Raw genomic sequence first — 144,179 nt, forward strand, 5'->3', positions numbered from 1 at the left:
AAATCCGTAATTCGCACAAAATACACGTAAGTGCAGCGTGATGGAAATTATTAGACGAAAAGAGTCTTCATAGTTCAACCCAGTCAGAATGGCAGAAGTAGTTCAAAGAAGCTCTTAGAAAAAATGGTTCAAATGGCTCTGAGCACTATGGGACTGAACATCTATGGTCATCAGTCCCTTAGAACTTAGAACTACTTAAACCTAACTAACCTAAGTACATCACACAACACCCAGTCATCACGAGGCAGAGAAAATCCCTGACCCCGCCGGGAATCGAACCCGGGAACCCGGGCGCTCGAAGCGAGAACGCTACCGCACGCCCACGAGCTGCGGACGAAGCTCTTCACCTCCGTGATGATTTTAACAGATGAAAATAAGAATATTACAAAGATTGTCAATAATCCTGGTGGAATACGCTACACAAAGAAACATGAATGCAGAAAAAGACTTTGCTTTTCAAATTATGACAACCTGTTTTCTCCTCATTCCCACACAAAATTTGCACACAATCCATAATGACAAAATTAAAAAAAAAGCTCTCATGCGGAATGTGACTGGAATGCAAATGGGAATGGAGCAAGTAAGGCTGCCACCATGTACTCTCAGCCACATACGTTACGGTAACTAATGGAGACTAATCATCGATGTAAACATAGTATACAAGAAAATTGGCGAAGAAATGAATATGTTCTGATAAAAAATTACAGGGAGAGTGCTTTAGACCACAGAATTACTTTGAGTTATTAAACGACATAGAAAAAGCAAAAAGACAGGTACTTTTATTTATACTCTCTGAAACAGATGTATGTTTATTTTTATTCTTAACGTAAGAACACGGAAAATCGCTGTGGCTAGCGTAATTTGTTCGATTCGTGATGGTGGAAGGATTTCCATTTTTCCTCTATTGTAATGACGAGAACTGAATAGAACTCGAGGAAAACAGATTTACGGCACAAGTTTACAAAAATTAGGGATCGGTCGATAGTACACTTCCTGAAGTGTCAAGGAGAAGAAGTCACTTTAGTAACGGAGGAAAGTTGGGGGGGGGGGTGTAAGAGTCTGAGAGCAGCACAATGGATGGACTACAGTTAGCAGGTTCAAATGGATGTGGGTTGCAGCAGTTATATAGCGATGGAAAGGTTTGCACAAGATAGACTAGCGTGTAGAGCTGCACCAAACCAGCCTTCGGACTGAAAAATACAAAACAACAACAACATTTCTGCATACATCAATAGCCCAACAGAATTTGCTCACACAGTCACGCTGTAACTCAAGGGAAAAAAAAAACTAGTATTTGATCCAATGAATGTCCATATTCTTAATATAGAAGAAGCATGACCAGAACTGTGAGGGTGATACGAGAAGAAAAGAACATACAGCACAGGCAAGGCCAGCCTTCTCTCTGTCACTTGAGAGCTACAGGCGTCACCACAGAATGTCGCTAATTCGCACTACTGCTACAGTTGTCAATCAAGAGTCATTCTGGTTCGATCAATGGAACATGAAACAGTTGAAATTTTCATCTCCAGTATTTCACCGGGAAGTATAGGTGAAACAGTGGTATCCCGTTCCTGAAAGACAAACTGTGTAGCTGTCCATGGTTAATCTGAAACCATCACACAGCGTCTCTTCGACTGAAGACGCGGTTGAAGGTGATACATTCGACGATTCGAGACATTAAAATCGACAGTATCCTCGACGCCATGCGAGAGAAGTTGATAACGCACCTGTATGGGTTTCGATCTGCCCCTTCCAAGACAACACAATACAACGGTGCATCATCACTCATAGAAGTTATCTACGAGATACAATGCTTACCTCAGAAACATCGTCCGAAGATCGGAGGAAGGCACTGACAAACACCCTCTTCTAGTGATTAGTTGACACAATATTTCGAGTTGTCCCAAATAGGCACTCCGTTCAAATACTCAGTCAAACCGACATTCGAGTATATGGTAGAAAGTCAAACAAATTGCCAAAGAACCAAACAGAAATAAGTTAGACAACCAGAAGTGACACAATACAAAAAATAAGCTACATGAACTAACCGTTTAGAAATCTACGCCTATCGTTCCTACCTGTACAACTGCAGTCTTAATAGGTGGAAATGAAATAATGGGAAATGGGCGGAAGAAATCTCACTGAAATGTTTTACACTGTGAATGTGTTTCAAAACAAACAACAGTTGAAGACTCCCATCTGATGTATTACCTTACCAGACCGTTAGTGACGAGATCCTTCGAGGAGAGAAAATGGAAACACTTACATACAAAAGTTCAGATCTTTTACAAAATGTAACTGTCGTCCAATCATTTAAAATCGATAATCATCACTTACACGCGATGGAACCTTGTCTTTTCACCTCAAAGTAACTGTTTACAAGTACGGTTAACAACCAAGAAAGTACGAGGTACCATATGAGCCCACACCGAACGAATCGTCAACCGGAAAGACGCTACTCAGTGCGCTCTTGTGAGTCAATCGATCAATACCCACCAGAGGAAGACACACAGTCCAAGTGAAGTAACTTATTGTGGGGGTTGGAGAAGAACTGTATCGAGACTGAATCGTGCACGTTTGAAATTCAACGTACTGGACACGTTGTTTAATTACTACTATATTTGGTTCCAAGAGGGCATCTCGTACAAACAACAGACCGATTGTTGGCTCCGTGTTAGAACCATAAAACTTGCTACTGCCACTGATTTTGCGAAAAGACCAGAGGAACGACGAAAATAAAGTTGTAACGAAATTACATAAAGTAGTAGTACTTCGTGTGCAGATGTAAGAAATGTGACAGAAGTCTTTATCGATGCTGATAAAGATATAAAACTAGAAAAGCACACTTAATGAATGACATTTCAGTGAATGGTAAAATTAAAGACAGACAGACAATATTACTTGACTGATACAATGTGTATGGATAGAAGTGGGATGTGTCTTTCAACAGAAATCATTAAATGCTGGAGTACATGGGGAAGTAAATCGTGGTTTGAGTGATGGCAGCGCCCTAGATTGAGGTTTCTTCCCCTCTTGATTTATTATTGCACAACGTAACTCTTGTAGCGTAAAGCTTGATGCTGCAGACTGTTGTCTCAGGTTTATGTGGCAGGTGTATCCTCAATTTTGACCTAGCTCTCTGCCTCAACCAGATATCTGAGGAGAAAGTCTAAGGCAGTTGTTACGAGTCTAAACAAATTAATACCAAACGTGCTGTAAGGACCTGAAACAGTTTTTATCCTTAGACACGTACGGTATTACTGCGTGCAAAATTCACTTATACGCAGTTTAAAACCTATTCGAAACACGGAACGTGACTTATCTACAAATTCAAGTTTTATTTCAGGCAGATGGTCTTTCTAAATTAATATGTAATTGAATGAAACGAAAAAGAATTATCATTAAAAATTTACCTCCATATTCTTTCTAGGGAGACCTATTCCGAATTCTTAATAACTTTATACTTATACTGCGAAATTATTTTCATCTAATTCTGTCGACGTCACCAATTAGATATGAAATCTGAATGGTGACTAGTATGATTATAAAAATGGTGACATGAGCTTAAAAAGGATACAACACCCAAGACAGAGAGCAATATTTCCTGGAGAGAGGAATGTAAGCAAACTAAGTACGGCCAAGGAAAAATTCCACTTGAGTCGGGGAGATATATATATATATACTTTATAAAGAGATTTCATCTCCTGCTTTGTAAAGTAAGATAGTTGTTAATTGAAACGAGAGCAATGAAAGATAACTGCACGTGATGAATGGGAAGTAAACTGACCAAGCAGGTAAAACGGGCGTTCAACGAAGCAATGGCTGTAAAAGTTTAAGAATATCCAGGAAAAGAGCAAAGGTGAGAGTTCTCAGAATAGCAAGGACAACATGATAAATTAGTAAATTGCCGCTGGACGTGTATCAATGTCGGAGTGATTTAAAACACATCATATTCGATATTAATACTGAAGACATCTCTTTGAACACATGAAACATAAACCGAAAGAAATGACATGCGTAATACACACAAATTCAGCAAAGAATGTGTAGCATTGAGGCCGGATTGACGATCACCGCTTCCCATTAGTCAGTTATCCAATATGACTGCTATGCAGACGTTGTGTCTACAAGAACCATGATTCGTATATTCAGAATCTTTAAGCTGTCACAGGCCTAGCACATAGACAATAACTTAATTGTTATCGAAGATGCCAATGCTGGTGCGATTATGGTAATCCATTGACGCTTCACCATCCCTATTGGCTTCTAGCAGTAAGAGCTCCGATTAAGTGAGGGACGCACAGGGAGACAATCTGATGATTGAAAGCGTATCCATCTTGTGTCGAACACTAACTTTCAATGTACTGATACTGAGGAAATGAAAAATTTATTATCAGTTCAATGAGCTGTTATGAATGATAGATGGAAGGCTTTATAGGGGAGTTTTGAGGTAAGTCGTCAGCAGCATCAAATGGTGGCGAGTGCTGAATGGTCCAGAGATTAAAAAGATATATTCAACCACACTTTTCCATGTATACAGAACGGACGAAGTCAGCCGATATATTGTAACTTCTAGTTCTTCCTGAAAATTAGAAATCGAATTGCATGCAGATTAAAAGAAGTTTGTGAAAAACAGATGTTGCCAAAAACTAACTAGACAAACTCACCTAGATTCGGACAAGATTTGTGGCAATTTGCGAAATGAAGACCAGCAAACAATTTTACAGTAAACTACGTTATTGAGATAATGTTACAAATGAGTAAGGTTTCGATCATTTTTCTCGTTGTACCAATTTACAGACACATGTAAGTGTAAGATTATTATACAACATCATGAGCCTTAACAAAGGTTTATCACTAAAAGTCTGCTTCGACGAAAGGGTCACATCTATTTCAACTTTTAAATATTACGCTCGTATGTAGTGACACGCGCAGTGCCACCAGTGAGAAGAAAGTCTATGTGACCACATAACTTTCACACACATTCGTAGACGACTAAGAATACGTAAGGCTTATGCATCATCCCCGTCATTTTTCACACTTGAAGAAAATTCGTCATGAGATAAAGTAAGAAAATAAGCAAAGGTGAAGCAAACGAGAGAAAAATTCACAGCTTAAGGTATATATGGCCCGGTTCTGAGTGCTTTGCACATACTTGAAGGTAAGACCAAATCAGAAATTATGTATACAGCAGACGTCAGTGGAATACCAGTATTCAGAGACCCACGAATTTTTTTTTAAAATCTAACCAAAATATGTACTGAATATACTACCTTCAAGACATAAATTAAAAATTTCATTACAGGTGGCTAAAGCGCCACTCAGGCATCAAACAGGGAGAGTGTCAATCATTAGTTATCTTCTTCTTCGTAATAAAATAAGTGATCCAGGACATTACTTTTTGCTCACCAGTACTTCCAAAGATATTTATAATTAGAAAGTCCCAACTAAATCATTTAATCAAATATACTAACTCGTATTTCTGGGAACATTCTTCAGTGCGCAAACAAAGTAAACGATAGAATTAAAATTTTAATTAAGAACGCAGCTGTAATGTATTACGCCCTGTCAAATATCCTAAAGAGCAGCAATATCTCTTAGGAAAACAAAAACATGCTCTGTGTAAACTATTTACATTACCAGTTCTACCTCATACATCTGAAACCTGCATTCTGCCAAATAAAAAGGGGGGGGGGAGGGGAAAGATTTCAGTATATTCGAGAGTAAAATACTGCGTAAAATTTTTGGAGCAGTGAAGGACTGTCAGTGGAGAACAGCAAGTTCTCGAGAACACAGCGCTGTATGATCTATTTAAAGAATGCGACACTGCAACAAAAATAAAATGCTTAGGTGGATTTGACATATAATCAGATAACAGGAAGGCAGATTCAATAATGTTGTGGTAGAAGAACCCACAGAAGAACGAAAACCAGCAGGACGGTCGAGAAGATTTTTGGTGAAGCGGAAAAGGATTAATTTTTTTTAAAAAATTTATAACTGGAGAGAACAATGGAATGATTGACAAGTTTGACATAATACTGTTAAAGCAGCAAAAATCTTGAGTAGCTTGTAATAATGATGATAATAATAATAATAATAACAGATGAGGTAAAAGCAATGTGCAAACAGAAAACTTTCGCCAGACCTTTCGCTCTGTTGGTAACTGTACAAGGCAGATGTACTGAAAACCTGCTGCATAGTTCGTTGACTTCTCTGAGAAAATGACTGACTTAAAGGTAACTCGTTTTTGGAACCGTTATCGTTACATCAATGCCGCGGAAAAATGGATGGGCCAATTAATAATAATAAAAATAATAATAATTTCAAGACGAAATCGGAACAGAATCCGACAAGGGGGTGGACCCTCACGTTTTGTAGAAAAGAAATATATTAGAAAATGGGAGAGTGCATTACAATAGGCTGGAATACATCAACCAAAAATGAACACAAAGGAATCAAAATTAACTGCCTGGCCTGTGCCGATGACCTTGCACTCATTGCCAAAGATACGGGAGCAGCTACCACTCAAATAAACCAACTAGGAAGAATATGAGTCTGAAAAAGCAGGCCTACAAATTTCAACATCCAAAACAAAGGACTTGAAAAATATTGTATGTGCAACCAAATCGTTGAAAATCGATTTTGGAAAAATTAACATAGTTTTAAAATTTATCTCATTCAAACCAATGGATTGACCAGAGAAGCAAAAACAGATCACAGAAGATGCAGCGTTAGAACTCTCCAAGGACAGCTAATACAAAAAATATTTATTTCAGTTAAAGCGAAAATCAGAAATAATGGGACAGTTATAAAACCACAAGTGCCCTATGCGGCAAAGTGCATTTCCACGCTTAATGTAGGAGAAATAGGGGGGAGGGGGAGGGGAGGGAAGGGGAGGGGGGAGGGGAGGAGGGGAGGGGTGGGGTGGGGAGGGGAGGGGAGAGGAATGAGAAGAACGAGAAGAGTACGCTTTAAGGTCAGGCACCCATCGTAGACGAAAAATAAAGCTATATTAAAATTGAACTGTTCTATTCTCTTGTTTGGGGAGGGCGGGGGAGACCAAATAGCGACGTCATCGGTCCCATCGGATTTGGGAAGGATGGGGAAGGAAGTCGGCCTTGCCCTTTCGATTGAACCATCCCAGCACTTGCCTGAAGCGAATTAAGGAAATCACGGAACCTAAATCAGGATGGCAGGACGCGGGTTTGAACCGTCGTCTGCCCCAATGCGAGTCCAGTTTGCTAATCACTGTGCCACATCGCTCGGTAAAATTTAACTCGTCATCGATATCTAGGTCGTTAAAGACGGAGCTCAAACTTCGATTTGACATTGGTAAATAGAAACGAGCATATGGCATAGTTGGCCGGGAGGCCCCAAACGGGGAAGTTCGGCCGCCAAGTGCAAGTCTTATTTCAGTCGACGCCACACTGAGCGACTTGCGCGCCGGGGATGAGGATGAAATGATGATGAGGACAAAACAACACCCATTCCCCGAGCGGAGAAAATCTCCAACCTGGCCGGGAATCAAACCCGGGACGGCTTGCATAGTTTGACATTGGAGGTCCTCTTGTATGAACCAGTCCGTCATTTGATTGATTTTTGTTTTAGAATATGCTAACAGTAGTTTTGTGAATAATGTATACAACGTGGCTACAGCTTCCATTCGGTTACTTCAAGAGTATGAAAAGCCCGTAACGAGAAAGAAGTTAGGCAAGATGAGCACATATTGCAGAACTATTTCCTACAGCCTTGGAAAAGGTCTTCGAATCATTAAATGTGGGTGAAGAAGGAATATGTATAAACGGATCTTACTTGAAATTCCTTCCAATTGCAGATGACGTTGTTTTGTTTACTTCCAATTCAGAATAACTTCAGTAGAGCGTAGAGGAACTGAACAGATCGAGTATTACTGTGGGGCTGAATATCAGTTACAGTAAGGCCCATATAATATAATCAGTATGCCGATAGCAATATGGTAAAGAAAGAACATGGAGTTATACACAGCAATGAATTTTTATACTTACTTCGACTGAAAACAAGAAGGTTATGGACGCTTAGAGAAATAAAGAGAAGCCTGAATTTTCTTCGGGAAACTCTATGCTGTATTCAGAAGCAAGCTCACAATGTTCATAAACGGAAAGTCTGTGTAACCTGTGTGTACTGTCAGTACTAACTGAACGAAATGAAACATGGATGTTAAACGAGCAGATAGTCCGAAATTGAGAGGTACTTAGCGAAGAGTGACGAGAGGCAAGAAAATGGGCGAGAGAAAAGACAAAGACATGAAATGAGGACGTGACGAAATGATGGGAGACGGACTAAGGAGATTATGGTTTGGATTCTGGCTGACAATAAAAGACCCTAATGACAGCCTACTAGGAGATGGATTGACGACGTAAAGAAACAACCAGGGCGAACTTGGTTGCAATTTCGCTTTTTGGTGGTAGTAGTTTTATAGTTATAACAGCTCTGTAAACTATATTCACAACATGTACTGTTTCAATGCTTACGATGCAGATGCAAACTGTGTTCAACTATCAGCAGTATTGCAGATAACAGGCAGCAACATAAACACTAATATGTGGTTTTAAGAGGAGTAAAGGGAAACCTATTGATGATCAGCGTATCATGTACGGGTAAATCAGAAAATCCAAGAAACTGTGTTTTTCTATCTTTATTTGTCAAAATATATTTACAGCCTTGTGGATCCCTGCGCTAACTAGATACGTAGCAACATTATTGATCAAAGCAACTATATTTCACAGAGATGTTTTAGTCCAGCTGCGAAGATCACGTGAGTGGTTTCAAAGATTCCACTTCAGATTAGCCATCAGATTTCTACGGTAAACGTTTATACAATACAGGTTGTTCAGTAGAATTAAAGATTCTCACTGGTGAAATGTAAACGTAATTAAACTAAAAAAATTGTCTGTGGAATCCTCAAAATACGGTGGATAATTTGTATGCAAACTACTACCAGAGGTTTTATGATGATTTTTAAAAACTTTTGTTTTCTCATTAGTCAACTTTCTAGCCACAGCAAATGGTGCAGGTCTAAAAGTATTTTATATTCTCTAACAAGTTCAATTAGTTACTGGGATATTGGTGACGTCATGAAATCCCAGAAATTTTGAGTATGGCATTTTTAAGGATCCGTTACACACACACTCGTAAGAAACAGAGCACTTACAAGCAAGTGATTTAACAAATACCGTACAAAAGTAACAGATATTTCTAAACTGTCAAGCACACAACTTCTGGGATTACAAGACGACGTCACCATGCCAGCAACCAGCTGAACTTAGAACAAAGTTTAAAGTGTCTGTAAATGTCCGCAATTTGATAATGAGACTGCAGTGTCTAATAGGCAAATAAAGGTTTTAAAGAATTATAAAGCGAATGACCGCATATTCTACACAAATCTTCCGCAGTCGCAGTGCTCAGTGTCCAGAATGGGTAAGTTGAATTCCTGGATGCAAACATCGAAAGTTTTAAGATGTTTAATGTACAATGATTTAAACAAAACATTCGAGTTTTCATTGTTTACACAGATACAACTGGTTACGGAGAAAAGTTGTCATTTCACGTGTTTGTACTCCAGTTGCTATGGATTTATTTATTTACTGTTATTTTTTTCTTTTAAACTTCTAGTTGTGAAATTTTGCTCGAGTTTCGTAATTGAATTTTTCACTCTGATTGTAATTATGAACTGTTGTCGAATTCTACTGTATCGTTTAAACGAGCCGCACGTATTTAAAAATGCTGTAAACGTCGCTATGGCATTGTTGTACGGGTTTGTGACAGAAACGTTGCTGCTGCTTGTAGACAACGAAGCTGACCATTTCCTAACAGCGAAGTACCAGAATCAAGAGCATTTACTCATGTTTATACTAAATGTGTGAGAGAGTTGTAAGCATCCAGCAGTCATATATCATCTGCATACGCAAACCAACAGAGCGAGAATGAAAGAGAAGACATCATTCAGTTGGCAGACGTAGAAAGTGGTAGAATTTATGACAACCAATTTTGAACTTAATCATTTGCCTTCATTTAACACCGTCTGAGTGTAATTGTTTGGGTTACATTCTAAAAGCTATATCTCTGTAACCATTAACAATTGGACACATGTGATATAGAAAGTTTCATTCGAGTTAATCTATACTACCACCTCCCAAAATATTCAATATTCCTCCTGAAATATCCAGTCTACTTATTGTTCAAGTAAACACTGACGCAAACAGTGCGCATCCGTGAAGAAAATCATGTCAAGAAGAACATTCGTTCGTTGCATTTGTCGCTGCGCTTCCCACTTCCGTGGAGAGCGCCTCTTTTACGACAGCCCTCGAAATACCCAGCAAAGTAACTCGTATGGTACACGGCTGGAAATTTCTGCCTCTTTGAGGAATATCTGGGAGGTCTGCAATGGAGTACGCTTTCCCCCACCAGCTGCCGAATGGAGATGAGACGGCGTCAGCACAGGGAAGCAAACAGCGCGGCAGTTTTTGATACGGAGGGCTGTTTGTAATTAATTACGGGAGACCGGGCAGCCGCGAGACAGCTCGTGCGTCACCGGAGACTCGTTTTTAAACAGGAATAATAAATACCCGCGCCCACCGCAACTAAACTAAATTAAATAAATAACGCAAAGAGAAAAGGCGGCGGGCGTGAGGCGGCATTCCGGCGCTACTTATAGCCAGCAGGGAACTACATTCCGAGACAAGTATAGCTGGCCCGGCGCCGCCGACCAGAGCTAAAAGCAGCCGCCCGCCTTTCCTTTGCCGGCTCGATACACATCGACCCGGCCCGCCAATCACTATGCAGTTAACCACTTCTTGTGGTCGCCCGGACTACTCCCACGTCTCAAGCACACGTTACTCCACGCATCTTACACAACATTCACAGTCTCATTTACTCGTTCCATTTAAGATTATATTTGAAAATTTGTGTTTTGATAAGTGTATACAAGATTAACTCTAACTCCACCGAAATTATCCTTGCAGATTGAACCAAAAAATTCGCTCTTATCAGAACAAAATCAACAGATGTAACAAATGGCTCTGAGCACTATGGGACTCAACTGCTGAGGTCATTAGTCCCCTAGAACTTAGAACTAGTTAAACCTAACTAACCTAAGGACATCACAAACATCCATGCCCGAGGCAGGATTCGAACCTGCGACCGTAGCGGTCTTGCGGTTCCAGACTGCAGCGCCTTTAACCGCACGGCCACTTCGGCCGGCCAACAGATGTAAAGATAATTTCAGAAGTACCCCAAGATAGTGCGATACGACCCTTACTATTTGCAATTTTAAATAATTATGTGATCAATTGGATAATTTCGGAAGCTTCACGAGCCCGTTCGCAGGTGATGCGGTAGTCTATAAGAAGGTAGCAACGCCTGAAGACCGTAGCGAACTGCAGGAGATCTGCAGAGAATTGATTGCTGGTGCAGAGGATTGACTACTGCTGCAGAGACTGGCACTTGACCATGAACGTAAAGAAATGCAACATATTGCGAATAAATAGGTTGAGAAATCCATTAATTCACGATTACACTACTGGTGACCAATCGCTGCAAACAGTAATTGTCGTGAAATAACTAGGGGTAACAACCCAGAGCGACCGTAAGTGGAATGACCATATAAAACAAACTGTAGGAAAAGCAGACGCACGATGCGATTCATAAGAAGAATTATCCATGAAAGATATGGCTTGCAAAACACTTATTCGACCGATTCTAGAGATTTACTCTTCAGTCTGGGACCCCTAACAAGCTGGATTAATAGAAGAGATCGACATGTTCGAACGAATACTGGTGCCTTTAGTCACATGATCGCTTGGTCGGCGCGAGAGCATTACGGAGAAGCTCAACAGACTCCAGTGGAAAGCGGTACAGGGGAGATGTTGTGAATTACAAAGAGCATTTGTATTGGAATTCCGAAGAGTACCTTTCGGAATGGAAATAGATAATCACAAAGCGAAAACCCGAAAAATTAGAGGTATTGTGGAGGTTTATCGACAATCATTCTTCCCACACGCCATTCGCTAATGGAACAGGGAAGTGGGGAACATATACTAGTACCAGAAGTACCCTACGCCTCACACAGTAAGGTGGTTCGCAGAGTGTGGATGTAGAGATTGTTCATTTTCTATGAAAATACTTCGCAACAGTGAGAAAGTCTGTATAGTTTTCTACCTGCACCTCTGCGAACCAAAATTCGCGCTCATCTCACGTGATATTCTGAACGCCACGCGCTCTTCCATTGTGTTCAGTGACCCACATACGAGATGTATAACGACTAACTCTTCATGAGCAAAACCTATCCTTACCGCTGTTTATATCTGTTAACACTGTCGGAAAAACAGAGACAGAACAGGGTAGTACTAAATACATCTTTTAGATAAGGAGTTCAGTGGAAATTACTGTTGTCAATAGCAAGCAGTAGTACTGGATACATGTATGGTTCAGGCGAGGAGTTCAAGGGAAATTACTGTTGTAAACAGCAAGCATTTTGAAAGAATGGAATAAGTTTCGGAACAAGAAACACAGCGTAGAACTCGACATTTGCAGTGTTGTGCAGATGTTTTCAGTGCAATACGGATACTAAGGTAAATGGGGGTATGAAATCAAACGAAACGGAATCACTCTGTAACGAGACACCCATGATCACGGGTCCCTCGGAGTAAAATAATCAGAACATATTCTTCAGCGATCTCAGTTTTGTTGGTGGAGGTCGGGTTCACCATGTATAACTTTGTAACAAAACGTCTGCAAAACAAATTTCACACTCATCTCACATGACGTCGTGAATCCCGTAGATCTAGGCGAACAGATGGATGCTGTAATATTTTACTTTTCGAAAACTTCTGACTCAGTACCAAATCACTGCTTAGTAATGAAGTGCGATAATATGGGGTACTAAATGATAGGTGTGATTTGATTTAGTAATTTTGGCAGGGAGTGCGCAACATAGTAAGTTCAAAATGGTTCAAACAGCTCTGACCACTATGGGACTTAACATCTGAGCTCATCAGTTCCCTAGAACTTAGAACTACTTAAACCTAACTAACCCAAGGACATCACACACATCCATGCCCGAGGCCAGATTCGAACCTGCGACCGTAGCGGTCGCGCGGTTCCAGACTGAAGCGCCTAGAACCGCTCGGTCACAGCGGCCGGCGCAGCATGTTAAGTAGGAAGGACTGTCTTGGACAGATATAGAAGCAACACACGCGTTCCTGGCCTGTGTGTTGGGACCCTTACTGCTCATGTTGTACATCAAGAACCTGTAAGACAGTATTAGTAGTAGGCTCACGCTTTTGGCAGATTAATCAGTTTATTACAATCAAGTTCTATTAAGAAAATTGCACAATTATTAAATTATAACTTACTAAGATTTCGAAATGATTCAGAGATGCACTACCTTAAATGCTAAATGTAAAACTGTGAACTTTATAGTGGAGAAATACGAACTATCCTATGTCTGTAAAATTAATAAAGGAAGGAAGAGCAGGGTTTAACATCGCGTCAGCGTCGAGATTATGAGAGACGGAGAGCAGGCTCGCAGTGGTGAAGGAAATCGACTGTCCTCCTCAAAGAAGCCACCCCAGAATTTACTTCCACAGCCAATATCGCAAACGAACACCTACGTAGTGTCGCTCGGCTGAGTTAGCCCATTCGAATCCTGGTGATGAAAGAAATTTTCACTGCCAGTATTTAACTGGAAAGATCGGGAGAAGTGGTGGCGTAAGGCTACTGATCACGTGACTTTGCGCCAATGTAGAGGATTAAATTTCAAACCTCTCCGCAGTTTCTAGTGAAGTGAGGGCAGGTGAAACTGTTGATCGTCGCTCGCTCGTCGGACAGGAACGTTACGCTCCGTGGCCCCCTTGGTGCTGTTCGACAGGAGAAGGCTATGTATCGGCATCGCGTTTCACCCTCTCGCTTCTCTCATAATCACCTACCACAAATATGACACCACACCATACACACATCTCTTACAGTCACCCACTCTCAACAGATACACTTAAGACACGACTGTATCATACCACGTGGAAAGGGGCCAGAGCGTGCAGAGGAAGAGAACCCTTTTCGATTAGGTTGCTGAATAACCTCTCTGAGTCCCCCAGCCCGCAATGTCACACTACTCTTTCTTTCTGCGAAACCGCGGAAAACCTAAACCTGAATGCCAAGACAGGGTACAACACAAGTGAGTCACGATCAGAGTTGGACAACTCGTACGAATTACTAGGTGTAACAGTTCCCGGAGATATTAAAGGAAATCGTCAGATCTGGTTGTACAGCGTACCACAGAGCGCGGTAGCTTTTGAGAGCGAGAGGTGAACCAGAGCAGGAACGAATCACCGCAGCGGAATGAAGACCGTGGGCTGGTACACCAGACAGCCTGCATGTGGTTTTTAGGCCGTTTGCTATGCTCGTTTAGGCGAATGGTGGCCTGAGTTTTGCTTGTTATTCTCGCTGGGCCTGTTTTCCACGGCCTAGCTGGAATAACTTTATCAATCCAACCTTAGGTAAATTTATAATCCGTTATGTATGGTGTTTCAGAATCTAGGAGTGATAGATCACATCATACGGACCAACTCTTGTTGGAGACAAAATGTGCGCTGACGCTTCCCAGAGACGCTAGGCGTCCCTTAGAATTCGCTGGCCGTGGGACGAAAGGATTTCGGCGAACTAGCGGGGTCATCGAGTTAGTCAAAAGCTAGAAAAATGAGTTATTTCAGGTGAAGACAACAGCACAACTTGTTTCTGAGAGACTAACACCAACGACGGCACAAAAGAAGAATAATATGTACATAAAACGTATGCCACGTACACGACATTACGTGATGAAAAATTAGCACACAGACAAATTACAACAGAAATCTGTTACTAGATTAAGTAAGATAGTTCGTGACCGGTTACTGTACGAGGCACCACTTAAAATACGCATTTAGGTGTGTAATTAGATTAAACTAGCATAGAAAAAATGCAACACAAGTACTCCATCAAATTCGCACACATATAATGACGAGACAAAATAATACTTATCACACATAATAAATATCCCTAAATGATGAAATAGTCACACACGGACAAATTAGAACAGAAACTTGTCTGTAGGTTGAGTAGGGTAGATCGTGACCGGCGCCCCGTTAAATTTGTAATTCGACTAAATTCTCATAGAGTAACTATGACACAAGTGATACAGCTACTTAAACACATACAGTGTTAACATGCTACCAAAACGTGGATATCAGAACACTAATACAAGAGAAGAATCGACTCTTGACATCCGAGACGTGAATTAACTCATGTAGTAAACTAACAATGGGATGCACTGTCCAGGGACGTCGGGCTTACCAATACATTCCGAGACAACCTCCATAAGTAACGCCGGTGAAGGGACAATTATCTCCAACACTGATCTTTCCTGTCTTTTTTTATAATTTTTCATTTCAAAATATTATTTATTATAGTTTCAAGAAGTAATTGCAGCTGTGTCTTACAGCAAAAATGACAGAAGATTTCCGCACAACCCCATCTCCACATGCTGCTCCATAGGCAATGGTTCTCGCGGCCTCACGTGCGTAGCCAAATTTCACCGTTCTGTGGGGGCCATTGGTATCGGTTGAGTGGACCGAATGGAGCTCTGCGGCTGCACAAAATTTATCAGATAGTGGAACCTGCTTGTCTAAACGTAACCGTATGTGTCCACGGGAGATCTACTGGATACATTGTTCGTCCAAAATCCTGGTGTATAAGTGACGTCAGTGCAATAGGCCCTAATTACGTTGTCAGCTTCAACTAACAACTGTAAATAACAGATATGATCGACCAGTCAGTTGTGAGCAAGCAGTGTTAAATAGTGGATGTGCGATGGTGGTGTGCCAACGTCGTAGTGTCACAAATGGCAATAAAGTAACATCTCTAAATCACAAGTTCAACACATCATCCAGAGTGTTTCGAAGAAGACAAAAGTGCGTGCAAAATTTGTCATGCATACCTTGACTCCCAAACAAATACCACTCGCGGACGCATGCTGCGACGTGTTTGAAATGCGAAACGTGGAAAATTCATTTATGGTAAATATCATTACGGGTGACGAGACTGTGTTATCAATCCGAAAGTAATACAAAACGACAAAGTACAGCAATTCACACGAAAGGTCAACGCTTTGACATCATAACCTACATTTAAGCCAGTGTGACGCGCAACTTGAACAACAGCCCAAACAAGGATTGTTCTGGCAGTTTCACAAGGCTGTACGGTTGTTCTGTGCGCTGTGCTCAATTGAGGGTGGAGACTGGGTAAAGCACCTGAAGCACTGAAACCACCCTCTCACCATTTTCTAGTTTTTGTTAATCCAGTCTCGAAACTTCTTGGACTGACAGATTATGTTGCAATAAAATACTGAGCATATGGTTCACGAGGAATTAGCATCGGTAGCTGAGTGGTTAACGCGTTTGATCGCCATGTGGAAGACACCGGTTCAGTTACCAGAACTGCTTGGTGGGCCGAATGAGGCCATATGGCCGAGGATGACATAAACGACGGTCAGCATCGCACGGTTCTCTGTGTGTAACGCAAAATTCAGTCCTTTCTTTCTTCTCTTTCAAGCGTTCACGAACAGATTCTTATCCCGGCTCTTTATCGATAAAGCTTGGTTTCGTTGGTTGATTTGGGAGAAGAGACCAAACAGCGTGGTCATCGGTCCCAACGGATTAGGGAAAGACGGGGAAGCAACCCAGCCGTGCCTTTTCAAAGGAATTATGGCGGCATTTTCCTGAAGTGATTTAGGCAAATCACAGAAAACCTAAATCAGGATGGCCGGACGCGTGTTTGCACTGTCTCCCCCCGAATGCGAGTCCACAGAGCTAACCACTGTGCCATCTCGCTCGGTCGTTAAAGCTTGTATTGTCGTAGATATTGTGTGCATATTGTCTGGGAACGCAGCACGGAAAGTAGCATCTCATAGAACTAGTATTACTGACATCATTCAAAGTCAAGATGTGCTGTTTGGGTAGTGATTAAAGAGAGAAGTACAAGAAAAATACGTACAGGGTGCCACCTCGTGTAGCATTCTCATCCAGCAATCCTGCTAACGACGAAGCCTTTGGCATCACGTGACTGCCAACAGCCTCGTTACCAGCTTCACGCAAGATCTCAATCACCCATTACTCGTTGGAGTCCTTTCACAATCTTCAAACCTAGCAATCAAAGCACCGTTACGAATGATTTATTGCTGCTATTAAACCGCTGAAGTGCCAGTACATACTCAGTTTATCTGAACACATTCAAATCGATCGCCATACAGGAAAGTCATCTTCAAATGTGTACGAAATAAACGCCGTGTCTTGATGAACGCTAGCAAGCCTAGCGAGGGAAGTAACACAGTGGTAAAATACTGGCTTCACATTAGGGAGCATGGCGGTTCAAATTCCCGCCCGATCATCCTGATTTTGGTTTTCCCCAAATCGATTAAACAAAATGTTGGGATGGTTTCCTTGAACAGGAGCGCGCATCGTCACTGATGACCTTTCTTTTTGCAACTCTGTACAGCGGCCGGTCAAAAACTTGGAAACACCACGGTAAATGCATGCTTGAACACAAATGCAGATGCTACCCAAGCCCGCAGGTTGTATTGTTCTATTTGATCAGGAACGGCATCTGTGCAATGTACTCAATGCCTTGCAAGTGTCAGTCGTTGTCAAAACAATGTTCTGTGTATTTGTGAGTGCTTTATGTCAGAGATAAATGACTTCGAACGTGGGCAAATTGTTGGTGCTCGTATGGCAGGGGCTTCCGTTTCCAAGCTATCTGAATTATTTGGTGTTTTGAAATGCACCGTATTGAAGATTTATACCGCGTACAGGGAAAACGGAGAAACATAAGCCGCTAAGTCACAACCCGTATGAATGTGTGTTTTGAGTGATCGTGACAGACGGTCATTGAAGAAAATTCTGACGAAAACTAAGTGGACGACCGATGCAAAAGTCACTGCAGAAATGAATGTTGCATTTGCGAACCTTGTCAGCACAAAAACAAAACGAAGGGAGCTCCATGAGCAGAGAATGCCAAGGTGAGCTGAAGTTATGAAACCGCACATGAGTAATGCAAATGACCATAAAAGGAAAACGAAGTGTCTAAGCCATAAAACCTGGACTATGGAGCAATGGAAGAAAGTTTCATCGAAATTGGTCAAATAATTGGCTGTGAACGTGTAGTTTACTATACACGTGTTCCTGTGCTCCATTGGACTGTAGAGACGACGGAAATCCTGCGAAGTCTAAAGGAAAATAACCTATAAAGTAGTTTGAACAGTGGAAAGAGAAAACGCGGACGTATGTAGTGGGGCCTACTTTGGAAGCAACTACCAATAACTTGTTGTGTCTGGTAAGCAAATAAATTTTTAACACAAGTTCTGTTCTTTTCGCGAAAGACTTGATACAAGTCTGTTGCAAATTGCTCGTCCGAAGCTACTGAGTTTTGATGCTAGTAGTCATACTGAAGGAAAACATTTCAACTATCTACATTCAAATGGCACAACAGATACTTTGTTAGTAGTCTGGTGCGTACTGTTTTGGTACTAAACGTTCGGACCCGCCAGGATAGCCGTGCACGCCAAAGCGCCCGTTTCAGGCATAGGCAGCCTCATCGGTCTTGGATCGAATCCGCCTCGCATATTAACGACGACTACTGATGAGCTGGCCAGCCTTGATGTGGTTTGCCCCACACCCCACTAAGTGTATACCCGGCTGGTACCAGTGTCCCACCCCGAATAAACCCTACGCAAACATTTAGAAAACTTTCACAAGCTTGCACATAGAATTTACTCCAAACACATAAATATGCGGTATACTCATTCTGTCCTCGTAGGTGGATTCAATTGTTCAATTGTGTGTGAAATCTTATGGTACATAACTGCTAAGCTTACACACTACTTAACCTAAATTATCCTAAGGACAAACACACACACCCATGCCCGAGGGAGGACTCTAACCTCCGCCGGGACCAACCGCACAGTCCAGAACAGCAGCGCCTTAAACCGCTCCGCTAATCCCGCGCTCGTAGGTGAATAGGAGACTGATGACCTTAGATGTTAAGTATTGTTAAACCCTTAATCAGAAGCAGCAGCTACATGTTCGATCAACACCACTGTAGTGGGCCATTTATTTTTTGTACTTACATGTGTCGAATATGAATAGAAAAGAGACCACGCTTCATTTCAATTGACAGCACATGAGCATGCAGAGAGCGTCCTACTAAAATTTTTGATACCCTCATGTTGTGCGAATTCCTAAAATATGTCCCATTTTTGAGTGATGTGTCCTCCTACAGTTTCCGACACAGAGCAAGGCTTTCATGAAGGCGTTATTATCTGCGAAATGGAAAACGGTGCATCACTTGTGTTTCATTTCTATTCTGTTTCTTTTGTTGCAGTTTTCTTCGGACTTGTAGCATATAGAAAGTTATTCTCGACGTAAGGAAACTACACTGTCTGTGATAATTCAGTTACGGAAAAAGTATTTTGCTTCGACAACCCACGGGTTACCGCGGTGTCACGAAATTCCCCTGACCGAGCGAAATGTCACAGAGAGCGCGATTCAAATCCCACTCTGACCCTCCAAGTCCCACGGTTTTCCTGAATGGGTCGAGGCGAATACCGAAATGGTTAATTTCGAAACGACAAGCCGACTTCCTTCTCATCTGCGGTCCTGTTAGGCCTTGTGCTCCATCTCCAACGACCTCATCGTCTACGGGATATTAAACTCTAATACCGCTTCCTTACTTTTTTTATGGTTCAAAACATGGTTCAAATGGCTCTGAGCACTATCCGACTTAACTTCTGTGGTCATCAGTCGCCTAGAACTTAGAACTAATTAAACCTAACTACCCTAAGGACATCACACACATCCATGCCCGAGGCAGGATTCGAACCTGCAACAGTAGCGGTCGCTCGGCTCCAGTCTGTAGCGCCTAGAACCGCACGGCCACTCCAGCCGGCTAGTTTTTTGATTGAGCGAAGGAACCAGATCAGTTGAGTGGATCATCCAACTTTCTCTTACAGCTAAAGAAGGGTGTAGCCAACAGCGTTTTGTATCAATTTATCCTTGCTGCCTTTCTTATTTTGCTTCTCCATAATTCAACAAAGATAAAAAGTCAGTCGTCAGCTGCAAAAGAATACCACTGTATGGTTCACTTTACCGGTTTCCACAGTTTAAACTGTCATCTTCAGAACTGAAACAGACTGATATCATCCGTAAGCCAACGTCAAAATAAGAATCGGACGGTTGCGTCCTTCGCTACAGAGTCAATAAAACAGAGTGGCATGTCTAAAAGTATATGATACGTGCGATGAAGAACGAATAGTTAAATGTCAAATTTCACATCCTACATAGTACGTGCGAGGGAAATCGGTCACCGAACTGATCAATCTGGAGGTTGACTATCCCCCCACATACTACGTACGATGTGAAATTCGAGATTTAATTGTTTGCCACTCATCGAGAACGAGAACAGATTACCCCTCAAACGTTCCGACTACGTGGCAGAAGCTCCATATGAATTACGGACTCCATTTTAATGACGAAGATCGATACGAGTGGTAGCCTTTATTTGCTCATTGTAGGAGAGGCATGTGTCGGTGCACCATATACCTTTATTCCGTTCACTAAGGATGTTCCCTGTAACTACATCAAATCTGTCCATTCGTTGTTTGGCTGAGGTCTTTCCTACTTTTAATGCTATTTTAATTTCCAAGATTTGTTTGCTACAGTCCATTTTTTGTTGAGTGTTTAGGAAGCTACGTTAAAGCTTTTTCAAAACAATATTACATGAAGGCGCGCTAGACACGGATCCGCACTGCCACCTAATGAACTGAATACTGGCGTACGGAATATCAGTCCAAGTGTGTGATTTGTGTGAAGAGTTCCTAGCAAACATAACACAGTATGTCTTTCTGGATGGAGATGAGTCATCAGGCGCAAGAGATACTTCGTCTGTGCACCAAGGGAATGTTATAGGACCATAACTTTTCACAGTATATACAGGGTGTTACAAAAACGTACGGCCAAACTATCAGGAAACATTCCTCACACACAAAGAAAGAAAATATGTTATGTAGACATGTGTCCGGAAACGCTTACTTTCCATGTTAGAGCTCATTTTATTACTTCTCTTCAAATCACATTAATCATGGAATGGAAACACACAGCAACAGAACGTACCAGCGTGACATCAAACACTTTGTTACAGGAAATGTTCAAAATGTCCTCCGTTAGCGAGGATACATGCATCCACCCTCCGTCGCATGGAATCCCCGATGCGCTGATGCAGCCCTGGAGAATGGCGTATTGTATCACAGCCGTCCACAATACGAGCACGAAGAGAGTCTACATTTGGTACCGGGGTTGCGTAGACAAGAGCTTTCAACTGCCCCCATAAATGAAAGTCAAAAGGGTTGAGGTCAGGAGAGAGTGGAGGCCATGGAATTGGTCCGCCTCTACCAATCCATCGGTCACCGAATCTGTTGTTAAGCGTACGAACACTTCGACTGAAATGTGCAGGAGCTCCATCGTGCATGAACCACATGTTGTGTCGTACTTGTAAAGGCACATGTTCCGGCAGCACAGGTAGAGTATCCCGTATGAAATCATGATAACGTGCTCCATTGAGCGTAGGTGGAAGAACAAACTAAAATGAGCTCTAACATGGAAATTAAGCGTTTCCAGACACATGTCCACATAACATCTTTTCTTTATGTGTGTGTGTGAGGAATGTTTCCTGAAAGTTTGGCCGTACCTTTTTGTAACACCCTGTATACACATGATCACGTAGATAATGTCCGAAGTTACACGCGGATGATGCCGTTGTATACAGAAGTCACACGGCTAGAAAATTGAAGGGAAATAGAGGAAGATCTGCAGACAATCTGCGCATGGTGGAAGGTGTGACAAACGACCTTCAATATAAACAGACGTTACGTATTGCGAATACATAAACAGAAAGACACTTTATTGTATTATTACAAGACTGCAGAACAATTGGCCGGCCGAAGTGGCCGTGCGGTTAAAGGCGCTGCAGTCTGGAACCGCAAGACCGCTACGGTCGCAGGTTCGAATCCTGCCTCGGGCATGGATGTTTGTGATGTCCTTAGGTTAGTTAGGTTTAACTAGTTCTAAGTTCTAGGGGACTAATGACCTCAGCAGTTGAGTCCCATAGTGCTCAGAGCCATTTGAACCATTTTTTTGCAGAACAATTACTGAAAGCGGTTACTTCCATAAAATATCATGGAACATGTGTACGGAACGATTTGAAGTGAAAGGATCACACAAAATTAATTGGGAGTAAGATAGATGCCAGCTTACATTCATCGCAAGAATGCTGAGGCAATGCAGTCCATCAACAAAGGAAGTTCGACCGATACAGCTGGTAGGTCTGATATCCGTAATAAATATGATTGATAGAGAAAACAGATAAGACACAAAGAAGAGTAGCACGTTTACTTACAGGTTTATTTAGTAAGCGTGACGGAGATTCTCAGCCACCTCCATTAGCAGACGCTATAAGGGAGGCGCTCTGCATCATGGTATGATTTATTGTGAGAATACCGAGAACGTACGTTCCAAGAAAAATCAACTGATATGTTACTTCCTCCTACGTATATCCCGCTGAAGGGCGATGAAGATAAAATCAGAAAGGTACGAGCCTACACGGACGCTTACCAGCAGTCGCGAAACATACGCGACTGGAATAGGAAACAGGGAAACTGGCACTCCTACACGAACTATCCTCCGCCACACACCGTATGGCGGCTTGCAGAGTATAGATGTAGATGTAGATTACGAACTACTTTCCTCGGGTATAGTCAAAACGACATTTTCATTCTTACTTTTTTTAGCAATTTGGGGCTTAGTTTTAAAATAATTAGCTCACTTAATGCAAGATGATTTTCCACATTTTTATTGTTGATATGATAAATATTGCATTTTGATAAGACAAATGACATGGATACCTCATGTCACCGTGAACAATGTCAGTTAACAGAACACAACTGCTGCTAAATTTAAAATATTAACGTAAATTTCGACAGTCTGTGTATGTTATCACGCGAGGCTGCAAGGTGAAACAAAATTTATTTAATTTATTATTCACATACAGCTGAATTTCCTTGCAAACTGTGGCTCTTTCCATTAAGCGCTGTTTATTACAATGCCGTCCATACCAGCTCTGGCGTATCCCACTATTTGAATCTGTTGATTTGAAAGCAACGTCAAGAAATAAAAAAATTTCTGGAGAGAGAGAGCTATCTTGAATTTGCTCTCCAACAGATTACACCTATTCAGAAATTCCGAAGCGACTTTGCATTTAAAAGCTTTCTAGCGAGGCAATCAGATTTAGTCTATCAACATCTCTCCTCAAAATAATGCCACACCAATTTTACTAAGTGGATGGATCACTTCGTAGCAGCTGCATTGTGTACGTAAATCAAAGAGAGAATATGGAGCAATGTAGGTTACATTCATTCTTCGCGCGTAGCATCTTTCCATCGAAATCTGACGTAAAGGAGTGGTAAGGCTTTTCATAATTACCACGTCAGTCAGTTAATTTCTGCAACCGTTCTCTGTTTTTTCTTTAATTTATTCATTCGTTATTTCAACATTTTAATTAGTTATCGATGACGCTATATTCTTGTTCTGTTTAGCTATTTTTCTTGAGCAATACTTGTATTTCTGGTTTATAATGCCTGCAATATATGTCGAACTGGCATCGCATCAAAAAAAAGGAAATATAAATACCATTATGGTGGAATACAATCGAACAATGCCAGACAAAGAAAATAAAGATAACGAACTAATTGTGCCAGTCGTAAAGCAATAAACGCGAACTGTAGCACCAAGATCGGTGACAGCGGAAGAAACTGTTGATTAGATGGTCTAAAAATGCGCACTAGCTACGATGTATCATGTTACTACACAGCCTGATTTATTACCTTACACTTTTAATGGATATCACGTTCTGAATTTCCTCTTGGAATACGGGTACGCGAAAGTGTCTTTTTATGTAATAATGTTGGTGTTGTGGTCATCAGTTTGGTCTGATAGTCCAATTGTGTGATTGGATTGAGGAGTTCCTAGATAACAGAACGCAGCATGTCATTCTCAATGGAGAGAAGTCTTCCGAATTAAGAGTGACTTCAGGTCTGCCACAGGGGAGTGTCATAGGACCGTTGCTATTCACAATATACATAAATGACCTGGTGGATGACATCGGCAGTTCACTGAGGCTTTTTGCAGATGATGCTGTGGTGTATCGAGAGGTTGTAACAATGGAAAATTGTACTGAAATGCAGGAGGATCTGCAGCGAATTGACGCATGGTGCAGGGAATGGCAATTGAATCTCAATGTAGACAAGTGTAACGTGCTGCGAATACATAGAAAGATAGATCCCTTATCATTTAGCTACAAAATAGCAGGTCAGCAACTGGAAGCAGTTAATTCCATAAATTATCTGGGAGTACGCATTAGGAGTGATTTAAAATGGAATGATCATATAAAGTTGATCGTCGGTAAAGCAGATGCCAGACTGAGATTCATTGGAAGAATCCTAAGGAAATGCAATCCGAAAACAAAGGAAGTAGGTTACAGTACGCTTGTTCGCCCACTGCTTGAATACTGCTCAGCAGTGTGGGATCCGTACCAGATAGGGCTGATAGAAGAGATAGAGAAGATCCAACGGAGAGCAGCGCGCTTCATTACAGGATCATTTTGTAATCGCGAAAACGTTACGGAGATGATAGATAAACTGCAGTGGAAGACTCTGCAGGAGAGACCCTCAGTAGCTCGGTACGGGCTTTTGTTAAAGTTTCGAGAACATACCTTCACCGAAGAGTCAAGCAGTATATTGCTCCCTCCTACGTATATCTCGCAAAGAGACAATGAGGATAAAATCAGAGAGATTAGAGCCCACACAGAAGCATACCGACAATCCTCCTTTCCACGAACAATACGAGACTGGAATAGAAGGGAGAACCGATAGAGGTACTCAGGGTACCCTCCACCACACACCGTCAGGTGGCTTGCGGAGTATGGATGTAGATGTAGACGTAGATTTAAGGTCATCAGTCCCCTAGAACTTAGATGCCCGAGGCAGGATTCGAACCTGTGTGGGTGAAGACCGGTTTCAATTTGTGCTCTCCAGCTTTCTTCACGGTAAAAGGACTGGTACAATTCTGCTTCAACCAGTCATTAGTTTCCAATAATTGTCTTTATGCTGAAGTACGATGGATGGTATCTTCTGTTTTCCCTGTTGATCTTTCTGTTGCTGCGAAGGGTCGTCAGTGACAGCCTCCCGTTCAGAGTCTTCAGTGGCACTATAGGAGTTGCTAGTCGCAGTTTGTACGGCTAGTTTTTCCTTGGCTTGCTTTTTCAAAATGGCTCTGAGCACTATGACACTTAACTTCTGAGGTCATCAGTTGCCTAGAATTTAGAACTACTTAAACCTAACTAACCTAAGGACATCACACACGTCCATGCCCGAGGCAGGATTCGAATCTGCGACCGTAGCGGTCACGCGGTTCCAGACTGAAGCGCTTAGAACCGCACGGCCACTCCGGCCGAAGTAGCGAAGTGGCAAACAGCAGCTGTTTTATTGGTCTGTGCTATGTGGACCGATGTTCGCAGTTGAGACTCTAGCGTCCTCAACAGCGGACGGCGCTTGCTTTTTCTTTGGAGGCTTAATACAGTGCACGTCGGTATTTACAGATGACTGTTTTGTGTCAGTCGTCAGAGTATCTCGTTTTCATCTAGACTGTGATGTAGGAGGGACGAATTTTCTCGCTGGACGAATCTGATTCGATAACCCACACGTTGTTCGGGCCAAGGTTGTCTTTGAAGTGGCTGCTGAAGCCGCCGGCAGGACAAGCCCTGCCTAACGGCAAGCGGCCGACTCTGATGCGGTCGGGGTGGCTCTCTCGGCCGAGCGCGTGGACAACGTTCTGTTGACTTGACATCGTGCACTCTACTTAATTCTACTGACAACACAACACTCCCGGCCTCCTGATGCATTGGCAGGTTCGCCTCACATTACGTAGAGGTGTCCGGATACTTCTGATGTGGCCGGCCGCGGTGGTCTAGCGGTTCTGGCGCTGCAGTCCGGAACCACGGGACTGCTACGGTCGCAGGTTCGAATCCTGCCTCGGGCATGGGTGTGTGTGATGTCCTTAGGTTAGTTAGGTTTAAGTAGTTCTAAGTTCTAGGGGACTTATGACCTAAGATGTTGAGTCCCATAGTGCTCAGAGCCATTTGAACCATTTGAACTTCTGATGTGATAGAGTACGGCTGATTAAATCCGTGATATGGACTGGATATGGAAAATTGATCTCAGTCTTTTGTAGATGATTTTCTGACAACTGTGTGAAGAGTGGATAGTTCAGTAAATAGACCTGAAAATGGTCAAGAAATGAGAGGTCTGGACTAGATCGTCGACACGGAAAACTGTGTCAGTGTGTAACCAATGTTCGGAAGCAAATCCATCACTGTCAGTCCTAGCGTAAAGGTAAGTAACGGCCGTTAACCGAAATTTATCGAATGTATGTGACACTAATGTAAATTGAAGTATGGCACTTTTCTTCTTACCTTGTTGCAGGAGTGCTGCTTCTAGATCCGCGTGCAGTGAAGGTGTTCTCTCTCTCTCTCTCTCTCTCTCTCTCTCTCTCTCTCTCTCTCTCACACACACACACAATCACTTACAGTCCGTGCGGTACGCTGTATGGCCACTGCATTTTCATTCTTCGGTAAACCAACTTTTTCAATGTTCCTCACCTGCAAAAGGAGAGCAATAAATTTCGTTACTATTGTTCCCACAAGATAACTGAAACAGAAATTCACAAAATAAAAAGATCCCTCGTACAATGTCCTTTATATGACACACTGAAGTGTTTGTAGGAGGAACGTAATGTTAGGAATTTCTCCTTTAAGGGTGAATAGCAGTCTGCGCTATTTGACAATTCCGTAATAATCAAAAAGGAAAATTTTTGCTACCGCCAATTGCGAAGTGCGTGGTGTAATTCGATTTTTGTGTGAAAAAGGACCTACAGGTGTTCAAAGTCGTCTCTAATCGTGCCTAATTTATGGGAATACAAGTAGTGAGTGGAGGATACGTTAGACAGTGGTGTCGACACCTCAAAAATGGGCGTATAAATGTGGATGATGGAGAGTCGAGTGGCAGGCCCAGTATCCAGACCAATGATCTCGTCCAATAAGTGGACTGAACACAGCAATGCAACTGACGAGAGACTATTTGTGATCTGGCTGATGAATTTCCTCATTCTGGATACACCACTGTTTTACACGATTGTCACGGAGAAGATCGTATATCGCAAACTGATTGCAAGTTGGGTACCGGAAACGCATACCGAACTACACAAAGGGCAAATAATGTTAAGCGTTTATGGATCGGTTTCGACAAGAGGGAAATGACAGGTTCCTCGTTTTTCCATATTGTTACGGTTGACGATAAGTGGGTGTCCTGCACAGATACAGGATAAAAACAACAGTCAATGCAGTACGCAATTCGGTTTCGCCAAAACCAAAAATATGTCACGGAACCTCCTGAGTCTTGTGGAAAATGATGGATACCGTTTCTTTGAGCGGAAAGAGTGGTCTTCGGGTAGATTTCATGGAATATGGGTCAACAGTTACAACTGACGTGTACTCCGAAATGCTTACTAAACTGAGATCTGCTATTCAAATTCGGCGGCACGCGTAACTGTCGTCTGGGATAGTCCTCATGCACAACGCGTCTCCATCCACAGCCACCTGCATCACGGTGCCGGTCAGAATTTGCGGTGAGAGCTATTCGACCAACCACGCTACAGGGAAGTCCCCACTCCCAGTGACTATTAGCTCTTCTTGCGCTTGAAACAATGGCTTGGCTAATGGTTTGAAAATGACGAGAAACTCAAGACAGACGTCAACTCGTTAGGCGTCTTTGTCGCCGGCTTTTAAAATTGGTGACTGTCCGTTCTTCCTACCACCCACTTAACAGGGACCAACTGACCACTTTTGGAAATGAGAGAAAATAACCAAAACTGATAATCTGCTATTTTCTGTCCACTTGCTGAAATCTTACCTACTGTACTGAAAAATGAACTGCTGTTTCGCGAACACGAAAACGAAATGCACTTAAACCTATATTAGGATTAAGAAACTACTTCATTTGGATTAAAAAATGTCTCTACTCTTCGTTTTAACAATTCTGTACTGAATGGAAACTATCCAAATTCAGACAAACCCTTTTGCAGGTTTTTTTTTTCTAACAGCACATTGACAGTCTTGCAATTGAAAGTCCATGGAAGTTCCTCAGTTCCAGACAACGAATATAAAACTATTTATAGGTAACTTCGATATAATATTTTTTTAGTAAATTTAACAAGTGAAAATTTAAAATATTGGTTTCACCTCCAGTACTTTACGTTTAAAATTTAATACACCCTAAAATATCGTTCTTACAATTTTCACATATCGTACAACTTTATTCATTTCTTAGTTGAAAGTAGGCCTGCGATTTACACGCTGTATCCCTGTTCTACAGATTAATTAATCTACCATGTTTCTAAGATGTACGGTAGGAAAGCACATTTTTATCAGTAATTTGGAAAATAACGAAAATAATTTAAATGGGATTCAGAACAGAATTTTTATGTTAAAATAAACATCCTCCAGAAATTTCAATGTGTAGGTAACGTTTACAGAGGTATTAAAATGTACATAAAAAGTAATAACTACAAAAACATTTAATAAAGTTACGTCAAACTTGATAATATTGAGTTCCTCATAATTCTACACTGAATATTCTGAAATTTTACACAGATCATAAACCAATTACTTCTGGTAACGTACTCAGTATCAGCAAACGCAATCCCACCTCTAGCGCCGGCTGCTACGCGTAGTACGACGAAGTCCAGAGACTCAGTAGCACCTCTGTTATGTTTAGGAAGCCGCACTTGCTTCCCTACATACTAGTTCGATTCTAAGGGTGGAGAATTTCTATACAGAGGAGCTCAAGGAGCCAGAACGAAGTCCTGAAAAGTGCTTAGATGTGAACGGCGACTAACCCAAAATGTGTAAGTAGGTTTGTAAGAAACTTAAACCGCCAGTAATATCTTTTTCTATAGAATACGTTTTCGTGACTCAATGGCCATTACTTTTCTAATACGCCTAGTATCATAGTTGGTGCAGGCTTATTAGTTACCTAAACACGGAGGCGTACCCAGAGGGGTGGGGTGCTGGGACACAGTTCACTACTCTTTCACCCACCCTCCCCCCACCCACCCGCCCTCCCACCAAACAGCTTGTAGTTGCTTCACTTTTAACATGCCATAGATGCCTTAATTTTTTTTCTTTCACCGCTGACTGCAGACGTTATTTATACACTACTGCAATATCGAACATACGGAAATCATCAGGTGTATGAATACGTGCTGTCTCCTTTCAGACATGGCCGAAAGAACAGACACCACGCATTCATATCATTGATTCGTCTCAATGAGGAAAGAATCCACCACCTTCAGTGCGGATGGCCGGCCGCAGTGGCCGGGCGGTTCTAGGCGGTACAGTCTGGAACCGCGAGACCGCTACGGTCGCAGGTTCGAATCCTGCCTCGGGCATGGACGTGTGTGATGTCCTTAGGTTAGTTAGGTTTAAGTAGTTGAAAGTTCTAGGGGACTGATGACCACAGATGTTAAGTCCCATAGTGCTCAGAGCCATTTGAGCCATTTGTGACCACAATCACGAGAAGTTCATCAGTGAAATACAGGGTGGTTACAATTAAACTTCCGTTGCTTGAGCAGTGTAGACAGAAAACTATTTACCATATGGATACCCAACTCTATTGGAATGATGTTCAGATTGTGCGCTGCAGGATTTGCGTTTTTCGTAGTGTTATGACCTGCCTTCAGGCGCCGGTACGGCGACGTAGAGTTGAAACGCAAGCATCAGCGTGCATACAGTTACAATGAACATGGTTCTGGACAAGGTGAGCAGGGCTTTACTCGTACAGCTGTTTTATCAGAACAGCGGCAATAGAGCTGCTACTTTCAAATGGTTCAAATGGCTCTAAGCACTATGGGACTTAACATTGGGGGTCATCAGTCTCCTAGAACCTAGAACTACTTAAACCTAACTAACCTAAGGACATCACACACATCCATGCCCTAGGCAGGGTTCGAACCTGCGACCGTAGCGGTCGCGCGGTTCCAGACTGAAGCGCCTAGAACCGTTCGGCCACACCGGCCGGCAGAGCTGCTACTCCTCGCGAGGATCAACTTATTATAGGAACACGCAGAGGTCATCGTTTCGCACTTGGGTTGAAGATCGTGATTCGGAAGTTCAAATTAAGTGACTATTTGAGAATTGCTCCTGGGATAGGAAGACCGCCAATTTCGCCACAAATTATTGAAGAATTCACTGTTGCTATGGCTGAGAATGCAGGGTGCAGTGTTCAGTTCATGAGCCGTGTAACAGCATATGAACATTCCATGGTCCAACTGAGATGTTTCGGGAAGCAGTACAGCAATCTCTAGTACGGTTCCGGTCTGTCGTGGATGCAGATGGTCGTCACACTGAGCAACGTTTGTCGCCTGGAACGCAAACATGGTACACAGTTAACAAATGTTACCCTCTCACGTGAAAGTTAAAATGTGCTTATTTCAATGGTTTATTTGTTATGAGCTGAGAACTGCCCGGGTGTGTACTTATTCCAGTTATCGTATTAGTCCGTATCCACCTTCCGAATCTCTCTGTCTATCTCCTCTTCTTCCCTTTCTGTCCATTTCCCCTCCCCTTTCTCCGTCCATATCCTCCTCACCCTATCTGTGCCCATCTTCTCCTCCCCCATCCTCTCTCCACGTTATCATCTCTACCCCAATAGGAGGTTGCTGGTTCTTATCCCGCAGTAATTTTTTCCAGATAGTAAGCAGTATGTGTGCCAAGATTTGTTGAAACTGGCCCAGGGGTTTAGGAGAAAATTTTTATCCGTGGCTTTGCCCGCGTACACACGTCATACATATTTAACATATTTCCTCACACATTTGTACACAGAGTTCATGTCTATATGTAGCGAATTTCGCTCTGCAGTTACGTTTTCACGTAGCTCTATGTTTATGACGTGATATCTCTTGATGGGTCGTACAATGATATAATTTTGTAGGTATTTTCAGTGGAATAAGTGGTTACTGTCTGCGAAAAGTTTTTTTTGTTTTTTTTTTTTGCATTCAGCTATCTCATTAGCAATGTCAGTGTTGACTATAAAAATGTAAGGACAACCGAGCACCCAGCCCCCGAGCGCAGAAAATCTCAGACCCAGCTGGGAATCGAACCCGAGCCCATCCGCTTAGCAATTTGGCGTGGTGACCGCACGGCTACGAAGGCGAACAGCACGAAACTTCTTGTGGAAACTGTTAGTGGATAAGTAACGTCATGCATGATGCGTCAGTTTTTCACGTATTTCGGTATTTATGACGTCTCTCTTCTGAACTGTGAGCCGCACAATGATATAATTTAGCAGATGCATTCAGTGTTATATGTAAATGCTGTCTGCAAAAAGTGGTGCTTGTACAGTTAGTAGTAAAGAGGTGATAAATTAAAACGTCGTGCTTGATGCGGCAGTCTGACTGCATGAAGAGCGAACATGTACACTGCTGGCCACCGTAAATGCAACACCAAGAAAGACAAGAGGTAGCACAACAAGATTTATTTTGTAGATAACATGTTGACCAAGTATCAAATGATTACGTTTACAGACGTCTGTGACATGTGGTTCCTGCCAGAATCAGTAGCCAGAGTAGCCGCCATTGTTGGAACACTGGACTCGCATTCGGGAGGACGACGGTTCTATCCCGCGTCCGGCCATCCTGATTTACGTTTTCCGTGATTTCCCTAAATCGCTCCAGGCAAATGCCGGGATGGTTCCTCTGAAAGGGCACGGCCGACTTCCTTCCCCATCCTTCCCTACTCTGAAGAGACCGATGACCACGCTGTCTGGTCTCCTTCCCCAAACAACCAACCAACCATTGTTGGAGATCACCGCTGTCACACGTCTCGGCATTGAGTCAAAGAGACGTTGGATGTGTTCCTGGGGTACAGCAGCCCAAGCAGCTTCCACACGTTGCCAAAGATCATCTGGTGTGGCAGCTGGGGATGTAATCTGGGTCACTCGTTGAGCAACCATGGACCACATGTTTTCTTCTATCGGCGAAAGATCCGGAGAGCGAGCCGGCCAGGGAAGCAATTCAATCTGGTTATTGACGAAGAACCTTTGGACAATGCGTGCCACGTGTGGTCGCGCATTATCCTGTTGAAATATGGCTGTGGCCGAGTCCTGAAAGTAAGGAAGGACAACTGGCTCCAGCACCTCGGATATGTAGCGCCGGCTATTTAAAGTACCGGCAATGCGTACTAGAGGCGTGCGAGAGTAATATCCAATACCGCCCAATACCATAATACCCGGTGCAAGACCAGTGTGGCGGTGCATAATGCAGCTGTCCAGCATCCTCTCTCCACGGTGTCTCCATACTCGAATCCGACCATCGTGGTGCTGCAGAGAGAAGCGTGCCTCGTCAGTAAAGACAACGTCATTCCATTCTGCCGTCCACATCCGTCTGTCATCACACCATTGGCGACGGAGACGTCTGTGGTTCTGCGTCAATGGTAGACGAAGCAATGGACGTCTTGCGGACAGACCACTCTGCTGTAAACGGCGTCGAATGGTACGCGCAGACGCTGGATGATGCGTTACAGACGCAATGTGCTGTGCTATGGTTCGGGATGTCACTGAGCGATCCGTCACTGCCATGCGCACAATTTGCCTATCAGCACGTGCAGTGGTGCACCGAGGTGAATGCGATCGACCACGTCGGTCCGTCGTACCCTCCTGCATCCAACTGTCACATATCCGCATTACAGTTGTTTGGTTTCGTCCAACACGACTAGCGATTTCTCTGTATGATAATCCACAATCTCGGTAAGCCACTATCCTTCCTCTGTCGAACTCGGATACTTGATCAAAAGATATTCGCTGTTGTCTACGAGGCATAACTAATCGTCTTGTGAAACAACCACAAGGTAAACACACGTGCCGAACGTACACTCGTCGAAATCGCCAAGCCTTAAATGGCGCTATGAGGTGGCGCCACAGGCGCGCGTGATGTGCGTCTGCGCTGAAATTCCAATCAGTTGCATATCTCATCGCTGCAAACCCATGGTGTAAATTTCATTTGATTCGGATGCTTCCTTCAGGGTGTTGCATTTACGGTGGCCAGCAGTGTAGTAAGCAATAACCTGTCTTCTTTTCATCGTTTTGTGGCGGCTATCAGGGGTTTCGTTAAGGTTTGAAATCATGTGTAAAGTTTGTTATAAGTCACTGAATGTTCTCATTCTGAAATACTGGACGAACGATGTCAGGGTATTCGTGCGTAGGCTACACTTCTTCACCCCCACCCGTTTGATAGCGAATCTTTCCTGACAATAAGTGATATGTGTACCACGTTTGGTTGAAATCGGTCCAATGGTTTAGAAGGAGCTGTAGAACGTAAGTACATTTTTACAATAAGTATGTATTTCCCTTCCGCTTATCCTTACAAATGTTTACGCAAAGTGTCGTTGTCCTGCGATCGCTTGATTGTCATGGGGCCCTCTTAAGTAGCACACGTTTAATGATAATCAGCCTTTATATAAAATGTTCTGTTATAACAATGATAATAATAATTTGTTTAGATCAAGGCTTAGTACGTTGCTGTAAGGTGACTTCTAAGAAATTACAGCTCAGAGAAATACGTAGTTCGAGAATCATTTGTACGAAGAATTGAATTTTACACAGACAATTCAATTTATTTGCGAACTGTAATATCAGACTCACACAACTTCGACAAAGTCATAATTTAGACGATATAAAATCGAAGTGTCGACTCATTATAATCAGCACCTTACTTAGCACTACGACTGTGAACACACTGTTCTGCAGACTACAGCTAAACGAGTGTGAATATAATGGGGAATGCTGTTTCCTTCAGTCGTTCTCGCTTACATTCCGGTGACGGGCAGGGCACCCCACCGCAAAGTTATTACACAAAATAAATTTTCCAAATCTTGAGAACAGCAGACCCCATACTAAACGGAAATACAATCTTCTTTATGTTTTTGTTAGTGAACGGTCTTCCACTTTCTTTCTTGCCTTTCTATGTCAAATTCGCTTCTGGTAATATGTAGGGACAGCCTGAGAATGGTTGCGTTTATCTGTCTGAAGTGCAATCTGCTGCCGGTCTCTCGGCAAACCCCATCCATTGTTTCTGCATCTGGAAAGTATCTTGTGTTAAACATAGCTTGTAAGTTTCTAGAATCTTTGGAATTTTGCGAGACTCGTACCTTCCGCGCTGCTTTATTATTCTAAAGTTGACTGAGAAATCTGGAAATAGTTATAGGCCCAACGTATAAATATGAGCACTTTTCGTGTGGCACTCAGACAGACGTCAGTTCATTATCAGCTTGAAGAAAGGTGGAGTTTATAATGAATACTCACTAGCAGCAGGTGCTTCCAGGATCATCTGAAGTAAAATCTCAAAAATATTTCGCCATTCACTGCAAAATTAATACGACTTGCCACCACCGAGGACTCTACTCCTCCTCCTCCGCCCCCCCCCCCTCTCCCTCCCTGCCCCTCCCATCGTAGCTCGGATCCTGGGTACGCTCTTGCTTACAGATATATGTGCAAATCACATGTCAGACGAGTGTAGACGGGACTGTGTAACTTTTGAGTCTTCAGAATCACTTCCAAGTTGGTGGCGAGCGAGAGCGGAAACGCAGCTCACACACTCGGCAGTGGGGGTGCATAATCGCGGCGTAAGATGTGCTCGCGTGGGCGGTGGGCGACGCGACGAGCCGTCGAATCGATGGGAGGGTCTCTCCGGCGCAAAACACAGCGCGGCTCGCTAATGGCCGTACGCTGTACCAGCAAGGTAACGACCTGCGGCTTCCCCCGCCGGTATGACACACCGACAGCAGGCCCACATCACTGTTTTATAGCTGCAATTCCGTGACTGCTTCTGGGCCAGCTTGTCCGAGTAATGATAGAGAACCAGACACTAACTACTGAATATGATACTCCACTAATCCACTGAGCGAGGTGGCACACTGGATTATCACTCACGAAGACATGGACTCGAAAGCTAAGGATTTTTTCCCGCAGTTTATCTAAATCAATTAAAACAAGTGTTGCGTCATGCTGTCGGTTAGACCGTCAGTGAGAGAGCACTTCGATTTCCTGCTGCTAATAAGGCGAGTACACCGTTCGCTTGTTACACATTTTTACGAGCTTCAAACAGGTACAACTTATTTTCAGTTATCTGGGTAGTTACTATTTTATTTTTGTAATTTCTTGCGTGTTTGAGTGCCTACTAGACACAACCTTTTATTTTAATAACAGTGTAGTGTACAGTATCGCCGTTGCTATCGACCCTCGTATCGTACAGGCTTTTGTTTGTTTGGTTAGAACAGCTCAGTGTCGGTTAGACCGTCAGTGAGAGAGCACTTCGATTTCCTGCTGCTAATAAGGCGAGTACACCGTTCGCTTGTTACACATTTTTACGAGCTTCAAACAGGTACAACTTATTTTCAGTTATCTGGGTAGTTACTATTTTATTTTTGTAATTTCTTGCGTGTTTGAGTGCCTACTAGACACAACCTTTTATTTTAATAACAGTGTAGTGTACAGTATCGCCGTTGCTATCGACCCTCGTATCGTACAGGCTTTTGTTTGTTTGGTTAGAACAGCTCAGTGTCGGTTAGACCGTCGGTGAGAGAGCACTTCGATTTCCTGCTGCTAATAAGGCGAGTACACCGTTCGCTTGTAGGGTAAACATAGTCATGTGCAGGGACTGTGGTTGTTGTGAGCGGACGCAAGGAGAATTGGCCACTCTTCGGGGGCAGGTGGAGGCTTTGTCTGTTAGGCTCATCGAGCTCGAGGCGCAGGCGTCGGCTCGTAGTGGCGTTGGGGCAACTGTGGTGAGACCTATGCCTACTTCGGTGGCCTTGGAATCGCATGGAACCCCTGATGTCGCTGCGTCTTCCGGCAGTGAGCATCTTACCGGTCAGCCATCACTCCAGGGTGAATGGCGGACAGTGGTGGGCTCGCGCGTGCCTGGCCGAAAGGCGAAGGTGGGATCTGGCCGCGTGGCAGCTGCCTTACCCCTTTCCAACAGGTACGGGGTACTTCCTAGTGGTGATGACATCGTTTCCGAGCCACCACAGGATGCCTCGCCTGTTGGGCCAGTGGCCGATTCTCCGGCAAGGTCCCGACAGTCACAGAGGGCGGGCCTATTAGTTATAGGGAGCTCCAACGTTAGGCGGGTTATGGAGCCCCTTAGGAAAATAGCGGGTAGGTCGGGGAAGAATGCCAGTGTGCACTCGGTGTGCTTGCCGGGGGGTCTCGTCCGTAATGTGGAGGAGGTCCTTCCGGCAGCTATTGAACGCACTGGGTGTGACCGGCTGCAGATAGTAGCACATGTCGGAACGAATGACGCCTGCCGCTTGGGTTCTGAGGCCATCCTTGGTTCCTTCCGGCGACTGGCTGATTTGGTGAAGACAACCAGCATCGCACGCGGAGTGCAAGCTGAGCTTAATATCTGCAGCATAGTGCCCAGAGTCGATCGCGGTCCTCTGGTTTGGAGCCGTGTGGAGGGTCTAAACCAGAGGCTCAGACGACTCTGCGACTATAATGGTTGCAAATTCATCGACCTCCGTTATTGGGTGGAGAACTGTAGGGCCCCCCTAGACAGGTCAGGCGTGCACTACACACCGGAAGCAGCTACTAGGGTAGCAGAGTACGTGTGGCGTGCACACGGGGGTTTTTTAGGTTAGAGGGACCCCCCCTTGGGCGAAACGATAAAATACCTGACGGCTTACCAGAGAGGACATTATCATCGTTGATAAAGAACGTCCGTCCTCAGAGACCAAAAACAGGAAAAGTCAACGTAATATTGGTAAACTGCAGGAGTATCCAGGGCAAGGTTCCTGAATTAGTATCTCTTATTGAAGGAAATAGTGCGCATATAGTATTAGGAACGGAAAGTTGGTTAAAACCGGAAGTGAACAGTAACGAAATCCTAGACACAGAATGGAATATATACCGCAAGGATAGGATAAACGCCAATGGTGGAGGAGTATTTATAGCAGTAAAGAATTCAATAATATCCAGTGAAGTTATTAGCGAATGCGAATGTGAAATAATCTGGGTTAAGTTAAGTATCAAAGGTGGGTCAGATATGATAGTCGGATGCTTCTATAGACCACCTGCATCAGCAACCGTAGTAGTTGAGCGCCTCAGAGAGAACCTGCAGAACGTCGTGAAGAAGTTTCGTGATCATACTATTGTAATAGGGGGAGACTTCAATCTACCAGGTATAGAATGGGATAGTCACACAATCAGAACTGGAGCCAGGGACAGAGACTCTTGTGACATTATCCTGACTGCCTTGTCCGAGAATTACTTCGAGCAGATAGTTAGAGAACCAACTCGTGAAGCTAACGTTTTAGACCTCATAGCAACAAATAGACCGGAACTTTTCGACTCCGTGAATGTAGAAGAGGGTATCAGTGATCATAAGTCAGTGGTTGCATCAATGACTACAAGTGTAATAAGAAATGCCAAGAAAGGAAGGAAAATCTATTTGCTTAACAAGAGTGATAGGGCACAAATCGCAGAATATCTGAGTGACCACCATCAAACGTTCATTTCTGAGGAAGAGGATGTGGAACAAAAATGGAAAAAATTCAGAAACATCGTCCAGTACGCCTTAGATAAGTTCGTACCGACTAAGGTCCAAAGCGAGGGGAAAGATCCACCGTGGTATAACAATCATGTACGAAAGGTACTACGGAAACAAAGAAAGCTTCATCATAGGTTTAAGAGTAGTCGAATCATAGCTGATAAGGAAAAGCTGAACGAAGCGAAAAAGAGCGTAAAGAGAGCAATGAGAGAAGCATTCAACGAATTCGAACATAAAACATTGGCAAACAATCTAAACAAGAACCCTAAAAAGTTTTGGTCATATGTAAAATCGGTAAGCGGATCTAAATCCCCTATTCAGTCACTCGTTGACCACGATGGCACCGAAACAGAGGACGACCGAAGAAAGGCAGAAATACTGAATTCAGTGTTCCGAAACTGTTTCACTGCGGAAAATCGTAACACGGTCCCTGACTTCAGCCGTCGCACGGACGCCAAAATGGAAAATATTGAAATAAACGATATCGGAATTGAAAAACAACTGCTATCACTTAGTAGCGGAAAAGCATCCGGACCAGACGAGATACCCTTAAGATTCTACAGTGATTATGCTAAAGAACTTGCCCCCTTTCTATCAGCAATTTATCGTAGATCGCTGGAAGAACGTAAAGTACCTAGCGACTGGAAGAAAGCGCAGGTCGTTCCCATTTTCAAGAGGGGTCATAAATCAGATGCGAATAATTATAGGCCTATTTCGCTTACGTCAATCTGTTGTAGAATAATGGAACATGTTTTGTGTTCTCGTATTATGACGTTCTTAGATAATACAAATCTCCTTCATCATAACCAACATGGATTCCGCAAACAGAGATCATGTGAAACTCAGCTCGCCCTATTTGCCCAAGAAATTCACAGTGCCGTAGACACTGGCGAGCAGATTGATGCCGTATTCCTGGACTTCAGGAAGGCATTTGATACGGTTCCGCACTTACGTTTAGTGAAAAAAATACGAGCTTACGGAATATCGGACCAGGTTTGTGATTGGATTCAGGATTTCCTAGAAGAAAGAACACAACATGTCATTCTTAACGGTTCAAAATCTGCAGATGTAGAGGTAATTTCGGGAGTACCGCAGGGAAGCGTGATAGGACCTTTATTGTTTACAATTTACATAAATGACTTAGTTGACAACATCGGTAGCTCCGTGAGGCTATTTGCAGATGACACGGTTGTCTACAAGAAAGTAGCAACATCAGAAGACTCGTACGTACTCCAGGAGGACCTGCAGAGGATTAATGCATGGTGCGACAGCTGGCAGCTTTCCCTAAACGTAGATAAATGTAATATAATGCGCATACATAGGGGCAGAAATCCATTCCAGTACGATTATGCCATAGGTGGTAAATCATTGGAAGCGGTAACGACCGTAAAATACTTAGGAGTTACTATCCGGAGCGATCTGAAGTGGAATGATCACATAAAACAAATAGTGGGAAAAGCAGGCGCCAGGTTGAGATTCATAGGAAGAATTCTAAGAAAATGTGACTCATCGACGAAAGAAGTAGCTTACAAAACACTTGTTCGTCCGATTCTTGAGTATTGCTCATCAGTATGGGACCCTTACCAGGTTGGATTAATAGAAGAGATAGGCATGATCCAGCGAAAAGCAGCGCGATTCGTCATGGGGACGTTTAGTCAGCGCGAGAGCGTTACGGAGATGCTGAACAAGCTCCAGTGGCGGACACTTCAAGAAAGGCGTTACGCAATACGGAGAGGTTTATTATCGAAATTACGAGAGAGCACATTCCGGGAAGAGATGGGCAACATATTACTACCGCCCACATATATCTCGCGTAATGATCACAACGAAAAGATCCGAGAAATTAGAGCAAATACGGAGACTTACAAGCAGTCGTTCTTCCCACGCACAATTCGTGAATGGAACAGGGAAGGGGGGATCAGATAGTGGTACAATAAGTACCCTCCGCCACACACCGTAAGGTGGCTCGCGGAGTATAGATGTAGATGTAGATGTAGATGCTGACGGAGATCGTGTCGATGTTGTCAAAGGCGACGCCCCCGCTCTAGCAGGACCGTAAACAATTCAGTGCTTTTTTCTGCGTTTTCCAAGCGTCGGGAACTCGCTTCCATGCACCGTGAAGATTAGAGCCGCTCTCCCGGTTGACGCTATTTTCACATGTTCTAATTTATACTGCTTCTTTCACAAAAAAAATCTCAGTATGTAGACGCATGGGACAATGGTTTCCTTTCATCAAACATTATTCTGTGTTTATCTGTGAGACCTTGCTCAGCAACTATTGATTTCTTGTGTTCCCAATTTGTAATGTGCGTTTGGTGTTCTGCACAGCAGTCGGTAACGGTACGGTTAGACTGTCGTAGTTGCTTCGGCACTCACAAGCCATCTCATGAACTCCAGTGACTGAGACCGAGACTGTTCTTAACAGTGCGATGGTCGAAATATGGGTCTTACGCCTCTTCTTCAAGAATTTTGCGTTTTCGTTTCTTATAGTGCTCTTACTTTGTACCTCTAATCCCACAGCCATCTTTTCGGAACACGTACTTCAGATGATTGATCTCGGAATCCAAGTGATTCTAGTCGCATAAAGCTGTAGCTTTATGCATATTAATGTATTTAAAATAGCTCTCTTCTGCGCTGGATCGTGGAAACGCTGTGCCCTGAGATATAGATCAGATTGCGTCGGATTGCGGTATACAGAGTGGCCGGGTCGTCCACATAATTTTCGTTCAACTAAAACACCATCCTTGCTTGACGAGTGGTCTGTTGGTGATCGTCTCGGAGTCTGCAGTATAAAGGTGTTTTGTGGTTTTCCTGACGTTTCGCTGGAACGAGTAGTTAGTATTGTCAAGGTTTCACCTTGTATTGTGATGACAGACTGGAGTCGAGCCCACGGCCGGAGGTTGTGTGTACTTGCCCCGCCAACGGCTGAGTGCTGTTCCCTGATCTTTACCGATGTGCTCCTCCCCTCGTTACATGCAACTATCTTTCGCTGCAGCGAGGGAATCCGTGCTCCGGTTATCCTGAGACTTCCCTCTTTCTTGTTGACGCTACTGTCGTGTTTCTGAATCTCTATGGCTTCCTTGAACCAAACAGGCAGGGTAGTTTTTCTCCCGGTGCAGTGCTGCAAAATTTTTAACAAGCGTTTCACATCTCTTACTGAAAATATAGGGCTGTCGGCACCAGAAGATGCTGCCATGGAATATCTCTGACCAGTCATTACAAAATAATTTCACAAACATAAATATTACACTCACTGCACCAGGAGAAGTAGTGTTCACAACAAAATAAAGTTTATTACGGAGTTTTCTCACGAATTTAGTAAAATATTAAATTATTTCTGTGACCAGTCATTTATCACTAGAACATTTCCCGATATGCTGAAGCTAAGGCTCTGTATAAGAACGGAGATAAAGAAATACCATCAAATTTCCATCTAGTTTCACATTTTTCTAGCATTTTTTAAATTTTAGAAAAGGTAATATGTATAAGCGTCTTCTTAATAATCCGACTACAAATAATTAGGTTTCCAATAATGGGAAGGCAAGTTACACACACAGCGAGATTGTACTTAATTCATTAAACAGTAAATTACAGACTGAGGGAATGTGTGAAATCTTATGGGACTTAACTGCTAAGGTCATCAGTCCCTAACCTTACACACTACTTAACCTAAATTATCCTAAGGACGAACACACACACCCATGCCCGAGGGAGGACGCGAACCTCCGCCGGGACTAGCCGCACAGTCCGTGACTGCAGCACCTTAGACCGACTGAGGGAATGGTTTGTGTTACGTCAAAGGCATTTTAAATAAATCAGTATAATCTGGTGCAACAATTAACCTTAACCTACCTTCCTTTCTTCATTCCGTTATACCAGTTTCGGGAGCGACAAGCATCTTTCAGTGGCTTACGCCATGTCTTTCCGGTTGTTAGTCTGGCTTGGTTGGATGCATGTTACATGGATCTAATGCATGGCAGTCGCTATGAAGGAAGATGCTATGAAATCAGTTACTCAGACACATCAAGCAAGTGCTTACGTGTTTACAATCTGGACATTTGCGTAGTTGCCCTTAATGCCATTTACCTTACGACAGCCGGCCGCGGTGGTCTAGCGGTTCTAGGCGCTCGGTACAGAACCGCGCGACTGCTACGGTCGCAGGTTCGAATCCTGCCTCGGGCATGGATGTGTGTGATGTCCTTAGGTTAGTTAGGTTTAAGTAGTTCTAAGTTCTAGGGGACTGAAGACCACAGATGTTAAGTCCCATAGTGCTCAGAGCCATTTGAACCTTACGACATGACATCGTCACTAAAGGCTTAATATGGCAGAAAAAGCGCACACAAATATCCAGACTGTCGGATAAATAACTTTACAATACTGGGGAATTCTGGAAGCAAAGTAGGCATCGACTGCACTCGTATTTGTGAGAAATCTGCTTCAAATCCATGTCCGGCTGCACAGTTTTAGATTTTGCGTGGCCTTCCTCAATAGCTTAAGCTGAATAAATGGATTGGTCCCTTAGAAAGAATATAGCCAGTAAGAACAGACTGCACTAACCAAGCCGGTCGATCACAGTAACCCATTCTAAGCTGATGGTGTTATACCTGGTCCTTCTGCCTGCGGCTGAGAGAGCAGTAATTATCTTACTACAGATATCAACGTGATGGTTAGACTTGCTAGGCAATATTCCACTGCACATGTGTATTGTACTACTTTTCATATTCACTGTCTCTCATATGACGCACGATGGAGTATCAGTCTCTTTCCGTCATTAACGTGGACGTACATTTACACGGGGTACGTGACCGAAGTAAGGGCAGTGGGGACCTGTAGCTGTCTTGACTCTAGGGCTGGTGAAACACAACCGTACTTTGCTAGACCCTGTCCTATGGAAACTGTTATGCTCTTACACTCCTCATGCCTCTAAATTGAATTACTCAGTTATATTGAACTCTACGATTTAACCTCGACTCTGAACCACTGTGTAACTTGAAACTGTTCACATATAAATATCATTTCAGAGGTGAAAGCTAAAATGAACTGAGCTGTGCTATCAGGACCAGCACGCTACTGGATAAGAACTGACGGCCGAATCATCCTCTGCATATGGCATCGTTCGCGTGCAGTATGCAAGGGCACGAGGTTTAGCACACCACTCTCACGGCTGTTGTCAGTTTTCCAAACCTTGGAGACACAACTTCTCATTCAAGTAGTCCTCAGCTGGCCTCGCGATGCTGAGTGGACCACGTTGCAGTATGGACGTACCGGCAATTGAACCCGTGTCTCCGTATGGTAATTAGACGCGCTGACCACTCAGCTACAGAGGACGACGAAATAAGCGGCGAGTGTCGAAAATATCTTAAGAACGACTGCGTATTGAATCCTAGACATATGGATTTGTAGTCAGGAATTTTTAACTTAGCCAGTGAACCACACACTTGTCGCGTACGATTACTAAATGAACTTCACATGGACCTGACACCCTCATGCGTGCTTCTTGATAAGGTTTTCCTCGTGCATGTTATCTCTGTGCCAAAGGTGTTCAAGAAGCAGATGAGGATTTGGTCACATGTTTACAAAAATTTTACTTCTCCTCGTGGTGCCAAAAATACCATCCCGAAAGAGATGCATTCTTCACTCCTTCCTGCGCCTTGATAATTTTAGTAGAGAGCTTAGATCATTCCCCTTCCTGTTACTAAATTTACGAAATATACTGTTGTATCTGAACTGTCACTGATTAAGACTGACGTCATAACGAAAAATGTACTGAGACTGCTGTACATATGTCCATGTTTCTGAAGGGTTACAGCTGCTGATGCACGCAACGGTGCTAGCGGCCGACCTCATGCAGATGGACTAACTTTCTCTCCTCATTTTTATTATAGTTTTATTCTAGCGGCTTTTCGAATATAATTTAGTTCGAACAGAGTCTACAGCGCCCACAAAATGTCTAATTGATAACATCCTGCCACAATGGTTGCCATTGGATGGGTTAAAGTACCTCATTATTTTGCTTCGAATATTGCCCACTTTCGGCTATGAAGCCATTTTCAAATAATTATATAGTATAATCCATCAAAATGGACGTACTTGGGTTAGAGTGCGTACACCCATCAAATTACATTATGGTAAAAAGTTAAGGAATTGGCTGAGTTTCGCAGTAACTATAGACGAGACACCAGGTGTATCTTCAACAGCAGTGACGTAGCAGACTACTTGCGATATACCTGGTGTCTCGTCATTCATTGTGGAGTGCAGCCAACGACCTATGTGAGTACCATTGTGTGATTTCGTAAGTGCTTGTACTCTAATCCGAGTGCATCAGTTATGATGGGTTATACAACACCAATATCTGATAGTGACATTGCAGCCAATCTGCGCAGTAATATAAAACACAACACAGAGATATTTCAATCCATCCAATGTCAGCCCCTGTGGCAGAATGTTATCACTCTAACATTTCTGAAAATAATTTTATTAATTATTTTAAGAAGTGATGATTTACAGATTTTAAATACGCTTTAAAGAACGTTATTTGGCACAACAGCTGTATGTCACTCGATTAAAACTATCAGTTTATGTCAAACGCGGGCCATACTCTGCTTTTAAAAACAAGAAACAATAACTGCATGAAATCTGTCCAGTGATTGTCATTTGCATCTAGATTAGTGTTATACATTACTCCCTTAAAATTGTAGACTTCAGGAAGCCACCTGATGTATACATTAGACAATAACAAGGTGTCCGCCCCGATAGCTGGGTGATCAGCGTGACGAATTGCCGTCCTGCGGGCCCGGGTTCGATTACCGGCTGCGTCGGGTATTTTCTCCGCTCAGGGACTGAGTGTTGTGTTGTCTTCATCACCATTTCATCCCCATCCGGCGTGCAGGTCGCCCAATGTGGCGTCGAATATAATAAAACCTGCACCACGACGGCCGGACCAGCTCCGTAAGAGGCCTCCCGGCCAATGACGCCAAATGCTCATTTCCAATAACAAGGTTAGGCAAATTGCCGGACTGAAGCAGAGTATGAGAAGAAAATGTGCCACTTAAATTTAGTCTTCCGTTTCGCCCCGTTCACATATTCCCTAATATATCAATCAAGTGCTTTCCTACATTCGACAATTTTGTTGCAGTTAATGTATAACGTTGATCCAGATACAAATGACAAGGACTGAATGCATCTTCTGTAATTCATGTTTTTTTTTTTTTTATAACAGAGGTGATCTGTTGTTTGTTCGTACTTAGTCAAAGAAAAAACTGAGGCATATAAGTCATAGATTCGGCCACCGTTGCAGCCTTGGAATGTGCCTCGAACGAAGCACCCCCGGGTGGCAGATGGCCCAGTCTAAATTAATATCCACCTCATGTGGGGGCGCAGAGCCTCTGAAATCATAAAAATTTGCTGCGTCTCACGCAGCCCTCACAAATCCCAGTGCATGAGCAGCTCACTTTCATATATCGAGGATCAGTTGTAAATTATGTGTATAATTAAGCCGTGTGTCTCTACACGACGGCTGGGGGAAGTTCTCCGCGTTCCTTGGGGTACCAATGATTTAGGCTGTGGTCACAGTGACACCGAAGTCGGGAAATTCTGCAGACGACCGACATCGATCGTAGATGGCCGATCCTTTCGCATCGGTACGCCAACCTGCGAACTTCAGACTGTGCTCGGTGGAATTCAAATAAGTATTACCTACGGTAGAAACGGCTGACGTTCCTATACGCAAAAAATGGATGGTGACAAATTTTTAAGTTTAGTAAAAGAAAGAATGGGTTTGTGACATCCTGTGGATGAGAAATATAAAAACAACGTCTCGAAATCTATGGTCTGAAATCGCTCCTCTGTAGAAAACCATAGGTTTTGAAAGACTTAAAAATTTAATGTCAGTTAATTGAACGTTACGTTATATTACATTATGCATGTTCTGTGGCTTTCTAGCCATTTCAGCCTCGTTTCTATACTTACAGTGCAGTATGTCATACGCAACATGGGAAAAATCTGTATCGGAAATTTTATTCCTAGATTATAATCTCAAAAAAAAACCTGTGTGTTCAAGTGAGGTAAGTGGTTTAGGTCAATTTAGATGCTTCAAGTTACTACAACGGATCTTCACCGAGCTGTGGTAGGTTTCTATGCCAAGAGGGTGGTGATTCTGTTAGATGGGGTGCATTGCAAATGTGGCGTATGTATTTCCACTTTTCAGTGCCTTAGGTGTTCAGAGTATCTTATTCTAAAATTTATATTTGTCTTTCAGACGTACGGTGACTGACAATCATTGGAGATTAATTGATATGTGTCTGTTTTGCTGAATTTATTTGAAGTTGTGCCGAGTTTAATGTAATTTTGCTTTTCAGTTTCTCGAAGTATCATGCTAATTATGTAATACAACATCCCCTCTTAATCTAACACATTCGTAAAACTTGTTTCAGTATTCCAATAACTAACGGGAGTGTGTACAGTACTCGCAAAATTAGAAAAGGTTTATTGCACCTCGATTCCATCACGTGCGAAGAATTGTTCCTGTGACGTTTAGCAAAACGACGTCTTACAGAGGAATGCAAGAGTCAGTCTGAAGTCCAGACAGTTTCACAAGAAGGCATATTCAGAATGAAAGAGTGCTTACTCAAAAAATGTTCAAATGTGTGTGAAATCTTATGGGACTTAACTGCTAAGGTCATCAGTCCCTAAGCTTACACACTACTTAACCTAAATTATCCTAAGGACAAACACACACACACACACCCATGCCCGAGGGAGGACTCAAACCTCCGCCAGGATCAGCCGCACGGTCCATGAGTGCAGCGCCTGAGACCGCTCGGCTAATCCCGCGCGGCTAGTGCTTGCTCAAGAAGCGGAAGAAGCTATCCAGCGCCTGCGAAGGGTGTAGCTTGATAGTATTAGGCTGTAGGTGGCTGCTGAAGGAGCTGATTAAACAAGGAAATCAGACCAAATTAAATCATCACTTCTCACTGACAACTCCCGGCCTCTTCAGTGTGTTGTCCCTTCCGGTTTGGGGGTGCTGCTGTCAGAGAAGTACGGGCCAGCAGACTTCCATAAATACCCCCCTCCCCCAAACGAGACCCTCACTCCTAGATGTCCTCAAATGCTCGCCGACTTTCTCTGTACATGACGGTATCTCGGTGAGCACGTGATGCCGAACACGAGCACCTTCATCAGCTGTTAACTTGGAGGCAAAGAGCACTGCAGGGCCAGATCATGCATACAGTCACCTTGCAAGGACATCGTCTGCAGTAGCTGCAGGTGCCTGCCTGAGCTGGGAGCTGCATGCAGACGACTTAGCGACTTCACACTGCTGGATCACCTGCAGGGTGACTACCTTCGGCTGACGACCACCTCCCTTACAGGTCGCATGTTAGATCCTGCTAGTGCTTCCTCGGTCTCGCTGTTGTTGTTCACCGGTTCCTGATGGCTTTCATCGTTGCTGATCACCGCCCAGTGCGACCATATGCCTTAGACTTCGGCCATGCTAGACACTACGGTCTAAACATCGTACTCTCTGGTATGGTTCGCAGCGCCCACGAGACAGACAGGCTACCAGGAGCTGAACCTGACACACATCGGTGACAGCTACGTTGACGGAAACTATCGTCGCAGCTAATGCTTGCTGTCTACCGAACAGGCAGACATCGTTGTGCGGTGCACTGGCACCAATCTACGTCATTGATGGGCAACAGTCTACCGCTTGCTGAAATCCCGTCTCTGTGTCAAAGTGAGTAAAGGATTATTGTAAACAGGAATGTGTCATTATCGGGTCGCCATTCGATTGCAGTCACCACAGCCTCAACGACCCAAGTCCAGGCGAGAAAGTGTCATCATTTTACGACCTACAAATGGGCGATTCCTCCGCCACAGTCGGAGTCATCTTTCGGCCCCAGCAGATTATAACCTCCTTGAAAGAATAGATTTTAATCTCCTTGATCCCGCTAAAAACTGTCGAAAGAGATCGGACGCACTGTGACCAAGCTGTCTTTCGGCGGTATCTGGCGATCGCTGTTGGTTCCACTATGAACGCCGTCTTAGGCAGTTGTACCAAATCTTCAGGGTCTCCCAGCTAACCCCGCCGTATGACTTTACTTTTTGTCACGACACGAGTCGTTGCTGAACAGAGCAGCTGAAGAGATGGTAGATGTAAAGAATCACAGGGACACACCTAGGCATAAATACATATGGTACGTTGTCGATAACGCGAGGGGGCAGCAGTTATGTTGAAATGAAGAGGATAGCTGCATTGAACCAACCTCAGAACTGACGATCGAAACACAGATATTTCATATAAACATGAATTTTTAAGTTGTAGAAAGCATTTTCGCTATATTTACAAAATTGAGATAGAAGAAATGCCGGATGAAATATCTATGTGTAAGACAAGTGAATGGTCAATTCAGTAATTATATGAAGACGTGAGACCACATAAAAGAAAAAAAAAACACTATTAGATCTAGAGAACTGCGGGACGCCATCCGGTTGTAGCGACATCCTCTGCCAAGGAGCCGTAATTCTGACGCCGTATGGAGGGCAGGCGGGCAGCGCACCGCTCTCCCGGTCGCTGTAGGCTTTCCAGAACTTGGAACTGCTACTTCTCATTGAAGTAGATCCTCAGATGTCACACGAGGCTAAGTAGACCCTGTTCTGCCAAGGAAAAATCCTTGGCGATACCTGGAATTGAAACAAATTCTTCTGAATGGCAGTCAGACGCAGAATTGAGATTGGAAATACACCAGATTTTCGGTCAACTGCTTAGAGACGTTACTTGCAATTATTTGATCTCATACCACGAATAATAATGTCGTTCATAGCTGTACTTGAAGTACTGAAAGGCTTTTAGTTAGCTTAATGAGGTATTGCCCATTTAATGAAGTTAAATTTTATTCATTTGAAATTTGAAACCAAAGTTCACAATGACAGTTCATTATTGTTCTCTTGCACTGATTTCAAGAAATTCGATTCAATCGTCCGACTAGACCCAAAACATCCGCTCCCAGTATTTCAGAACTGTATGAAAGACCCCCCCCCCCCTCAGTCCATGATGATAATTTTTGATCTCGCTTCACGTTTTATTATCGACTGAATTTTCGATCGTCCATGCGTGTACTTCTGCATAACATCAGTGTCGTGACAAAACGATTGTGATCGTCCGACTGAAATCGTTGATGCTCACCCCAGCATTAGACTAGCGGGTGATGGGAATTTCCTCGGCGTACGAGCCCTTCCGCTCGCGAGCGCGCCAGGCTGCAGCAGCAGCAGGAGGAGGAGGCGGAGGAGGCGGCGGAGGCGGCGACTACGCGCATGCGCAAATTTAACGCGCCGCAGCCAGAGACTGGCTCTAGCGTCAGCAGCAGACGCTAATCCCCGAGTTGGTGTTGCGACCGCGGCTCTGTTGCCAAAATTAATTTGTTGTTACAATTTCGAGTATGCATGTCACTTCTCCAGAGCATATTCCGCTCCCCATATAATGGGTGGGCGACTCCTGTTGTGCCCAAGTTTGTATATTATCAATACTAAGCCTCTGATTTGCTTTTCTCGTCTTCTATTTTACGAAATACAATTTCTACGCCGTTTCCGTATGATCATCCATGTTTTCCCTCACGGCATTTGTATTTTATTTCCGCTCACTAGCCGAGTGAGATGTAGCCACAAAGACAAGGCATACAGATGGTTCAAATGGCTCTGAGCACTATGGGACTAAACATCTGAGGTCATCAGTCCCCTAGAACTTAGAAATACTTAAACCTACCTAAACTAAGGACATCACACACATCCATGCCCGAGGCAGGATTCGAACCTGCGACCGTAGCGGTCGCGCGGTTCCAGGCTGTAGCGCCTATAACTGCTCGGCCACCCCAGCCGGCGCATACAGATGATTTTTATTCTTATTTCATACCCTGTTGTGGCACCTGATGAACGACGTTTTTTCTGCTACATTTTTACATCATCTGATGATGTCTCACAAGGGCGAAAAGCGTAATCGTTACCAATAAAAACAATTTTGCCACCGAGACTGCCTTTACTCAAAAAAATCTTAAATAATTATTATCAACCACACTCACAATATGTACTGCAGATGTACTCAGTGATACACAAGTAGACTTTGGAAGAAAAAATTTGTTGTCGATCACATATTTACTCTAATAATTCTGCTTGAGATATAATATGAAGTAAATGCACTATTTGTTTGCTTGAAAAAGTCTTTTGACAGTGCTAATTGGACCTATTTGCGGCAAACTATAAGACGATTAGTAATCTCACGGAAATCTATAAATCCATCCTAAATATATACATAAAATGCCATCTTCAGTATCAAAATATAAAATATCATTAAGAACAGGTGTTAAACAGAGAGACCGTCTGTTATTTCTTTGAACCCTAAAAAAAAGGGCAAAGTGATCCATAACATGAGACTGACCTGAATTAAAAAATAAAATAAAATAAAATTCCAGTAATAGTTTGAGATGATGGCACAGTTCTTTTACGAGATAATGTTAGAGAAATTATAGCTCCCAAACAACAGTGAACCGAAGTCCTCAGAAGCGGACCTCGGGGAAGATCAGTTTGGATTCCGTAGAAATGTTGGAACACGTGAGGCAATACTAACCTTAAGAGTTATCTTAGAAGAAAGATTAAGAAAAGGCAAACCTACGTTTCTAGCATTTGTAGACTTAGAGAAAGCTTTTGACAACGTTAACTGGAATACTCTCTTTCAAATTCTGAAGGTGGCAGGGGTAAAATACAGAGAGCGAAAGGCTATTTACAATTTGTACAGAAACCAGATGGCAGTTATAAGAGTCGAGGGGCATGAAAGAGAAGCAGTGGTTGGGAAAGGAGTGAGACAGGGTTGTAGCCTTTCCCCGATGTTATTCAATATGTATATTGATCAAGCAGTAAAGGAAACAAAAGAAAAATTCGGAGTAGGTATTAAAATTCATGGAGAAGAAGTAAAAACTTTGAGGTTCGCCGATGACATTGTAATTCTGTCAGAGACAGCAAAGGACTTGGAAGAGCAGTTGAACGGAATGGACAGTGTCTTGGAAGGAGGATATAAGATGAACATCAACAAAAGCAAAACGAGGATAATGGAATGTAGTCAAATTAAATCGGGTGATGCTGAGGGGATTAGATTAGGAAATGAGACACTTAAAGTAGTAAAGGAGTTTTGCTATTTAGGGAGCAAAATAACCGATGATGGTCGAAGTAGAGAGGATATAAAATGTAGACTGGCAATGGCAAGGAAATCGTTTCTGAAGAAGAGAAATTTGTTAACATCGAGTATAGATTTAAGTGTCAGGAAGTCGTTTCTGAAAGTATTTGTATGGAGTGTAGCCATGTATGGAAGTGAAACATGGACGATAACTAGTATGGACAAGAAGAGAATAGAAGCTTTCGAAATGTGGTGCTACAGAAGAATGCTGAAGATAAGGTGGGTAGATCACGTAACTAATGAGGAGGTATTGAATAGGATTGGGGAGAAGAGACGTTTGTGGCACAACTTGACTAGAAGAAGGGATCGGTTGGTAGGACATGTTTTGAGGCATCAAGGGATCACAAATTTAGCATTGGAGGGCAGCGTGGAGGGTAAAAGTCGTAGAGGGAGACCAAGGGGTGAATACACTAAGCAGATTCAGAAGGATGTAGGTTGCAGTAGGTACTGGGAGATGAAGAAGCTTGCACAGGATAGAGTAGCATGGAGAGCTGCATCAAACCAGTCTCAGGACTGAAGACGACAAGAACAACATATCGCAGTTTGCCAGCCACCAGTTCCGAGAGGGGATCCACAACGGTCTTCGAGTCTACGTGGATCAGATAATCACCACCTCTGGACTCTGCCGCTCCTAACTGCGACCCGAGAACTTGCGTCAAGTCCGACGCTGTTGACTTAGCGCCCACCATCGGCAGGCCGCCTTGGGGCCTACTTCAGCTGCTGCCGCCCTCCTACCCAGGACGTTTACAGTTCGAGCCCCAGGCCTGTTTCCATACAGCCGCCATCGCTCTTGCGTACGAACTCCTTGCTCCGTGCCCTTTTCGTTTGGGAATACACAGCTGCTGCTGTGAGCCATCTCATTCATCCTGGGTCCACGTCCTGTGCTGCTGGGCAGTCTCTGGTGTGCACTGCGAGCCGCCACCCGCTGCTGCGTTCTCCGTCCTTGAGGCATCGCTGCCGTCGTTACTCATCGGCAGCATAATTCTGCAAGCTGTCACACCGCCCGGAGCCTGGAGTGTCCCAGGGAAGTGTGGTAGGTCCGCTGTTGTTTTTTATCTACATAAATGATCTTTTGGATAGGGTGGATAGCAATGTGCGGCTGTTTGCTGATGATGCTGTGGTGCACGGGAAGGTGTCGTCGTTGAGTGACTGTAGGAGGATACAAGACGACTTGGACAGGATTTGTGACTGGTGAAAAGAATGGCAGCTAACTCTAAATATAGATAAATGTAAATTAATGCAGATGAATAGGAAAAAGAATACCGTAATGGTTGAATACTCCATTAGTAGGGCCGGCCGAAGTGGCCGCGCGGTTCTGGCGCTGCAGTCTGGAACCGCGAGACCGCTACGGTCGCAGGTTCGAATCCTGCTTCGGGCATGGATGTGTGTGATGTCCTTAGGTTAGTTAGGTTTAACTAGTTCTAAGTTCTAGGGGACTAATGACCTCAGCAGTTGCGTCCCATAGTGCTCAGAGCCATTTGAACCATTTCCATTAGTAGTGTAGCGCTTGACACAGTCACGTCGATTAAATATTTGGGCGTAACATTGCAGAGCGATATGAAATAGGACAAGCACGTAATGGCAGTTGTGGGGAAGGCGGATAGTCGTCTTCGGTTCATTGGTAGAATTTTGGGAAGATGTGGTTCATCTATAAAGGAGACCGCTTATAAAACACTAATACGACCTTATCTTGAGTACTGCTCCAGCGTTTACGATCCCTATCAGGTCGGATTGAGGGAGGACATAGAAGTAATTCAGAGGCGGACTGCTAGATTTGTTACTGGTAGGTTTCATCATCACGCGAGTGTTACGGAAATGCTTCAGGAACTCGGGTGGAAGGCTCTGGAGGAAAGGAGGCGTTCTTTTCGTGAATCGCTACTGAGAACATTTAGAGAACCAGCATTTGAGCCTGACTGCAGTAAATTTTAATGCCGCCGACTCATATTTCGCGGAAAGACCACAAAGATAAGAGAAATTAGGGCTCGCACAGAGGCATATAAGCAGTCACTTTTCCCTCTCCTTTTTGGGAGTGGAACAGGGAGAGATGATGATAGTTGTGGTACGAGGTACCCTCCGCCATGCACCGTATGGTGGACTGCGGAGTATGTATGTAGATGTAGATGTAGAATGTTTGAACAGTGATGTTTTTATGACAACACATCGGGCGACTATCAAGCATCCATTCACCACTCCAGTGCTACGCCGCATAGTGTCTGGATTAATGGCCTCCGGACCTCCGCCAATCCGCTCCCAGTACCCACAACAGAGGTTTTATCACCCCGACCTCTATGTTGTTGTTGTTGTTGTTGTTGTTGTGGTCTTCAGTCCTGAGACTGGTTTGATGCAACTCTCCATGCTACCCTATCCTGTGCAAGTTTCTTCATCTCCCAGTACCTACTGCAACCTACATCATTCTGAATCTGCTTAGTGTATTCATCTCTTGGTCTCCCTCTACGATTTTTACCCTCCACGCTGCCCTCCAATGCTAAATTTGTGATCCCTTGATGCCTCAAAACATGTCCTACCAACCGGTCCCTTATTCTCGTCAAGTTGTGCCACAAACTCCTCTTCTCCCCAATTCTATTCAATACCTCCTCATTAGTTATGTGATCTACCCATCAAATCTTCAGCATTCTTCTGTAGCACCACATTTCGAAAGCTTCTATTCTCTTCCTGTCTAAACTATTTATTGTCCATGTTTCACTTCCATACATGGGTACACTCCATACAAATACTTTCAGAAACTTCCCGGCGGTGTCAGGGATTTTCTCTGCCTCGTGATGACTTGGTGTTGTGTGCTGTCCTTAGGTTAGTGAGGTTTAAGTAGTTCTAAGTTCTAGGGGACTGATGACCATAGATGTTAAGGTCCATAGTGCTCAGAGCCATTTGAACCATTTCAACTTCCAGAAACGACTTCCTGACCCTTAAATCTATACTCGATGTTAACAAATTTCTCTTCTTCAGAAACCCTTTCCTTGCTATTGCCAGTCTACATTTTATATCTTCTCTACTTCGACCATCATCAGTTATTTTACTCCCTAAATAGCAAAACTCCTTTACTACTTTAAGTGTCTCATTTCCTAATCTAATTCCCTCAGCATCACCCGACCTAGACTACATTCCATTACCCTCATTTTGCTTTTGTTTATTTTCATCTTATATCCTCCTTTCAAGACACTGTCCATTCCGTTCAACTTCTCTTCCAAGTCCTTTGCTGTCTCTGACAGAATTACAATGTCATCGGCGAACCTCAAAGTTTTTATTTCTTCTCCATGGATTTTAATACCTACTCCGAATTTTTCTTTTGTTTCCTTTACTGCTTGCTCAATATACAGATTGAATAACATCGGGGAGAAGCTACAACCCTGTCTCACTCCCTTCCCAACCACTGCTTCCCTTTGATGCCCCTCCACTCTTTTAACTGCCATCTGGTTTCTGTACAAATTGTAAATAGCCTTTCGCTCCCTGTATTTTACCCCTGCCACCTTTAGAATTTGAAAGAGAGCATTCCAGTCAACATTGTCAAAAGCTTTCTCTAAGTCTACAAATGCTAGAAATGTAGGTTTGCCTTTTCTTAATCTTTCTTCTACGATACGTCGTAAGGTCAGTATTGCCTCACGTGTTTCAATATTTCTACGGAATCCAAACTGATCTTCCCCGAGGTCGGCTTCTACCAGTTTTTCCATTCGTCTGTAAAGAATTCGCGTTAGTATTTTGCAGTTGTGACTTATTAAACTGATAGTTCAGTAATTTTCACATCTGTCAACACCTGCTTTCTTTGGGATTGGAATTATTATATTCTTCTTGAAGTCTGAGGGTACTTCGCCTGTCTCATACATCTTGCTCACAAGATGGTAGAGTTTTGTCAGGACTGCCTCTCCCAAGGAAGTCAGTAGTTCTAATGGAATGTTGTCTACTCCCGGGGCTTTGTTTCGGCTCAGGTCTTTCAGTGCTCTGTCAAACTCTTCACGCAGTATCGTATCTCCCATTTCATCTTCATCTACATTCTCTTCCATTTCTATAATACTGTCCTCAAGTACATTGCCCTTGTATAGACCCTCTATATACTCCTTCCACCTTTCTGCTTTCCCTTCTTTGGTTAGAACTGGGTTGCCATCTGAGCTCTTGATATTCATACAAGTGGTTCTCTTTTCTCCAAAGGTCTCTTTAATTTTCCTGTAGGCAGTATCTATCTTACCCCTAGTGAGATAAGCCTCTACATCCTTACATTTGCCCTCTAGCCATCCCTGCTTAGCCATTTTGCACTTCCTGTCGATCTCATTTTTGAGACGTTTGTATTCCTTTTTGCCTGCTTCATTTACTACGTTTTTATGCTTCCTCCTTTCATCAATTAAATTGAATATTTCTTTTGTTACCCAAGGATTTCTACTAGCCCTCGTCTTTTTACCTACTTGATACTCTGCTACCTTCACTACTTCATCCCTCAGAGCTACCCATTCTTTTTCTACTGTACTTCTTTCTCCCACTGCTGTCAATTGTTCCCTTATGCTCTCCCTGAAACTCTGCACAACCTCTGGTTTAGTCAGTTTATCCAGGTCCCATGTCCTTAAATTCCCACCTTTTTGCAGTTTCTTCAATTTTAATCTGCAGTTCATAACCAACAGATTGTGGTCAGAGTCCACATCTGCCCCTGGAAATGTCTTACAATTTAAAACCTGGTTCCTAAATCTCTGTCTTACCATTATATAATCTAGCTGATACCTTTTAGTATCTCCGGGATTCTTCCATGTATACAACCTTCTTTTATGATTCTTGAACCAAGTGTTAGCTATGATTAAGTTATGCTCTGTGCAAAATTCTAACAGACGGCTTCCTCTTTCATTTCTTACCCCCAATCCATATTCACCTACTATGTTTCCTTCTCTCCCTTTTCAGACACTCGAATTCCAGTCACCCATGACTATTAAATTTTCGTCTCCCTTCACTATCTGAATAATTTCTTTTATTTCATCATACATTTCATCAATTTCTTCATCATCTGCAGAGCTAGTTGGCATATAGACTTGTACTACTGTAGTAGGCGTGGGCTTTGTGTATATCTTGGCCACAATAATGCGTTCACTATGCTGTTTGTAGTAGCTTACCCGCACTCCTATTTTTTATTCATTATTAAACCTACTCCTGCATTACCCCTATTTGATTTTGTATTTATAACCCTGTATTCACCTGACCAAAACTCTTGTTCCTCCTGCCACCGAACTTCACTAATTCCCACTATATCTAACTTTAACCTATCCATTTCCCTTTTTAAATTTTCTAACCTACCTGCTCGATTAAGGGATCTGACATTCCACGCTCCGATCCGTAGAACGCCAGTTTTCTTTCTCCTGATAACAACGTCCTCTTGAGTAGTCCCCGCCCGGAGATCCGAATGGAGGACTATTTTACCTCCGGAATATTTTACCCAAGAGGACGCCATCATCATTTAACCATACAGTAAAGCTGCATGCCCTCGGGAAAAATTATGGCTGTAGTTTCCCCTTGCTTTCAGCCGTTCGCAGTACCAGCACAGCAAGGCCGTTTTGGTTATTGTTACAAGGCCAGATCAGTCAATCATCCAGACTGTTGCCCCTGCAACTACTGAAAACGTTGCTGCCCCTCATCAGGAACCACACGTTTGTCGGCCTCGCAACAGACACCCCTCCGTTGTGGTTGCACCTACGGTACGGCCATCTGTATCGCTGAGGCACGCAAGCCTCCCCACCAGCGGCAAGGTCCATGGTTCATGGGGGGACCCGACCTCTGTGATACATATCTATATAGACTGTGTTCACTCGAGCTCCCAAAGACAATAAAAATTTTAAATTACAAACGCAAACATTTGAACATGTACATGAATTTAAGTATCGAGGTATAGTTTTCAAGATAGTAGTTGGAAAAACTCTTGAATGTAGTAAATAAAGTAGAGCTTGAAATCAAAATTAGAATTAAAAACCCAAATAAAGCGTATGACGCACGCTCAAGATACAACGAAGAGCATAAACATTTTTACGAAACCCAAAATGTGCATCTGTAGGTCACTTACACAACCAGTTATAACCTATACATACGAAACAATGACTTTAACAATGATGAGAAAGAAATGGTTCAAATGGCTCTGAGCACTATGGGACTCAACTGCTGTTGTCATCAGTCCCATAGAACTTAGAACTACTTAAACCTAACTAACCTAAGGACATCACACACATCCATGCCCGAGGCAGGATTCGAACCTGCGACCGTAGCAGTCGCACGGTTCCGGACTGCGCGCCTAAAAAGAATTTGTTATTGCAGCAAAAACAAAAGTACAGAAGATTAATTATATTGTTAATGTAATGAGATCAGACGAAGACAGCTTCATCTGTCGATGAAGAATCGTCAGAAGACCACCGAGAATGACAGAACGTATAGTATTTTTTAAAAACTAATCATTGGAGAGAACATAGACAAGTTTGGGAACATATTGTAAAGTCAGCAGAAAAGATGTTAGATAACTCGCAACTGCTTTGTAATGATAATAATAATAATATTAATAATTATAGTAATAATAAAACCGTGACGATGGCGCAAAGTGTATTGGTTTTTCTGGAGAAATGAGGTTTAAATACTCTTATGAAGCAAATCAGGACAGTATTTCCCACTATAGCTATTGGCCCAGCCAACAGTGGATATTTTAAGGTGAAAGGCACCTTGGTGTATAAATCGTGGACGAAAGCTGTATCTGGAATGAGAATCCCACGCGCAGAAGATTCTTAGACCGATTTTGTGCGCTTTTTTATGAAGAGCATGAAAGAGACACTGCGTCGATTCTACGATGTGGTTACAAAGGGTGAAATAGAAACTCTGTGCTGTAAGATACTGGATGTTTTTTTTATCTGTACGCGGCTTTTTAACGTCACGTACTCTAGAAATAGTAAACAGCGCTAAAATTAGCCGGCGGAAATCGCAGCCAGAGTTAAAGCCCAGCACAGCACTGAAGTAAATGAAATGTAGTACGTATTTTGTTGTTTACCTTGGGAACATGCTGACGAGGAAGTATTACTTCAAACGTTACAGGTAATTGATCTTCTCAGCATTTTGACTATAAATCAAGGAGAGTCACTTCTGGTGGAGAATGAACTCTCGGGAGTTGAGAAATTAAATTTACTACTGTTCACATAATACGCGATAATTATTCACACAGTTTCATTGGTGTAACACGGTAACAGACTGACAGTCTATCGCGGTGAGTTAGTTCTGCAAGCGCACCATTCGTTCTGTAACACCAATTATTGTCACAAGCAAGGTCGAATACCTGCACCACATTGCTTTCAGTTTGGTCACATTATTTATGCGGTATGCCTCATCGTTAACAGGTTCTTCGTGCCCGCTTGATCGCTCTTGTCGAGGAAGGTAATTTAACGGCGTTGGAGGCCAGGGCGTTCCTGAGTGAGCTGCGCGATGAAGAGTAGAACGTTATCGAGATACTGGAAAATCCAGTAGGCTTGCGGTAACTGAACTTTGGCGTGTAACAACAAATGTCCAGGATAATGAAATTGCCATCGTCACAGTAAACTCTTTTCTTTAAACTTCGCGGAGTTGGTACATACTACTGCGTTTCGCAGGTCGGTGGATACGGTTCGGCCCCGACTTCTGGAGGCCAGACTACTTAACAGTCGTGCTGCCTTCATCTAGAGACTCCGTGGTGATCATCGACTCACCGATTAGAGTTTTCCGAGGTCAATGTTAGTCGTGCCAGTACGAGTACACAGGCACCAAGGTACCCGTTTGGACCTCAAATATATCCATGTGTCATCTCGTAGTGGTCCTGCGACTGTGGCAGTTTGGGACTTGGAATGCTTCACAGGATAGATGGTTGACTTGATGCTGCCCATTATAGCCATATTATGAGCAATATTATGGTCCCATCAGTGCATCCTGAGAGCGTAATCTGTTTCTGGCAGGATCTGTCTCCTATACATATGTCAGCACGGGTGCAGGAATCGTTTGTAGAGCAGAATGATATTTCCGTTCTCGACTGTCCTGCTCCAGACCTAAAACCTGTTGAAAACCTATGGACACAGACGAAACGTACCATGCTAGAATACTGGCCTGAGTTACGCCAAGAGCCCGTGATAACCTTTGGATCATCACTTTAGCTGCTTCGAAGGAGTTGATAGAAGATGAGAGATTTATTATCAACCTCGCAGACCCCCTTCCCACAGGCCGCAGACAGTCATTGAGGCTGAAGACCTTTGGACGGGATATTAAGTGGCAAAGAAGTCACATGCATGCAATGCCGTTTTGAGGGCAGAAAAAATCTCAATAAGAACCGTCGACTGTTCGATCTAATTATTTCGTGATTTATACCACTTAAACAAATTAATGGAGCAACGCAAAAAATTACACTAAGCCAAATACGAGCCAAACCTTGTCGCCAGGCGGTTACCTATTAGGTCACCGAGTACGCCACATATCTACGAGGGCCTTATGCTAAGTCTGCCGACATTTCGATACTTCTTACCGCTCTTGACTCCACATCATGAAATGAAGTGCCTTTACTAGGCCCGAAACGCTACAAATGGCGCGACGTAGTTTTCTTGCGTGTTTTTAGAGGGTACGTCCTTATGCTAAGTCTCAAAAAGGTGTTAATCCTTCTACTAACTCCTAACTACAAGTATTCTTTACTTTTATGAGCACATCTGCGCATCCTTTATGTCATCGGTTTCTGCGTAACACGGCAGGTAATTCAAATTTCAGCCACGGCCAGTGTTTGTGCTGTCAAGAGTGCATTCTCAAAATTTCTTTCCTAAGTTAAGGCATATGCTTGATACTTACAGACTTGTTTTAGTGGGCAACGTTCTCTTTACCAGTGATAGTCTGCTTCTTATATTCTTCTTGCTTCTTCCGTTGCGTGTTATTTTGCTTCTAATGTAGTGGAATCCCTCCACCACCACGATCACTACTACTACTACTACTACTACTACTACTACCACCACCACCACTACCACACTGTCCTAAATTTTTTACGTTAAGTTTGCCGGTAATCTCATTTCAGCTGCTCCTCAATCCTTTCGTATATATCTAGTTTATTCCATTGATTTCATCCGTATGCAACATACCAGTCAGCTACGCAAAATAAACAACTTTTCAAATATAAGACAAATTTATGACGAATTACACGTTAAAAGCTACAAATGTTAGAAGACTTCGAAAAATGAGCCATCCGTGCAATTTCTTTGCTCTGTTGTATATGCTGCATCTCTAATTTGTGCTTCTAAGTCTGGTGATGAGCTGCAGTCGCGACATGCTCTACGACCCAGTAGTTGAAACTGTTCCATAGAGGAGGCTATTATGCGTCATGCGTGTACAGTATTACACAACAGAATGCTTTTGGTCTGTTACCGTTTCGTTTCCGTACCGAAAAGGGGTGCGCTTTCACAAGTCTGACGGGGTAACTGAGTGAATTTCCTCTAGCTACGCCCAGGCAGGGATTCTATGCGCGCGCGCGCGCGTGTGTGTGTGTGTGTGTGTGTGTGTGTGTGTGTGTGCCTAAAGAGAGAGAAAGAGAGAGAGAGAGAAAGAGAGAGAGAGAGAGAAAGAGAGAGAGAGAAAGAGAGAGAGAGAGAGAAAGGGGGGGGGGGGAGGACATACCCTGACAGAAGGGCTTGTGGAGTTCAGAGACTAATACGAAATCGCGAATGCCGCACGAAACATCGTATGCCATGGAAAAAGTAGTTGGAAATACAAACAGAGTTTTTCAGTTTTTTCTTTGTCTTGTAATTTCGCTACTACGAGGTTAGAATATTGATGAGTCTTTGAACAGTGTCAAATTATAAAATGAAGAAAAGTAGGGTTTGGAAATACGTCTCGTCTTTGTCGAGATGTTTAGAGGTGGACCACTAGGACAGATTGAGGAGAACATCGGCAGTGATCTTCTCAACGTAACCATTCCGCCAACAGCTGGGAGTTATATAAAGAATCTAAGCCATGCACTCTCTGAATACGGGTGGAGTGTCTTAAACACTGCGACACCTCAGTCGGTATTAAATATTGTATATGCCCTAAAAACATGATACTTTGTTCTGTGCGGTTTTGTTTAAGTGTTGGTGTTTTGAGACGTAGATGAAGAACCAGAAAGGCCAATCTCAAAAACGGATGTAGGACTCATAAAAACCGATCGACAACTGCACACGCAGATTCTATTCAGCCAGAATTTGATTTTACCTCACTGTCAGTCTATAAGTTCGCTATAGGTGCAGGTCGTCCGTCGGTTTGGCCAATACTACTTTACAAGATAGGTTGAAGGACAAGAACGTTTGTCAGAACGGTAAATAGCCGTTGCTGAAAATCCGAGAAACTATACAATGAATAACAACACTACCAGCTTGGCATCCTCAGTAGTAAAAATTGCCGTCTCCTTCGATAAAATACTTTATATTGCTTTCGTACTTATCCTAAGGATCCCTGCTGCTGATGCGTAATTTGATAAGAATTAACTGTCGTTCTCAGGAGCAATGATGTATGTATAAAGCAGACGTTAGCTTTGCAAATAGGTTTAATGGTGTCTCGTCTCGTATAGCAGAATCGCACATGGCTCCTCATTTGGAATGAAGCTCATCCCTAATGATAAATAAGACACGAAAATTGGACACAAGTTTGTAAGATTTGTAGCACCACCTTCAACTGCAGTACTTGAATTTTGAATTTTATGTTGCGCATTATGTAGAATAAATGCTGAGAGGAACTGAATTTAATTGCTGTACATGAAGTTTGAAACTAATAATAACTATTCATTGTTGCTATGAGCTTTCTCCACTGTAATGAAACTTCCCAGAATACTATATGCCACGGCTTTCATCTTAGCCTACAATGACACCTGCAACACACATAGCCAAAAGTGAATGCATCCATCCATGTCTGCGTTATGAATCAACCGATATTCATCAGTAGTTATCAAACAACAATAATTGTTGAAATATCCCACCATGGCAATATTTTAACACTCAGATAGCTCACACAGACATTTATCAGACTGTCATTAGAAAATGGCGCTAGACAGTGCTCTGCAGTATCTGAGCTTGTGTCAATCTTACCATCCAAAATCCCAAAATTCGTGGAAAACAGTTGAAATTTAGGAAAAATAAACATTATGAGGATGGAACCCATAAACTTCCACACCACTGCTAGTGTAATTGCTCTACCAGAACACCTTGAGACTGACACAGATAGACTGGCATTATTGAAGTAGCCCAACTGCGCTATTTTAACAAATAAAACATGCTGAGGATGAACCCAGAAGTTTCCACAGTACTGCTAGTCCAACAATATCGCCGCGCGGGGTAGCCGCGCAGTCTAATGCGCCTTGAAACGGTTCGCGGGGGCTCCCCACGTCAGAGGTAGGTTCGAGTCCTCGCTCGGGCATGTGTGTGTGTGTTGTCATTAGCGTAAGTTAGTTTAAGTTAGATTAAGTAATGTGTAAGCCTAAAGACCGATGACCTCAGCAGTTTATCCCATAGGAGCTTGCCACAAATTTCCAACAATGTCTCGAACTGCGCCTGGACAAGTGGGCTGTATCCAACATCTTGGAATTGGGGAGTGAGGAGGGTAATTAGGAGTGAACATGAAGTGCTCTTGTACTGCCTTTCATCCACTACTCCCCACGGGTGTCGTTATAGCGTAGTAATAATCGGTATGTAAATAACGTTATTGTTGCTTGGGTATAAGAGAGTACAATGGTTTTAAGATCAGGGGTACAGAAAGAATACTTAAGCGCCGCTAAAGTTACTGTTAATTCTGCTGTCACATTCTATGTTTCTGGTGGCAATTTATATCGTCGTGCATCTCCCATGGCAAAGCGTATGTACGAGTATGCACAGCCAGCACCAACAGTGTCTTTGGATTCGTTTATACGTACCATTTAGGCAGAAGAGGGTAACTGCCACAACTTAGAGTGCTGTAAGTGATGGCCCAAAATTGTACTCATAATACTGTGTCTCTTTTGAGATCGTCTTTTTAGAAGATGCTGAACGTCCAGGTGATCTAAGTGAGGGAAAGTGACAGGGTGAGGGGAGAGGGGCGTCGTTTCATTCAAACAGCATTTGCTTGTATAACATTGTGCAATAACGGACTAGACGATTTATAATCTTCAAACTCAGTTTAAATGCAATAAAGTAGATACCAACACTGTATGTTTGGCTATACAGTCGTTTCTCACTTTTCAGACCACTTTCTCAAGAAAGAAGTTTCACTTTTAAAATTATTTTCATCGACACAAATGTTGAGCAGAATACCAACCTCCAGGAAAAACATCGAACGCTGCTTCTCTTCTCTCAGTTTTTGTCTAGTGCACTTCAAGAACGTATTCGTAATTAATTAAAAGAGCGGCCGCATAATTCATTTCCTTAGGGAAATGTGGATGTATGGTGGAATTCAAATGGAAAGAAGATGCGGTTGGATACGCCGAGCTATTCCCAGTGGAAGTCAAAAATCATCGGTTAAAACACCACTGGTTGCGGGGGATGCGATGTCCAACATCCCCTGTTATACTACGTACTCCGAGATCTTGTATCCACAAGATGATGATGGTGCTGCTGATGATACAGGAGTCATGCATTGAAAATGTTAGTACTTTTATACCGTAACAGTCGTTAGTTAAATCATTGTAACCTTCAACTCCAGTGATCGCTACAATGCGCACTCAAAAATGACACTTAAGTACATCCGCTTAGTACTCAAGGAATTAGCTTCACCTAAATTATTTAGCAGCCCCAAATTTTCCCTACCGTCCCACACGCTGAACACCTCGACATAACCCGTGCGTCCCGTAAACTCGAGTTCAACAGTCCCATTCTTTAAGACTAATTTCTAATCCTACACATCGTCCATACCTCCGCACTGACACTTTCTATCAATTCTAATGTACGAACAACCATCCCTCAAATCAGGTTTCCCTGTTCCCTGCCAACATTTGCCAACTTTTCCTCCTAATCAGAATGCCCCATTCTCCATTCCAGTTGTACCTATCCCACATCCTATGGTTCCCACAAACCATACTTCCACGTTATACCCATTCGAAAACACCAACCCTCTTCCTCTATTAAAACCCCACAGTTTACACCATCAGAACCCCTCAACCCGTCCCCTCCCAAATAATTCCCTCCAGTTGAAGTTCCTACCCATTTCAGCCCAAGTGCTGCAGCAGTTTTATCAATATTTCTTGTACAAAAGACCATAAACGTGAAATCTTCATTTTAATAATTTTGTAAACCAGATAAATATTTTATCTTTTTTATTTTCAAAACTATTTATCGTCAGCCGGTGTGGCCGAGCTTTTCTAGGTGCTTCAGTCTGGAACCGCGCTGCTGCTACGGTCGCAGGTTCGAATCCTACCTCGGACATGTCTGTGTGTGATGTCTTTAGGTTAGTTAGGTTTAAGTAGTTCTAAGTTCTAGGGGACTGATGACCTCAGACGTTAAGTCCCATAGTGCTCAGAGCCATTTGAACCATTTTTGAACTATTTATCTTTGTTTAAATTCCTGTGGCTAAAGAGCGGCATCTTTTCCCTCTGCCAGCTTCGTACCCTTGAGAAAGAAGGAATAAGAGAGCAGTAACAGGGAATAAACAGCAGTTTTATTACCGAGGGAAGTGACGCAGTGGTCAGCACATTAGACGGTGGTTAAATCCCAGTCCAACCATCCAGATTTAAGGTTTCCATCATAACTCGCTTAAGGGAAATGCCTTCTTTTTCTGTCCACAACCGATTTCCTTCCCAATCCAAATTCAACTTTCCTCTCTAATGACGTAATGTCTATGGAATGTGAAGGCCTAATCTACCTTATTTCCTTTTTCCATGTGTACTGTGACGAACGTGACGTTGGGTGGTGACGATCAGCACATCAGATATACTGGATTTACATACCTTCGAGCTTCAGAACAATTATTTATGGCATCAACGCTTTCGTCGCGTCTGGTGAGGAGCCCGATGGCGGTATTCAACGACACTGAGATTCATCGCGTTTGACTATATGATCATTCAGAATAGAGCAATTAATTTGTAGTAATTTTTGTGAATAAAGAGTCATGAGTAAGACGTAAGTGTTTTGATCGAAGAGGAAGAGGCATAACTGGACTTAACGTCCTGTCGACCAAAAAGTCAGTAGAGACGGAGCACAAGCTTGGACTGGGAAAGGATGGGGAAGGGAACTGACAGTGTACTTTCCAAAGGAACATTTCAGAATATTTGACTTAAGTGATTTAATTACATTGGGGAAACCATGAAGAACCATACAGACGGGGCTACCGCTGGTGCATTTAGCCTTCGTGAGAGCGTTACAGATCTCATAGAAAGTTTGAAATGGGACACTCTTATAGAAACACGGCGCGCTAAACAGGAGAGGCTGCTCACTAAACTCCGAAATCCGATCTTCACCGAGGATGTAGAGCATATATTATTACCACCAACTTTCAAATCGCGCGATGATCACGATTCATAGATAAGGGAAATAAGAGCTCGTACTGAGGCGCTGAGACAGTTGTTTTTCCCTAGCGCGATCCGCAAGTGGAACAGAGGGAGGGGGGGAGGGGAGTATGACTTTGGCGTGAATTGTGCCCTCCGCCACACAACGCTTAGTGGCTAGCGGAGTATATATGTAAATGTAGATGTAGAAATGCGACTACAAAGTCAAAATCAGTGCACCACTTCGGCCGGTACAGTGTTCCCTGCAGAACCGATGAAAGGTTGCACTAATGGGACAGAATATTATGACTACTGCCCACCGCGATACTGAATGCCATTTGGTGGCGCTGCAGGGACATGACATGGTAACGATTGAATATTAACAGGGCAGAAACGAATGGGGAACCGTTTACCATTGCAACATGAAGAGACGCATAAACACCCTAAGCTGAATTAACGTAAAAAATTAACAATATAATAGCAGCCAATTCTGCTGGGTAAAATAATATACCATTCATCGACTAAGCTAGTAACTTAGAGAGAAGGAGCAGACAGCGCGTGGGAAATCAATCGAGTGAGCAATGCCTAGGAGGAAGGAGTGTAGCGAGCGCGCGGTATTCAGCCGTCTGGACCGCTCCTGTATCGGCCGATCGCTGTCCCGCGAAGTTTGCTCTGCCGGCGGCCCCATCTGCCACTCCAATTACGACGATCACGGTTATGGAGGCAGGGATAACAAGTATGACGATAAGGCACGTGGATATGGATACGGATTTGGTTAACACTTCGGAACATTCAAGTGATGACGATGTGGAGACGTAGCAAGCAAACTGGAACTCCGGTGTTCCTAGAAATGCTAAAAGCGATACTCAACATTCCGTACAAATGAAGCTGGATTTATCACGTTGCCTAAGAAGAAACACGTAATGGCAAGAAGAGCATCACAACCACCCGCTATAGAAATGACCAATCAATACAGCATCGTTCAAGAATGTAATACTGGACCTGTCTACGACGTCGAATCACCACAGTAGCAAGAGAAGCAGATGATACCGCCTGTCGTTATACGGTATTCTGAAAGCTACAAGAAGTTACACGACTGGCTTAAAAAACTACAAGGATCCGCTTACAGCAAAGCAAGCCAGTAGGGACAAATGAAAACTTGCTCATACCTGTACGGAAGACTATTCGAAGGGGATAAACAAGATAGTAACAATGACATACCATGCTACACCTTTCCTAAACTTCTTAAAAGACTTCATTCGTTGAATTCCGACAACCACGAAGAACGAAGAGGTGAAAGAAGACTTAGAAGATCTGCGCTTCTTCCAAAACACAGTGGACTACTTGAATCTCCTCATGGCGCAGATCACTAATAACAGAGTGGTCGCACTTGCATACATTAACGAACACCACAAGATATTTTAACTATCTTGATCTTCCTCACTTGCAGTTGTGGTAGAGAAGCTAAGAGCCAGCTGTGTATCTGCACAGTGTTATCACTGTCACTGTCAGGAGACGTCGCCAGGTGCGTTAAAAACGACCCGGGCCACGACAGTCGGCAGTGCAATCTACGTAAGGGTGCTACCGCCAGTGCAGTCTATGTAGCGGAAATGACCCTGTCAGCTACAAGGGGTGCAATCACACTAGAGCGCCAATAGACAGGTTAGGGGGCTGTCACCGCTGGACCAGCGGCAAGGTTCCTCCTTCAGCTCCAAGAGCCATAGGAAGTGAAGCATGACCATAGAACGATGTACTAGGTGGTTATAATTAAAGTGCAGCTACTAACATTGGCACAGTGTGGGCTGTAATAATCGTATGGCACCCAAACTTGGTAGATATTCTAAAGCATTAATCCGGAATCGATACACGCTGGGAAAAAAAAAAATAGTTCAAATTTTGGCCATAACGTGCAAATTAGCGCTGTACAGCATCTCGTCAGCATTTCCGGTGCCCATGCTGAATAAATTGTATAAGTAGCGGTTATTAGTAACATCAACATTATGCGTTTCTCATTTTTTTTGTGCTTTCCTGCCCTCGTCCCGCTCCTAATCCATTACATATGGAAACTTTTCTATACGTCTTTCTTTAATTCGCAGCGCCATATTTGCACCTGGTGGCCAAAATTGGAACTATTTTTTTCAGCCTAAATCTGTTCCTCATTAAGGCATTAGAGCATCTGCCAAGTTTCGTTGCCATACGATTATTACAGCCCACACTGGATCTCTGTGAGTAACTGCACTTTAACTATAACCAACCGGTACTACAAGTTTATAGACAGACATGCTGGCCTCTAGTGCCATCAGGAGTTACCTTTCTACATCAGCCATGGAACACCAAGACAGAAGGGAATACGCACAGTCTCTGACAATGCAGTAAACAACCAGAGAATAATACGACATGACAAAAAATGGCTCTGAGCACTATGGGACTCAACTGCTGAGGTCATTAGTCCCCAAGAACTTAGAACTAGTTAAACCTAACTAACCTAAGGACATCACAAACATCCATGCCCGAGGCAGGATTCGAACCTGCGACCGTAGCGATCTTGCGGTTCCAGACTGCAGCGCCTTTAACCGCACGGCCACTTCGGCCGGCTACGACATGACAGTAGCTCTGGAAGTAGTCACACGGACTCTGGCAGAAATACCAAGTGAGATAACACTGTTGTTAACATACTGGACTCGCATTCGGGTAGTCGACTGTTCGTATCCCCGTCCAGCCTTATTCACTTAGGTTTTCCATGATACCTCTAAATCTCTGTAGGCAAATGCCGGAATGGTTCCTTTGAAAGTGTACGACCGATTTTCTTCCTCTCCGTCTCTATTGACCTCGTTGTCAACGGGACGTCAAACACTAATATCCTTCCTTCCTTCTGGCAGAAATAAAAACGTCATTAAGAGTCTTCCAGATAACATCGTAGCCGATGTCAAGGCAACCCTCAGTAGCAATGTAGCATAAACCCGAGAATAAGTCGAATGAGACACAATGAAGATCTCACTATAGCGGATGGAATATTAATAAGGTTTACCATCACCTGCTTGAATTCAGGCATTTCCTGCAGTAGGAAAACCCTGGTATATGCGTAGTCGTAGAGACTCATCTCAAGACTACTCTCCGAGCAAGTACATTAAATTACGTCTACTACAGGAACGATAGAATGATTGCTGGAGGTGGCACAGCGAGTTGCATCCGAAGTTCATTTCGACATAACGGAGTACCGGCCCCAATCCTCTGCGCGATTGATGCAACAGCCATCGCGGTCAAAACCACTCAAGGGATTACGTCAAGACTTTCACCTTTCACAGCAATGTATCGACCGCCAAGGGGACACCCTCACTCAGAAGACGCGCAAGACTTTCTATACCTCCTAGGGAAGCTATTTGTGGCTCGTGAGCTAAATGCGAAGCAGAAGGTCAAGGACTCTAGAACCACTATCATCGGTGGACATCGTCTCCTTCAGGCAACTGAACAGACCCATGCAAAATATTTGTAGTCCTGAAGAGCCAATTATATATCAGCACCACAGAGACAGGCCAGATGTTTCTGCCATCGACTTTTGGAAGGTTTTCAACATCGCTGTAGAGACTGTGTGCACTTCCGTCGGATAATCTCCCTGTAATCTTCCGAATGGAACTAGCGCAAGCAGTACAACGCCTTAATACGAAGAAGAAAGATTGGAACAAGTTCCGCAGAGGTATTACAAATCGCCTGCTATAGCGGAAATCCATCAAGACAATACACACGATGAGGACGACGCTATCAAGAGACTTAACACTTTCATTACCGACAGCATTAGCTCCTCGACACCACCAAGAATTACCTACTCAGATTTTCTCAGTTCGGGGACTGGTTGCTGTGTTATCATTACGTTTGCATCGTCATAATTGACACTGCGCGGTTGAGATGACTGTATGGGCACGTCCCAAAGCCAGAAAATTAAAAAAAAAAAGTACTTTAAGGGATCTTCTATCGAAACGACGAGTCACCCTCTACAAAAGCAGATAAATTCGTCGGTCGTCGAACACTGCAACAGGTGATGGCAAGATAAACTGGAAGATAACATCATTCCTGAAAAACAATTTGGATTAACAGAGGGCCACTTTACAACGCAAAAACTTCTACACGTTGTAGAAAAAGCAACTTTGGCCTTCAATAACGGGAGTTCTGCTGGGCAATCTTCTCGATGTATCACGCGCCTACGACAGCGTTTGGCACGAAGGACTCCTACATAAATTCTTCGGTCTGGGATTCTCCACATCATACGTTATGTTATTGAAAGTCTATTTTGAAAAGCGGAATTTCGTCGTCCGAGTCAGCGATGCTACCACAACCCAGATAGTGATTAAGGCCGAGGTGTCGCGGGGATCAGTGCTTGGTCTGATGTCACGAGTGATGCGAGCGGCTTACCATTGTAAGTCGCCAGTGGCCGTACTAAATAGATAGTAGAGTCTCATATGAAGTAAATTACCGAAGCTCCCGCCACAAAGATGCCAAACAAATGACGACAGGTCCCACACAAGCTCTACTGCTGATGTCTAAATACTTGATGTCACTGATGTGAATACTCTAACCTAAAGAATAAATCAATTCAGGTGAATACTGGAATAGTTTTCCTAGGAGCCCCTGCATTCATCTGGGGCAACGAAGATCAGCTTAAGCCTTGTTATACTTGACAGTGACCATCACTTTCATTTACGCCAAAAATTAACTGATGAAGGCGGAAATGTTTGCGCTCCTCTATCCAGGGAACATTCAGTCTTGGTTTTGGTTATTCAACTCGATTTATCTCATTTGTCACTAGCTTTCTCAGAATAGATCTGTGTTGGAAGGGTCTACGGGCTTGATTTCTCAAGTTTGCAGGCCTGGTTTGGTGCGTGTAAGCCGTAGGATACCGTAGAGGTGGTTCTTGGCGCTATAGCTGCTCATAGATTGTTGTCCAACATCGAACTGATGCGCGAAATCGGCTCTGTGGCCCGCCTGCCCCTGGCACACGGCAAGTGGCTGGAGGTGGCAGTTTTCCCAAATACACTGACGAAAATGTTTTGGAACATTGTTCTAGGAAAACCAGTTCTTGTTACAATATTATAACTTACTTCCATACACACAGTCTTGATCGCATTTAAAAAGTTAATTTTTACTTTTAAATTATCGTTTTCGATCTTCTATGAGACCATTTTCGATCTTACGTTCCTTGATGACCATGGAACAGTTGGCGTGGAGCAGGTCCATCTTTGTGTCTCCACGCATGCACAAACGGACTTGCTTCACTTCAACGGTTCCTACGGTCCTCAAGGAATGTAAGATGTGAAGCTGATCTCATAGAAGATCGAAATCGGTCATCTAAAACTAAAAAATAAACAACTTCAATATGATCGCGACTGTGTGTATTGAAATGTTATAACACTGATGAAAGCCTAGCAATTCGACATGCCAATTTTCTCCATTCGCCTTGGTGACAGCAGCGGTATTTCTCCAAAGCAGCATCGGCCGCTGTGGCCAAGCGGTTCTGGACGATTCAGTCCGGAACCGCGCTGCTGCTACGGTCACAGGTTGGATTCCTCCCTCGGGCATGGATGTGTGTGATATCCTTAGGTTAGTTATGTTTAAGTAGTTCTAAGTTAGGGGACTGATGACCACAGACGTTAAGTCCCATAGAGCTTAGAGCCATTTGAACTATCTCCAAAGTAGCCGCTAGCCGTTCCCTGGTGTGTGTGTGTGTGTGTGTGTGTGTGTGTGTGTGTGTGAGCAATGGTCGTCTGATTTTAGTTGGCACCTGACGCTCAAACTGCAAATTTGCGACGTTATCGTGACAAATAATGTCTGCAGCCAACCGCCACAGTGCTTCGCTCTCCACTCAAATCCTCTTTCATAATTAAAATCAATGTTACACACATTTGAAAAACAGAAGGTGAAAAGGATGACCAGTATTACACTCTTATTAACGAATTTTTTTAAGTTAACAGACATCGACAATCAGTGACGTAGGATGCACAAATGCCACGAAACTGACCATGTTCAGATTTTCGTCAGACCCTATGATTATCGAAGGTCAATTTTTATTTGTATAGGGAACACTGCTGATCACTTTCAACTGTCTAGGAACCGAGATGATGTCGGTTTTGATTCACCTGAAGCAGCTATAAAAACACGCTACCTCATATTATCTCCCTCAGCCTTTTATTTATGCAGCCAATGGTTCCTAGTATTTTTCTACAGGTAATGGTAACACCATGCAGTGTTGGGACACGGAAGTCCCAACGCTCAAAAATACGTACTACATTCTTGGGACATGTGTGCCCCATCAACTACGAAAGTGGTAAAGTCTTCGGTTCCGACAACACTTAGATAATAACTCTGTAATTGACGTGCGATATAGATCTCAACAGTGTCTCGAAATAACGAAAAAAGTCTATTCTGAATTTTAATATTTTTTGTTTCTCTCTCTCTCTCTCTCTCTCTCTCTCTCGAATTAGTAGGTTTTTCGCGTCAGGAACAGTTTTCCACTTGAGAAATGGCATTCACATTGCTTTCAGCACTGGAAGTGGTGACACAGAGGGCGCAAGCAACGCCAGGCTCCTATTGGTGTATTGGTGGCAAGAGCAGTCCTGCCCACTACCTGTCAAATATCAGCTACTTTGAAATGGACTATAGGATCGTTTGACTTCTGGTGGGACGGAGAAATCGTTGTAAGTTCCTATACGATTACATCGCTGTAACTAATACAGCCTTTCAACGTAACTAATAACCAAGTATTAGTGGCAACGAACATCCTGCCCCAGCCGAGCCCGACTAACAGAAGCCGATAACACGCACGCCGTGCTGGCGCGGGCTTGTTTCCAGATGCAGCGCAGACGCGTCATTGTTGCTATTTTTTCCGGCGGGACAATGCCTGCGGGCACAAAGGCAGCGCGCCCCCTCCTCCCGCTCCCCTGTTTTACGTGTGCGGCGCGAGATGACAGCTGTAGCGGTAGGTGTCCGCTTCGCAATAACACGGCCGCATTGTCTGGCGCTTTCTTCGCGCTGCACTTTTCGAGTTAAGACGTCGGTTGTGACTTTCACCGTGCACGAGATATGCCCGTGCAGCTTCCATCGAGATTATCCAGACACCGTGCACATCGTAAGAACTGGAGAAAAAGAGGGCGTGTAAAAAGAACACCACACAAGAGTTGAAACGAGAATTTTTTCGATGCTACTGTGGACACGACACGAGATGTCCGATGCCAGAGAGGCACAGGGAGAGAAAGTGCCTTGTGCACATGTCCAAGACGAGTAGCGTAGTGGCAAACAGCAGCTGTTTTATTGAGACTCTAGCGTCCTCAACAGCTGACATGCCTAAAAGCTGCGTTGATTTTTTCTGGCGCGTGGATCCTACACTGAGGTGACGAAAGTCATGGAGTGACGATACGTACATATACAGAGGGCGATAGTATCGCGTACATGAGGTATAAAAGGACAATGCATTCGTGGAGATGTCATTTGCACTCATGTGAAAGGGTTTCCGAAGTGATTGCAGCCACACAACGGGAATTAACAGACTTTGAACGCGGAATGGTAGTTGGAGCTAGACGCATGGGACATTCCATTTCGAAAATCGTTAGGAAATTCAGTATTCCGAGGGGCATAGTGTCAAGAAAAAATGGTTCAAATGGCTCTGAGCACTATGGGACTCAACTGCTGAGGTCATTAGTCCCCTAGAACTTAGAACTAGTTAAACCTAACTAACCTAAGGACATCACAAACATCCATGCCCGAGGCAGGATTCGAACCTGCGACCGTAGCGGTCTCGCGGTTCCAGACTGCAGCGCCTTTAACCGCACGACCACTTCGGCCGGCTAGTGTCAAGAATGAGAGGAGAATACCAAATTTCAGTTATTACCTCTCACCACGTACAACGCAATGGCCGACACCCTACGCGTAACGGCTGAGAGCACCGGCCTTTGCGTAGAATTGTCAGTGCTAGCAGACAAGCAACACTGCGTAAAATAACCGCAGAAATCAATGTGGGACGTACGGCGAACGTATCCGTTAGGACAGCGCTGCAAAATTTAACGTTAATGTGCTATGGCAGGAGACGACCGATACGAGTGCCTCCTCGGGTCGTGACCATATCGGTTGGTCCCTAGACGCCTGGAAAAAAAAGTGGCCTAGTCAGATGAATCCCGATTTCAGTTGTTAAGAGCTGATGACAGGATTCGAGTGTTGCGCAGAACCCACGAAACCATGATCCTAAGTTGTCAACAAGCCACCGTGCAATATGGTGGTAGCTCCATAATGGTGTGGCCTGTGTTTACATGGAATGAACCGTTCATTGACTGGAAAAAGTTATGTTTGGCTACTTGGAGACCATTTTCTGCCATTTATGGACTTCATATTCACAAAAAATGTTGAAATTTTTATGGATGACAATGCGCAATGTCACTGGGCCATAGCTGTGTGCGACTGGTTCGAAGAACATTCTCGGCAATTCGAGCTAATGATCTGGTCATTCACATCGCCCGACATGAATCCCACCGAACACTTACGGGACAGCCGGCAGGTGTAGCCGAGCGGTTCTAGGCGCTACAGTCTGGCACCGCGCGACCGCTACGGTCGCAGGTTCGAATCCTGCCTCGGGCATGGATGTGTGTGATGTCTTTAGGTTAGTTAGGTTTAAGTAGTTCTTAGTTCTAGGGGACTGATGACCACAGCAGTCAAGTCCCATAGTGCTCAAAGCCATTTGAAATTACGGGACATAATGGAGATGTCTGTTCCAAAATCCTGCACCGGCAACATTTTCACAGTCATGGACGGCTATAGAGGCAGAACGGTAGGGGACTCTCAACGACTTCTTGAATTCGTGTCGCGTTGAGTTGATGCACTATGGCGGGTAAAAGGAGGTCCGGCACGACATTAGGAGGTACCCCAGGGCTTTTGTCACCTCAGTGTATATTGTGGAGTTAGCATCATACACCAGGATCATTTATACACCGTCGCGTTTGAGGGCCATCGAAAATTCCTGCCTAATTTTTTTCTGTATTTAGTCCAGGGACTTTTTGTAAATGCATGTAAAACGTGAACTGTCCTCATCAAGGGCTTTCACATTCTGTTTCATCGAAGAAAGGATGTTATTTTTCCGTCCAAATAAGTGTTAATGAGCACCACTTGTTTCTCTAGTACTCATGTTTTGCCCTAAAGCCACACTCTTGTCAACCAATGATACTGTTTTTTCCCTCCTATCCCAAACTCACTGTGTTACCTTCTGGTCTATGAAGAAAATTTACCGTATTTTTAAGTCCATGTAAATTACCCCTTCGTGTTCGTCATACGCAATGCTGTCGAAGACTTCTTCGTCTTTCATTTTCGTTGAATGAGCAATTAATAATGATTCAATTTAATTTCCATTGTGTACAATTACACTTCAAACTAAGCCTGAAGCTATCAATAAACATACGCCTATCTTCCGGACAACATTCGGAGAGAACCATTTTCGTTAACTGCCCTTTGACATCCTGACAGAATGCAAGATCTTATCTTGAGAAAGTTGGAGTAGCATTTTTTTCTCATTTTCAGTATATTGTAATTTTTGATATATGATAAAGTAGACTTTCGTCACTCAGTCCGGATCGAAGTAGTACAAAGGTTCTTTTTGACGGGTGAGACCTCTGTAAGGTCACTTCAGTCGCTTTCGTTACAATGTTAAGGAACTGAAACGAAATGTCGTGTGGCTAGTGCCTCCCGTCGGGTAGACCAGTCGCCTGGTGCAAGTCTTTTTAGGTGACGCCACTTCGTCGACTTGCGCGTCGATGGGGATGAGATGATGATGAATACAACACCCAGTCCCTGAGCGGAGGAAATCTCCGACCCAGCGGGGAATCGAACCGGGCCCCTTGGCATGGCCTTCTGCCACGCTGACCACTCAGCTATCGAGGCGGATAAGGAACTGACTTTCACTCATAATAACATCCTTGATATATACCACGAGAAGTATCAAAAGGTGTAAAACCTTCCGTTACAGACCTACAGGAGCTAATGAAACACTGGAATTTGTTCTACGTTTGCAAGAGGAACAGGATACTGTACTACACGTGCACTTGCTGTAGTTATTTCTATTAATTCCATTAACATTCACAATAAAAACAGCAATCAGAGAAGTGATTTTCAAGCTTTCTCAAAGCTAATTTTCGTCCTTACAGCGGCATCATATGAATACGATGAGTTACATGAAGCTCTAAATAAATGGTAGATCCTTCAGGAATTGACGACTGTCGAATCTAACATAATATCGTAACACCTAAAGAGAAAAGTTATACGCGCATTCTAATGAAACCATGCAAAAAGCTCCGTACATGCAAACGTAAGGCCGGCCGAAGTGGCCGTGCGGTTAAAGGCGCTGCAGTCTGGAACCGCAAGACCGCTCCGGTCGCAGGTTCGAATCCTGCCTCGGGCATGGATGTTTGTGATGTCGTTAGGTTAGTTAGGTTTAACTAGTTCTAAGTTCTAGGGGACTAATGACCTCAGCAGTTGAGTCCCATAGTGCTCAGAGCCATTTTTTTGCAAACGTAACAGCAATAGGTACAAGTGAGACATTCACGTGGACGAGGCAAAACAGAGTTCTAAAAGCAGTCAAAAATGGTTTAAATTCTGTACATATACATTATTACCTATGACTTGAAGAAGCCTGTCACTGAATGTCAAGCACAGATTATTTCTACGCGTGCAGTATACAAGGTGACATCTACTTCAGAAATTTAATTTAGGTTCATTAAGGGGGATAATGTAATAAATCGCACGTATCATTTTCTTCTGTGAATGCGTCGCTTCAGGGTAACTAGCAGTATCTCCTAAGTAAAAATGGACATTGCAGAAAATCGATAAAGGAGATCAGGTCTACAACCCTGACCCTTTATAAATTGTACGTCAACTTAAGTTATCGTCGTTAACATATCCGGCCTTAAAATGTTATCAGTTGCTCTTAATTACGTAGTAGCCAGTCTTCTGAGTAATCGAAGGATTCTGCTAATTTTCGGCGTAGACCACATCGCGTGATTATTGGGGTCACTTGTTACTCGCGTTACAGAATACAATATACATTTCTTTTGATACAAATTCCAACGGTAAGGCACTTTTCATAAATAGTGAGACCTGACAATCTAATGTCTGTAGCTCAATTTAATATTTATCAGGCTTTGAAAACAGCCAGTCCAGCGTTTTAAGATGTAGATATGTAATTAATTTATTTTTTTCCAACTGAACCTGTGTGTTAGTGTCACTAAATCACAGTTTTTATTCTGCGTCATGTACAGAGATTTCAAAATTTGTTACTGTATATTCAAAAACGTGATGTTTTTACCGTGTAAGCCCGACTTTTATTTTGGCCACTGTGATTAACTGTGCACGTTTATCGAACAGGCTATCAATAGCTTCCTTTTACACACGTTATATTTACATGTAAGCTGCATACGAAGCTCAGCGTCATTTTTTGTCCTCTACAATTGTTTCCAGAAAAAACCTAAGTGAAAATTACTGCACTGGAAACTACTGAGTACCAGGAAATTAAAAACGGGTCTGTATTTGCTTTACTTAATTTTACAATAAGGAATACTTAATTAATAACTAGTAACATTGGGAGTAAGGCAAAATTCACACGCGGTAAGTAGTTTACTACCAAGTAAGCCGACACAGTGGTTAAGATAAGAAATGAAATCAGGGGCTGGGCTGTTTTGGGGGAGGAGACCAGACAGCGAGGTCATCGGTCTCATCGGATTAGGGAAGGATGGGGAAGGATGGGGAAGGATGTCGGCCGTGCCCTTTGAAAGGAACCATCCCGGCATTTGCCTGGAGCGATTTAGGGAAATCACGGAAAACCTAAATCAGGATGGCCAGACGCGAGATTGAACCGTCGTCCAGCGTGCAAATCACTGCTCCACCTCACTCGGTAGAAATGAAATCTCCGTCCGTTCATTCTGAATTATGATTTTTGCTGTTTTCCCTCAATCACATCAGAGACGAATACTTAAAAAAGACAGGGAAGACACCTAATGCTGTCTGTCTCCTCTTCCATTATCTACCTAGTAAAACGAGGAAACAAAATCATTTATGAAGAGTGTACGCTGAATTTTGCTATTTGGTGGAACAGAAGTATAGAGAATCCGCATCTCACACTTAACATGACGCGCCTCCAACCCTTTAGATGTGGATAACATGAATAGAATAAAATTAAAACTTGCGAACTGTCCGTCAGGAAGATTGGAATTTCAGTAAATCAACATATCTGCGAGATACAGTACCGCGCTAACATCGAGATATAATTCTCCTCTACATGAAATACACCAAGATTTATGAAAATTACAAGCAGGAAAGACGAGGCAAGCCTCGTTGGATATGTAAGACAAGGAGCGAATTTATGTCACTGAGGAATTGAACGCTTGTTAGAACGTTCAGATCGTTGTTTACAGTGCGAATTTTGAAAATCAGTATCATCCTGTGTCACTTTAAAGTGTAGTGCAAAATTCAATAAAAGTCACTTGCTCTGTTGCAATAACACGGAACTTACTTTTTAATGTTACTTCGTGCTAACCTATAATACATCCATAAATTAATTGTATTAAAATTTCACTTACAGTACTGAGCGAAGATGAAACGTTGATCCTGTGTTCTAGTATGGACGTTCGAAGCCTGTTTTTAATAAACTTCAGTTCTGAAAATGACGTTTTCCCCACAGCTGTTAGTGATCAGAAGTGACAAGTATATTCGTTGACCGATCTAGATATTATGAAAACAAGTTTGACATGTTTCTTTTCTTTTTTTCAGTTGGAGTTTATACACCCAGCTCTCCTGCTTAATTACTTACTCATTTCCCTCATCATTTTTCTGGATCTCATGTTAAAACTTCATTAACTGAAACATTCATTTTCTAGTGTTCGTCTAAGTCATTATTATATGTTTCAAGTAAAACGTTAGCTCCTGCAGTTATTTCTTCGTATGATTTAAACTTTAGAGTGCGGGTCTCTAGGCTGTAGCCTAGATAGCTTGGTCGTAAATGCGACCCTGAGTCAATGATTGGATAATAGGGCCGCATCTGCTTCTTCCTCGCGCAACTGCATCTCGAAGAAGGGAGCAAGATTACGCTTTAAATTGTCATCGGCGCCGAGGTCACTGAAATGGAGTGAAAGCTCAGATTGGGGGATGAGGGGGATGGAAATTTACCGTGTTCTTTAAAAGGAGCAACCCCCGTTTTACCTTAAGCGATTTAGGGAAACGGTGCAAAATCTAAATCCAGACGGACAGGCGGGGATTTGAATCTTCTTCCTCAAAATGTAAGGCTATTGTCTTATGACTGTCGTGGACGTGTGTGGTTCCAAGATGAAGGTACCACGGTTCATTTTGCACAGGTGCATCTGTCTTTCCCCGAAAGACTTACAAGAGTCCATTTCACCTCGTTGAGTCATGTGAAAGGTCTCATTTATGGCCGCGCAGGAGTAGCCGAGCGGTCTAGGGCGCTGCAATCATGGACTGTGCGGCTGGTCCCTGCGGAGGTTCGAGTCCTCCCTCGGGCATGGGTGTGTGCGTCTGTCCTTAGGATAATTTAGTTTAAGTAGTGTGTAAGCTTAGGGACTGATGATCTTATCAGTTAAGTCCCATAAGATTTCACACACATTTGAACATTTTTTTCTTATTTATGACGTGCCTGCCGACAAATGAAGGGGATCTCATAATAATAACTTTGTAATAATTGTTCGAACAAGCCCGAAGTTACTGGAATGAGTACGACCGAACACCATGCAAAGATGTGACGCATACATAAAACAAGAGGGACCCAACTTCCACCTTTCACCGACTGATGTCAATACAGAATCTGGTGACAGTTGTAAGAATAAACAAAAATATCGAAAATGCTATTTGCACGTGGATTCTTATCATCGTCAGCAGACGATGATTGTATATGGAATTATCTCATTTTTCACTTACAATTTTCGACCCATTCGTCCCGCACAGGGATTCCGTATTTCAAATTGTTACGTATGGCATTCTCATCATACCTCAACCTTTGTATGATCATCGCGGAAATACGATTTAGAATCGTGTTAATGATACTGGAAACGTTCATCTTAGCCAGAATGTTCTGTATATTGCTACTGTGTGTGTGTGTGTGTGTGTGTGTGTGTGTTTTGCCATGTGCAGAACAATGGTTCGGTTCTGTGGGATGGAGGAAAACGATCACCTTTCACTGACACTACTTCACCCACTCACACACCTTACCACCACCTGACAAATATAACTTGCAATGAGTCACTTTTAGCGTACAACAGAAGCCTACGATTTTAATAATAATCAAATATATTAAATGTTTTAATATAATAATAATAATTATTATTATTGTCTGTTAACCTAGTGCTTAGTACAGCGGGTTAGCATAATGTCCCTCAAATTTTAATTTAGAGGAGCATTCTTCCGAAAATTTGAGAAGTACCGGAGTGTTCTGAAATATAATGCCTCAGATATTACGTGAAAATTCTTAAGGCTTTTTAAGTAATGCCAATGCTATTAACATTCTCAATCTTTGTTCTTCATGTCTACGCATTTACACCTCAGCATAGCCACCCTGTCGACGAACATACATCTCTCAACGGGAGATCAGTTTGTTGATACCGTCACTGTAGAATGTTCGACCATTTTTGACGGAGCCACATCCTCGCCTCTGCATATACCGCTTCATCACTGGCAAAGTGAATTCCTCGAAGGAGTTATTTAAGCTTTGGAAACGTATGAAAATCGAATGGGGTGAAGTTGGGACTGTACAGAGGATGATCAATGACAGTGAAACCCAGACCTCGGATTGCTGCATATGTCGCAGCTTTCTTGTGTACTCTGGCTTTGTTATGCTGATGGAGAGGGTGTCCCATGTGTAGACGAACTCTTCGAATTCGAAACTCGATTACAGCACGCTGTTTCTCACGCATCGTCGTAGTTTCGTTACACACAGCCATGCTCACGCTACAGTTCGGAGCCCCTCTAGAGGTAGATGGCAGCAAGTAATGTAGACATGAAGAATAATGATGTAGAATATTAAAAACTTATGTTTTACTTAAAAAGCTTTAAGATTTTTCACATAAAAAATTCGACGGCATTACTTTTCAGCACACCCATGCAATTGATTTAAAGACGATAGCAGAACGAACACTCCTAAATTTGACTCTGTCATAATTTGCACAGTACAAAATTCGAACTGTGCACTCATAATTACCAGCATTTCATTAAGCACTGCAATTGTGTGTAGATCTGCATGCTATAGTCATGGTGGCGCGTAAACGAGCCGAATGCTGTTTCTTTCACCCGTTTTCTCCTATGAAGTCCATCTTTCTGCTACATTTTCCTTGGTGGAGAGCCTTGCCTTTCTGCCTTCCCTTGCTCAGCTTCCTGTAGTTCGCCAGTTATACCTATAGACTCACGAATCGTGTCAGATTTTATGTTAACAGTAGTGAATGTGCGGCATTACCTGACTATAGTACTGCTGGTGAGGCCGAAACCCCATCCACGTGGGCAATCTCTTACCCAATCAAATATTGTTGGGAGCTCATGAATGCACGCAACCCGTCCCCCCTTGCTTCAGCGACTACATATTGCCCTGGGAACGTCGTGGACGTCCCACTCGATGGAAATGTCAGTCAATAAACACTGTCGGCAGCGTATCGTATCACATGACGGCGATAATTCGGCGTCTGCATTCCCCGCTTAAAGGTCACGAGTCGTGTCTCACCTCGCGACGACGATATGGCTTCACAGACACTCGGTTGGAGAGCTTTGAACTTAATCATAATTTTTTCCCAAGCCACTCCAGAGGCTACTTAACTGGCCGGTATCTGAGTCAACAAGATAGGCGCTCAGGTGCCAGCCATCCTGTCACAGTTGGTAGCTTGATATCCCGTGCTGCGGCGCAGGCTATAATCCACTTACTTCAGACACTCGGCAGCTTTATAGAAGCCCATTAGGATGCAGAGTGCTTTATGTGCTGTATGTACTTTAACGCGAGAAAATCCCATTTCGAATCCTTTCATCAGATTATGGCCGAGGGTCGGGGACTCGAGGGTGCTTTTTAGGTGGTCTTCCACGAAATTTTAGCCATTTATTGCATGAGTTCCTGTTTTCTCGTTTAGATACTTTATCTGAATGTCTGTGGAATAATGGCAGCCCATTCTTCCTCAAGAGCCGAAACCACAGCGAGTAGTGGAGGAGGAGGAGGAGATTAGTATATAAAGTCTCGTCGACAACGAGGTCATTGGAGACGGCGCACAAGTTCGGATTAGGGGAGGATGGAGAAGAAAATAGGCAGTGTCCTTTCAGAGGAACCATCCCCGGTTTTGACTGAAGTGATATAGGGAAATCACGGAAAACGTAAAACAGGATGGCCGTACGCGCGTTTGTACAGTCGTCCTGCCGAATTCGAGTTTAGTGTGCTAACCACTGCGGCACCTCGCTCGGTAGAGAAAGTAATGTTGGATGCTCGGTTCTAGAACGAGGTCGACGTTCTGTCACTCCAAAGATGAACTCGGAACACTGGGTGACCAGTCCCTTTCAGGAATGCTGTTGTTCACAAACCTCTGCATCACAGATACTGCTTAATGACAGGGTGCATTGTCAAGAGATGATGCAAACAATCATCGTGTCCGAACTGTTCCCTATTATACGCAGCACACGGTGCCGCAAAACGTGTTCGTATGCTTCCGCACGTAGCGTTTTCTTAAGCGCAATCACGGGGTGACATCCCAACCGGGAGAAACACCCCCATACCGTCATACTCTCTAAAATGGTTCAAATGGCTCTGAGCACTATGAGACTTAACTTCTGAGGTCATCAGTCCCCTAGAACTTAGAACTTAGAACTACTTTAACCTAACTAACCTAAAGACATCACAAGCATCCATGCCCGAGGCAGGATTCGAACCTGCGACCATAGTGGTCGCGCGGTTCCAGTCTGTAGCGCCTAGAACCGCTCGGCCACTCGGGCCGGCCCAGAAGAGTTGAAATGTCCGTGATGGATTTGTTACTCAGGTGACATCCAATGGCTAGTCTCCTTACAACACAATATTCCCCACCTCCTTTTATACTGGTGGATCCCCTTCTCGCGACATCTGATGGTCTTCTCCGCGTCATATAGAGGTGACCGCATGCTTTTGATCATACAGTGTACAGCAAGGCAGGAGAAGTTAATTTAAAATTCAGATTTTATTCCCTCAACAGCACGTATTTAGATTTCTTCTCTTTCTTTGAGTATGAATTTACGTAAGACCGACCCAGGTTGTATGAAAAGTTACATCTACTCCGGAAAAGTGAATGTAAATAATTGCCGGCCGGAGTGGCCGAGCGGGTCTAGGCGCTACAGTCTGGAACCGCGCTACCACTACGGTCGCAGGTTCGAATCCTGCCTCGGGCATGGATGTGTGTGGTGTCCTTAGGTTAGTTAGGTTTAAGTAGTTCTAAGTTCTAGGGGACTGATGACCTCAGAAGTTAAGTCCCATAGTGCTCAAAGCCATTTTTTTTTTGTAAATAATTAACTGATCATATGTGTAATAAATATTTGTAGATGATCCACCATGAACCTAAAACGGCTTGAAAAAGTCTTAGATACACCAGTTTTTCGGACATGCTGCAACCTGAATTACGTTTTCCAGTTGATTAATGTCGTGTGACTAGGGCCTCCCGTCGGGAGACCGTTCGCCAGGTGCAAGTCTTCCGATTTGACGCCACTTCGGCGACTTGCGCGTCGATGGGGAGGAAATGTTGATGATTACGACAACACGACACCCAGACCCTGAGCGGAGAAAATCTACAACCCAGCCGGGAATCGAACCCGGGCCCTGAGTATTGCCATTCTGTCGCGCTGACCACTCAGCTACCGGGGGCGGACACGTTTTCCAGTGTATGACTGAAAGCTAATTGTCGTTTTCATTTATATCAGTTTTAGCAAATGTATATACGAAAGAAAAGTAATATTAAAAACGCATCTATTACAGAGCTATTAATCTGATGTCTCCCGAGACTAAAATTTTGCTAAGGATCCTCGACCGACGTTTATAAACAGAAGCTGAAAGAGGACTGAACGAAGAACAGTTGTGGGTGAAGCAGTTGTAGTCATAACAATAAATGGTGAAAAATAACTGAAGAAAGGCAAGGCTGTACGTGTTATATTAGTATACCTGTAAATGCGTTGATAGGCAGACAGACAACTATTGCAGGTGCTACACAAGACTTTCGTTGACTGTAAAGAAAAAGTTATTATGTAATTTACCTATGATGCAGCAAATAAAAGGAAGTACTGGAGAGATAATTATAATCAGTAGGGGTGTGAGGCAAGGTTCTTGCCTGTTACCGACCTCGTTATACATTTATTTAAAAAATAACTGTAAATAATTTAACCTTCCTGACAGACTGAAACTGTCTGCCAGAATGACACTGCCGCGCGGGGTAGCCGCTCGCTCTGAACCGTCTTGTCCCGGTCCGCGCGGCTCCCCCCGTTGGAGTTTCGAGCCCTCTCTCGGGTATGGGTGTGTTTGTCGTCGTCAGTTTAAGTTAGATTAAGTAGTGTGTAAGCTTTGGCACCCATGACCTCAGCAGTTTGGTCCCATAAGGCCTTACCACAAATTTCCAAATTTCCAGAATGACACTCAAGCCTGAGACCTTAGCCAATCCGGGCAAATGCTTTACCGACTGAGCTGTCCAACCACGACTCACAACCAGCCCACGCACATTTACTGCCGCCAGTGTCACTATGGCAGGAAGTTGCAAAACACTGCACTCTCAGCTGCAGACTGAAATTTCTTTTAATAAATCGTTGGCGTTAAGGAAGTGAGTGGAAAGAAGATCAGGTATACAAGATTTTCTGATAATTACAGTGTTAGTTGAAGATGAGCGGTCTGTCTACAGCAGTTCGGAGGAACTGAGGAGCATCTTTGAACAGTAAGCTATGAAGACAAATGTTAAAAGACAAAGGAAATGGTGATAGGCAGGGTGGGAATGAAAATGAATGTGAGAGTTTGGACAGAAATGGCGGAGCAGGAAAAGAGTTATGACATATAATAAGCAGCGGTATGAGATTCGAAGATGTGAAAACAAGAAAAACAATGGCAAAGGAAACATTTGATCTACATGTACATCTACATGGTTACTCTGCAATTCACACTTAAGTGCCTGGCAGATGGTTCGTCGAACCATTTTCATACTACTTCTCTACCATTCCACTCTCGAATGGCGCGTGGGAAAAAGGAACATCTAAATCTTTCCGTTCGAGCCCTGATTTATCTTATTTTATTATGATGATCATTTCTCCCTACGTAGGTGGGTGTCAACAAAATATTTACGCATTCGGAAGAGAAAGTTGGTGATTGAAATTTCGTAAATAGATCTCGCCGCAAAGAAAACCGCCTTTGTTTCAGTGACTCCCACCCCAACTCGCGTATCATATCAGTGACACTCTCACCCCTATTGCGTGATAACGCGAAATGAGCTGCTCTTCTTTGCACATTTTCGATGTCCTCCGTCAATCCTACCTGGAAGGGATCCCATACCGCGCAGCAATATTCCAGCAGAGGACGGACAAGTGTAATGTAGGCTGTCTCTTTAGTGGGTTTATCGCATCTTCTAAGTGTTGTGCCAACAAAGCGCAGCCTTTGTTTCGCCTTCCCCACAATATTATCTATGTGGTCTTTCCAATTTAAGTTGCTAGTAATTGTAATTCCTAGATATTAGGCGAATTGACAGCTCTTAGATTTCTGCGATTTATCGTATACCCAAAATTCATCGGATTTCTTTTGGTACCCATGTGGATGACCTCTTACTTTTCTTTGTTTAGTGCTAATTGCCACTTTTCGCACCATACAGAAATTCTCTCTAGATCATTTTGTGATTGGAATTGATCGTCTGATGATTTTACTAGATGGTAAATTACAGCGTCATCTGCAAACAATCTAAGGGGGCTGTTCAGATTATCATCTAGTTCATTTATATAAATCAGGAACAGCAGAGGGCCTATGAGACTACCTTACGGAGCGCCAGATATCACTTCTATATTCTGTATGGGGCTGTAGCCCTTGGATAAGTAGCTAATGAATAAGTTGTTGGTGTACCGGAGAATGTTGCCTTATATAGTGATGATATATGGACACTGCGAAAATGCTAAGAGTAGCAGCAGCAATTGTAGGTTTCGAGAAATATAGAACGCAGCATCTGGAAATATATAATAATAAATATGGAGGAACTAAAAAAGGTAAACGAGGAAGGCGTTTCATAAGGATGATCCAGCGTAAGAAAAGAAATTGTCTGGGGCATTCAAGGAGGGAAGGATGATTTATGTTAAACGCCGCATCGACGATGGCATCATAAGAGGCGGAGATGATCAGTTCAAACACAATATAGATAATTTAGAAGAGGCTCGTCCAAACTGTGCCCCTGGGGCGCTAGCGCCCGCGATCTTCTGAGGCCAGCGCCCCGGGCGAATTCGTATGTTGTTGCTGTGGCCGAGTCGTGTCGCTTAGCTGACCGTGCGGTCCGCCCGCCGCGCCTCTCCATGCCGTTGTACGCGCGCTTCATAAGGAAGACAGACCGCCGCGCCAGTAGAGGTCAAATGCTTTGATACGACACAAAGACGTTAGTCAACAGACGTAAAGCTACAGTGGATTGAACAGCAGGAGACAAAAAATAAAATAATTAAAAAAAAGGAGGAGCGGTGCGTCCCCATTATTTAAAACCGAGAGGGAAATTAATTTATTTTGTACTGCTGTCCAAAATCATGCCAAATGTTTAGTATGTCATCGGAACCTCATGTATTTAAAAAATACTCGATTGAACGGCACTTTGATACCTGTCACAAAGATCAGTTCGAAAATTTGTCGCAAGGGGTCCGCCAGTCAAAGCTTGAAGAACTGAAAGAAAATTTCAAGCAGCATTACAGTGAAGTAAGTGTTTCCTATTGTAGGACTCTTTATTATTTATAAAGATGATAAATGAAACTATATTTCATAGTCTGATATATCACTTAGCAATGTGCCAGTTACCGAATATCAGATTGTCAGCAACAAGGAACATTTGTTTTCCGTTAATTTTTGTACAAACGCTCTCTCGAACAGCGAAGTGTCATGAAGAGTTTATTTGTTTTTGTGTATTTGTGTTTTGATGGATGGGAAAACATATTTTAGTTTTATCTGTCTTTTCAATTAATTAAAACGCAAATATTCCAGTAGATAAAAATATATTTTGCGACTACATTTCGCTGTCCTTGCTAGCGTCTACGACCGTTTTTCAGAGGAACTGGGGGGAAAACGCAACTAAAACCAATATTTTTTGTTAGTTTTTTTGGGTTTCAATGAATGAAACAGTTTTTTTAAAAACAGGATTGTATAAATTTAATTGTGAGGTTCTTTTTTGCCGTGGTAGGAGCAGGAAACAGATGGACTAGGTTTGCGTGTTACAAATGCTCGCTGAGAATTGTGAAAGCAGGGAAATCCTTTGCGGCAGGGAATCTCATCAAAGATTGCCTGGTCGACACGGCTGATTGTTGTCCAGCAGAAGTCGCGGAAAAATTTGAAAAAAAAAAGCTCTTTCGCCTCAAACTGTTGCTCGCCGAGATATGGCCTCAGATATGGAGCAGTAATTAATGGAGAGAGCGGCAAACTTCGTTTCATTTTCTATCGCTCCTGATGACTCCACGGATTTTGCGCACGTATCTCAGCTCGTCATATTCATTCGGGGTGCCGAAGAATTTCTCGACCTTATACCATAACTGACACAACCAAGAGTTTGGATATTTTTAGAGTCATGGAAAACGTGTTCGAGTCAACGGGTTTAAAATGGGAACGCCTGACCAGTCTAACAACGGATGGAGCGCCTCTGCACTAAGAGTGATACGCGCTGGGTCCTGGGTTACGTCAGGTCAAAATTGGTTGAAGTCGGCTGTACCGTATTCGCGGCAGTCCATTGTCTGTTACACCAGGAGGCACTTTGTCCGAAGATTTTCAGCATAAAAAACGTTATGGACATAGTTGTCCGAACGGTTAATTATCTTCGCTCGCACGGACTCACACATCGCCAAATTAAAGAATTTCTGGCTGATATCGAAGCGGAATACCCGGACATCACCTACCACGCCGAAGTAAGTTTTTCTCCTTGAGGGACGAAATCACTACCTTTTTGGAAATGAAAGGACGTCCAGAAGAATTACTTCGTGATTCTTAGTGGGTGGCGAATTTGGCTTTCTTGAGTGACTTAAATGGCTAGTTAAATACTTTGAACATTTCACTCCAAGGCGAAAATCCCTCGGCTGTTGATTTAGTGCAGACGATTCAAGCATTAAAAAAAACTTATTTTGTGGAAAAACACTTGCGAGAGGAGAATTGTGGACATTTATGTGCATTATACAGCGTTAAAGAAGATATGGATTTTTCTGATTTTGTTCAAATCATTTGCGAATTACAAGAAGAATTTGAAAACACATTTTTGGGGATAAGTGGGCTTCAATCGGCCTTAGATATATTTGTTCGCCCGTTTTCCCTTCGGGCAGAGGACGTTTCACAAGTGTTTCAAGCAGTGCTGATTGACCTGCAGTCCGATATCCGCCTGAAGGACCGCTTTCTTATGTGTAAAACTTTGGATGACTTTTACAGCTGTTTTCCATGAGAGATGTATCCTCTTTTGCACAAGCACGCGGCCAAAGTTTTCTCAGTGCTTGGTTCCACGTATATTTGTGAGCGCTTTTTCTCGCTTTTAAAGGTTGCTAAAACTAGGAACCGTTCACTACTTAGCAATAAAAATTTGACTAATTCTTTGAGGTTAGCCGTCTCCCGGAATATTATACCAAACCTACACAAAATTATTTCCTCGAATAAGGAAAACGTGTAATATATTAATTGTCTTCTTTTACAATGTTGACTGTAAGGATTAAAAGAAAAATGTTCAAATGTGTGTGAAATCTTATGGGACTTAACTGCTAAGGTCATCAGTCCCTAAGCTTACACATTACGAAACCTAAATCAACCTAAGGACAAACACACACACCCATGCCCGAGGGAGGACTCTAACCTACGCCGGGACCAGCCGCACAGTCCATGACATGCAGCGCCTTAGACCGCTCGGCTAATTCCGCGCGGCGGGATTAAATGTATTTATAACCTTAATTATATATTTTTCGTAAGTTTTAAAACTGGGTCAAATAAAATCATTGCTTACAAAACAGCAAACTAAGGCTCCGATGTCTAAACTCTGAAAAGGGATGCAAGAAGCTGTAGCACGAAGTACAACAAAAAAATATTTACTTATAACTACTAACAGTAAGAATGAGACTCTATATCGCTTACGTAAAATTATTTCTAAAATAGAATATTTATGATACTAGTTAATTTAAGAAATTGGTATCTTACAGAAGACGCCTACTGTACATATGACGAGTGCTCATGTGCGATACTAATAGAATCAACTTGTGGGTTAGAAAACTACTAAGTTGTTCTTCGATTGTTGTTTTGGATATTGTCTTCTAAGGCTTTGGGTAGTAATTCTGCCACACGAACACTAATTGTTACCTAAACAGTAAATGGTTTGCTTGTTTTTCCGCTCATCGACCACTATTACATAGCATCGCTTCCTCTGTTATTTTGTTTTCGTTGGCTCTGACCGCCGGGCAGTCCAGGTCAGAGCAGTGTGTGCGGTCTCACTTGCTCCGCAGCTGCCTCTGTCGCTCCTATGCCGACACTAGCGACACACGGTCGCATACGGGGCGCTGAACTACACTGACTTGCGACTGCGGGGCGCGGTCGCGGCCGCGCCCGCCGGGCGCAATTCTTGGATGAGCCTGATTTAGAAGAACTGTGAGTGGACGAAAGGATTAAATACAGAGAAGGTAAATCGAAAATGATTGCGGAAAAAGACTAAGAAATCTAAAACGTCGAGCTTCCAGAGGAAGACCTACTCACAGGATACACAACATGTTCATGATCATGATGATGCTCGTTGTCTTGCGGTAGCGTTCTCATGGGGTCCCGGGTTCGATTCCCGGCGGGTCAGCGATTTTCTCTGCCTCGAGATGACTGGGTGTTGTGTGTCTTTCATCATCATTTCATCCACATTCACTCGAAAGTCGCCGTAGTGGCGTTAAAGAACTTGTGGAGCGGCGGCCGAACCGCCCCGCGAGGGGTCTCCCGGCCACCAATGCCATTCGCTCATTATTATCATCATGATGATACTGTATCCGGTGCCCATTTTGTGCTTGGAATATACCGTAATATCTCAACACATACCGTGAGTAGAATGCGTGCTAACGTCGCTAGATGTTTGCTACAGTTATCCGTACTATAGCTACTTTATACAAAAAGAACTATTTCTCAGCTACCCTTCATATAAATACAAAGACAGAATGAATGTTGGCGTCGTTTCAAGCGGACTACATCACCTTTTAAGTACCACCGATATTTGTAAACGTCAATTCCGTCTCTAAAGACCTCGTAGTTGACTGGATATTAAACCCCAATATTCCTGACGCCTTCTTGAACTCGAGTGTACCCTAGCAGTTATTTCTTTAAGCCGGCTAGACCAGTATAAAACAGACGCAAAAACTCACTAGCCGGTATGCTAGGATCTCTGCGTTTCCGAAGGTAGTCTAACGCGCTTTCCTTTGCACAGATACAATTCCGTCATTTTCTGATACGGATATCGAATCATGCTGAATCGATCGATTTCCCAGCGGATGAATCAGATTTCTCAAAAAGGACGGATACTGAAGCACCGGCTAGGTCCAAATAAGAATGACTGAAGAGGCTCATTTTCTTAGCTCCCCTGAAGAACACCACTTTGTTGACTAGCGACTTGAAGTAACAACTTAAGTTACTACAATACGAAGCAAAATACCAGTAAGTTTCTTAAGTAATCGCTACAGATCGAATATGCATCTACGTCTGCTTCTACATCCATAATCCGAAAGCCACCTTATGGTGTGGGGCGGAGGATACTTTGCATACCTTTGTCCTCCAATTTGCCGGCCGCTGGTGGCCGTCGGTTCTGGCGCTACAGTCTGGAACCGAGCGACCGCTACGGTCGCAGGTTCGAATCCTGACTCGGGCATGGATGTGTGTGTTGTCCTTAGGTTACTTAGGTTTAAGTAGTTCTAAGTTCTAGGGGACTTATGACCTCAGCAGTTGAGTCCCATAGTGCTCAGAGCCATTTGAACCATTTTTGTCCTCCAAAAAAATGGCTCTGAGCACTTTGGGACTCAACTGCTGAGGTCATTAGTCCCCTAGAACTTAGAACTAGTTAAACCTAACTAACCTAAGGACATCACACACATCCATGCCCGAGGCAGGATTCGAACCTGCGACCGTAGCGGTCTCGCGGTTCCAGACTGCAGCGCCAGAACCGCGCGGCCACTTCGGCCGGCTTTTGTCCTCCAATTTCCTCCTTTCCCGTTCCAGCAAAGAATGGGCAGTGGGAAATTCGACTGTGGGCAATCAAATGGTTCAAATGGCTCTGAGCACTATGGTATTTAACATCTGAGGTCATCAGTTCCCTAGAACTTAGAACTACTTAAACCTAACTAACCTAAGGACGTCACACTCATCCATGCCCGAGGCAGGATTCGAACCTGCGACCGCAGCAGTCGTGCGGTTCCGGAATGAAGCGCCTAGTACCGCTCGGCCACCGCGGTCGGGCTGTGGGCAACCCTCCGTGTGAGTTCGAATGAGTCTGATTTTTACCTTAGTGGCATTTTCGTGAGGTATACGTGAGAGGAAGCACTATACTAGCTGACTCTTCTACAACCGTACGCTCTCGGAATTCTAAAAGTAAACCATACCGTGATGCACAACGCCTGTCCTGTACAGTCTTCCACGAGCTGGATAAGCATCTCAGTGACGTTTTCGCCCTTACTAAATGAACCTCTGAACGCGCTGCTCTTCTTTCAGTCTTCCTCTTATCGATTCTATCTCGTAAGGATCCCACACTGTCGAGCAATGTTGAAGTATTTGTCCAACGATGGTTTTATAGCTTACTTCTTTCGTGGATGGACTTCATTTCCTGTGGATTCTTCGAATGAATCTGTCTGGCATCTGCCTTACATGATACTAGTTTTATTTGGTCATTCCGTTTTAAATCACCCCTTGCGTATTCTCTCAGTTATTTAATGGATGTAACAGCGTCCTGTGACTCGTCTGCACATTTATTGTCATACAGTAATGAGTCTTTCTGCCTATCTATCCGCAGTACGTTAAATTTGTTAATGAGTGATAAAACACTCCGCTGCAGAGTGAAAATCTCATTTCAGTGATAAAACACTTTAAATATTCACCGTAGGCTGTGAAATTCTTTATAGAAGATGACGTTTATTTTGCGACCTTACAAAACTGACCAGTTTCGGCCTGTGACCATTTTCAAATGTCTGTAAGAACAGTAGCAACAAAGTAAGACGGTAAACGCTTATCCCTGTTAGATTATTTACAATTGTCAAACAAGTGGTTTACCTTTTTACTTTACTTGATATTACAGACGTTTTAAAATGGCAAGGGGCCGACACTAAACATTTATGTAATGTAATAAATGATACAATACAGGTCGTCGTGTATAAAGAATTTGACAGCGTACGCTAGGTATTTCAAATGATCTCATCATTCCGAAATTACGTGTAGATTGTGAATCCACAAATGAAGAAACTTCTCTTGATGGCCAAGGTCAATTGCCAGTCCTTGCACCAAGCATCGATACTCGGCGCAACTTTCGTATCTCAGAAATCACATGAGATTGGGGTATTACGGAATACAATTTATATTTATGAGCATAATTTAATATCAGCATGATTAATAGGCACGAAACCGAAACGAATAGAAAAGGTAACTTACCTTGACAACTTATATCTTGCGAAAAAGTAATTTGAAAAATGAGGAGAAATAGGCGGGTAATAAATAGTAGAGGATTGAAAATGTAGAAAACAAACTACGTTTGGCAAGAAACACGATGTAAGAAGACAGACAATACACTATGTGTAATAAAATACACAATACAGTTTTGCAGTTTAGTAAGGCAACTAAGTTTATTTTATTTGCAGAAATCACAAATACCTGGAACCTCCCTTCCCGGATCCAGCATAGTCGAAGTAGGTTCAAATAAAATTAAATCTCTACTTTTTTTATCTTCGGGATACTTTCCGTCGCTAATGAGAGATTCAGAATCGTTGCCTTGCGGTACAGTAGATGGCAGGGAGTTCATTTCCGACGGTACCTCAGATCTGAAAGATTAATCGTTTTCACTGTAGTTGCCCTTCGACGTAAACTGTAATTTTTTGCTCAGATACGGTTTCTTCTGGGGAGGTTTCTGGTTTCTTGCGTTTTAGGTTTTCACCCCGAGATCGTAGATTGCCTTTGCTTGTTATATAGCTCTTACTTCGACCTCTAATTGACTTTTGTAGAATAGACTGGTATAGATGAATTCCAGCTTTTCTACCCCTATTCGATGTCTCTTTCGGTGTGTAACACTTATATCGATTAGAAGTAGGTTTCTATTATGTAACTGTGTGTCTACAATTATGGACTGTGGATTCTGATTTATTTAAACTCCTTAATATGTGATAAGAAAATTAGAGTTTTGTAATGTATACATAAAAAAAGCAAAAAGATATGTTAAAATGATAAATTATTATAATATGTGTATGTTCATAAAAAGAAAATGTTTATTGAAAGCTGGTTCATACTTAGGGCACTTGTATTTGTAACATGTAAAAACTATAGGTAAGTCCCCCCCCTCCCCCCCTGGCCGGCCGTGGTGGCCGAGCGGTTCTAGGCGCTACAGTCTGGAACCACGCGACCGCTACGGTGGCAGGTTCGAATCCTTCCTCGGGCATGGATGTGTGTGATGTCCTTAGGTTAGTTAGTTTTAAGTAGTTCTAAGATCTAGGGGACTGATGACCTCAGATGTTAAGTCACATAGTGCTCTGAGCCATTTGACTCATTTTTAAGTCCCCCCGCAACGGAAGCGGAATGGCGCGATGTAGAAGGTGGTTTTGGCGGTCGAACTGAGCTGTTCCTTTGTGTGAACGGTACGCAGTATGTGGCTAGCCGTAGCACGGTACACTTCGACGGTGCTAAGAGAGGCAATCGAAAGCTGCTTTACAAAGGATTTGCCTTGGATCTGGATCCGGCTATTATTTGGTATTCTCGGCATAAAGGAATGGCTCTAATATGTTGAAAATCTGACGCCAAGAAGAGATTTTATATAGCATTCGAACATCAAGAGCCGTGAGTACACTTAGCCGCCATGTCGCTGGCCACCAATCTTCGCCACTGCTTCACTAACTTCATCCATTCAGTAATGTATATGGGCACTGGCCAGTCAATTTATGTATTGTTTTAATAATAATCATAACATTGATGGCTGAAACACAAACTTTCTTGTACAGCGGAGAAAGCAATGCTGGCAAGCGGTCCACGCTAAATACAAAACATAATGAGGGCTCTAAGAAGTAGAATACGAGGCAGCAGAACCTAACAGTGGAGGAATGCTGTTATTCCATAATTTACAACTATTTTATATTACCGAAGTCTTTGCTACAATCGCACCAATTTTATAATCCAAACAATCACCACTAAAGCATTGTATGACTTACACTTACAGAAATTATTAAGCGTATTACATCAGTTACGAAACACGTAATGAAAGATTTCTATTCAACTCGTATGCAAACTTAGCCGACTTTACAGCGCGATTACGGCGAGATATCCGATTGGTGTTATTCAACGAATTCTTTTACATTGATGAGCAAGTATACTAGACAAAGGAAGATTATGGTCTAATGGCTTGACGATAACAAGATCATCTGAGACGGAGCACAAACTCGGAAATGGGCAGGAGTGTGAAGAAAAATCGACATTGCATTCCTCTAAGCGACTTGAGGAAACCACGTAAAATTTACCCCTGGATCCGAACAAGGATTTAAACGGCCGTGTACCCAAAATTATACTAGAGATAGCTATGGTGTTAGAGACGCAACGAACATGCCGTCGCACCCATGGCGAAAGCCCGTACGGATCACCACCATGGCAATCGAGCGCAGCACAGGGACAGCGCCCGGAATTAGTCCACTTGACCGCAACAAGTCGTGAATGGTCAACGCACTGGACATCCCATCTCCGAGATGCGCCAGACAGTGGGCTTTTTAGGTGACAGTGAGTCAAGCCTTTTCCGCGAGCACCTACAATTGGGGACGGCCGCAACGGCCAGGGCCGGCTGACGTGGACAAGGCAGACAAAACTTATTGTCAACTATAATCGATTGTAACAGCAGGCAGAGGGCTCAGCACTGATAATTCAGAGCTGGAAAAAAATGGAGAATCTTCTCTTTTGTGTGGGGACAGAAGCTAACAACCTGTAACTATACCTCTGCCCAACGCGCATCACAAGGCACAGAAATTAGCTTAGGTGCAGGAAGCACAGGAAAAGGTCGCCTAAAATTATGAGTAACAGTACACGTTAAGAGACCGAAATTTCTCGCGACGTTATCCTCGTATAAAGCCTTTTCCGTATTATTGTCACGTCAAATCTCAGTAACATCTCCGAGTATTCGACGAATCCCTCCATTGTCTTCGTCAGGAACAAACGACTGTCGTCGCCGCTCTTGCAGTGACCATTACCCACAGACAGCTTGTGATTGGCCCGCGTACGTCGTCATTATGCCAGAAATTGTGTCCATGTCTGCCGGTGGTGCCACAGCTCTTTTATAAACGTAAACATTTCAGCATACTTTTCTGTCTCTTCTCAGAAGCGAAAGCTCGCTTCCGAGCACAACTATAGCCCGTATCCCGTTGCAACCAGTTATCTCACACGCTAATTTCCATTGCCTCTTTAATAATAGAATCCTAGTATGTAGAAGTGTGGGACAAGCATTGTTTCACCAAACATTATCCTGTGTTTATTTCTAAGACCTTGCTCAGTTACTAATGATTTCTTTAAGTTATCGATTTTTTATGTGCCTTTGGTGTTCTGTGGTGAATTGCTTACGTTCCTACGAGAGCAGTTGCGTCACCGTCTCTAGCAGCATGACGTAATGACGAAATACGCCTTAACAAGCTCTCTGTGGTCTATGAACGGTCTCCACAAAAGAGTCACGGCAGTCAGTTACTCCTGTCGAAGTCGATGGAGGATTTCGTCGAAAGCTCTAGATGTCACTCGGATTTCTCACAGCAATAAAACGGAGAATGATTTATATAACACTGCACGATGTTAGTTGTCGACGGCAGGCTATGAGTACATCGTAAGTCACATGAGGAAATGCATACTTCTTGCCATTGCATACTACTTCGGGCGAGTGAATCCATACTTGTGCCAGAAATGTTAAATGCCCTCCCCCCCCCCCCCCCCCACACACATGATTGTCATGTTCCCCTAATCTGCGAACGAACAGAAACCTCTTGTCTGATGTGTATCCGTTTTGTTCGCCTCCCGGCCGACTTGCACCTTCAGCAACATCATGCATTACCACATTGTGTTAGAATCGTTTGAGAAACATTCCACGGCCACGAGAATGCTAGTAAAAAGCAAAGAAGATAAGGATTTAACGTCACGTACGCGACGAATTCATCCTAGACAGATCAAAAACTAGGACTGGATCGGTATAAAGGAAGAAATCGGCAACGGCCATGTCCAAAATGCAATTCCATAATTTGCCTGAAATGATTAAAAACAAACTGTAAAACATAAATCTCAATGGTCGAACCATTTCTTCTCTCCTCTGGTTGACTCCTAGTAGACAGCCAGCGCAGAAGCAAATTCTGTTACACAAGTGGATTGATTCTCACCAGGAGGCAACATTGCGCAGAAATTATACTTCACGCTAAGACCTAACGTCAGTTGCTACTATGCTGTAAAGTAAGTTAAATGTAGCGTAACGCCGGCCGAAGTGGCCGTGCGGTTAAAGGCGCTGCAGTCTGGAACCGCAAGACCGCTACGGTCGCAGGTTCGAATCCTGCCTCGGGCATGGATGTTTGTGATGTCCTTAGGTTAGTTAGGTTTAACTAGTTCTAAGTTCTAGGGGACTAATGACCTCAGCAGTTGAGTCCCATAGTGCTCAGAGCCATTTGAACCATTTGTAGCGTAACGACCTTCTGTCCAAAGGTCTCCGTGCAATCTGAAATCTTATCAGAATCAGTGGAACAAGATCTCGCATGACCCTATCAAGGCTTACAACAGGTGGCAGAAAGTATGATATTTACCAGGTAGGAAGAAAGATAAATTAGAGCTTAACGACCTGTAGTCGACAAGGTCGTAAGGAAAAAAATAGTAGGATGAATTGGACAAGGGCTGCGAAGAAAACTACCCGCGTCCCTTTCAAATTATCATCCTTGAATTGTCTATAATCAGTTTAGAGAAACCAAGAAAAGCCTAAAAGTGGAATACTAGACATGAATTTGAAAAGCGGTCCGCCAGCGCCATCACAACAGGGCAACTTCACTCGGTTGTGTTACTGGTCCAGCCATCAAGATCTAGGTTTCTGTGTTTTCCCTGAAACGATTAAGGCTCTTACAGGGATTACATATTTGAAAAGGTCGCTGTAGGAATCCTTGCTCATACTTTTTCAGTCTGAACTTGTGCTCCGTTTCTAATTAAACTGTTGTCGACGAAAAGCTAAACCTCATTCTTCATTCCTGCTTGATTCCATTCAAGCGCCAATTAAGTGGTCAGCCTTTCCTCCATGGAGGATAGTTTTCTTTTGGCTGGTCTCAGAGTTAATCCCCAGTCCTGAATATCTTGTGAGGCCTGCAGGAGGCGTGCTCTATTTCATCTGCATATCGTGGTCCACAATGATGAAACTCCACATCTAGTCCTTCCATCCGGGGGCCAGCCATGCGCGGTCCCTTGCGGTCTAAAGAACGGATGCCAGCGTCCTGCTTAATCCATGTGGTTGGGCACGCCCCCTCCGTCCCAACCCCTTTCCTTTCATTTGGTTTCCGTGGGAAACTGCGCAGGCTAGTTGCGGCCTCTTTAACCACAGACCAAAGCATTTCGTTTCCCATGCAGCAACACTTAGCACCTCGGAAAGGAAGAAAAAGAGGGCTGGGGTTTAACGGACCGTCGACGACGACGTTATTTCAGACGGAACAGGAACTCGAACTGGCCGTGTCCTTTTTAACAATCCGGCGTTGAGGGTCATATCCTGTACCTATCATCCATTACATGGCAGATAACGTCGATTTCTACACCTGATGAAGACTAAGTCATACTGGTCGGAGATACCCGGACCCCTACTACAGCCAGCAGCTGGTGGCCGAGCGGTTCTAGGCGCTTCAGTCCGGAACCGCGTGACCGCTACGGTCGTAGGTTCGAATCCTGCCTCTGGCATGGATGTGTGTTATGTCCTTAGGTTAGTTAGGTTTAAGTAGTTCTAAGTTCTAGGGGACTGATGACCTGAGGTGTTAAGTCCCATAGTGCTCAGAGCCATTCGAACCATTTTGAACCCTACTACAAACATTATATAATATGGTGAAATCCTGGAAGAGCCGACAGCCTGATGTTAACATCAGTTTCGCACCCAAGCAAACGATATCTCTTCACGAATTCACTGTGTTGTATACTATCAGTGCCGTCGAGTGTAATGAGGACCTCTACGTTCTCGGACTTGAATCTTGACTGGCATGACTGGTACAAATTGTACACGGCTCGTTCCAAAATCTATGTCTCTGCAGGAATCGCATTTTTTGGTGAACGAGCAGAATATGGACAATCTTTCCTGTGTCCTGCAGAAGCGTCGATATTAACTATGGAGTTTTATGGAATTCATCAAGCTGTTACTTACAAAGTCAAGTTATAAGTCAACAAAGTACTAATATATCCTGACTCGAGGAGTACCCTACAGTCTTTTACGATGGCAGCCGAAAGAAAATCTGGAAATCTGTTGGAACACGATACACCTAGAAGTCTCAGTCGAGCAAAGGAGCTCGTCAAGTGATTCATCTACAATGGATACAGGGACCAGCTGAAATTAGGGGCAACAAGCGTGTGGAGAAACTAGCGAAAATGGAGCAGCATTTACTTCCCATCGTCATACCCTTACCATGCAGTGATTGTCTTAGCAGACTCGCCAGCCAAGAAAAACGACAGAACAAACAAACTTGGTGGACATGGACCATAACGTCAAAGGAAGACGGTTGACGATTCAGCACTAGATTCCACGCCACCCTCGGTTTCCCAAATTCGTGAACACGGGAAGAGTAATTTTTACTATTAACAGACTATGAATAGGTTACAAGAACCCAAAAGAAACGAGACATCTGTTAAAATTAATTCCCTCTCCAAGCTATGAGTCATGCCTCACTGAAGAGGACATTAAACATATACTAACAGAATGTGACAAACACAATCATGCAAGTACAATTACACTGTACAATATTTTAAAATCAGTCTATTTTTCTCGTAGGGTATCTGTTAGTTCCATGAATTGGTCCGTTGAAAGATGTATTTGCCATTCGTTCCGTCTTTGTAAAAGGGAACTTCAAAATTTCAGGATCTTTTCTTATGTTTCATTACCTGTAAATTTTACAAAATTTTGCGTCCATGGATATCCACAGCATCTAAATTTTTAATGAAAGAAAATATTGTCCGTTGTAGACTGCATTGTGCCTTATTAACATCGTGCTATTAGTTCATTTCGGGCGTGAGCAGTTATCAAGCACATTTTGTATGTCACGTATTACATACATATTGTATTCATTACATTCTTTTATGTCACATACGTAAAACCAGAAACCGTACTCCATCATAACATACTCTAGGTATGTTAGATGCATGCATACCTGAAAGAAGAGACATTGTAAAACACACTGGTGTCCAAAATTAAAGCAACAAACCACTATCTTACTCCTGAGATGCCTTCCTCTTCATCTATCTCTATTAGCCACGCAATCTTCTTTTCCTTTATATTTCCTTAATTATGTTTCATCATGTCTCTCTATTCTTCTCCTCCCTTCACCATGAGTCTCCCTCATACTCCCTGCTGCTAGCACTCCTATCTAAAATCTCTCTCTTCAATAATGTCTAATTATAACAGTACTTATGACCTACGTATAAACTCTATATGTATGTATTTTTCCAGGTGTGCCTTTCTACTTGTTTATTTCACTTTTTGTACTAGATGTACTCGTAGTTTAACATGCCTACTAAAACATACGAATGTAAAATAAGTAGAATGCCTGGTTAGATGTAAGAGAGGGCCTGATGGCCCTAATCTTGCCAGGTTAAATAAATAAATAAATAAATAAATATTTCCCCGTCATGTGCCTAATTCACCATATAATCATATGAACTGTCAACCAGATGTCCGTACGATCGTGCTCTGCACGGAAGATGGCATTCCGGCCAACGGGCAACCATGCCAGCGATGGCGTCAGGGCACCTATGAAACGAAATAGTGTTTGCCGGGTAGTCCCACATCTACGGTCGCTGTATACAGAGTCACAGACGGTGCAGTATGTACAGATAAGAAGCCCACCAGACTTTCCGCGGTGGAGGGCCATGGAAAGAAAGGAAGCAGGACAGTCGCAAACTGATGTGACATGATGGCTTAATGTGAATTGTTCTGTTGTTTCTCGGATGTGGCGACAGTTTATAGAGATCGTAGCTGTATCCCAAAGACCAGGGTAGGGCCGACCACGTGTGACTTCAGAAGAGAAGACCATTATTTGGCTATAAGGGCATGACAGTGTCGCCTTAGTACTGTACGGCATCACATGCTCGCAGCATCCACTGGACGTGTTGTATAGAGGCAAACAGTGTGCAGAAGGCTTCGGCAGAGTGGCCTTTACTGTCGGAGACTTGCTGTATGTCTACCTCTGACTCGTCTTTACAGAAGGGGACGTGTACAGTGGAGTCATCAACAAGCTACCTTGACGGTCGAACAGTGGGTCAATGTTCTTTTCACAGGTGAGTCCCGATTTAGTCTGGAGAGTGATTCCCGATGGATTCGCATCTGGAGAGATCGTGGAACACTATTTCGGGACTGTATTGTTTATAGCAAGTTTACCACGCTGGAAGCCAATCTACAATATTCAGTGATATTATGCTTGCAATATGAGTGCAGAAACATTCGCTGTAGATCAAAAGCTCAAGGTGCATTGCGTCGCGATTACGTGGGCTGATGCTGGCTAGCGTCAGGCGGTCGTAGATCGGTCGAGCAGAAACTGTTCTGTTATAGACAGACAGGCACGAGCTCTTTCACGGAAAAGTTTGTGAAAGGTTCTGCTATTCCTGGCGGGCTAGAAAATGAAGTAAATTGTCTCTGAGCTTCCAACAGACTGATACTGTTAGCATCCAGACGTGGTGCGGTTTATTAAGTTACGGAAAATCGGGTAGAGTAACTCAGCTGTTCTTTCGTAATGCAAGACGTTTAACATGAACAGGTTGTGGAGCAGAGTAGCGCAGTGGAAGGTAACGCTTCCTGTGGAAACTGCCTCGTAAAGTGTTGCAGCTTGTGTAGATTACCGTTATACGATCTTATTTAAGTGATTACAAAATGAAGTTGAACGTACGTCTTGGGTAGCCAAGGCAGCTGGTTAATGGCGATTCGACTGTACAAGGAAATGAATGTATTGAACAGGCTGTAATCCACTCCATGGAGACTGAGAATCAGGTGTAACACACCTGGCTTACGACACAATCATGACCCTGCTAAATGTGGATTTCGGTGGTCTGGTGGATTGCTACTAGGCTAGTATACCAGAAGCGTGGCTTTTATCACCACTTCAGGTGATGGTTTTTAATGGGCACAAAAAATCCTAGTTCACTCTGGTTCCGTAATGCCGAGAACGTACAATTGCACCGTAGTTGCAAATTCACATTAAACATGATGTCCCTTGCTTCCGAATGGAGGTCACGTTCGGTCAAGGCAGAGGCGACAGTCACGGCACGTAGAATGTCTGTCGCCAATAACCTTTATCGCGCAAGTAAGTCTATTTTAGTTACTGAACCAAACGTCATCTGAAGTAACAGGCACTTATTTCATCCTTTATTTGAGCTTGAGAAGTTGAATATGTTGCTTTAGGACAGACATTCCGACTCGGATCCTCCCATTCGCGGGAATTGATCCCTTTGTGACGATGCAGTTCAATCAATTCGTTGTTTGATCAAGATTTCAAATTCCTCAAGGCCTCCGTGTAAGACGCGTGTCTAGGTTCTAATCATGGTTCGGCATTAAAGTTTACATCGTGCCCTTTCAAGCCCTACCTTTTGCGCACCTAACTGTTGATTTCTACCGTCTCTCCGCTCGTTAACTGCAATAAAGATACGTGACGGTTTCGACTCTCAGTAAGACACAGATCTTTTCGTCACTTTATTTCGATTTCAAGTATGCCATTCCTAGCTAATGGTGAAAAACAATTCAATAGTTGTCTCTTCGCGTGCAGTCAAGGTCGATACGTGAGGGGTTCGATTCCCAGTCAGCATTGAACTCTTCGTCAGGTTATTTCTAGTTTAGACATGCGCCCATCTCGAAATTGGTAAAATAAACCTATATCTAATGCCCACTGAAAACAGCGGTGACGTGTGTTTGACTCGAATCCCGGGAAGGCAGAAATTATTCATTTCTCAAGTCATTCCAGTTTCGGACATCTCGTTCTTGGTTAGACAGTTACATATGTGGCATTTGATTGTGCTTAGATAACAATCCTATTAGGTGCTGAGTTACAATCCCCATCTAGCAAAAACTCTACGTCCCGTAATTTAACTTTGTTACTTGTGTATACAATCATATTTAACAGTTTTTGTGGTTGGTTAGTGCAAACAGTTGCTGGACAGCTAGTGCAGTAAGAAGATTTTTGGCATGTAATTTCAATATCACACCTATTTGTGCCTAGTTAGCAATGAAAATCAGTCATGTGTTCAAGTTTCGGTCAGGCATAATAGCTGTTTTTAATTAAAATTGCGTATAAGTGCTGGGTTTTGATCCAGATCCAAAACAAAACAGTTCGTCATGTCATTTAAAGTTCAAACACGTGCACAAATAGCTTCTCATGAATAATACAGATTTTTTAAAATTATAGTTAGTGTTAGATATCAAGGATGATAGATGACTTTAGAGCCGTACACAGAATCATATGGCGTCACGAATACAGTGAAATTATTGATAGGTGGTTGATGGTGGTGACAGACCGTTTGGTGCTTTTAATTATTATTTTTCTAACTGGTTAGTTCATCAACCACCTTATGCAAAATAACTAACCAAGTGAATGACGGTTAATAGGTGTTTGGCAGACTTCCTAGAGAGAAAGAATATTTCAGATTATCACTGAATTTTAAATCAGACATTCTTGAAAAATTTGTTATTTCCAAATGAATTTAGATTTGAGTAAGGATTACGGAATGATTTATATGGTAGAGGTAGGGCTTGGTAGTCTCAGATAATGAGAGCGATAACCTTTTAGAAACGCCACTTTTGTAAACATTTTCAGTTCAAAAACAGGAAGAACTGTCACATCTCTAAAAAGGTGTTTTATGGTATTCTTAGTATCTTGGAAATTATTTCAGAAGCTATAGCCGTGCAAGCCATTGCTCTCTAGCGGTCACTTGCGGTAATCGTTTTGTGTAGCCTAAAGACTGTACGTAGAAGTGATCAGAGGACCTGCAAGACAGTTATGTTATGTGGGCTGCTTGCAAATCAGGCGGAACGCAATTCAGAGCGTTTGGATAATTCTGAGCGTCATACAACCTACCCGAAGCAGGAAACAAACCTTTTCTCTACAGATAAAAAATTTGCCGTTAGTTGGTAAATCTTGACGATTGATTCGAGGGCTTGCTCAAGTTTTCTTTTTCCGCTTTCCTCTTTCCTGAATACACTTATCTTCTTGGACACAAGTGTAATTACGAAATAATCGTGTATCCCGCATTTGTACACAGACTCTGTGTGTGTGTGTGTGTGTGTGTGTGTGTGTGTGTGTGTGTGTTTGTGTGTGTGTGTGTGTGTGGTGGGGGGGAGGGGGTATCGCGCGCGCACTGTAAGTTGTATCATCTCCCAGATGAAGAGGTACCTTTCGTGGCTTATAGTCTATACCTTGGACGTGTTTTCCATCGGAAAACATCAGTATCGGCTTCTTTAATGTAGGATGTCCGCTGCTGGAAACTGATTAATTCCCATTATTCGTTATTAACGTGTATTTATATTTATGTTGTGCGGTTTCTGAATACAAAAAGCTCTAAGTTGTTATTTCGCTTAAGGCAGATCCATACACGAAGTGCCCCTGTGAATAGTAACAGTACACTTAAGCTTATAGCAGACTGTCCTTGATCAGGGCACAACAAAACGAGAACAAACAAACTCACGTCGAATTTCTGGTTCCTCAAAATGGATCTCATGGTGCCATAGTCTCGAACCGAGACTGCGTCACATATCGTAGTTACGAAAACGCATTCTGAGAACTCAGTTTTCACGGGTTCCGCAGTGCAGTCGTTATCTGTACTACTATATTGTCCAGTTACACTAATGTAACCACATGTCAAAAGCCTGAATGAACATCTTTTACAGTCAGATATAGATGGCCCCACACATTCTTGATTGGGTTTAAATTCGTAGAATTTGGTGGCTAGGCGTGTACGGTAAATTCATCCTGGTGCTCGTCGAACCATGCACGTATTCTATAAGCTGTGGGACACGTTTCACTGTCCTGCTGGTAGATGCTATCGTGCCGAGGAAAACCAAACCACATGTAGGGATGGACATGGGCTCCAAGAAGAGATTCATATTTGTGTTGATCCATTGCGCCTTCCAGAATGACGAGATCACCCAGCGAGTGCCACGAAAGCATTCCTCAGACCATAACGCTCCCTCCTCCGGTCTGGACCCTTACAATTGTTGAAGGATGTCATCTTTCACACATTTCACGCCGCACACGGCAACAGTCATCCATCCGATGGATCATCATCATAGAATGTATCTCACTTGAAAAGATCACCTATCACCACTCAGTGGAAGTTGAGTTACTACGCTCGCGTTCAAATTCGAGCCATCGTGGCCTGTGAACAGCAGTCAGCATGGGTGCATGACCCAGGTGCCTGCTGCAGAGACCCATCGCAGCAACGTTCGCTGAACGGTCGTTGAGGAGACACTATTGAAGCCCCTTGGTTCCTCTGGGCGGTCAGTTGCTCAAAATTTGCACTTCTATTCGTCAGTACAAATCTCCGCATCCGTCTTTCAGCCCTGTCACGCACAACGTACGCTCGTAGATTTCAAAGAAGTTAATGAAAGACGCTTTTTAGAAACAAATTGCTGCCAGCAGATTCTAAACTCCACAAAGCAGTAAATTACCCAGTACTCTCTCCCAAGATTAATGCAAAATGTTTCAGGAAGCCTAAATTGTGAATGATCACAAAAAATGTTATTTGTATTAATTTCCGCATACCAGCCAGGTGCTGCCTGTAGTGCTTTGAAAGTATTTCGTTCCAGAACTTTTCAGGTAAGACCGGTATCAGCAGCAGGAGTAGTAACGAAAATTCTCGTCAAACAGGAAAATGTGTAAAATGACATCATTAGTAAGTTTACTGATTGCGTGACCTGTGCGAAGTTACCTTGTTCTACATATGTACCTCTGGAAAGCCATCAAGGACTTGACGAATCGCCGGCTGTTGCGGCCTCGCGGTTCTAGGCGCTTCAGTCCGGAGCCGCGCTGCTGCTACGCTCGCAAATTCGAATCCTGCCTCGGGCATGGATGTGTGTGCTGTCCTTAGGTTAGTTAGGTTTAAGTAGTTCTTAGTCTAGGGGAGTGATCACCTCAGACGTTAAGTACCATAGTGCTTAGAGCCATTTGAACTTGACGAATCCATGTCACGTAGAATCGCTGCAGGTGGATCAGTACCTTATGAAGCTAGGTGTCATCAACTTTTGTTCACCAGTGTAAAATAATATTCTACGGTAACAGTTCTCTGTAACAACATAACAGATAAAAGTAATACACTGAAATACAATAATAATTATTAATAGAATTGATGCAGTTATTACGAACTTGGATATTACTGTCCACTGAGCTACGTGAGATGTTCTGGGCTGTGTAATGTGGCGTGGATTTAAGGCAGTAGCCGACCAACGACTGCATACACCGCCTAGCGTAAAAAAGGGATTCAGCTCTCAGGTAGAACGCGAGAATATACAGGAGTAGGAGCGAATATTGAGGTTCAGCATCTCGTCAACAGCGATATCATCACAGATGGAGCACAAGTTCGGACAGGGGAAGGATATGAACATCCTTTCCGAAGGAAAAATTGCCGCATTCGCCTTAATCGATTTAGGAAAGTAAGGAAAACACCCGTCTTTACCGCTATACAGTAATTCGAGTAGTGCCTCGTAGGAATGCGAGCCTAATATCTTCAGCACTGTGTCATCTCACTCGGAGTTGGTGCGTCAGTGGCATACACAGAGTTGTGCGGAAATTGATGCCAAGCAAAAAACACGAGAAATAAGCCAAGATGGAAGAAAGTGGATCTGCCGTGTTCATCAGTATCGGTCTACAGAAGTTCTCCTCAAACGACGAGAATCTGGCAAGGCGTCGTACTACGTAGACCGCTCAAAGCTGCACTTTTTTTAATTTTATTTATCAATCGTACATCATCCGTGAGTTTATGTTCCAACAAACTGCTTCAATTACTTATTTATGATTTATTGATAATTTTTGTGGTGTTTCTTGCTCTATATTTAAATATGTGTAACGTAGGATACTAGTTTATAGGTCACTACAAACACGAAACTGCGTATGCTACCATCTCCTGATATATTTACGATTCATTCAGAAATACTCTGTACCAAACGGAGATACTGAAACAGCCTTTTAGCCCTACACTGTGCTTGAATTACTATTACTACCAGTTAATAATATCTGAGTTGCGGCATTGCATTGCAAATACGATTAACAGTCGCGGAATTGTGTATTCTGCGGGAAACCACAAACAGAAATGGAGAGTTGGGCTCCTACTTGTCTGCTGCCTGCTGGAACTCCATCTGGAGCGGAGGAACCTTCCCCTCCAGTCGCTGAAATGCTCCCCACACATGAAATTTAATCCACCCTCAAATTAGTAATCTGCGAGCCTTAACGTAGTTACTAGGATATTGTGTAGCACTGAGTCAACAGCTATCTGGAAATCAAGGGACATTAGGCGTAACCGCAGAGCCCGACAGTATGACAAATTAAATCGTGGCTAGTGTTTCCTTCTCTGCTGATTGCGGAGCACCGACTGATTTCCCTCGGGACTTGCTCGCTCTAGGATTCCGCTACTATTGAGAATGGAAGTTGTTGGCAAAAGGTGTACTGTTACGACTGTTTTAGTTCTTGAGATTAACTGGACGAGATACCGATCTCAGACGGAGTGAGTTGTAGTTGTGGGAGCATATCGACCTCAAGCGGGGGATGGGGGGAAGGGGGGAGGAAGATAGAAGCAGACGCTCAGACTTGTCCCAAAGAGTTAAATTGTCATCTCCTGGTTCGCAATTACAGTTTTTGTTTGACCTGCAAATACTACTAGAACGATGTGTGAATATAGACATTCCTGGCGTATTCTACTAATGAAAACTCTCGGTTTTCCTACAGGATGGCTGTGATGAGATACCGAAACGTTTCGTCTAGTGTCATACCCATAATCACTTCGTTAGAAGTTAAAGAGTATGGTTCAAATGGCTCTAAGCACTATGGGACTTAACATTTGAGGTCATCAGTCCCCTAGACTTAGACCTACTTAAACCTAACTAACCTAAGAACATCACACACATCCATGCCCGAGGCAGGATTCGAACCTCAGACCGATGCAGCAGCGCGGTTCCGGACTGAAGCGCCTAGAACCGCTCGGCCACAGCGGCCGGCTAGTTAAAGAGTATAACACTATTCGAAACGAAGCGGGATCTTAACACTGCCACCTCGCTGGAAAAGCGAGGGATTTTAATCATTACTGGAACGAATACAAAAATCACATGCAATTCGTCGTTAATTGTGGAGTGAATCATTAAGCATTTTTCAATGTCTAATATGCATACTCGTATGTACAGTAATTAAGCGATTACTTAATGTCTTCCATAACTTCGGTTCGAACCGTTGTGTTAGAACTACACTTCCTTCATCAAATTTTCAAAACTTTACAGATTTTTCGTGGTGTCGGCTACGCACCGAATCTCCAGATAATTATCAGATGTTATCTATTTACTGAGCTGGAAATCATTTCTTGCAGCTATATGTTTTAAATTTTATTTTGATGTTTATCTCATATACAGGGATTGGACAAAAGTATGGAAACACCGTGAAAAATACATGTTGGGACTTGCGAAGCCTGCAGATTGCATTATTGTATTTGACGACGAACGGCACTTGTGCATTGTTCAACATACGTTGCAAGTGCCGGTCGTGGTCAGAAAACTGCCCTGTGTAGTTGTGAGAGCGTAATGTCGGAGCTAAGTGATTCGAATGTGAGAAAATTGTTGGTACCCGTACTGGGGTGCTTCCTTATCCAAGGCAACCGAACTGTTTGGTGTTTCAAGATGCACCGAATCGACGATTTACACCAAGTACAGGGATAGCGGAAACACTCCATCCGCTAATTCATGTGGACAGAACCGTATGTTCAGTGATGGTGACGGATGTTCACTGAAGAGGATTGTGACGAAAAATAAGACGACGACAGCTGGAGGAACCACTGCAGAACTGAATGTCGCACTTGAGAACCCTGAGAACACCAAAACAGCACAAAGGGAGCTCCATAGGCAGGACGAGCTGGGATTCGAGAACCACTCATCAGTGATGCAAATGCCAGTACCAGGAAAACGTAGTGCAGGAGCCTTAAAACCTGGACTTTGGAGCAATGGAAAAGCCGTTTGTTGGAATGAGTTGTGTCTCACACTGTTTACACCTTCTTGGAGAGCTTACGCACTAAGAGTATGACATGGCGGTGGTTCAGTGATGATTTGGGCAGCCGTATCGTGGTATTCCATGGGCCCCATGGCTGCTCAGTAATTCCGCATTATTGCCAATTATTCTATGACAATATTTGCTGAGGAGGTTCATTTGAAGGTAGAATACTTGTTTCCCAATGGTCATGCTGTGTTCCAAGGTGATAGACCCCTGTAAACACAGCTCACATAGTCCAAGCGCTCGAGAATGAATTGTCGCTTCTCTCCCGGCCACTACAGTCATCAGATCTCATTATTATTGAGCCTTTGAGGAGTAATCTGGAAAGATGGGTGCGTAGTTGCTATCAACCTTCATCATCGTTACCTGAACTTCCCACTATTTTGCAGAAAGAATGGTATTCCCGTCAAATCCGTACAGGTCCTATATTTGTCCATTCCGAAACGACTGGAAGCTGCTTTACTACATCGTTTTATTAATAGCGTTGTGTTGTTTTTTTGGTGTTTCCATATTTTTGTTCACATTCTGCATTTACAATCGATTGTATCAGCTTGATGTGTCTATTGGGTGAGCTTCATGAACCAAATGCTCTAAGTAGCGCAACTGTCGTTCCATCAAGTGAGGCGCCTGCAATGCGTCGGCCACACAGCCGGATAATTCGTATCAAATGTGTAGCAGACGCATTATAGGCGTCTTCCTCGATTGAACGACAGTTACGTTGCTTACGGCATTCGATTCATGAAGCACAACTAACAGGTCCCATGACGATACAACAGTATTGTCTTACTGTCGATAGTTCACGTGTGATAAACACATAAAGATAAAATATGAAATACAGCTGTAAGGAAACAGACTTTCATCTGAATAAATAAAAGTTACTATAAGGCCTTACAGGCTATCCTGAAATTAATTTCTTATCATTTCTCCAATCGGATGCATTGAGAAATGAGTGTACATCCTAAGTCCAATACATATGGTTATTGTCCCATATTTTTTAAGTTATTATCGGGGAGTTATCTACAAGCGTCATCTTTTACAGATCTAGACGTAAAATCAGCACTGGTTGATACTAAAGTCAAATAAGTAAATAGCCCCTCCCGTAAAGCTGTTGCACAGGGTGTAACAAAAATGCAAGGCCTAACTTTCAGGACACATTTCTTATACACACGAGAAGAAAATATGTTTATACAGGAGACGCTATTACCATGTTAGATCCAATTTTCTGCGATTCTTTATATGAAAAAAGATAAAGAAATTATTACGATATCGGCCCGAGAGGAATGCGTGATGCCACTATATCATCATCTGACATATGGCGACATTCAGATGCTGTATGGAGGCCCATGGGATCACCATATCCCTCTTCCGGTCGTTTTATTTAGTAGTCTCAAAATAAAGTTTTTAACTTGTCGATAAAAATAAAAATCACATGTGTGGCACGCTGATGTGCAGTTTGGCGATGTTACTTCTACCGTGCAAGTCTGTTGAGTCTCGCCACGTATCAACACGCTATCTAACAAGACGGTATTAAAAAATGGTTCAAATGGCTCTGAGCACTATGGGACTTAACATCTGAGGTCATCAGTCCCCTAGAACTTAGAACTACTTAAACCTAACTAACCTAAGGACATCACACACATCCACGCCCGAGGCATGTTTCGAACCTGCGACCGTAGCAGTCGCGCGGTTCCAGACTGAAGCGCCTAGAACCGCTCGGCCACCGCACCCGGCTACGTGACGGTATTGGTTTGTCCATCCCAGTATCAGGAAAAACTTGTTATCAGCAACGTACACTTTTAAAATGTTCTCAAGATATGTTTTGTAAATTGAATTCTTCTATTTTCCAGATGTGGAGCGAGTGAAGAAGACATTTTCTGACGAGTCGGTTAAACAATTGACCTCTTCTATACTCCTAGGACCAAATGAATCACTAGTTTCTCATAAGCACGGAAAACAGGAAACAATTTTCCGGACTCTGTATGGAGTACTGCGCCGTGTACGAATGCGACAAGTGTTATTTTTTCTCCCTTATACGATAGCGTGCGCAGAATGATCGTCTTTTCACCAAACTTACTCTGAATTGTTTTCATACAGTGAGGTTTAAAATTTTAATTCTTTATTAATCCAAGTCGTTTGAGAAACTTGACTACGTTATTATTATTTACTGATTCACTTACCTTATTAACCCTCCATATACCAATTTCGGTGCGGAAAAAATACTAATGAAAAAACTGCAGTATGCGAATTGGAATCGAAAACAGGTTCTCTGCTTTCGAGCTACATGCCCTGGTCACTAAGTCAGCAGCTCTTCCGTTTAACGGCGGATACCTGATGGGTATATAAGTGGAAGTCGAAAAGGTCCCGATTTCTATGAAAATATGCGCTTGCAGACCCCATATGTTGATGAAAAATATTCAGTTTTCAATTATCTATCGATTCTGCCAAATATGAGTCTATTGAGCGTCATGGACGTTAGGCTAATTCTTCCAAAAATAGGAAGCGTATTGAGCCAAAAATCATGTCAAGTTGTACACAAGCGACTTACTAAGTATGAGCCGAATCGGTTCGCCGTGTCTGAGGCATTCCCCTTCTCAGTCTCGTGATGTCAATTGAGGAGGTACTTGAGTCAGAAACAGCGGTTCGAAGGTCTGGAAAGCTGACGAAGACCAGGAGAGCGGTGTGCTGCTCCAGTGCCCCTAAGTAGAATTTCCGAATTACGCAATTAACAGAGGGTGACATGGCGGCTGGTAGGGACTGCTTGATCCGACAGGGCCAGTTGACGGAACTTCTAGCTATTTGTAACTGTGCGTGTCACGAATGAGGAATGAGAGAGATAGTAAACTGAAATCCAGTACCAAAATTAATTCATACGTTCTAAATAAATTTACAAGGGAAAACGTCCAAAAGAAACTTCGGTATTCGTTAAATTCTTACGATAACTCGAATTTCAACTGCTATAATGGTGTAGTTCTTCCATCTAGGAAGTTAGATAATTACTTCATATAATCTCTCGCCGCGCGTAGTGGTCGCACGGTTTGAGGCGCATGTCACGGATTGCGCGGCCCCTCCTGCTGGAGGGTCGAGTCCTCCCTCGGGCATGGGTGTGTGTGTTGTTCTTAGCATAAGTTAGGTTAAATAGTGTGTTAGTCTAGGGACCGATGACCTCAGCAGTTTGGTCCCTTAGGAATTCACACACATTTGAACATTTATCATCTCTCACTCAAATACAGTAGCTGCAGCAGTAAAAGCGAGCTTCAGTGTGACACATTTCTTCCAAAAACATGTTACAGGCGTGGAGGCTGCCATAAGCTGGATCCTGGTTAAACAAACGATTACATACATGTTGAAAGAGGTCTTCGGTGGAGAACGAGAGCCGCCGCTCGTAAAACAAAGAACTACAAGAATACAAGACTGTTTACACAACCCTCAGAGCGATGCGAACGCGCCTGTGGCCGTACTTTTAACTTGAAAGGCGCCCCAGGCGGGCAGCTGTGTACGCCGGTCGCTAAACAGCAGATTCCCTCTCTCCTGTCCGTGGTCGCGCCGCTACACTTCCGTTGCAAAGATCGAAATAGTTCACGTCTTCTGTAAACGAAACACGGCCGCAGAATTATAGTAGCAGGACGCTACACTTACTTTATTAGTACAGCTGAAACACGGCCGCAGAATTATAGTAGCAGGACGCTACACTTACTTTATTAGTACAGTCTGTGGTACTTCAGGCGTTGTGTGTAAAGAAATCAATATGCAAACTATTCTGCAGTCGCTTCTTCATAGACCAACACAGTAATAAATGAAAAGCACTATACTGTCAATGCTCTAAAGGATTAATTTAATTGGGTTAACCGATTTTCGGGTTACAAGGCCATCATCATACTTTACTGTCAATCGTCGTGAAGGAAGTTACAATGTTTGTAAACAACATTGGAAAAGATGTTACTCATCTTGAGTGAGGCACAAACACGCAGTGAATTTTATCTTTGACAGCGCGGTCCTAAGGCAATTTATTTAGTTTGTTCCGTATTGGTTGGCCGGTCGGTGTGGCCGAGCGGTTCTAGGCGCTTCACTCTGGAACCGCGTTACCACTACGGTCGCAAGTTCGAATCCTGCCTCGGGCATGTATGTGTGTGAGGTCCTTAGGTTAGGTAGGTTTAAGTAGTTATAAGTTCTAGGGGACTGATGACCTCAGATGTTAAGTCCCATAGTGCTCAGAGCCATTTGAACAATTTGTATTGGTTGGAAAACCTCCTACAAAGAAGTTTGGAATGTGTGTCGATGTGTGTGTGAAGATAGACTATATCGCTGTCTACTGCCACCAGATGGTGTAGCTACTTTCCAAAGGTGTGGCATTGCAGCAGTACATGTTCTAGTTTGCGAATACGCTGGTGAACATCGATAAGACAACATGCAACATGGAAGCGGACAAGCAAGGGCACCATTGGATAATGTGGTTCCTCTGGAGGGAAGGCGTGACTGCCTCAGACATCCACAAAAGGTTAGTAGCCGTATGTGGGGAAACAACTCCAAGTCGCAGATCAGTGTTTCCTTAGGTATCATAATTCAGAGATGGCAGGGGCTGTGCTTAAAAACGCAAATGCACTGGGCGTACAGCATCTGCTTGCAAATGAAACAATGTTCATCATTTCAATGACTTGATGATAGGGCACTGACGAATCATGTTTGATCAACTAGAGACTGCAACAGGTCTATCACGGGGAACCCTCCACATCCTTGTCCATGAGATTTGGTGATGAAGGAAGTGTGTGCACGATGGGTGCCCCATTCCCTCACCATTGCATAGAAACAGAAGAATGTGGAGATATGCCAACAGTTGGCGCAAAAGTAGAGTGCAGACCCAGCTGAGTTCTTTGAGCGTCTGGTCACCGTCGACTAGTCATGGTTCTTCCAAGAGACTTCAGAAAGTAAACGACACTGTATGGAGTGGAAGCAGACTGGGAGCCTTCGTCCCAGCATGTCATGGCTGGTACTGTTCGTGCAGAGGCAAATGAAAGGTTTCTTCTAGGATCAGGAAGGGATACCTTTGGTGGATTGGCTCCCTCCCCATACGATCTTCAACAGTGATGTGTACTGCAGTTCACTGCAACAACTCCGCCGACGCATTCGACAAGAATGCCACGGCAAATGGGGCCTTCGCTCTCACGCGCGGCCACATGCCAGCCGACATGCCATTGCAACTGTGCGTCAACTAGGGTTTACTGAGCTGCCACATTCTCCAAATCCGCCATATCTGGCGCATTGCGACTCTGCACTATTCGTTCCAATGAAAGAGGTAATTCGGTGTAAGATGTTCACTGTCAGTAACGAAATTTATGTAGTTGTCCACCAGTGGAATTGGAATACCCCCAAACAATGGTTTGCTACGCAAATACGGAAGCCCCCATAACAACGGCAAAAGTGCACAAACACTGGCAGGGAATTCCTGTAATATAATCAGTATTCGTGTGTTCAGTAAGTGGTTCCTGTGAACATAAAAAAATGTAGTGCCTATCTTTTTTAATGCCTCGAGTAAAAGTCACAAAGTTGAACAACAAATACATATAAATGAAGCAAATCAAGGAAAACATTGCGACTGAACTCTAAAAACAGTGCCTGTATAACAGTTCACATTAAATAAATAAACCCTATAAAATACAATTTTTTACCTGACAAGACTACTTCAAGAGAAATTATGCATGGAAAGTAATATAGAAACCAAGTAACAATTGTAACAACGGGATACACTGATGAGCCGAAACATTATGACCATCTGATCAATAAATTATTTGTCCGTCTTTGGAACGAAATACATCACTGATTCTGCGTAGCAGGGAAGCGATAGTTTGCTGGTAGGTTTACGGAGGTATGTGACATCAGCTGTCTATGCACAATCATGTGATTCGCGTAAATAACGGGCCCCTGATTTGAGTAAGCGGTGATGTCGCCCGATAGCGACCCATATGGGTTCCACAGTATTTACATCCGTCGAATTTGGTCGCCGAGACATCACAAGTTAGTTCTCTATAATGCTCCTCAGACCACTGAAACACGGTTCTGGCTCCGAGACACGGACAACTATACTGCTGAAAGTTGACATCGTCGTAGGGAAAGACATCAAGTATGAAGGGATGCAGGTGGTACGTTAATGTCTGCGTGTCTTCGATTACTGCGACAGATCGCATGCAAGTGCAGGAGAATGGTTCAAATGGCTCTGAGCACTATGGCACTTAACATCTTAGGTCATCAGTCCCCTAGAACTTAGAACTACTTAAACCTAACTAACGTAAGGACATCACACACATGCATGCCCGAGGCAGGATTCGAACCTGCGACCGTAGCGGTCGCGCGGTTCCAGACTGAAGCGCCTAGAACCGCTCGGCCACAGGGCCGGCGCAGGAGAATGTCTCCCATAGCATAATACTGCTCTCACCTGCCTGTTTCCGTGGCACGCTGCACGTTTCGAGCCGCCGTTCACCTCGATAACAGCGTCTGTGGAGACGACCATCGACCCAGTGTGACCAAAATGCGAGTCACCCGAAGAGCCGATACGTTTCCATTGACCGATGGTCAAAACCCCTATTCTCCCGTGCACACTGTAATCGGAATTGACGATGTCGTGGGATCAACATGTGGAACGTAGGGGTGATCTTCTGCGGAGGTACATGTTCGAAAATGTACGTCGAATGGTGTGCCCCGAAGCATTTGTGCGTGCACCAGCATTGTGCTCTTTCTTCAGAGATGCCACAGATCACCGTCTATCCTGCTTTACGAAGCAGACAAGCCTCCGAACCTCATATTCTATGAAGAGTCGTGGACGTCCAGTCATCTGGCGCCTAGTGGTAGTTTCACAGTCCTCCTACCTCTTTCCGTAGATGTTCACGACAGTAGAACGTGAACATTCGACCAGATTCGCCATTTTCGAGATACTCGTTCACAGGATGTGCGTAATAATAATCTGCCGTTTGTCAGAGTTACTTATCTCAATGGATTTCCCCAGTGGCAACCCATATCTTCGCTAAGATGATACCTCGTCCGTGTCTGCTCCGCTCACATACTTTTAAGGTCACGTCACGTGCCCGCAACGCCACCAGGCGGCATCCAACGTCGCGGTGGGCAGTGGTCATAATGTTGTATCTTTTCAGTGTGTATGAAGTGCACAGTAAATCACAACAAAATAAAAAAGAAATGAATAATTACAGGAGAATATAGGAATACGAACGAAAATACAGCATGGAAAGTTATGGAAAACAGAGGATTAAGTGGAGTTTAGAAGAGGGGAAGTAATAAGCTGTTTTTGGTCCTTCAAGTTCAAATCAGGCAAGTGGGATGGATGTTTGTTGATTTCCAGGGCTTCAAACAGATTTAGTTTCTGGCCTTTGTTTGCTAAGAGAGAGGCATGAGACTGTGGCTCGTAATTGTGGACCTCATTTAGTACATGCTCAGAAAATGTGAAAGAATGATTATGCAACCTCCAGTTGCATTCGCGTTCAGCCACACTAGCTACTATGTCATTGCCTGATTCCCCCGTATGAAACTTACCACAATCTGGACAGATAATTTTGTATACCCTACTGTTACCTAACAACTGGATTTTATCTTTGATATTGAAAATAGAGGGTGACCCAAAAGTCCGTTAACGATTGAAAACGCACGAATTCACTAATTCACAAAATAATGTAGGTAGAGTGGTAAAAATTCACGCATGTCATTTCAAGCATGTGAGTGTCAATGTTGACCTCCGTACTTACACTATTCAGTGAAGTATTGTCTCCCCCCCCCCCCCCCCCCCGTAGCTGAATGGTAGCCGGCACGGTAGGTCAGCGTGCTCGGTCAGAGGGTTAGCTACCCTCTGTAATAAAAAACTGAGTGAAAGGATCAACAAAGAACCTGAACGGGAGTCATCGGACGTCCGCTCCGAACAAATTCAAAGAAAAATATAGAACAAAATGAGATCTAAAAAAAAAAAAAAATATGGTCAGCGTGACAAAATGTCAATCCTAAGGGCCCGGGTTCGATTCCGGATGGGTCGGAGATTTTCTCCGCTCAGGGACTGGGTGTTGTGTTGTCCTAATCATCGTCATTTCATTCCCATCGACGCGCAAGTCGCCGAAATGGCGTCAAATCGAAAGACTTGCATCCGGCGAACGGTCTACCCGACGGGAGGCCCTAGTCACACGGCATTTATTTGTTTTAGTGAATTTTGAAATGTTAAAAATCTTTTGGGTCATCCCATACACTGGGCTGTGGTGTTGTTGACATAGTAGGAAGTCCTGTAGTAGCAGGATTTCAGTGATTTTGCTTCACTGTGTGATACCTGCCCTACGTATGGTATCGTATATCTCTTCCTGTAAAAAGTGGAAGGAACAGCAGAGGGACCTAGAGGAGGGATATAATTTTCAATTTTTGTTTCCTATGCAAGATGTGGTCAATCGTGACAGGAATGTAGCCACTGGTTGAGGCAATAAAATTTTGTGTGTCTAACTCTGCTTTGAAATCTTCGTTGGTCATGGGAACAGATATGAGACGATGCTCCATGGAGTGGGAAGCTGCATGTTTGTGTATTACTACGTTTGTGAGCAAGAGGGTATTACTGTGGCTGTATTTGTAGTTTTCTATAAATTTGGAAACAATGTATCTGTGTTCTGACGTCAATGGTGAAATCTAGAAAGTTTATGGATATGTTGCAGCAAATGATAAACTGCGATACATCTGTATTAGGCCAGTTTTGAGAATGAAGTCATTGAGACTGGAAATAGCTACGATGGCAGCACAAATAAACGAATTGCTCTACATCTGAATTAAGCATGATGAACCATATAATCAACTAATAATATGGTTATGCGGATTACCTACATCTACATTAACAAGGAGTTCCAGTAGGAAAGGTCAATATTCAGGCAGTAGCTGAAACACCCAACGTTGCTCTGGTATTTACTTGTATTTATAGCCGTGCTATGGATTTCGTGCATGTGGAGTTTATTTTTGACCTATAAAGCTTCTTTGTACACAAAGTTTAAAGTAGTATGACTGGGGACATGAACGAACTTGTTTGCTTCAGTAATACGGAAGAGGGCCACATAGAGCTGGGCGTGCGAAAAGTAATTAGGTCGACGCTCTCAGCATACATAGTCTGACCTTGTGCTTTGTGGCCATCACATAATATAAACTAACAACGAACTGTACACGTTTAAAACGAAATGGTAAATTTTCCGTATATGAGGGATTCTGGACATGAAAACTTGCTCGCCTGCACTACTTCCCGTCAAAATTTCCGTTTCTATGATATAACGTTGGAGAGAAGTAACTTTAAGCCTCTGAGAGTGAAGGGTGGCGAGGAGTGAGGCCCTCTATCAGAGTTACGTCATACTTCGATTTCAGGAGAAGTTCCCAAAGAACGAGTTAAAACCGAATGTTCTCGAGCTACAGTAAGTTTCGCCTCACGATCTTGGTTGGATTCTTGAGATCGCATAGTCCTCAGTCTTTCAGTCATTCCGGTGTTTCCAGAAAGACCTCATCATTTTCTAGGCTTTTTATTCGTATATGTAGTATATGCAGGACTAGGCCCCTGCATATTCGGCCATCACACATCAGTCTATGCTTCGCGGGCCGGGAACGGCCCCTACCTCACCCGAGAGGTTGTTTGTAAATAGAAGTCGAGGTACTGCGTACTGTCAAGCCTCCTGCAGTTGACACAGCGTCTTGGGGCGCCTACCGCGCCACTGTATAGCGTGCCGTACTGTAAGTAGCGCTGCGTTCGCCGGAGCCCATTTATGTCAGCGCGGTTACGTGTCCTCGTGACATCACGAATGTATCCTTCGGCCGGTGTTACTTAGGTCAGGGCTCGACGTCTGGAGGCAGACACGTTCCGGGCTCCGACAGATAAAGAGCCGCTCCGTTTTTGCGACGGACGCAGGCTGCCGCACCCACTACCCGCCAAGTTGTGGCGCATTCGCTGTGTGCCACATGCGCCGCTGGGCTTCCAACATCCGCGCCCGAGGGCACACCACTTCGGCGTGGTTACCAGTAGTGGTTGCCTGCGAGTTCCTCGCCTCCTATGACCGGCTACTACTCTCTTCTCTGCTCCTCGAGGCTCTGTCCCGGGTAGATACTTTGTTATTAAGTTTTTAAGATACTCACTCTCAGAGGACTACCTTGTTTAGCTCCTGTAATAAACAGTTCTCACTGCAAAACGTGCGTTTTGCTACATCCAGCCACATCACTCAGCAAAGAATCTTACGGTAAACAAAACGAGATCAAAATGTAATAAGTAAGCACTCAAATCACAAAGAAAACCTGATAAATTCGTTTTTCCTAGCAAACAATATAAAAAAACTATCTAAAGAAGCAAATCAATGTCTGAGTTTTTAATACACAAAGCGAAAACAGTAAATCCATTTATCACAACCAAGTAAATTCGCTGTTAGTTTATGTTCATAAAAATAAGATGGCGGCACTTAATTCTGTCACTGACGTAGACTTCCGAAAATATCATATTGGAGTTTTGTGCTCAGTTCCCGTGCTTCCAGAAAAATAGTAATGAAATAAGGATGGGGTGCCCTTTTTGCAATGGCTTGAAACTTGTATCAATGTCCACAGGTTCAACTCATCTACACAAAATCTCGTTTAGTATACAAAAAAAAATTGTCACAGCTAAGAACTAGCAGAAAACTCAACGGTAAGGCCAAAGACGGATATATGTCACGAATTTTATCATAACACACATTTAGAAGATTGGATAACAAACAAAAAATTCAATGCAGATAATGATCTAACATCCTCGTATTTGAAGATGACATGGTGTACTAGTTTAGGCCTATGGCTGATTTTAGTTGGCAGCCACAGGACACACACAATGTAAAATAAAAGGTAGAATGCACATACAATTTAAATGACAGCAAAATCTGATTTATCATATTCTGTAACCTAAAAACAGCGTCCATGTACGTACTTCAGGAAAATAATTAAAAAACAACAACCGAGGACGCCACAACTGGGTGAAACACGTTTGGGTGATGAAACAAAACAATGATTTGTGTACTTGTAAAAAGACGACTCCTTCCTTAATTCATTATTATTCCGAAAATAACTAACAGCGCCAGCTATTGGTTCTTTCGTGCACAATGATGTGATGATTAAACATCCGAAACACTAAGCAGAGCAGATGATTTTAAGTCACGCTGTCTTTTTCTTCGATGATCTGCTTTTGATGAAATGAAGCCTATACGTTGCCCCAAGCAACGCTCAGGTTAATATGAAAACTTCATGAAAATTCGTCTAGTAGTTTTGGAAAAAATGGTTCAAATGGCTCTAAGCACTATGGGACTTGACAGCTGAGGTCATCAGTCCCCTAAACTTAGAACTACTTAAACCTTACTGACCTAAGGACATGACACACATCCATGCCCGAGGCAGGTTTCGAACCTGCGACCGTAACAGCCGCGTGGTTCCGGACTGAAGCGTCTAGAACCGATCGGCCACCGCGGCTGGCGTAGTTTTGGAGATTAGTGCGTTTAAACCGACAACATGACTGTTTTACAGGTCTGTTATTACTGCAGATATGACAGGAACGTTCATTCAAAGCAATAAAGTCTAGTAATTATTGGCTCTAAAAATGGTGCCTTAAGAGCTATGAGCATTTGTTCAATAGAAGAAAAACGTTTTACAGTAACGCAGATAAACAAGTATTCATAGCTTTTAAGGTATGTACCCTTAGAGTCCATGTTTACCGGGTACTTTCTTCTTATTTTGGTCCATGCTAATACTTATCAGAATATGGGAAGCACAGAGCTACCTGTAGAAGAGCTTTGTTTCACAGTATCTAAGATGAAGAAATGTTCGTACCTCTTCAGGCACCGGTATCCATTTTAGAGCCTATGTTTACTAGACTGTTTGCTTCTAATAATCATTCCTGTCATATCCCTGCCTACTGACCACGCAAGGTACCCCTTATTTGCAGATAAGAGCGCATTTTACTACATCTTCAGTTTTGCTACTTCACATATGTGAATGCCCTGCAGTACTTAAGGAGCAAGGAGCGAGCGGTAGGTTCCAACACTGGCTAGCAGAGGCGGTTGGCCATCTGGCGCTTTCAGAGCCAGGGGGATGAGATGTCGATGCAGAAATAGCTTGTGACGTCAGCGAAGAGATATGTAGGGAAAGGAAAGTGCATTTATTCTGGCTTGAATCAAGTAATTGTAATTAACAAATATTTGCTAGCAAAAGGTGCCTTTTGCCACTCAGACATTAGGAGTAGTAGTCTACAGAACTTAAATACTATCTTTCAGTGATTTTACAATGCCAGGAAACGTTGACATTAATAAATAAATTAATAACTTTGGCATAATCGAAGGTGTACGATCTTATACGAATTATACCGATTGTACGCTCTAGTTACAGACTATGCGCCATAGTCGGAAGTCGTAGATAGGATGCCTTTCGATTTACTCAAGCTGTAGACCATGCTCTCATACCATTAATAGTTAGCTTATAATTCGTGTGAACAAGTTCATTTTACGGTGTTTCTTAAGTAAACTCACCATAATGGCACCTCATGTGAAAATTATTTACACAGAAAGATACTTCGCACTTCACTGCGTAAAACATAGACAACAGTAATGCACTTTCAGAATCCGTCGGCGCTGCTACGGCTCTGCAAGGGGACGTAAAACTACGAGAGCATCTCCACATAACAGGTTAGAATAATTCCTATACGGCGTTTTACAAAGTCAGTCCAAGGACGGACTGGGTTAATTATCGCAAGCCTCGGTAAAAAATTGTAAATTTGTGGTAAGATCTCATGGGACCAAACTGCTTAGGTCATCGGTCCGTAAGCTTAAACACTACTTAATCTAACTTAAACTAACTTACGCTATGGACAACACACACATCCATGCCCGAGGGAGGACTCGAACCTCCGACTGGGATAGCGGCGCGGACCGTGACAAGACGCCCTAGACCGCACGGTCAAAGTTCGGGTGGGAAAGTGTGGCCAGTTACTCTGAAAGCCCATATACCGTCATCTATGGACTCACCGACTAAACGGAGACATTTCTGGAGGTTTAGTAGAGTGGACGGTTCTTGTAACCATTCCTCTTGGGACATTACGTAGCCCACAAGCCATCCCACGTCGTGAGGCGGAGGATATCTTTGCTACAACAATCATTTTCCCTCTCTGCTGCTCCATTCGCGAATGGTGCATGGGAAGCAAAACTGTCTATAAACATCTTTACTAGCCTTAACTTTTCCGATATTTTGCTCGTGGTCATTCCGAGAGATATGTGGGAGTAATTAAAATGTTGCTCGATCATTTTTCTAAGATATGCTCTCGAAACTCTGTACACTATACACAACGCCTCGCTTGGCAATGGAGTGTGTTGAGCTCTTCCGTAACGCTCTCGTGTCGACTAAAAGTGAAGAAGTTCACTGCTCTAGTTCGATCTTCCCTCTCGCGCTCTCTATCGCTCCCTCTCTCGCTCTCCTGTTATCCTACTTTTTAAGGGTCTCAGACAGATGAAAAACACTCACGAATCGGTCGGACAAGCTAAGCCACTTCTTTCGTGGACGAATTACATATCCTGCAGATTCCGCAAATGAATCTCAGCCCTACATCTGCTTGTCTTACAATTAGCTTTATGTAATCATTACACGTTAGGTCGCTCTGGTCGCACTACTATATATTTTACGATTGTTACTATTTCCAGGAAGTTTTCACCAATAGCTTAATCAAACAGTATTGGATCTCTTCGCATATTTACGCACGTCATCTTACATGTATCTACGTTTAAGGCCAACTGCTAGTCCATGCACCAATCATCAATTCTCCACAGGACATCCTGCATTTCACTACAATCGTCTGGCGTTGAAACTTTCCTCTTGAAAAGAGCACCGTCTGGAAAAACCCTCGTACAGCAATCGACGTTATTCATTGGATCGTTTATGTATATTTAAACAGTAACGGTCATGGAACACTTCCTTGCAGTACACCAGAAAAATGCTTTACATCTGTCAAGTTCGTCCCGTTAAGTCCCGGTCAGAAATTCGGTCCGCTATATGGTAAGGTCTTATTTTGCTCACTAAACAACACAGGATATGTGATTTTTTCGATGAATTTTTGAACAATAGAGCCCAGTACATGATACTAGATGGTGAACATTCAACAAACAAAATTAACAACCGTTATACTGGAAGGGAACGAAACATGGCTTCTGTTGTTCTCAGTAATTATACATGATGCGTTAGCGTCAGTAGTACCATCAGACTGGTCGCTGATGATGCTGATGTTCACAGGATAATATTGACGTTGGCCGATCATAGTGAATACAGAAATACTCGGACAAAAATCTCCACTTGGTGGAATGAATCGAAGCTCTGTGTAAATGTGTATAAAAGAAAAAGAACATTCATAATGAAAAGAAAGAGACCATCTGTAGTAGACATAATAAAGAGAAAGGAACCATCTGTAGTAAATTACAAGTTTATCAGTGAACATCTAGTGCATGTTACATCGTTTTAATTCTAGGCGGCCACGAATTCGGCTTCTGGGCCGTGCCATGGCTCATGTGCCATTCCATTCACCCTGCCCTCCGGAGTGGCCGTGCGGTTCTGAGCGCTACAGTCTGGAGCCGAGCGACCGCTACGGTCGCAGGTTCGAATCCTGCCTCGGGCATGGATGTATGTGATGTCCTTAGGTTAGTTAGGTTTAAGTAGTTCTAAGTGCTAGGGGACTAATGACCTCAGAAGTTGAGTCCCATAGTGCTCAGAGCCATTTTTTTCAGTATTATTTGACTATTTTTGATGCACCGAGGACATAACTTTTATCTCGTACAATCAGTCGGCATATGGACAGACATAGACATATTCACAGGTTTTTACACTCAGATTGCCGCATAGTCATGGCTGACTTAGTTTCATAATAAAAGAAGTCTTTCATTACACAGATGTTGATCGAAATATTGTAGCACTTTTGAAACCTCATTACGAAGATGGGGAAACCCTAATTGAGGAAAACAATGTAGACGCCCTGGACAATTTTAACGTAAAAGAATTTTTCTTTAAAACTGAAATTAAATTTTAGATTGATCAATTACATTTGCACATGCACAGAGGCGCTTTCAAACTAAAATGGCAAACGGTCTCGAAAACAGTTGTTATATCATCATGTGTCCTCAGAACGTTTATGAAACTATCTTTGTAATTCTTTCAAGGTCACAACGAATTCTTTAAATCTCGCATTTTTTCATACTGCCAGTGAGCTTACGGAAATGGGCTGTGTTTATGGTAATTTCTCCTTCTACCATGCGATTTTCTATCAAATGCATCCCCATCAAATCTGAAATAAGTTTTTTCTCACCATTTCTCTATCTTGCTGCGCGCAGTGTGCAGTCAAGTCCACTTATAACGTGAGGTCTGCAATTCATTCCGGATGTTCTAATTCTCGTTCCTGCGCTCCGTTTTCCTTCATAATTTCTACAATATCGGGTTTTAAATCGAAAAATTGTTCCAGGCATGCCACTTGACTTAATCAATGTACTTTGCAGTAATATATAAAGTCTATGTCAAAAACTATTGCAACTGACAGTGGAATTATGTGTGTGCCTTCGAAAATTTTACTATTCATATTACCAATTTCTCCACGTGCTCCATGCCTGCAGATTAAGAATGAAGTGTTTCTTGATGTACAGAACGATAAATATTATCTTTCAATTGTTGTAATTTCTTGCTCTTAAATTGTCAAATAAATCTTTAAAATCTGTCTGCACGGTATTGTAATGTCATTTAATAGCAAATTTGCAGTAACCGTCGATTTGCGACTACGTAATGGGTACTGAAAATTCTCATTCATCTCTTCTGTCAATCCCATTCATTTTTAAAGGATTTTGATTGCCTTTTCCTTTTGCAAACAGCTACTGGACCCGTGAACGTCCTTCACACCATTAACAAATAGGGAGAGGTAAACAGCTCTAACTCCACGATTATGCCGAACTGAAGAGAGTTGTGACGACCGAAAAAAGCTACATTGTAATACAAAAGAAATGTTGCGCTGTACGGGGTACTTCCGAGGAGGAATGAGCAAAGCTGAGGCAAGCCGATTTTCGGCCTGCACGTCGCCCACATATGTACGTGGCTGGCGTTGAGGTTTAGCATGACCGGCCCTGGTTTAAATATTTAGTGATAATTCAGGGATATTTTGCGCTATTAAACAAGACAAACAATTAAAATCTGTTGTAGAATGAACTAACAGTAGAGTCAATTTATTGGTTGAGGCGAGGGGTAGGAATGTGAAGTGCATCTGTAAAGGAAACTGCACGTATAGAAAAAGGTGGGATAATGGGACCCACCTTGTTTTTTATGACCTTACCGACACAATTTCTTTCCTGTTTATATCAAACTTTCTGGGTACATACTATGATATATCTTATGCTTATTTATCATACAATGTTCGAGGTACTATGCATTAGACGAAAAAGATAATTTGTTTTCTGGAACGTTACAAAATCTGCGGAAAAGAATTGTGCCTGTAATGTGTTGTCCATGGGATAAATTCAAAAACTTAAACAAAAAATTATAAGAAAAACAATTTTATTAAGTCAGATATTGTCATATGATTGTACAATATAGAAATTTTCTTGCAGACTGTCCCCGTATTTTGCTACCTTTTTTAGACTCATTCTTTGCTTGATAGTGAGTTTAAATCTCTTATCATGTCTTGTTTATCCTGTGTCTTTCATACTTTTCTCCTAGGCCTTAGCTCTTTATGAGACTTCTGCAACACAAAACTGTACAGAAGTTCTCTAGTGATTATAATTTGTGAGCTTTTATGTAGGCAGATCCTACTGCCTGCACCATGGCGCTCATAAAACCAACAGTGCCATCTTTGTAAACAATTAATTATTGTCTAACGGTAAGAAAAACTACAGTATTAATACTGTAACGTAATCCTTGGCACTTGTATAATACAAGGGAAGTATCATAATGAGTATTTACATAGACGAAGGCATAGTAATTGTGACACAAACAGCAAACTCAATGTTTTTGAGCGGTGTAAAAACGAGATAACCCCATTACTCATTGGTTCAAAAAAATGTTCAAATGTGTGTGAAATCTTATGGGACTTAACTGCTAAGGTCATCAGTCCCTAAGCTTACACACAACTTAACCTAAATTATCCTAAGGACAAACACTCATACCCATGCCCGAGGGAGGTTTCGAACCTCTGCCGGGACCAGCCACACAGTCCATAACTGCAGCGCCTGAAACCGCTCGGCTAATCCCGCGCGGCTACTCATTGGTAAAACTAGCTATTGTGTCAGGGTGCTCCACAGGCGTAACTATGAACTACTACTTTTAAGTGAATAATTCACCACCAAAATCCAAAGCTTTGTTAGATATTGTGGGAGCGGTAATATCTAGCAGGGGCTCACGATACAATCCTTACCCCAACAAGACGCTAGAGCGACCAACAGGAGAGTACTGTTTCAGCGTTTGGAGTTCTTATCAGGCATTCGTGATGGCAGAAGTCAGATGATTGCAGAGACGTGCTTCTAGGGCAGAGGTGGTCGTAGAACATACATGGTAAAGGCGACGTTGCTCTCGCAATGCCCTGCTGGGTAGTAAACTTAGAGAACCGATATTCGACTGTCTGGCAGTGCTGCTATTACTATCCTATATCTCACGTCGGGACCGCAAGAATAAAGTGCGAGATATGAGGATGAGCACAGAGACAAAATACAGGCCTTTCTCGCTCGCTCAGTGATGATGATGATGATGATGATGATGATATTTGGTTTGTGGGGCGCTCAACTGCGTCGTCATCAGCGCTCGTACAAAGTCCAAATTTTTACGCAGTCCAATTTTTTTCACAGTCCAACCAAGCCACTGTCACGAATGATGAAACGATGAGGGCAATATAAACACTCAGTCCCCGGGCAGAGAAAATCCCCAACCCGGCCGGGAATCGCACCCGGGCCCCCGTGATCCAGAGGCAGCAACGCTAGCCACTAGACCACGTGCTGCAGCCTCCCTCGCTCAGTGCGCGAATGGAACAGGGCATATGTTCGCTGATACTGGTACTCAAAGCTTTCCGCCACGCACTGCACAATGGCTTGCGGAGTATATACACTAGTGCCCAAAACTAAAGCAACAAACCACTGTTCCTCCGTCCTGTGTCTAATTCATCATAGAAACTGTCAATAGATGTCCGTACGATCGTGTTCTGCATGGAAGATGGCATTCTGGTCAACGGACAACCACGTCAACGATGACGTCAGGGCACTTATCAAACGGGATAGTGTTTGCCGGGTAGTCCCACATCCATAGTCACTGTGTACACAGTTGCAGACGGTGCAGTATGGCACAGAGAAGACGCCTTCCCAGACCGGGGCGCGACCGACCACGTGTAACATCAGGAAGAGAGAACCATTATTTGGCTGCAAGTGCACGACGGTACAGCCTTTGTACTGCACGGCAACGGCAGCTGACCTCGCAGCATCCACTGGACGTGTTGTAGCGAGGTAAATAGTGTACAGAAGGCTTCGGCAGAGTGGCTTTTACTGTCGGAGACCTGCTGTATGTGTACCTCTGATGTGTCTTCACAGAAGGTAACGTCAAGAGTGGAGCCTTCAACATGCCACCTGCACGGCCGAACAGTGGGTCAATGTTATTTTCACAGATTAGTTCCGATTTGGTCTGGACAGTGATTCTTGACGAATTCGCATCTGGAGGGAACATGGAACACCATTTCGGGACCCAATCATTGTGGAAAGAGACTGATATCGAGGATGGTCCCTAATTGTGTCGACAGGGATTGTGTGGGCCACTCTAACACCTCTTCATGAAACTGTATGGTTAAATCTGCAAGGTATAACTGCTGTCAGGTATCGTGACGAGATCTTAGGACCTCATGTGCGGTTGTTGCGAGCTGCTGTGGGCCCGGACTTCGTATTGATGGACGATAATGATCGACGTCATAGAGCACGGGTGGTTGAAGTTTCCTTAGAAACGGAAGATATTGCACGCATGGTGCGGCCTGCTCGCTCTCCCGATTTCAATACAATAGAGCACGTCGGATGCACTACGGACACGGGTTGCATCATGTGAGAATCAACCAACCATTCTCCGAAACCTGCAATCAACGCTGCAGGAAGAATAGACGTTATTGCCTCAACATGAGTTTAATGATATCATTCACAGCATGCCCCGTCGTTTTTCAGGCCCGTATTGCCGCCAGATGTGGTCACAGTCCGTACAGTGCGCATTAACAGTTGTCGGAAGGTGTGTGTAAATCCGTAAAGTTGCAAGAAAACGAAGGACATGTTTATCTACCGCTGTGCATCTTGCAGTTGTTTACGTTCTGTATTCTTCATATTGTTTCTGATTTGCTATCACCTGATTTTACGGTTTTGTGGAAAAATAAACGCAACCTTACAAAATTTTGGTTTATTGCTTTAATTTTGGACACCAGTGTATGTCGATGTAGAGATGGTTTGTGAGTAATTCAATTAAATGTCCCAAAAACCACATGAATGACATTTCGTAACCGATTTTAAACTATTTAGTTTACAGGCTTTTTTATTCATCTGTGCATCACCAGATGAGAAAATACACTAATGAAACAAAATTCGTATAACAACAGTAGTAGGTTGTTAAAATATATGAAGTGTGCCAGTGGGAAAGGTAGGGGGAGGGCGTGGCAGGATAGATTGTAGAGGCTATTTTTGTTGCCCCACATTGTACTCCAAATTATGTAGAGGTCTGCGATGCTGGACCAGAGGTGAGCGCCAAATTATTTAAGTTAACCTCCGTTCCAATCAGTTGTTTTAATGGTTGCTGGGTACCAGACCATTAGAGATAAAAGTTATAGAGGTAGAAACAGATTACGCGAAGGAAAAGCAGCTAACAGGTAAATCTACGCATTAAAACAAACAAATACATTTAAATTCTTATTTTCAGTGAAACATAGGAAACTGAACAATGGCATAGGTGGGAGAGATATTGTACATTAATTATTCTATGTGGGCTCATGAATGCATTTCTGATAATCCATTGAAAATGTTCTGAAGCTTTATATCCTGGGCTGGGGCGAAAAGCCAGAAGAAGCAGCCAATTTCCTTCTCTATCCTTCCCTCATCCCGAGTTTGAGCTCTGTCTCCAGTGAGTCGGTGAGACTTTAAACCTGATATCCTTCCTTCTCGTGCGCTCAGGCTCTATTAATACTTCGGTCTCACCTCTTCTGTACTTCCTAGGACACCGTTTTATGGAATTGGACAAAATTAATACGTATTCTGGCAATATTGGAAGCTGTCCAAACTTCTTACTTACTTCCCGTTTATCGAACAGAGCGATGTGACGGAGTGGTAAAACAATGTAAATGATTTCGAGGACTACGGTTCAAATCACCGTCCGATCACCCAGACTTAAGTTTCTCTTGATTTCTCAAAATCGCTTACGGCGAATGGCTTTAAAGCGCACTGCCGATTTATTTCATTTCCCATCCATCCCCTACCCGAACTTGTGCTCCACCTCTAATGACCCCGTCATGACCCTCTCACACATCACTATTAAAATTAATTCTCTGTCTCTGCACAAGTTTTGAAGGCTTCGAGGGGCGTAAGATATACAAAAGAAAAACTTTTTACTCATCATCATTTTCTCCGGTTGTTGTTGTTGTTGTCGGCTACAGTTCTTGTGTCTAGGGGTACATTCTTGCGGCTGAAATTTTGATTTAACATTGTGGGTTCCTGATGACTAAATAACTGATGAAGATTTACCTGTATATTTCTTGAATTTTATTTTTCGTCACATTTTTCAATATTACACCATCTTTACAACTTCCACTTAATATTCCAAATTACATTGTTCAAATGGTTCAAATGGCTCTGAGCACTATGGGACTCAACTGCTGAGGTCATTAGTCCCCTAGAACTTAGAACTAGTTAAACCTAACTAGCCTAAGGACATCACAAACATCCATGCCCGAGGCAGGATTCGAACCTGCGACCGTAGCGGTCTTGCGGTTCCAGACTGCAGCGCCTTTAACCGCACGGCCACTTCGGCCGGCCAAATTACATTGTTAGTGTCGATCAAAAAGTAATACGTCTGTCTCCATCAGAAGCATACCCACTACCACTCCCATTCTGCGGTACTCACAATATTCCAAAGTGTTTATAAAGCGAAAGAGTTTACATGCTTTCTTGACAAAAGAAGAATTATTACCAAGTTATAACATTATTTTATAAATGAATCACGAAATAAATTTAATAATTATCGTCAGACTGCGCAATTAATAATAGGAATTTTAAATATGCCAGATATCTCGTAATTTCAAATATTTCTAAAACAAGAGTAATTTTAACTGCACGTATAGAATACTAAAAATTAAATTTCTTTCTGCACATCTTAGCCCGAAACATAACACATCGTATACAAAATCGTAAGAAATTCGTACAGTTAAACAGCTGATAAAATGTTCACCTATACAAGAATAGATAGTATACATGGTATCGGTTATTTCCATTTAAAAAAAGATGTTAGAGTAGGGTGTTCCATTACAACCTCCTACCTCTGAACACTGTTACTCTCAAATGTTTACACAGCAATACTCACTAGTTGCGTTAATTAATCTGGGAGTCAAATCCGTAGACACTCGACTGTTTGTGAGAAAACTACGGTCAAAGTTTTCTATTTACTTTATGTGCCTTTTAGCGTCTGGGATGTTTGACCGAAGCGGTGGCAGAGTTGCCAGAGTTGCGGATTCACGCTTTTGCGCCTGTATTCGAATCCTGTTACTGTTTTTATTGCTTTTGTTTTTATCTACACATGTGCGTAGAAGATTGTTACACGAATGTTTTCATTGAATGTTGAAATAACGCTATTCTTATTCGTTTACTAGTTGTTTGTCTAGTGAATTAATTTAAAAAATAGAAGAATGAGAAAATTGTTTGAAACTGTTTTCGATGAAATTCCTGTAATGTACCTTGATTCATATTCAGTTGCGTCAGTTTTCGGACAAAAATGATGCGTTATGCGTGGTTTGCCGCCAAATTATTGCTAATGCGTGAAATGTTGAGCAATATTAAAGACATTTCTTCCCCAAATGAGACTCGTACGAAGTAATGTCACTGTGGCAAACCTTCCTTCGCTCAATGCTCATGGCGTTCTCTCTCTGTTTCGAATGTTTCTACGATCGGTATCATCCAAGGCAATGTACCAAATCTTTCTGAAAAATAAACATACGAATAAAATTTACCAATGAATGTAAGGATTAATATAAGGACTGATGTAAGAATCAGATGTAAGAGTAGGAGCATTTGGAAAGATCGTAATCCCCGAGAAAAAAAAAATCATACATATATTATACAATAATACTCGTATTATTATTGTGAAACACAACTGTAATTTTATGGTTATGTAACGGCCTTGTATTCCATAATTTGATATGAAACATTTGTACAGTAACCTTCGACGAACATGGGTATATATGAAATAAAACAATGGTTTCCATCACATGACGCAAAAGTGCGAAGTTGCGACGGTACCTACTGTGTCACCGCTTCAGTTTTAGCGTGCTAAAAGGCATATTTACATCTACATCTACATCCATACTCCGCAAGCTACCTGACGGTGTGTGGCGGAGGGTACCTTGAGTACCTCTATCGGTTCTCTCTTCTATTCCAGTCTCGTACTGTTCGTGGAAAGAAAGATTTTCGGTATGCCTCTGTGTGGGCTCTAATCTCTCTGATTTTATCCCCATGGTCTCTTCGCGAGATATACGTAGGGGGTAGTAATATACTGCCTGACTCCTCGGTGAAGGTATGTTCTAGAAAATTCAAGAAAAGCCCGTACCGAGCTACTGAGCGTCTCTCTTGCAGAGTCTTCCACTGGAGTTTATCTATCATCTCGTAACGCTTTCGCGATTATTAAATGATCCTGTAACGAAGCGCGCTGCTCTCCGTTTGATTTTCTCTCTCTCTTCTATCAACCCTATCTGGTAAGGATCCCACACCGCCGGCCGCGGTGGCCGAGCGGTTCTAGGCGCTTCAGTCCGGAACCGCGCGACTGCTACGGTCGCAGGTTCGAATCCTGCCTCGGGCATGGATGTGTGTGATGTCCTTAGGTTAGGTAGGTTTAAGTAGTTCTAAGTTCTAGGGGACTGATGACCTCAGATGTTGAGTCCCATAGTGCTCAGAGTCATTTGAACCATTTTTGATCCCACACCGGTGATCAGTTTTCAAGCAGTGGGGGAACAAGTTTACTGTAACCTACTTCCTTTGTTTTCGGACTGCATTTCCTTAGGATTCTTCCAATGAATCTCTGTCTGGCATCTGCTTTACCGACGATTAATTTTATTTGGTCATTCCATTATAAAACACTCCTAATGCCTACTCGCAGATAATTCATGGAATTAACTGCTTTCAGTTGCTGACCTGCTATATTGTAGCTAAATGATAAGGGATCTTTCATTCTATGTAATCGCAGCACATTACTCTTGTCTACATTCAGATTCAATTGGCATTCCCTGCACCATGCGTCAATTCGTTGCAGATCCTCCTGCATTTCAGTACAATTTTCCATTGTTACAACCTCTCGATATACTACAGCATCATCCGCAAAAAGCCTCAGTGAACTTCCGATATTACCCACAAGAACATTTATATATATTGTGAATAGCAACATTCTTACGACACTCCCCTGCGGCACACCTTAAATCACTCTTACTTCGGAAGACGTCTCTCCATTGAGAATGACATTCTGCGTTCTGTTATCTAGGAACTCTTCAACCCAATCGCACAATTGGTCTGATAGTCATGATGCTCTTTGTTCATTAAACGACTGTGAGGAACTGTATCAAACGCCTTGCGGAAGTCAAGAAATCATGGCGATAAACTTTGACCGCCGTTTTCTCAGAAATAGTCGAATATCTACGGATAGTGCGAGAATGTGTTCACTTATTTTGATTCCTCTATCTCTGAGCGAAGTTACTGGGAAATAGGGTGATGGCAATTGCCATGTTCTCCTCGTTAGTACAGCACAAACCAAGAAATAAGAATAAGAAAAGAGAACAATGGTAATCAAAGCAGGTGTCCGAAATTACGAGCCCGAACCGTGGTATAGGTCTCACATCCACGGCGCATGGGTGTATGTGTCACCATTTTTCAGTCACTTTCCACAGAAAACCGCGAAATTTACACACGAAGAACCGACCACCTTAACCGTTTCCGAGATGTTCGTTCCCAGGCTCTACGCCATATTAATATGCACATTGTCAAAGTCGCTTGTGGTAGAGGATTTTCCCATTTGCGGCCCGTATGGTCGCTAGAATTATTCCCTATCACCTCTGCTCCGTTTACGTGCTTTACTAGCTGCGTCATGTGCCCGAAACGCGACCAAATGGCATTCAATCTGGCAGTGGGCAGTGGTCGTATGTTTCGTCTTATCGGTGTATATTTAAATACTTTACAATAATGATGTTTACTTGTCGTCGTCCAGGAGGAAAAGACAGCAGTCTCATAACTAATTTGCGACACTTCAGAGTGTGTTGCTACGGATGAAATAAAGCAAGAGGGTGTAAACCAATGGAGTCACACAGCTTTCTCCTCTCGAACAGCACCAAGCGGGCCGTCGAGCTTAACGTTACCTTCCGACAGACGGATCTCCATTAACAGTGTTACATGTTGTCACGCCACAATACACTGCGGGCAAGTGGAGAAATTAACCCAGGATATTTTCACAAAATCTGGCCATCACAAACTTAGGTCTTCAGTCTGCTGGCTAAAGACTGGCGATGACAGTTTCTTATGCTAAAAAATTAGAAGTAGATACCTCCGAGTCCACAACCAGCGGACTAATTTATAAACGAATACTTAATTAAACACTGGTAGCATGTTTAACAAAGTACAAAAAGAGATTTACTTTGTTGTGGTACGTCACAAAGAAAACAGAATAGTGTTGTTTAAAAAATACATTCTGCAAAGATAACATCGTTGCGCTAGTGACGATACACAGCTGGATCAGCTCAATAAAGCTGTCTATTGCTTTGCTAGTCAGATCGGATGGAATGATAGCCCTCTTTTTGTATTAGTTCCTTTCGGTGTACACTCCGACAGCGTTTGTGTGCTACACGTTGGCACCGCTTCCTACTCATGAGAAGTTTCTGGGTTAGACTCACCTTGACCACCTCGAACACTTTTTTCTTTTTTAGGATGGAACGATGTGGTACAAGGAGCCCTCTGGTTCGTAATACTGAGTGACAAGCTACTTGAGTAGCGAAATCGAGACGAAAGCCTCCCAAGCAGCGTAAAATTCAAAGCTTTCACCAAATCTGGTGCCACACCATATTTATTTATAGTAAACGTATCAATCTGTGACTCTTCCTTAGCATCTACCAATTTCAGAGGATTAATCCTCCATCTTCTGGCAGTTTTACGTGGACAATTACAGCTTCCGGACAAAAGTAACATTAAAGGCTGGTAGCTAAACCTTTGCCATTTGGCTGTAATTGTCAATGTTGAGATGCTGGAAGACGGAGGATTCATCCTCCGTGAACGGGAGCATTTAATAAAGCTTTTCTAAAAAAAGAGATATCTTAGCATCAAATATAAATGTAGGTGTTAGGAAGTCTTTTCTAAAAGCATTTGTCTGAGGTCTAGCCTTATAGCGCAATGGAAGGTGGACGATAAACAGTACAGACAAGAAGAATATAGAAAATAATGAAATATGGTGTTACAGAAGAAAGAATAAATGTGTACAGAATAACTTTTGAAGAGACACTCAGTCGACTCGGGGAGAAGAAATATTCATGACACAGGTTGACTGAAAGGAGGGAAAGGTCGATAGGACACACCCTGAACCATTAACGAATAATTAATACGGCAATGGATGGTGACGTGTCGAATAAAACTTGTAGAGGGAGACATGGCTCGACTATAATAAGCAGTTTCAAGTGGATGTAGGCTCCAGGAGCTACACAGAGATGAAGAGGCTTGCACAGGACAGACTAGCAGAGAGGGCTACGTCAAACCAGTTTTCGGACTGAAGACAACAATAGTAATAAAGAATATAGCGGCAGAGAAGAGTAAAAAAATGTAATAAGCGTCAATTACGACAATGGGATGGGTCAACGAGTAACAACGGACAGCATTGTGAGAATATTGGCAAACATTCTCTTCTACGCTTAGAGTGAATGACGACGAGCGTAGGCCGTGGTTACTTCCGCCTGACACATCTTCTTCAAGTTCATAAATTATAGGTTGCAGAAAGTTCTCCGTCATGTCAGAATATTGATCCGAGATTACTGTCGGAAATTCTTTCGCAAAATAGCGCAGATACAACGGACCAAACTCAGCTATACTGTATTAAACAGCTGTACAGACACTAAGTCCCTGTGGAGAAGTGTTTAGGAAATGACATATTACCTTATTTGCTTTAACAACGACCTATGACCTAGTTTATGGATGCTTCCTGTTGCCTCATTTTATCGTGAGCCATGACCGATAAATATTTACGTATCTTTTTTGTTTTATCTACAGAAACACATACTGAATATGTAAAGACGTAGTGAAGGGATTTTCAAACAGCGCGTCGCGGCTCCCAAGGGCGTCATGGCCTCGCAGCAGGGGCGTCGCGGTAGTTTCATAAAAATAATAATTTGATTTATTTGCATTCTGAATAAAGGAACAACTCGTCCGCAAGTAGTTGATATCCAGCGGTCCAAGAAATACGTGTTGTTACTCTGGCAGCGTGGCAGATGACAGTCTAGTATTGTGGAAGAAAAAGATGGACGGTAAAGATATACATTGTGTTTCCCTGCTCTTCACACGGTATTATAAAACAATGGCTTTATGATGAATGAAGAACCGAGTGTGTTTGCGGATCATTTAACTGAACCCACTGTCAGCGATTCCTTCCTGAATTACTCTTCAGACGAAGCCACTGAATAACAAATGCAATTAATTGATATTTATTCCGACTCTACTTTGAAATCGATGTTCCCTCATCACTGCTTGCGTTTCGGAGTTTGGTGAAGCAGGAGTATTCGCTAGTTTTATATCTTTTGCAAACGCTTCTTATGTAAGGAAGGATTTTCAGCACTGGCAGTCTTCAACTCGAGATATAGATCGCGAATAAATGTGAAGAAAGGAATGCCAGTCGCTATTTCCAATCTTGTGCCAACGTTTAAGGAACCGATGATCGAAAAACGAGGTCATCCTTCACATCTATTTCATTGCAACAATATGTGACAACACTAAACGTTGATTGAAATATGTTATATAGCAGCTAATAAAGAAATAATTATTCTTATTCATGTTCCGAAATTTAAGTTTATTTACTCTAGACTTAGAGCCGCATGTCATGTGCGAAAGAGCCACGGCTGTTTACGTTCAGGTCAAGGAAGCCGTGGGCCGAGAAAGTACGAAGAGCACTGATCTTTTGGCTTTAGCGTTAGATGGAATCTTCTGTCACGCAATGTTCTGTTGTGTGTACCCCTTCACACGTAACGGTAAACAGTATACAATGCTGCATCTATTTTACGATGCTTCTTACGATACTGCACTTAATATCATACTTTAAATCTCTTCCTTCTCAAATTTTGCTGTTTTTTTTTAGCTTTTTCACTCTGATTTTTCTCTTTTACAGTTCTGAACGTATTTTGGATTACAGTATACCGGTAATTGTGTAATTTGTGATTGTCCTCTGGTTAAATAAAGAGAAGAGCAAAGAACTTGACAGGGTGAAACATCAGATACTTACGCATCTATTTCATGAACTGTGCAAGATATCGGAGAGAGTTTTTGGGTAGATGATAGTACGCAGATGAGCACCTGATTTTTTTTTTTTTTTTACGTGTAAGCCTTCCAAACTTGAGATATCGTAGCAAGCGCGAATTCTTTAAGTGAAACGATATATTATTTTTTTCAGAATTCGAAATAAAGATAATAATAGTGATGTAACTATTACTGATTTTGGTACTGAAACTTTTCGAAAAAATATCCAAGAAATGACTAAAACTGGAAGGCAAAGCGATCATAATTGGCTACTGCGGTGTGAACACAGCTAAGTGGGACTTTCATAGCAGAGTCTTGTTTTATCAAGCCTTTCGACTGTTTACTTGTTCCCAAAAAAGCTGTTCTTTAGCTTGAGTTCGTATAAATTGTCTTTCAAGCTATTTATGATACGACAAAAGTCATAATATAATTCGAGTTACCCCCCAACTACCCAACAGGTCAGAAGAAACATCGGACGCAAATTGTAGTGCATTTGTAAAAAAAAAAAAAAAAAAAAAAAAAATTAACTGAAAGTAACAAACCTTTTTTTTAATTGAATTTGATTTAAATTTTGCACACAGATAAGAGTAGTTTACACATAACTTCATAAAAATTATAGTTCCTTTACTATAAACAGATTTAAATGTTGTAAACAGATAATATTCAAAACTGACAGCTGTCACTAACATGTATAAATTAAGGTGGCTGTATAATCATGAAACCGAAAGCCAGTAAATAAGTAAAATAGTTCCAGTTACAATGATAGTAGTTGAACTTTTATCTTTGTTGTATAAAGTAGGGCGAAGAGGAAGTTACAACAGGGCCATGGAACTCGTTAATCACGGAGTTTGTTGAGTCTTCAGTATGTTATAGAGGAAAATTATTCAAATATAGTCATTTTTACCGTAGTAATTTCATTAACAAATTAATCATTACTGCAAACTTTCATCGAATGTATGTTCCGTTTGTTACAGAATAAATTATAGAATCGTCTTACTCGCTATCGTTTGCATCGCTTCCTGTGCTAGAACACAATTTTGGATAGTATTTGTCGCAGAGGCAACTGAACACAAAATCGTACATCACCATGCACGTTTAATGAAACATGTTGCCTTGCAGGCACTATGGGTTTTCAGAATCGATAACGGAAAACACGGTTAGTTTAAATTCAAAACGACTTCAATGCGACCCACCCGAATTCGATCATTCCTACAAAAGTAGGCTCACTAAACTGATACAGAATTAAAGAATTTATTATTATGGAATCTTGCCTCGAAGCGATTTCTCTCTTAGTCGATAGCAAGTCAGGACCATTTTGAATTTTTTTTTTTTGTGAAAAGTGAAACATGCCTGTAAAAATAAAGGTGCATGCTTGTCTTTCATCCACAAGGATTCGACCACTGATTGACCAGTTTTCCCTCCCAACGAATCATTAATGAAAAGAAAATTTTTTTCCCACGTACGTAAGAATGGCAAATTCTAAAAATTCTTCGTGCAGCACCTTCATGAACATTCCTGACGTCGTGCTGGTCACAACACCGTGTTTTTTTTTCTAATTTATCAGTCTAGTCGTCAAGTCTCTTTGAACAATCCGACAAAATCTTCCTGATGATTCTTGCATACATAAGAAAACGTAAGGGAATATATTCCCTGACATATTTACACTATAGTATAGTGTATTGTGAAGGAATGACTCTTCTTGTTCAAATCTGTTTCCATTCCTTGCTCGGCAAGGGATTAATTGCACAATTGCGGTCAAAATGAGGGATGAATGCTTTCGTCTGTATCTGAATTTGTATCGCATTCGCTAATACATCGTTCATCATTTAGAACTCCTTGCAGCTGTCAATAATATTCGTAATTTCAGCTAAGAACCATAAACGGAGTACACAATTGAAGATTTATTTATTAATGAGACTCTTACGGCGAAAATGACTATTTTTGAATAATTTTGGATGACATATACTGTTTTGTCGTCTTCAGTCCGAACACTGGTTTAATGCAGCTCTCCATGCTACTCTACCCTGTGCGAGCCTCTGTATCTCTGAATGGCAACTGCAACCTACAACCTTCTGAATCTGCTTATTGTATTCATCTCTTGATCTCACACTTCCTTCCAATACTAAACTGGTGATTCCTTTATGCCTCAGAATGTGTCCTCTCAACCGAACCCTTCTTTTGGTCAAGTTTTGCCACAAATTTCCTTTCTCCTCAGCTCTGTTCAGTTCCTCCTCTTTAGCTGCGTGATCTACCCATCTACTCTTCAAATTTTATATGTAGCATTAAATTTCGACAGCTTCTATTCTCTTTTGTCTGAACTATTTATAGTTCATGTTTCATTTCCATACATGGCTACATTCCAGACGAATAATAAAACATTCAACGGCCAAGAGCGCATAAAAATTTCTGTATTTAAGACAGTCGGATACGACAGACAGCAAAGTCGGTCTTCTCAAAATGAGAAAACTCAACCAGAAAAATACCTTCAGAAAAGCCTTACTAACTCTTAAATCTATATTCAGTGTTAACAAATTTCGCTTCTTCAGAAAATGTTTTCTTGCCATTGCCGGTCTACATTTTATATACCCTCTACTTCGACCATCCTCAGTCATTTTGCTGGCCAAATAGCAAAACTCATCTACTGCTTTCAGAGGTTCGTTTCCTAATCTACTTCCCTTAGCACCACCTGATTTAACTCGACTAAAAATCATTGTTTTTCTTTTGTTAATGTTAATATTCTATTCCCCTTTCAAGACACTGTCCATTCCGTTCAACTGCTCTTTCAAGGCCTTCCCTATCTCTGACACAATTACAATGTCATCGGCAAACCTCAAGGTATTTATCTCTTCTCCCTGAACAACTCCAAATTTTCTTTGCTTTCCTTTACTGCCTGTTCAATGTACAGATTGAATGACATCGGGTATAGGCTACAACCCTGTCTGACTCCCTTCTCAACCACCGCTTCCCTTTCATGCCCTTCGACTCTTTCAACTGCACTCTGGTTTCTGTACAATTTGCATAAAACCTTTCGCTCCCTGTGTTTTATCCCAGGTACCCTTAGAATTTCAAAGAGTATTCCAGTCAACGTTGTGAAAAGGTTTGTTAAAGTCCACAAATGATATAAACGTAGGGTTGCCTTTCCTTAACCTACCTTCTAAGATAACTCGTTGGGTCAGTATTGCTTCGCGTGTTCCTACATTTCTCCGGAATCGAAAATGATCTTTCCAGAGGTCGGCTTGTACCAGCTTTTCCTATACTATTTAACGATATGATATTTTGTACGACGAAACTGAAAAAAGACTTCAACATCGACTTTTCTCGGAAATTAGGAGCTGTCCCATTAAAAGCCGCTGTCCAGGTTCCTCTGCCACATACATAAGACTCATCAAAATCCGTGAGTAACATGTATGACAGTCCCTTTGTTAGTACCGCAAGCCTATCTTCTTTCTGTGTATTACAACGGCGCCTGGCCTGAGAACCTCATTTACCCCGCAATATCCGATTTCGGGCGCATTGCGTGTCAAGTTTCTCTCATTTCTCGCACATTTTGCTGCAAGTTTCAACGTTAAAATTAACAACAGCTATTATCGCTGTATTTTTTTTTTTTTGAAGAGATTTCGAATACCGTGGAAACTGTGTTCCTCCATTTAAAGAAACATCACTTACTTCAGTACCTCGGTTAATACTAAGAGTTATAATGACCGAACACGTAAAATAATAATAATAATAATAATTACGTAGACTTCTGTGTATTAACGTTTGACGAAAACTTCGTTTCGGTCCTTCCAACGGTTCATGAAGTATAAAGAGGTGCAAGTTTTAGGATATTCACTCTGTATACACCTCAGTTTTCAGTTGGATAAGTGACAACAAAACTCAACGCATGATTAAATATGTAAAAAGGACCGCACTGGTCACAATCACACGAAAATGTGGTTCAAAGAAAAATATAGTTATTTCTTCATCACAGATGATACGATGTCACATTACTTCCCTTTGGGCAGGTACCAAAGTCGTACAAAATTTGTGAAATGACTAGCACTTGAAGGCGCAAAATCTTACTTCGTGCTCAAATTTTCAAATGTGTGTGAATTCCTAAGGGACCAAACTGCTGAGGTCATTGGTACCTAGATTTACACATTACTTAAACTAAGTTATCCTAAGAACAACACACACACCCATGCCCGAAGGACGACTCGAACCTCCGACAGGAGCGGCTGCGCAGTCCGTGACATGGCGCCTCAATCCGCGCGGTCATTCCTCGCGGCTTACTTCGTGGTACCAACTGTCGAAAATCTTGAAATTTCCTAGCATATTAATACTGGGCTGTGTCGGACCGGAGTCGAACTTGGGACCTTGGCCTTCCATGCGCAGGTAACTTACCGATTTTTTCGTTCTGAATGTTTCTTTGTCAGTTTTCGTCATTTGGTGTGTACGGACGTCGCATGACATCTCTTCAAGAACATCTTTGAAAACTTCTCTCAATTTTTCTTATTGTAGAGTGTGGCCAACCCCTGACCGAACACGTTGACCTACCGTGCGGTACTGAGTTATCCAAGCACGACTCACCCCACAGTACCTCATCTCCTCTTCTGAAGTTTGGAAGGTAGGAGGTGAGGTACCGACGGAAGTAAAGTTGTAAAGTTGGAGGGGAAGGTGGCGGGAGGGTGGCCATAAGTTGTGCTTGGATACTGTGGCTCAGTCGGTAGCGCCGTTGTCCGCAAAGGGCAAAGGTTTCAGGTTCGAGATCCAGTCCGGCACATAGTTTTAAGCTGCCAGAAAATTTCAAATTAGCGCACATTCCGCCACCGACTGAAAATTCTTTCTATCGAAACCTTGTTCCGACGAAAATGTTTTCATTAATAACTTCAACCAGTCGCCATTTGTGAAAGTAGGATTTTTATTTTAGTATTAAAGGTATCACGTCACCTAGCGACTCATCAGATGGTAAATAGCGCTTAGTGGCCTGTGGGCGTCGTTCGGTAGTTGTGGCAAAACAGAAAAGAAATCGAAACAAGCAGACACTGAACGTGGCGAAGTTTTTGGATTTACTTACATCATAAGGCCGACTTGATGGTGTTAGTTACAGTCATTTGAATCCATGACATTAACCCTGGTGCAAAAATCACTCTGGGAAACACTTTCTGCGAGTACTATAAACAGTCACTATTAACTGTGTGTCATCCAATGACGAGTCGCTTGACGACTTGAAACTGGTAATGCTAAAATAAGAATTCTACCATCACAAAAGACGACTGGTTGCAGTTGTTTCTGAGTGGTTTTAAAGTCATCGCAGTCGCAGTGCTCTACAAACATAATGGATAAAGGTTTCATCTTGTTTCGATGTTTCAAATTGTTTAGGAACTATTTGCTGCTTCCAAGCTACCGAAACCACTCGGTTTTACGGTGGAGTATCCGCAGAGGGAAGTGTGTCAGAGAGAAAAGGGGCAGACGTCAGACGGGAATGTTGGGAACACCCCAGCGCCGCCGCCCCGTCAGCTGGGCGGCTGCTCCCTCCCCTGCAAGCTTCGCGTCTGCGGGGCCCTACTTCTGAAACGCAGCCGCATCGCCAAGTCCGGCGACTTGGCTCCCTCGCCGCCGCTGGAGACCAACTGGAAAACTATAAAAACAGGAAAGGGGAAAGGCTGCGCGGCATTTCTTTTCTATATATTTATACCGACTTCTTTCTGCCGGTGGGTATAAAATTGGTTTGGCGGGCGCTTTAGGTATGCAGGGGCAAGTTCCACCCCGCCCGCGGCTGGGAGCAGGCGGCGTTGCCGGCTCGCACACTACGGACCAGCTGTCGCAACGCCAAGTACGCCGCTCCCCCGCCCTCGGAAACTCTTTCGCGTTATTGCGCAAACACGTAGCTGCTCCGGGCTCGCTGTTGCTCTTTAATCCATTCCCAACACGCGTACCGGTCTCGGGGAATAATCGAGCTGCAGTTGTGCCGTGTGACGGCCAGATACACGAAACGCACAAATATTTGTATTTGGCAATATTAATAATTCTGTCACAAACAAATGCAACTACGTGCGCTAAAATCAGTAGTGCGGTTTAAATTTTAGGCTGATGTAACGTGTCCATATTGAGGAACTGCCGACAGCGTTTATTAAATTAATTATGAGTTTTTAACATCTAAACATATGATTATTTACACTTACCATAGATCATAATTGCTGTAAAGTGAAACTTATTTTATAGGTTTGTATCTACATCTGCAATACGTAAGCCGCTTCACGAAGTGTTTAGAGAGAGTGCTTCTGGTATCCAGCTACGGATCCATGGTTCGACTGGAGGTTTTGAATTTGTGACTGTCTCCCCCTCCAAAAAATATAACTTGTTGTAGCCCACACTATAAATGTGACACAGATGCCTAGGTTTTTAGTAACAAAAATAATGATTTTATTAATAATAGGCCCGGGAAAAGAATAGGCCTCCGGTATGTTCTGACAGTCGTAAAAGGCGACGAAAAGAACAAACCACTAATCGGGCTAACCCCCCTTTTAGTGTGATTAGTTGGTTCAGGACAGAACTATAGAAGCCTCGGACAAGCGCCGTCATGGTCGGGGACGACGTTTGAACCCTATGCCCGCCCACAATGGTAACGACACTGCTAGCCAACTGGAAAATGATTTAAACCCAAATAGAGGTGTTTTGCAGGATATGCTTCCTGCAACCACCCTAGAAGGAAAACAAAGACAGAGGATGAGATGGTCAGATGAAGTTAATCGACACCTCATGTTCTGTTATTACCAAGCAACAAACCTAGGAACCAACACAACTGGATACAGATCACAAGTATACACAACATTTATTACCAGATACCCAGAATTAAAATTTTTAACAGAACAACGACTAGCTGATCAGATCCGTGTAATAATAAAAAATAACAGGATACCACAGTCAGAATTATAAAACATCAAACAACAAGTACAACAAATACTGGAACAAAATAATGTGCAAACAGAAGAAGAAGAAAATAGAGTAATGGACTCAAACATCCCAGAGCAAACAAACAAAGAACAACACGCATCAATTAAACAATCAGAGGAAAATGAAATCTTACGACAGCCACCAGGACAAGCACAAATAGAACACGAAGTGACACACATGTTAGATATAGAAGAAAAATTTCAGCTGACATATATAGAATACAAAGACACAAATACAGACATTAGACCATTCTTGCATAGACCACCAAATAACCCGCAAGTCGAAACAACAATAAAAACTATCAACACAATCATACACAACAAAATAAATGAAAACACAACTATGGAAGAGTTACAACTACTGGTTTATATAGGAGCACTCACTACACTAAATATACACACTAGGCAGAGATGAGAACCAACCAACACACAGAAGAAACCCACAAAACGAGCATGGCAACACAGGCTACAGATCAAAATAGAAAAACTGAGAAAAGACATCGGACAGCTAACACAATTTATAAGAAATGAAATCTCGGAAAAAAAACGAAAAACGTTAGGTAAAATCTCACAACAAGAAGCGACAGAGCAATTAGACGAAAAGAAGCAGAAATTACAAGCATTAGCCAAACGACTCAGAAGATACAAAATAAGTGAAAAAAGAAGGAAACAAAACCAAACATTCAACACAAACCAAAAGAAATTTTACCAGACAATAGATAACACACACATTAAAATAAACAATCCACCAAACATAACAGACATGGAACACTTCTGGAGCAACATATGGTCAAACCCGGTACAACATAACAGGCATGCACGGTGGATACAAGCAGAAACAGATACATACAAAATGGTATCACAAATGCCTGAAGTGATAATTTTGCAACATGAAGTCACCCAAGCAATTAATTCTACTCACAATTGGAAAGCCCCTGGAAAAGATAAAATAGCAAATTTCTGGCTAAAGAAGTTCACCTCAACAAATTCACATGTAACTAAATTATTTAACAGTTACATTGCAGACCCATACACATTCCCTGATACACTTACACATGGAATAACTTATCTGAAACCTAAAGATCAAGCAGACACAGCAAACCCAGCTAAATATCGCCCCTTAACATGCCTACCAACAATATACAAAATATTAACTTC

The sequence above is a fragment of the Schistocerca nitens genome, chromosome 3 (assembly GCF_023898315.1).
Source record: "Schistocerca nitens isolate TAMUIC-IGC-003100 chromosome 3, iqSchNite1.1, whole genome shotgun sequence".
Classification (NCBI taxonomy): Eukaryota; Metazoa; Arthropoda; class Insecta; order Orthoptera; family Acrididae; genus Schistocerca; species Schistocerca nitens.